At 42.8% G+C, this 134,698-nt stretch overlaps 1 protein-coding gene across 1 annotated transcript; it reads left to right on the top strand.

Annotated features, from left to right (window-relative positions):
• Nucleotides 1–81,477: 81,477 nt before the first annotated feature.
• Nucleotides 81,478–117,159, top strand: LOC110488253 (teashirt homolog 1). The gene is made up of 2 exons (XM_021560403.2): nucleotides 81,478–82,520; nucleotides 112,572–117,159. The coding sequence occupies exons 1-2, from the start codon at nucleotides 82,481–82,483 to the stop codon at nucleotides 116,015–116,017; spliced, it is 3,486 nt and encodes a 1,161-aa protein (XP_021416078.1). The 5' UTR covers nucleotides 81,478–82,480; the 3' UTR covers nucleotides 116,018–117,159.
• The last annotated feature ends 17,539 nt before the right edge of the window (nucleotides 117,160–134,698 follow it).

The following is a 134,698-nucleotide window of genomic DNA, read 5'->3' on the forward strand; positions in this document are numbered from 1 at the left end:
TAGCCAGAAGCTAACCAGAAGCTAACCAGAAGCTAACCAGAAGCTAACTAGAAGCTAGCCAGAAGCTAACTAGAAACTAGTCAGAAGCTTTAGCTTGAAAAGCTATCGCCAGTTTTGGACAACGCGACTGAGACCAGAACATACCGGACCTATTTTTCTCTCCATATCCCCACATTTCAAACGAAAGCTTTGGACATTTATACCTGGATCTCGCAGCTAGCTAGCTGCTATCCGTGTGACTATTGGCTTACGTTGATCCCTGAGCAAACATAAATTATTCCGGAACTAGCCAGCTGAAGAGTTCCATCAGCCACTCCTGGGCTACAAACACCTATCCGGGCCCGTTTTACTGCCGATGCGGAGCCTTCACGACTGGACTACCGACGTTATCTGCCCGAGGGAGTTATCCAACTGGCCCCTCCGTCGTGACGTTACCTGAACGCCCATCTGCGGCCCGCTAATCGTTAGCTGTCTTATCGGCTGCTATCTGAATAGGTCTATCGGACAATTTTTCTTGGGTGGGGTCACTATATCGATTTTGCCGATTGGATTGATACGCTCTACCACACGGAACCCCACTAATCTACCGACAGAAACACACAACGTCGCTAAAAACAGACGTCCATCCTATGTTAGCTTGCTACCGATGGCCCGGCTAGCTGTATGAATCGCCGTGACCCCAACCAATCTCACTACTACTTGGACCCTTATGATCACTCGACTAAGCATGCCTCTCCTTAATGTAAATATGCCTTGTCCATTGCTCTTCTGGTTAGTGTTTATTGGCTTATTTCAATGTAGAGCCTCCAGCCCTGCTCATTATACTTTGTCCAACCTTTCAGTTCCACCACCCACACATGCTATGACATCACCTGGTTTCAATGATGTTTCTAGAGACAATATCTCTCTCATCATCACTCAATACCTAGGTTTACCTCCATTGTATTCACATCCTACCATATCTTTGTCTGTACATTATACCTTGAAGCTATTTTATCGCCCCCAGAAACTTCTTTTTACTCAGAAACGACCTCCACTCATCGCTGTCAAACGCTCCCTGAAACACTTCAGTGAGCAGGCCTTTCTAATCGACCTGGCCAGGGTATCCTGGAAGGAAATTGACCTCATCCCGTCAGTAGAGGATGCCTGGTTATTTTTTTTAAATGCCTTCCTCACCATCTTAAATAAGCATGCCCCTTTCAAGAAATTTAGAACCAGGAACATATATAGCCTTTGGTTCTCTCCAAACCTGACTGCCCTCAACCAACACAAAAACATCCTATGGCATTCTGCATTAGCATCGAACAGCCCCCGTGATATGCAACTTTTCAGGGAAGCTAGAAACCAATATACACAGGCAGTTAGAAAAGCCAAGGCTATCTTTTTCAAGCAGAAATGTGCATCCTGCAACACAAACTCAAAAAAGAACACCTCCTCCCAGCTGCCCACTGCACTGAGGATAGGAAACACTGTCACCACTGATAAATCCACTATAATTGAGAATTTCAATACGTATTTTTCTACAGCTGGCCATGCTTTCCACCTGGCTACCTCTACCCAGGTCAACAGCACTGCACCCCCCACAGCAACTCGCCTAAGCCTTCCCCCTTTCTCCTTCTCCCAAATCCAGTCAGCTGATGTTCTGAAAGAGCTGCAAAATCTGGACCCCTACAAATCAGCTGGGCTAGACAATCTGGACCCTTTCTTTCAGAAATTATCTTCCAAAATTGTTGCAACCCCTACTAGCCTGTTCAACCTCTATTTTGTGTCGTCTGAGATTCCCAAAGATTGGAAAGCAACTGCGGTCATCCCCCTCTTCAAAAGGGGGAGACACTTGACCCAAACTGATACAGACCTATCTCTATCCTAACCTGCCTTTCTAAGGTCTTCGAAAGCCAAGTCAACAAACAAATGAACGACCATTTCGAAATCCCACCATACCTTCTCTGCTATGCAATCTGGTTTCAGAGCTGGTCATGGGTGCACCTCAGCCACGCTCAAGGTCCTAAACGATATCTTAACTGCCATCGATAAGAAACAATACTGTGCAGCCGTATTCATTGACCTGGCCAAGGCTTTTGACTCTGTCAATGTGCTTTTCTTTCAAAAACAAGGACATTTCTCAGTGACCCCAAACTTTTGAATGGTAGTATGTATATATGACTGTATACCTTTTGTGTATAATTAATCTGAAGTGTTGAAGCACTATAAAGGTTTCAAACAAACTCAAGTTATATGCCAGATCGGTGTGGTTTGCACTTTTGGGACTATCCCATTTGTTCGATTGTGCCAGAGAAGCTACATCAAGCAGTTACGGTGAACCCAAGTCAGCTGTACAGTTGCGAAGAATGATGATTAACAGAATCGATGTAATGGACCAGTCAGTTAGCGCAATCCCAGACACTAGGGTGAACTAGTGTACTGAATTCAATTTGAATTCACATGTTCTTCAACTTGGAATTGAGAATTGAATTGGAGCGGGCACTGGAGATTGAAATTGTGTTGACACCTTGAGAAAGATGACTCGTCAATGCCATTGAATTCCACTGTGCTCCTGACAACCTAGTCTTTGCTTCTCGCCACTAAAATTGGCACTAAATTATCTCCTTTTGAACCTAGCTAAATATTCATGTCCACGTTACAAATACTCAATGTTTTGATAGATATTCACATAGAGCTCCCGTGAAGATCACTCAACATCCAGAGGAACTTGCTTTGGTAATTTATTGATTCCCTGTACTTAGCATGACTATCAGTTACCATGAAACTGTCCTCTATTGAACATATCAGGTAAAGAAGTTGTCCTTCGAGTGAAGAAAAGCAATGGTGGAGCCTTTGAGTGAAGAGAGAGCAAATGTATACTATTTGTGTGTGTTTGTATGTGTCTTTGTGAAAGTATGCCTGTATTCCACTCTGTGAGTATGCCGCATCCACATTTTTGCATCTGTGAACATGGTGTGAGAGAGAGAGATTTTGTGTGTCTATGAGCATGCCTGTTTATCTGCCAATGTGTGTATCTACAAAGGTGTGTGTGTATTTTCCTAGCAGCCGGAGAGGATGGCCCGCTCACTGACCTGCAGACTCCGGAGGGTTTTATCTCTGCGGTGTTCCACACATTATTGATAGCCACGCTGCTATTGACAGCCGGCGCAGAGAGGAAAGGGAAAATAGGAGTTTGATATGACATATTGTGCTTCTCAGCAGCGCTCATAAATAACTCTGACACGTTTTTGTATGCATGGGAAGGCATCTGATTCAGCCTCCCATAAAAATAAACTTCTATTATGGAATGTATTTGTCAAGTAGGCCCATGATGGATGGAGTAGCGTTTAGCCCTTGGCAGGTGGATGGGCATTCGGCAGCAATGCCTTGTGGGGAGGATTTGCTAGCTCGAGGGAGAGTGGGGACTGGTGAGGGGAGAGAGGGCTGGGCCGGGCTGGTGCAATTATTCAGCATGAAAGGGGATCATTTCAGCACCTGCATTTTCATTTGCCTCGTACTTTATGGCGACGGGTCTCCTTTTTCCCTGCGTGGGGACAGACAGACCGTTAGCCGGAGGTTGAAAAAGCTTCCCAGTTTTCTGCTGAGCAGAAAGTTCGCTCACAGTAAATTGGTTTGTTTCCAGAGACGTTGGAGATTATTAAACAAGATTGAGGTAATTGCGTATAGGTATGCAGTTATTGTGGAACCATGTTATAATATTTTCAATGAAGATGCTTAAGTTGGCATAGAGCCAGCTATGACTGAAAGGCATCAAGTCTTTGTTTTTATCTCTGTGTGTGTTTGTGTATGCCTGCGTATGTATGTATATGTGTGTGTGTGTGTGTGTGTGTGTGTGTGTGTGTGTGTGTGTGTGTGTGTGTGTGTGTTGGACATTCTACCTACCACACTGTGGGTCTTTAACAAGGAGTTAATACGAGTCAACTTGGTCGTGTTCATTAGGCACCAAACGGAAGAAAACGGATTGAAACAGGGAGAGATAGTCTGGATTTGTCCAATAGGAAATGCTCATTTTAGTTTTCTATTACAAACCTAACATGTTTCTTTGCATGCCTAAATGAACATGGCCCAAGCTGACAGGGAGGACCTGCTTAAGTATGCACAGTGATCTGTCTACATTTGCACAGGCTGAGATCCATAATCCCCTCTGATGGTGTCTATTGCAGGCGGGGGTCGGAGGTTAGACGCACAATTTGGTCAATAGGCTTACAATACTATTAGAGACTATTGATTTTGGGGGACCCTACCCACCGCACTACACTAATTGTTTCTTTTACTATCCTCTGGCAAGGAAAACATTAAATTCACTGCTCATGAATTTTAAAATATATATATTTTGTCTGTTACACAAAGCTCAGGGAGTCAACTGTGTCTGATTTAGGTGAGAATATGTTTCTGCAGGCCTGTGTGGATGTCTGTATGTGCGTGTTGGGAGAAAGAGTTTGAGTGTGAGAGCGGTAAATATGGTGCTGTTATTATGTTTGAAAACACGCTTTTATGTGTATCCACAATCTATGCCCCTACCAATATGGCTAGCTATGGCCACATGACGGGATTTCTCCTGCCGTGTTCCCCTCTGAATGAAATGCCTGGTATTGTCATCAGAACCTGCAATAATCCCTGGTATTTACAACAAGTATTAGCTAGCTAATTAGGCTAATGTTAAATGTGAAGTTGTTGCTCAACAATAAACAATTAACCTTGTATGTAGCTACCTGATCGTTATAACATATGAATGGGTCAGTTCAATTATCCCTGTGACCGCCAAGACAATCAGATGATATGAAGATCTGTGAATTGGTGCAGGAGGCCCCTCTGAACCCATGATTCCCATGAAATCTCAGCCGCTCAGAGAGCATGTGATAGAGGACATTTAGACCCTCTCTTCTACTTCATATTTGTTCAAATCAATTATTCAAGTCGACAGCCAATTACAAATGAAAGGATTTGAGTTGCCGGGGAAGATTTGAATTCAGCTGTCCAAAGACCTGCATTAGAAAACTCTCTGCCGTGAATAATTGGCTCAGTGAATTTAACATTGTGGCGCACAAGGATGGTTTTCAGTCTCTTCTGCCATGAAACGATTGCAGACCAAACATTTGAATTAAAGAATTAAGATCAGGAAGTGGGGATGTGGAGAGTCAGCAGTTAGATTTAAACAGGTTAAAACTGGAGTTTTAATTGTGTTTTTGATCTGTACGATTCCATGTTTCTCTTCTTTAATCTGCAATTATTTCTCCTTCTGTTTGTCTAATTGGGACAGTGGAGTGTCGGCAGGGAAGGAGTTAATGACAAAATCCATTTGCGTTTGATGTATTCACGCCACTGCAGTGGAAGGAGGGAATTATATTTTTATTTTATTTCTGCCTTTATTCCATTGATCAATTCCACAATCCCTTTCACTTGATGACCAGATTGATGGCTGAGTAATTTATCTGTCTCCCTTGACTGACGGACCATAATGGGACAACATTCCATCTGGACGTTCAGACTCGGGATAATTTCCAATTTACCACTCATCAACGGTAACCATGGCAATGATGGGAGTAAGAGGGAAGGCGAGGAGAGAGAAACACGCTAGATTTATCTTCAATTATACTTGATTCACATGCAGCTTAAAGATGTGTTTTTGTACTGTTACAGGCTGTGCCGATTCGGAGACCACTTCCAATCTCTTTTTCTGTTCATTTTTTCACAATGTCTTACAAGATTGAAGCCTGTAGAAAATGAGAGGTGTCCAAGTGAAGAGGTGGGAAGAAGTCCCGCCTCAATTTAACAATGAGCTGTGACTTTAAGGCTCTAAGATTTGCTGAGTGCTCACAACACACAACATATAATCAATCGCTGGTTAATATTTGAGGATATATTAGGCAGGGTAGCTTGAGTATTGTCTTCTTGACCCTTTTTAATCGGCTGTTGTTTTAGACGTGTGGCCTGTTCAGGAGGCTGCAACACTACAGAACATTCAAATGGAGAGGCGTTGTGTAGAACAGATATGATTGTCTGTAATGTAGAATCCGGATCCTTGTCAGCCTTATTTGTAACATTTCTATCTGCAAATATTCAAATGTTTCACCTCCCCGAGAGGTCTCCGAATCGGCACAACCCCTAGGAAACTATGTGAGTGGCTCTACTAGCCAATCAAGAAGCATCAAAAACAGGCACTATGGCCCCTGAGAACTGGCTTGGTGCAACCCCTTGATTTAGCAGGTGTGTTGTCTCCTTCCCTTTACGACCAGACAAGCACAGGTGCAGAGGGTCAGGACCCCCGTGCCTCCGGGGACTGCCTTGGAGCCTTCTGTGGCTATGATGGAGTTCATAGAGGAGATAGAGCAGACGGGACGATGAGCACAGTCCTGCGGCACTCAATCACTCTCCTTCCCAGTCTGTGTATAGACGTTCCACCTTACCATTTCCCACCAGACTGCCATATGTGGGGAGGAGAGGGGTGTTCTTGTGTAAAATGGCGGCCACCCTTCAACCTTTTGGTTGAAACACCTTTTAGGTGGATGGATTGACTTTGTGTGTTGAATAGTCCATTGGTATCATCAGGATGAAATACAGATGAGCTCTGAACGAATAAAAAGGCACCAATGAATGTTTTGACTTACACATCTTGAAGATTCACTTTCCGTTTAGGTTTGCCGTTTCCTTGCTAAGAATGAATGTGCTTTTCACTAAATAGACACGGAGGTTTGTTAATGGATCAATTGATCGGTCAAAGAGAAATTACCACCATAAGTCCATAAGTCGCTATCAGTGTCCTCATTATCGACCTTGCCTTCCAGGAGAAAATACATCCATATCTGTTCATCCCACCCTAACTCTGCCCTCCAATGTCCCACAGTATAAATGCAAGGCTGCTTTTTTATTTAACTAGGCAAGTCAGTTAAAAACAAATTCTTATTTACAATGAAAGCCAATTTTGTATGAGACTCCCAATCACACCTGGGTGTGATTCAGCCTGGATTTGAACCAGGGAGTGTCACCTCTTGCGCTGAGATGCAGTGCCTTAGACCGCTGCGCCAGTCGGGAGCTTCCAGCTAAAGTGTTATTAAACAAGCCCCTGATTTACCATCACATCACTCAGGTTCACAGGTGGAAAAAACGTGATACGCCCAACATCTGTTAGGCTAAACACGCAGCCGTGCCGCCATATGTCTCCATTTGACTGAGGTTTGACCCGCAATCGGATGTGAATAAAGCTTGTTTGGAAATTGGCCGCCCGTGTGTGTAACTGTCAACAGGGTGCGAAGAATTGCAATCCAATTGTGCTTTTTGTATGCAAGTGTGCGGTTATGAATCGAAGCACCCCCTTCCTCACAATCAATCCAAACCCACTTGTTTTATTCACATCCCTGAATCCAACCTGCTGGTATTCAATCATTTTGATTAAAAGTCCAATTTCTCCTGGAACTGCAGCGGGAGTTTGGAGTTGAGCGGCCAATGACAGTTGAGGATTCATATATTTTCATAAACTTTTAACAATGTCAATGGGACATGTCTTCAATCTTAGCTTTCTCCCAAAGCAAGGCACTCCATCTTTCTTTGCCTTTCGACAGAACATTTGAATATGAGCATAGGATTATTAATGTGCCAGTTCCTATGCCTTCACGGGGAGATTCAAAAAGATGTTATCGCAAAACAATAAGTGTTGCTTTTTAATGGTAGAAATTTTAAAACGACTAGTTGTAATATGGAAGAATACTAATTTCTCCATGGTTCCTGTGAATGACTTCGGGTACATAGATTTCAATTAGCTTCAGATTCCTTCCTATGACTGAGCCAGGGGTATTCATTTCAACGGAGATGTTCTGTTGTCCGACTGGATATATAAGAATATAGGGGAAATCTAACTGTAGTTCATTGACATTTTCCCAACGGAGTGTAACTGATTGTTTCTATTTATTGTGTTTCCAGACGTAACAACCAAACATTGTTATGTCTGGGTTCTGCTTCAGTGCAGGTTAGTTTCTGAAAGACAAACAAACCAACAAAGGGAATATAAAACCTTATTCCAGGGTAGGTGTTGGTTCAGGAGTAGTAACTTACATTAAGAAAAGGGTACAGCTGCAAACTAAAGAAAACAACTCCTACTAGTACAATTGACTGAGAGAGAGTACTCAACCAGGGCGCTTTCCTTCTTCGTATAAGTTCACATTCAGCAACTTTTTTTCATCTTCCTCCCTTTCTTCTTTAGTCTGTTTGCTTCCCCCTGGGCAGTCACATCCTCCTCCTCCTCCTCCTCTTCATCCTCCTCTTCCTTCCCTCCTCTCTTTATTCCCTTGTATCAGTGCTCTCTTGTAATAAGAATTAATTGAATTTGTCCCCTTTAGTGCAAACAACAATAGACAGAGTGGGGACCTGCAAGAAAACAAATCGCCAATCCCCCCGTCCCCGTCCCCCGTCCCTGCTGGGGATAGGAACGATGTGTGTGTGTGTGTGTGTGTGTGTGTGTGTGTGTGTGTGTGTGTGTGTGTGTGTGTGTGTGTATGTGTGTGTGTGTGTGTGTGTGTGTGTGTGTGTGTGTGTGTGTGTGTGTGTGTGTGTGTGTGTGTGCAGAGGCTGACGAGGAGTATGAGGTGGCAGATGAGGAACAGGCCCAGGCCAGAGAGACACCCGCGGTCGTTTATTACCATGCCATCTTCATAGCGCCTGCTGAACCGGCGAGCGTCTCAGACAAACGATGTTAATAATAATAGCTGGCCCTGTGGCGAAAGAAAGTGGAAGCGCTAGCTACCTAGCTGCTACAGCAGCACAGCTCAAGCCTGCACCTGATACATACTCCCTCCCTCCATGAGGGGAAACATTTTGGGTTTTGTATTTGCCAATAGGGTACCATAGTTTTAAAGTTGGTATGCCTGTCTGAATATGAAATAGAATATGAAAGGCTTCTCTATTTGGTTTTGCACATGAATAAGTACCAGTAATGAGTGTACATTTTCTCCTGTTAAGATGCTCAAGGACGAGTATCTTGAATTGATCTGTTTATTCGGTGTCTGTCGATACAACGAACAAGTTCATGTCAAACCATGCATTTTTGTATTGCATTATATGGTCAATATGAGCAGTACATATTGTACTGAACAAAAATGTAAACTCAACATGCAACAATTTCAAAGATTTTACTGAGTTACAGTTCACATAAGGAAATTGAAATAAATTCATTAGGCCCTATTCTATGAATTTCACATGACTGGGAATACAGATATGAATCTGTTGGTCAGAGATACCTTAAAAAAAAGGTAAGGGGCATGGATCAGTATCTGGTGTCACCACCATTTGCCTCATCAGGCTGTTGATTGTGGCCTGTGGAATGTTGTCCCACTCCTTGTCAATGGCTCTGCGAAGTGGCTGGATATTGGCGGGAACTGTAACACACTGTTGTGCATGTTGATCTAGGGCATCTCAAACATGCTCAATGTCTGTTGGGTATGCAGGCCATGGAAGAACTGGGACATTTTCAGCTTCCAGGAATTGTGTACAGATCCTTGCGACATTGGGCTGTGCATTATCATTCAGAAACATGAGGTGATGGTGGCGTATGTCTCTGCATTCAAATTGCCATCGATAAAATGCAGGGCAAACATTTGAGAGAAATAAGCTTTTTGTACATATGAAACATTTCTGGGATCTTTCATTTCAGCTCTTGAAACGTGAGACCAAAACGTTACATTGCGTTTATATTTTTGTTCAGTGTCGCTACCTTCAAAGCGACATTTCATTTCAAGCTAATCTTTTGATTTGAGAAATCAAACTTGCTACACTGGACATTGATGGTGATTGCCATGTGTCACATGTTTGATTATTTTGGAGAGAAAAAACACACAATTGAAACAAACAAGAAAAGCTACAATATGGATTGTCCACTTTAGTTCCTCTATGTGCGGCAGCACTGAGTCGGATAGAGGTTTAGCTAGGGTCATGGAATGGACACTTCGAGTGTTGTCATGAAATCAATTTGTTTGCAGTCAAGCCCTCTCTCCTGTTTCTCTCCCAGTCAAATCTCTGCTCTTGCAATTGTAATATGGTAGGGAGGAGGGAAATGGATCATCTGCCCAACTGGTTACGGTCAGTGTTAAAAGCTTTTGCAACACTATCGCTGAGTGGCTGTTGTAATAACACTGTCAGAAAAATGACATAACACCTGTCATTTGTGGCATACCACAACATGTATCAATGTTGGTGAAGGTGAGTGTTGAATCATGGTTGTGTGTGTTATCACTTCCAATGTGGTTCGAAAGAGTTTTCACCGATTTGACTCAGGGATTCAAAAGAGCACCCTTTCAGTTACTGGCCCAATGCTCTTAACTGCTAGCCTACCTGCTGACAACTTGTTTTGATAGATAATATTCTGTCGAACCGTTCGAAACATATGTATTGATATGATAGATTTAAAGTAATACCATAGTAAGTATTCTCAGTGGCCTAGTGTACTAACATGGATCACATACTAGTCAGCTTTTCTAAACCATTCTATCTAAATCTCTCCATCCATTTCTGAGACGAGTTATTTTACCATCGGCCTATTTCTACAATGGATACAGCAGTGTTTTCCCCTTTTGACCTCAGTGGTTGTTTTTGTGTGTTATGACTGTGCCATGTCTGGAGTTGGTGACCCCAATAAGGTCAAGGACAGTTTTCTTTTTTACTCCTAATGCTGTAAGGTTGGTGTTGAGGTTGGGAAGGCTGGTCCTAGAATGGGTGGGTCGGTCGGTGGGTGCTTGTGGGTGCATGTCACTGTGTGTGGGGATATGTGCTGCATGTATTTGCAATTATTTTAATCTAGGTTCACAATGTTATCGATAGCTTTTCCCAGTTACTGTAAGGTCAAGAAAACATGTTCTCTTCCCATTTGTCATGTAATCCACAGGTTAAGTGTGTTTGCTGGCTATTATACATCATTAGGGGGAGTAGAGGAAGATAGAGGTGTTTCAATTGTAGCCACCCAGGCATTTCTTTTGTCATCACCTCTCAGCTACCTCAGAAATGAGCTGAATAATGCCTGAGACTCCAATGCTAAGTAATAAAACACAGTATGTTGGTTCTCTATGGCTGTTTTAGCTTACCTAAGACATTTAATGTAAAACAATGTACAATGTTACTTATTTTTTTAATTTCAAGAAGTTTGAGGGAAATGTAGAGTGTGTGTGCGTGCGTGCGCGTGTGAAACCATTCTGTTCTGAGATCCTACTGCAACGCAGCCAGGTTGTTAGCCTTGAGCTCGTTTTAGACTGAATTTCTACATAGGAGAACAGTGGACAGGGACAAGATGTAGTTAAAGACTATTGCTAACTTCCCCATTTTTCCCTGCCTGGTCAAAATGCCATATTATGTGTAATAACCTGCCTACCTGGAGTGTGGGCTTAAATATAGAATTGGTGCCCCACATGAGGACAATTCCAACTATTTTGCCCTTGTCAACTCCCTCGAATGGATCTGAAAGGACTGGACAAACAAAAGCAATCTACCACAGATTTTCTGATTCCTCACAACTTTCTCTGTGCAGGAGAGAGGGGGTATAAAATGGCAGATTATCGATAGTCAGGCATCAAGTCATACAGACAGGCAGCGTCCAACTATTTAAGATAATCAAGACTTCTTTCAAACTGAAAGAGAGTTTTTCCGTACGCCAAATCAGTTTCTAAATGGGTAATATACATTTCAGTCCAGTGTTGGTCTACAATAAGAGAGAAAGAATGGGATGTAGGCTAAATTGATTAATGAAAGAGAGAAATAGGCTTATTCAAGGCTCTATGACGGCAATGCTGTTTGAATGGAAAGTAAAAACAATTAGGAACCCAAAAAATTCAGAGCCCGAAACAATCCTTCCGTGATTCAGTCATTTGTGTGTTTCGGCAATCATTTTTATCACCCACAATGGAATTTTGTGAGGAGTCAAGTTCATTTGAATATATAAGTTAATATGACGACATATACAGTGACTCTTGGTCCAGTTCACTGGAGCTTAGTTATGGCCATTCAGACTGTGAATGGTGTTTTTCATTCCTTTTTTAGTCCTTTTATTTCAAGACTCAATTAAAGAACTGGACAGAAAACGAGACAAAATGGTTCTTTGTTAATCGGTTTAACTCAGCAGGTTCATTATGACGATGGTGTATTTTACTCAGCCAATCACAGGCTTAATACATCTAGAGCTGGTGTGCATTGAGGGTTTGTTATACTTTTGTGAGGTTGTTGTTGAATGGTTTGTTGCTTTCTCTCTGGCTCAAGAGCTATTGTGGTTGTAATGAATGAAGGTAGATAGAGCTTGTATATCACATCACAGAGTTCATAAGGTATATATTTGTAGATCTGACGTGGACCTCTTTGGTTAGAAATTATAAATCTTTAGTATGAAAGTATTTGTTTTGTCTATGAGAATACTGTGTTCTTTTTTTCTTCTTCTAAGAGGTAAACGACTTAGGAAGCTATCAGTCTTGTGATCTTCCGTTTCCTGGGGCATATGAAGTGAACGAACCACCCCTTTCAGTTGATTCGCCCACAGTTGCCAATCAGATTGACCTGTGGTTATGATTGAATGTGTCACACATCCATTGTGAGGCTAATCCTAAGGCCATGTGTGTTTAATGCAAATTCAAAGCCTTAGATATTTTTATGGAAATTATGATAAATCCGATTATCTACTTCATCTTGTCACAGTCTTTTTGGAGATTGAAATGTGAGAAATGTGCAGTGAAATGCATTCACAATGGAGGTTAATTATGACACTGTAACGAAACTGCCTAAATTCTCCTATCAGGCAAGAAATGGCAGAGCCTTGGTTTACGGTGCCCATATTAGGACAACTCTATACTAATATTGACACTGTTTTGGGTACTGCTACTCCTACATGGTTTACTACCACCTATTAGCACACATTCTCCAGCCTTTAGGAAGTTTCCAAATTGTCTTTAGCAAAGCCTGCTCCCGGGCAGACATCAATCTATCCATCTACAGGTTGGGGTCCTTGACCAACTTCGGTGGAGCAAAATATTTACGCTGTCCAACCCACCCTGTCTCCATGCAGGATGAAAAGGGGCATTCAGTAGATGCTCTCCTGGTTCTCTGGCACCTCGCCTACAAGATGGAGAGCCAAAGACCAAAACCTCCCACTGTGACACGAATGGCTATATTTAGTCACATCCCACCCATAAATATCAATATATGTGTATATATTGGACAAATACTGTCTTAGAAATGAGGAGGTAGTATAAATTGATCCATGATGGGTGGCATAAGAACGAGGTGAGATTGAAGAGTTGTGTCATTTCAGCCTTGTAACCAGTTTGCTTATGACAGGGATTTGACAGGCTCCCGAGTGGCACAGAGGTCTAAGGTACTGCCTCTCAGTGCTAGAGGCGTCACTACAGACACAGCTCTGGTTCGAATCCAGTCTGTATCACAACTGGCTGTGATTGGGAGTCCCATAGGGCGGCACACAATCGGACTAGTCTTGGTCGTCTGGGTTTGGTCAGTGTAAGCTGTCGTTGTAAATAAGAAATTGTTCTTAACTGACTTGCCAAGTTAAATTTCAAAATGCAAAAAATATAGAACTGAAAATGTCATGTTTTCAGACACACACCCTCATGTTCAAGACTATTGTGCTAATAGTATTTTCGAATTACTATAGCACCCCCAGGATGGACTAGTCTAACCAGTGAGCTACACCAGAAAGGTTGGAACCCCTAGTACAGTCAATGTGTAATTATTCAGTTCTGAATAATACATATGACTTGTTTTGTATTTTGTCTGACAGCATTGTATTATTACATACCCAGACAGCAACATTTGTATGGCTTAGATCTGGCCCACATCTACAAGGTCACCACTCCTAACTTGGCCCAAGTAAGCATATCAGTGTGACAGGGTTGACATATGCCACAATCAGACATGTTCTGGGCCATATGACGCTCTGCAGTGCCAGATCAGGCCCATAGTCGCTTGCTGTCTAGGTATGTACTGTAAAATATCAAGAAGCTGAAAGTTCAAGACGATCTAGCAGCCATGCTCCTATGCTCATACCTAGCAAAGTCAAATATCTGCCTCATCATCTGAGTCAAGGGTGTTTGCTGGAACCACAGAGTGGCAGGAGGCCGTAAATAACATTTAAGGAGCCAATGTGTCAACAATAAATGCCAATAGCCACCATTACCTCACTTCACTACCGAAAAGCCATAAACCGTTGATGAGGAGGAAGGCCTTTTAAATGATGCATCAATATAACAAGCTTCTAAGAGCCAATTGATTCTGGATTTGAGCACTGGGTAACAACACTGAGCACTTACGGCAACTTGCTGACAATGGAGTAAACATTGCTCCAAACGCTATTAACACCTAGTTAATGCTTTCAATGACCTTTCAAATAAACCAAGGTTGTATGTGCATATTCGGATCAAATATATGTATTTTTTTGTGTCACAGTGTCAGAATCAGATTATGAACATATCATGTGAGACAAAAACATATAACTTTGTGGCTAATTACACCACATAATTCAATTATGATGAATAATTAACGTCTCATTTCCCAACTAAATATCCATAATTAACCAACAAATCAGCGAGAGAGAATAGGCTAATTGGCTTCAAAACACAAGCCTGACCACTTAATCCAGAGAGAGAGTTGAACACAGCTAATTGTGGGAGTAATCAAAGTTCCACCCTTTGGGAGTTGATGGAGGGATTCGTAAATGGGGGGGGAGCATGGACTTCCGTCATGTTGTCGTGACGACTCCATCCGTTACCCGGGGAGTATCTCCATGGTGACAACCAGAGAGTTGGTTCATAATAGTCAAATATGTTACAGAATCATTGCGAATGATCACAAATCAGATGATTCTGGGCTCATTATACGGTATACCGAATTGTCAATAATTGTAACAATTCTTTATCATTGTTATTACATGAAGTAACAAAGTAACGGAGTTATTCAATAATGTTAACAAAGTAACATGTAGCTATTAAATGATGGAAGTTAGCTGGAGGAACACACATTAGTCTTAAAACTACCAACTGTTTGTTTCTGCCCCTATGGAAACAACATATTTTGTGATTTCTCTAGAAAGTTTATTATATCCCACATTCATTTATTCTCTTCATTACCGGCCACTTTGTCCTTGAGGTGGCATTCCACCATTTTTTTTTTACAACCTTATTTTTGTGTCAATTCCTATTTTAATTGGCCATTTTTGTCATCAAACAAGATTTATTACCGGCGTACAGGTGAGAGTGAACCTGGTTGAAACTAGAATATTTTTTTCCCGTGGCACGGGCATATCCGGGGAGGGGTGCGACCTTGTAGGCAGCTCTCTAGTGGTGGACCAGTGCCGTGTGTGTGCATGTGTGTGTCAGAGAGAAACTGTGTGAGAAAGGGAAAGGGGGATACCTAGTCAGTTGTACAACTGAATGCATCCAACCGCTGTGCCTTGCTGTTAGTAGAAGTTGCCCACAGGCACAGATCTAGGTCCAGCTTACCCTCCACAAATGCTAACCTTGAGGACATTGCGCTGACCTTAGATCAATGTATAGGGGCAATCCTCATCATACTTTCTGTTGCTTTGGAAACAGTAATTAATAGACATGGTTGGGCTGTAGGAAGTTAGGAAAACCTAGAATAGGACGAGTCTTTCTTCCTGTTGGTTATGTTGTACAACCTGCTTATTCTTCATCATTCGGAAGCAGGATTAGCCAATAGCTCACTTGTGAGCCTGCCAAATTTGCAAACACTTAGTATGTTTGGTGTTTGGAATAGTAGCTACAGATGTTGGATCTTAATTTGATCACCTTGTTGCAGGAGAACTTTCCTGCAATACAGGAAATCTAAAGTGTGTAGTGTATTTGAGGTTAAAAAATGTTTCGGAAGTTTGTCATTTCCATTTAGGAATTTCAAACTTGATTTTCTCTTATGAAAATGTAGCGACCACTACAAAAATGTCCATTAACTATGTCCATGCACATAAAAATGCATATTTCCTGTTGCTGCAGGATTATTTTTCCACTGTAGCAAACTGGTTCAAATTAAGATCCTAACTCTGTAATGGATATTGTATTGTTTCATTACATAGATTAGTGCTCTGATATTGTGCGTTGTATAAAATACATTTTGGGAACGACAAGACTGACCGAGGTCTGGAAGAGATAGTACTATGGTTACCCCCACTCCTGTGCCCTTTAGCTGCCTGATTTACAGTGCATGTACTATAGCAATAACAACAATTAATATTTAATGTTCAGAAATATAAGTATCTGCTTTCTGTTTGAAAAACACAGTATCACTCTTAGGGCCAGTAAGAGGTCAGAGAGGAGATCGGGTTTAGCCTGTTTAAACTGGCAGCATACGATAAATGTCTCAATCCACAGGAAAATTATAGCTTGAAAGTGCCCACCACCACCTTTCAAATGAAATATTTAACACAAAACTAAATGTTTTATGGCCCTAATGCAACCGGCCTAAGAGAGCCACTAAGCTCTCTTTATTTATGTCTTTCATTAAGCTGTTATTTTCTGGGTTTTGGGTTGTTTTTTTCCTTGTTGAGGACCTGCATTTTATATCAGATTTGTGTTTGTTGTTCGTACACGTATCCACCCTCTCATTGGCTAGAATGTTCCCACCTGATCTCGCCTCCTCCCGCCTGCCTTTCCGCCTTTGCGACAGTGACTCTCATTGTTAAGGCAGAGACAAGATCCTCTCGTCATTATGTAGAGTATCTCTGTTTAGGGTTAGTTGTGTTTTCTCCTATAGTGATGTCACTCTGAGTACAGCTGCTTAGGGGTCCCAAGCCTGCCCCAACCACCCCAACCCTCGCTCTGACCATCATACTCTGGGTGTGATGAATACTGTCTGGGACCCCGTCGAGGGCGTTAAGGGGCTAATTTCGGTAATTGATTGTAAGTGCTGCGCGACAGCTCCCCTGAAGTCATGACGTGGGCACTTAAAGAGCGCTCACCGGCAACTTGATTGATCAAGCCCAATCGATAACTTGGCCTGTGTGTAACAGGGGGCCTCTTAGCACAGGTTCACGTTCAGTGCTAATGGTGAACGACAAGGGTGTAGGGTGGGGGCTGTCTGCGGTGGGATTGTTCCACATGCTAATGCGGAGCAACATTAGCACTTGGCAACACTAGCACTTGGTAGCAGTAATGCGGCTCACTGTAGCTCAGTGGAGAGAAACGCGGTGCTCACTGTTTTCCAGTCATTCAAACTAAATAGGAGCATATCTCCTGTTGGGGCCTATTGTTTGCTTATTGATGTGAAGTCCAGTAGTGTTTCTGTCGAGTGGGTATGTGTATGGGTATGTTTGGGGCATGAACTTACCTCCACCATCGTTGCGTATCATCCACTTGAATGACGCAATAGTCACAACTCCTCTACTCTCCCAGCTGTAATATGCCTCCCCTCCTTCCCTCCCCCCCACTCTCTCTCTCTCTCTCTCTCTGCCTGCTGTCCACTTCTGTGACCGGCGTCCGTCGCCCCATCAATGCCACCCGCCACCGCCATCTTAATGAGCATCAGATTACAAACAGAAATCAACAGGCGTCACGATGACAGACGGCGAGCGCTGGTTGGCAGGTTTTGGCGGCGGGCAGCTGCGTCCGGACATGTCGCTTTGATATTTCCTCTCTGTCTCCTTCGCACCGATAATGTTCACCCCTCTAATGAATCTATTGTGTGCCTGTCTAAAGCCATTGTCTTCCACAGGAACCATTCTTTTCTTTTTTGCGGCTCGCGTTCCCCCCCACGACTGACGTACCTGTGACCGTGTGACGGCTAATGTCTCTTTCTTTCTTTATCTGTATTTTTCTCTCTTTCTTTCTCACGTTATTCTCTATCCATCGCCCACCATCACTCTCCTTTTCTCTCTTAATCTCTCTCCATTTTTTCTCTCCATCTCTTTCCAGCCCTCCACATTTGCATATTAGATCTATTTGCACTCTAATTCACCCCAAGCCTGTGATATTTGGATTCATACCAGGCTAAAACCCGATGACTCGCTGTATATCCAGTCCAGCTGAAATGTCATCTTGCATGGAACAGTGGTATAATTTAATAGCAATTAACAGTAAACAATGGCGTGAGGTTGGTTAATAAATCAATGGGTGTGGAGAGGAGGGGTGGCGAGCGAGTTTTTTGTTCTGTTCCTTTCATCCAGTGAAAGGTAGATTAGATGGGTTTTAGTTGGGTTTCAAAGGCCTCGACGCGCCTGAACAAATGTCACGCCGGTGAACCGGTGTCAGTGGCTATGATACTGTGAGTTGATGTTCTCTTTTTTACCGAAGGTGCCACAGATTGTGTACTGTAATAATGATTCATGCAGTACTACGACAATCAATTCATGCATGCATCCACATGCATTCTCCACCTGTCTGTGTATCAAGGATGTGTGAAACTTACTCCAAAGCCTGAAGTGTCCCCACTTGCGCCTCCGAATAGCTAGCATTTCATGTGGCGCGACTAGTAAGATGGAGGTCACGTGTGTTAGCAAGGCAAAGGTCCTGGGTGTGAGCCGAATTAGCAGGAAGTGGTAATCGCTAAGCAAGCAGTGTGGTGTCCTATACATGCATTATGTACACTATATATACAAAAGTATGTGGACACCCCTTCTAATTAGTGGCTTCGACTATTTCAGCCACAACCGTTGCTGACAGGTGTATAAAATCGAGAACACAACCATGCAATTTCCATAGTCAAACATTGGCAGTAGAATGGCCTTCTTGAAGAGCTCAGTGACTTTCAACGTGGCACTATAGTAGTGGCACCAACAAGTCAGTTCGTCAAATTTCTGCCCTGCTAGAGCTGAGTGTAATTATTGTGAAGTGGAAACATCTAGGCGCATCTTTGACTCTGGAGCTGTGGAAATACGTTCTCTGAAGTGATGAATCACGCTTCCCCATCTGGCAGTTCGACGGACGAATCTGGGATGCCAGGAGAATGCTATGCATAGTGCCAACTCTAAAGTTTGGTGGTCTGTGGCTATTTTTCATGGTTCGGGCTAGGCACCTTAGTTCCAGTGAAGATAAATCTTAATGCTACAGCATACAATGACATTCTAGATTATTCTGTGCTTCCAACTCTGTGGTAATAGTTTGGGGAAGGCCCTTTCCTGTTTCAGCATAGCAATGCCCCTGTGCACAAAGCGAGGTTCTTTTAAGAAAGAAAATGTTTGTTGAGAATGGTGAGGAAGAACTTGACTTGCCTGCACAAACCCCTGACCTCAACCCCATCAAATACCTTTGGGATGAATTGGAACACCGATTGCGAGCCAGGCCTAATCGCCCAACATCAATGCCCGACCTCACTAATGCTGTTGTGGGTAAATGGGCAAAATCCATATTAATGCCCACGATTTTGGAATGAGATGTTCAACGATCAGGTGTTCACAATACTTTTGGTCATGTAGTGTACATATGTACACTACATGAGCTGTATTGTTTAGCTGTATTGTTAGCTGTACTGTTTAATACAGCTAACAATAGCTGTTGATTAAAACAAGATGTTGCACTTTGTGTATGCTTGATGTCGTATGTCTGATACTGCTGAACATACAAGAGTTGCAATGCTCAAGAGTATACATAGTATTTAGTTTATCTTAATATTTGAACCAGCAACCCTGTGGTCCGCGGTCCATCTCCCTATGTAAACAAAACAATGCCGCTCTGACATGAACAACACCACTGTTCATGCTGCGTAACATAGGCCACCTTCACCTTTGTGGAAAGAGGTCCTGAAATGCACAGCTAAAGTGACGTGCTAGTCGCCATAGCAAACAGAAGAAGCTACGAAACGAAGTCGACACCTTTGATGAAACGAGCTAAAGAGCCTTTGCTATCAGACCCAGCTGTTGTCTACTCCTTCAAATGCACCCTGCTGTGCCTATCCCGCTCAAATGAGAGAAAAAACGGATTTTTATTCTTAAACAATCAACGTTTAGTATTTGCAATTTGTTTTTCGTGTATACCATGGACCACGTGTTCTATTATCTGTACTGTGCTTCAGGGCCTAGACGTAGGGCTAAATGCTATAGGGGTAGAGACACACTGTCATTTGTAAGCTTTTTGTTTACCAACCTAAAGTTCCTGCCTGTGTTTGTGGATAATGAAGCTTATATTTTTGCATTATAAGGTGATATTAGGTAGATGGCAAAGTTGAAATGATGTCATTATGATGTTGTTTTAACTAGGTTCGCCGCTTGGGTGAATTATGAAGTGAGGAAGTCCTTGTCATATTAAAATAATATAAATGCATTGCCTTCCGTACCTCCTTTACCAACTTTTCACATGTTGTTCGTGTCTCGTCAGGTAATGGAATTGGATGCGTAAACCGATAAGACATGCCACATTAAGTCAATGTGGGGGAACTGCACAGCAATAGAGCCTCTTTAATAGGCCATGATGCCCAGCATGTCTGAGGCCTAGAGGCAAAACCTCAGGCTAACGTGTCACAACCTCTCACTCAAGTGCGGTAGTCTCACACTAGCAACGGAGGTTGCCACATTTCAGAGGGTTTGAGGATCCTCCAGAGGGGGTAAAATGCAGCAGGAAGGCAAGGAGCTATTATTGGTATGGTAGTTGCATGTGGATGTTGCATAGTGCAATCTTAAACATCAAGATACCTGATAAAGTGCATAGGGATCCGTGTCTGTTTTCTAGGGAAAACAGTTTGATATGAACACATGTACATATCCTGTTCAGAGACCAATAAGCTAAACACAGTTGTACAGTTTCCACAGTTAAATCTTCATCCTTTGACACACAATTTTGGGTAACTGTTTTCACTCAAAAGATATAGGTAATCTGTACCATTTTCACACCTATAGCAATACCACACTATGAACTAACAGACCATTGTGTTTTCTTAAAGTGAAGACATTGTAGTCCTGGGAATGATTAACCTGCTACAACTATGCTATCTGTCCAGCCCTAATCTTTTTATGAGCGATTTGCTGTTTTTTAATGAAAACCCTCGAAGCTCTTTCCACAATCAGCTCCCCACATCTGAGCTTATATTTCATCCAGCTATTGTGATGTCATCACTAGGCACTGGCGCAAAAAATAATTCCCTCTTTATGACAAACAGTGGCTGGGGGGGGGGGGCAGTGATCTTAAAATAAATGCTTCGGGGCTTGTGTCAAGTCGTAGCCACTCGCATTGGAATAATCATGTTAAGCTTGTTTTCGCCGTCTCTCAGGCTCCCATCGAATGAGCGCTGACGTTCTTTGTATCAAACAGGTTTCGTTGCCCCTGTGGCAGGCTTTCGAGCGATGAACAGGGGAAGTCAAAGTGAAGATGGTTTTACATGCATGGCACGAGAGGTGTCACCCTTCCAGCGCGTTGCCATGTCCCTCTTCCCTTAGCCCCAACATTCACACACAAACACACAGACACAGACACACACACACGCATGCAAGGCGAAGGCTGAATATGAAGTGCATGACACAGGTAGGTGGGAAGAGTGACGACCTAGACGGAATTAACACACAGAGACTACACACACACACACAGCTACACACACACAGAGACTACACACACATCCCGACCAGAAACATGCCTTGCTGACCCCACCCCTTCCGACTCTCCCCTCAGCCCGAAAATCTTTATCTGCTACATGATGCATGAAAATATACTGTCTTCTCTCAGAAGTGTTTGCGCCCTCTGACCCCTTCGTCTCAGATGCAATGTGACCTCGCCGCCATCATCCGTTTTAGTTGGGAGAGCAAAGTCTATGAATTTTTATTGCCGTCTGTTTTGTGTGTTTCAATTTATTTATTATTTTTTTTCTTTCGGTGCCTCTTCACTGTGGTGTCTCTTTGAGCCTTTGAAACGAATGTCTTGACACTTGCAAAATGACTTTGTTTAGGTACTATGATACACGTCTCTTTCCCTCCACACGTGGTGTTTATACTTCTGGACCCCGCTCTTTGTCATCGTATGGTGGTTGAAATCCAAACGGGATCATCAAGCTGTCGTTCTGTCGAGGTGAGTTGCCTACCACTCCATTTCTATGGGTATTGTCATTTTTTTAAAACTGGTCTACCTACGGTACTTCGTCTAGAGCCTTGTAGACACCCTCTTAGTAAGACAGCAACACTGACGCAAGGCTCTGAAAGCATCAATTAGCACCGCCGGTGGTCCGCGTACATTTTTTTACCTCCTCCATTTTTTTTTTTTTTTTACGTCTCATGGGAGAAGCTGCTAAGGGATACAATTAATTTTTTTGACACAAAAATGAAAGTGTTAATTCACCTGTGATAATTAGTGCTATTCTTACCTCCACGTTGATGAGCGTATAAAGAGGTGTTTATTTATTTATTAATTTTCCCCATCATCAGATTTGACTTTCGTAATTGTGTGATCTCAAGTTGAGGAAGAGTCTCAAAGGAAAAAGATTACAGTCCTGTTTGGCAGTAATGGAGCTTGTCAAAAAAAACATACTGAAGTTACAGTTTTCTTTACTTTTCATGTTTTATGTTGGTTGTTTAAGAGTTAGTCGAGCTTGGGCCCAGATATTTTGTGTAAGACTGAATCCATTATTTTCTTACTACTGTATATCAAGTGTTTGATAATGATGATTGTCTTGATAAGAGAGTTACAGACAATCTACAAATGAAGTGTCTAAGAAACATATCTTCTCTGTTGTAGAAAAAGGAAATGGAAGGAGAAAAGCAACACCAACCGTACAGTGAACAAAAGATAACAACCGTTGACAAGGAACTGAAGTTAAGAGACTGAAACGTGAGCCGTTGTCAAGCAGAGCTCAAGCTAAACTAAAATTGCGTCCTCTTTGTAACCGCGGTGGGAGGTCGTGGAGAAAAAACGTCAACATGTTAGCGTAGCTGCGTCGAACGTCTTCACATCCTCGATGCTGGATCCTGACGCGTTCCTCCACCGATATTGCAGAGGTAAAGTACAGAAGTAAAACATCATAATCAGTGTTTGTTGGCGTACCATCACAGCATCACTGTACCGCACCTTTGGGAAATTAGGTGAAGGAACAATATGCTTGTCACGGCTGTCTAGAAAAGTAGGACTTGTTTATCTTATTGTTGATTTACACATACATGCACGTGTACATACCACATCTCAGTGGCTTAATTAAATGGAGACCGCCTTGTAGTGCTGTAGTATTCACTGTATAAATAGTTGCATTGGAACACACCTTTTTCCCTACTGTCTTGCATTGAATAGGTGTAAGCCTTAGGGGGACATTTTTACCTAGCATTTCAGAGGCCAAAGTGGAGCATCTACCAAATTGCTTATACCTATCCACTTCTTTCCTATCTACATGAAGTGCCGAGGGGGAAGGGCTCTAGGGGTTGTCTCTGGATCGGACCATGTGACATGAAACCAGGGTTACATGAGTAACCTAACATTTCTCTACCCAATAAATGCCATTGAAATCACAGGGGACAGCTCTAGCATACCAAACCCGAGACACAACAGGCTCTTCCCTCTTCCCACCCCACCCCAATAATAGGGTTAAAAAACTTTTACCACATCAGTCAGGACATCCCATCTCATCCGGGTCCATCTCCAAAGGTGGACATAAAGAACGGGAAACCATCTGAAATCACACCGCTCGTCTAATGACTACTGAGCTCCTGCATATTTCAACATTCATTCATTAGAGGCGGGGATTGGGCGAGATCAGCGGCGGGCGAATCGTGGCACTCTGATTGAGGCCGTTATGTTTTATAGGAGCCATTTTTCAACGCCGCCTCTGACAGCACTTGAGGTAATTAAAAAAAAAAGAAGAGAGGATTGGAGGGAGTGAAGGAGGGAGGGAAGGAGAGAGATGTGGTAAGGAGTGGGCTTTAGAGTTGCCTGGTGTTTTCTGGCTAGAGATTGTCTGTCTGTCTGTCTGTGTCTGTGTGTCTGTGAACATTCCCTTTAAAAGTTAGATAACAACAGCGCAATCGGGTTGAGTCCCGGCCTCATTTAGTATGTGTGTGTGTGTGTGTGTGTGTCAGTGTGGTGTTTGTGCTCATTGAGACACTGTAGAATGGGGTTATTTTTTTCTGCCAGTTCTGATGCAGGGTTTGAGAGTGGATGTAAGGGAAAGGGGAACATACATAGCCACTATGGCCTTGGCGTATACACCCCTGCAGCCAAATAGCCACTTCAACTCACATATAACTTATTCTCATACAACACCTCCTCTACCACCTCCATCTACCTTGTTCAGCCATCATATCTTACTCAATCATTTGGCACATCTTCTTTGTTCACTCCTAGATGTAAATTACATATCTGTAGTACACACACACACACACACACACACACACACACACACACACACACACACACACACACACACACACACACACACACACACGCACATGCACACGCACACGCACACGCACACACACACACAGATTAGAAACAAAAAGGCATGTCATGCCATCTATTTGCGTGCATACACACACATTCCTGCTCTACCTCTGCCTGTTCCAATTAGAACGCAGTACCATTTTCTCATCAGTAAGCATCTCCCTCCGTCTCCAAATGACCGCTCAGTGCCAAGCTTGTCAAGAAATTAAGCCGTCACATGGTGACAGCTGCTCCTATCTCTCTCTCCCTCTCTATCGCTCTCTCTCTCTCTCTCTCACTCACTCACTCACTCACTCACTCACTCACTCACTCACTCACTCACTCACTCACTCATTCTCTGTCAGTTGTCTAGCAATGAACTAACCACTTAAGAGTTCCAAATCCATCACACATAGGCACGCGCACACCTACACATTTTTGTGTATCTATCAGGTGGGCAAGTGTGTCTTGATGCTACAAATTAATTCATATATTTGAATCTACCTACTTTTCTTCTCTCTGCCTCTCTCTCTTCCACACGTCTTTGAATGCCCTCCTTCATTTAACAATGCTATTTGTTGCCAAAGAGTGCTTTCAAAAAGTAAAACGTCTCAATCTCTCTCTCTCCCTCTTTCTCTCTCTTTCCCATTCCCCCCTGTTCTTTCTACATCTTCCACCCCACCAATTCTCTCACTTTTGCTCCCTCATTCCCATTCCCCTCTCTCTTTCTCGCTCTCGCCCATTCCATTCCTCCCTCATCTCCCTCCATCCCTTCAGTTGACTGACTCTAATCCACTCCAGTAAGCGGAGCCAACACGCGGATCACAGACGGCCCCCTCATCGTCTCTCCTCCCCGGGGAGGCCTTTGTGGAGCTAGGGGCTGAGCTTCAGGCGACTCCAGTGTTACAACACTCTTTATCCCCCTGCCGTTATCTGTGACTATCTCGCTCTGAGTCTGTTTGGGGCCCCACTATAGAGGGAGGAATGGAGAGAAGGAGAGAGGGGAGAGGAAGGAGGGAGGGACTGCATGTGGGTGTGAGGGGGAGAGGGGATGAAAGAGACGGAAACGGAAAGGGAGAGACGGAGGGAAACGGGGATATCCCCGATAAATAGAGGAGAGGAAGGTGTGAATTTAGAAATAAAGAGGGGTAGAAATAAAGAGGGGGTAGAGGAACAGTGTTTGTATTAAGGAATGATGGGAGAGTTAAATAAAAGATATAGGACTCATTTGAGCGAGAGTGAGTCACACACAGTAAATGGAAAGAAAGGGGAAGAACCAGATAAAAGAGGAGAAAGGAAAGCAAAAGAAGTAAGAGTTTTAGTCAGCCAAAAAGAGGAAGAGAGAGACAGTGAGAGAGGCTCTTGAGGGCTAAATGAAGCCTGATTCCCCAGATATTTGGACCCCCCTCGGGAGCGTACAGTGGTTGCCTGGCACTGATGATTGGAGATAGGCTCCTGAGGGAACAACACAACAGAATAAGCTGGGAACAGGCAAGCGTCTCGCTCCCATTTGATTGACGCTTATTCCGTCAACATATCCAGTTCACCATCGCTCGAACACAATCCCTGTAAGCGGCACAGTCGGTGTTGTACTAAATCCCGGGTGTCTAGGGATCTAGGGAAGTCAGGTTCTTGTTTCAGTATGGATACAAGTTTTTGGAGGCTATAATAGTGTTTCACTGTAACAGCAGAAGTACAGTATGTGTGTGTACTTGAACTTGAATGTGAATGGGAACATGAATGTGAATATGAATGATGGTTGTGGTTGAGTCACTGACATGATCTTCCTGTCCAGTTTTGTGCCCCCTCGGGCTTGTGCAGTGGGGGAGATCTTTGTGGGCTATACTCAGCCTTGTCTATGGGTAGTAGTGGTCTGTTGATATTGGGAAAGGGAAAGGGGGATACCGTGTCAGTTGTACAACTGAATGCCTTCAACTGAAATGTGTCTTCCACGTTTAACCCAACCCCTTTCGGGGGGCTGCCTTAATCGACATCCACATCTTCGGAGGTGTGTGCGCTGTGCTATGGCAAGGTGTGTGGGGTTTATATCCTGCCTGGTTGGCCCTGTCCGGGGGTAACTTTGGACGGGTTCAAAGTTAGTTATGTGCCGGGGGGCTAGGGTCAGTCTGTCACATCTGGTGTAATTCTCCTGTCTTATCTGGTTACCTGTGTGTTCTTAGGTATGCTCCCTCTAATTCTCCAATCTCTCTCTCTCTCTCTCTCTCTCTCCCCACCTGCTGTACTCGACCTCTGAATGCTCGGCTATGAAAAGCCAACTGACATTTACTCCTGAGGCACTGACCTGTTGCACCCTCTATAACCACTGTGATTATTATTTGACCCTGCAGGTCATCTATGAAAGTTTGAACATCTTGAAGAACTATCTGAAAGTGTACACTTAGAATCTCCACCAGCACAGCCATGAGAGGACTGGCCACTGTGCTTCTAAATCGGCATTGCTTGCTGTTTGGGGTTTCTGTCTAAGCAATTTGTGACAACTGCGGATGTAAAAAAGGACTTTATAAATAAATGTGATTGTGTGTGTGTGGTTGGACATGCGTGTGTGTGTGTGTGTGTGTGTGTGTGTGTGTGTGGTTGGACATGCGCGCGTGTGTGTGTGTGTGTGTGTGTGTGTGTGTGTGTGGTTGGACATGCGCGTGTGTGCCCCTCTGTCTTATCCACCAGTGAATACCCCCTGCATTAGCTAGGCCATTAGCATACTTGGAGGTTGCTGTAATATGGGAGTGTTAGTGACACATGTGGGTGCCCCCCTCCACTTAGGCAGTGTGGATGACGGACAGGAGTGACATGCCAGGTGACAGTAATGCGTCACACTGTGGCATTAAGAAGTGCCATGTCTCCTCTGACTACAGGGACTGCAACGTCCTCATAAACCAGTTTCAGGAAGCTTCTGTCACTTTGAAAAGAAGAGAAGAGTTCCCTTAACTAGGTCATAGTTTATAGACTAATACTGAAGGATTCAACGTCTGATAAGCTGCCCTTATTGTTGACAATAAGTAAAGAGAATGCTGAGGCGCTAGTGAAAAGCCTTATGATTTGCGCTTGGAAAATGGAGACGTCATAGAATGTCAAACAGTCATCATTGCTGGAGGACACCTTGCTGTTTTGGAGACTCCGTCTAGCTTGCTAGCAAAGAGATTTGTGGTGGCTAGTTAAAGGTAAATAAGTGAATTATCTAATATTATTACCTCATAGTTAGCCAAGATGCTTAGCTAGACAGCTAATTGTTTACAGTTAGTTAGCAATCGCTTCTACAAACTTTTGCTAGGTACAGTAGCACTGTCTTGTCAGTAATAACATGTCTCCAAAAATGACAGTGTCTCCAGTTGCGTTGACATTTTACTATTGTGAGGTGCATCAATGCACATCCACTTTCCATGTGTATTGGCATATGTTTATTACATGATGTCAATGTCCTTTATTAATTGTACCTGGCTAGCCTACGGTATTAGCTTACAATATATACAGTGGTCCTCCTTTGCCAACATATAAGCAAAATGCGTACATTTGTTATTGTTAAAGGGAGACCTGTAGAAAGACCCTCTTACCTCCACCCCAAAAATAATAAGGCTTTGGGGATACCTGGCCCTCCATGGGTCCCCTTGGAGCCCTTGACCAACTGGCACTTCAACTCAACACCCTTCCAACGCCCCATACAAAACTACTGTATGTAAGAGCAGGTGACTCTCTTCACTGAATAATGAAGTAGGTGATTAAAATGACTGATGTCAACCTATCCATTTTCTCAGATCTCCCCTTTAATGCCACCCCCTCGGTAATCATGTAGCGACCATGTCCAAACTTAGACTATTGAGTGGCCTCATTTGTGAGGAATATCAGATCCAGCTTGCTCGACAACTGACTTCATGTCATTCACATTACACCAGTGCATAATTCTAGTGACTGATCATGTGTGAACAGAGAACAGGTGACTTTTAGAAGGAGGGAAGAAACCCTAACCTCCATCTGATCGTCCCTTTTTCTCCTAGCACTCCTTCTCTCCACCCCTCACTCCAGCGCAGAGCAGGAGTGTGAGAAATCTCGGCTCAAATAGGATTTGTTCCCTTGAAAATACTTTAGCTGCACTTGGTTGAGCTTGCCTGGCGTAATGGTACCAATGGAGTAGTCCCAAAAGTTAAAATACCCTTCAGACAGGCTCAATCAAACACCTGAAGAATTTGAAAGTTAACAAATACTATTTGAACCCAGGAGTGCGCAGGAGTGATAAGATTGATATAAGCTGTCGGCATTCGGCTCGCGGGGTCTTTTATATTGTCCATATCAGGATAGGGGAACAATGTGTCCGTTGTGGCAGGCGGCCATAGTTCATAATGTGCTGATGCTAACCAAGTGTCACTTTGATCCATGGATGGCCGAGCAAGATGGGCTGTGGCTCTTGAATCCGTAAGCAACCCACACACACACAGACACACGCGCGCACGCACGCACGGACACACACACACACACACACCTGCCTACCCCCATAGGAATGTCACAAGAAGAAGTACAGATGGGACCAGCATCTATCTGGAGATAGATACATATAGCAGAGAGGGTGAGGGAGGTGGGGAGAGGGAAAGACAGATAGAGGACTGGAATAAGACAAAGGAGAGAGGCCATAAAGGGGGGACCAGACATACTTAAGTAAAAAAACAAAAACAGATGGCGAGTAAGAACAGGGAGAGGGTGTTCAGGACAAATAAAAGAGCGGTTGGGAGACACGAGAGAATGAAAGAGTGGACGTGTCGCACATTTCAAAAAGAGCTAAATGTTAGGTGCTACTATGGGGGACCGTGCAATGAATATTGTAACACTGGCAACTGACGGAGGGAGACAAGGTTATCAAGAGAGAGTAAGAGAGAGGGAGGGAGAGAGAGAGAGAGATGGAGATGTGAGTCTTCAGAGAAAAATGGAAAAGGGGGATATCAAGAAAGGACAGAGAAGTGGAAAGCGACAAACAGAGACCGAGACGGTCGGTGGAGAGAATGAGAAGCAGACAAGAGTAGAGAGGTATGGACAGAGGAAGTGGGAGAGCGACAAACAGAGACCGAGACGGTCGGTGGAGAGAATGAGAAGCAGACAAGAGTAGAGAGGTATGGACAGAGGAAGTGGGAGAGCGACAAACAGAGACCGAGACGGTCGGTGGAGAGAATGAGAAGCAGACAAGAGTAGAGAGGTATGGACAGAGGAAGTGGGAGAGCGACAAACAGAGACCGAGAAGGGTCGGTGGAGAGAATGAGAAGCAGACAAGAGTAGAGAGGTATGGACAGAGGAAGTGGGAGAGCGACAAACAGAGACCGAGAAGGTCGGTGGAGAGAATGAGAAGCAGACAAGAGTAGAGAGGTATGGACAGAGGAAGTGGGAGAGCGACAAACAGAGACCGAGACGGTCGGTGGAGAGATTGAGAAGCAGACAAGAGTAGAGAGGTATGGACAGAGGAAGTGGGAGAGCGATGCGAAGTGAGTGTACATACATTTGTGATTTATTAAAAAAACGTGGGCAGTTGTTTGAGCAACTCAATGTTTCATAGGTAGCAGGGGTGATGAGACTACCATCCCCTCACTGCGGCAGGATAGCCTAGTGGTTAGAGCATTGGACTAATAAAGGTTGCAAGTTCAACTCCCTGAGCTGACAAGGTACAAATCTGTCATTCTGCCCCTGAACAGGCAGTTAACCCACTCATTGAAAATAAGAATTTGTTCTTAACTGACTTGCCGAGTTAAATAAAGGTAAAAAAATAAATATCCAGATCATTGACAGGTTATTCTAGGTTATGTTATTTTAGGTTTGACAGACGTCCACATTGGCTTTACAGTGCCTTGCGAAAGTATTCGGCCCCCTTGAACTTTGCGACCTTTTGCCACATTTCAGGCATCAAACATAAAGATATAAAACTGTATTTTTTTGTGAAGAATCAACAACAAGTGGGACACAATCATGAAGTGGAACGACATTTATTGGATATTTCAAACTTTTTTAACAAATCAAAAACTGAAAAATTGGGCGTGCAAAATTATTCAGCCCCTTTACTTTCAGTGCAGCAAACTCTCTCCAGAAGTTCAGTGAGGATCTCTGAATGATCCAATGTTGACCTAAATTACTAATGATGATAAATACAATCCACCTGTGTGTAATCAAGTCTCCGTATAAATGCACCTGCACTGTGATAGTCTCAGAGGTCCGTTAAAAGCGCAGAGAGCATCATGAAGAACAAGGAACACACCAGGCAGGTCCGAGATACTGTTGTGAAGAAGTTTAAAGCCGGATTTGGATACAAAAAGATTTCCCAAGCTTTAAACATCCCAAGGAGCACTGTGCAAGCGATAATATTGAAATGGAAGGAGTATCAGACCACTGCAAATCTACCAAGACCTGGCCGTCCCTCTAAACTTTCAGCTCAAACAAGGAGAAGACTGATCAGAGATGCAGCCAAGAGGCCCATGATCACTCTGGATGAACTGCAGCGATCTACAGCTGAGGTGGGAGACTCTGTCCATAGGACAACAATAAGTCGTATATTGCACAAATCTGGCCTTTATGGAAGAGTGGCAAGAAGAAAGCCATTTCTTAAAGATATCCATAAAAAGTGTCGTTTAAAGTTTGCCACAAGCCACCTGGGAGACACACCAAACATGTGGAAGCAGGTACTCTGGTCAGATGAAACCAAAATTGAACTTTTTGGCAACAATGCAAAACGTTATGTTTGGCGTAAAAGCAGCACAGCTGAACACACCATCCCCACTGTCAAACATGGTGGTGGCAGCATCATGGTTTGGGCCTGCTTTTCTTCAGCAGGGACAGGGAAGATGGTTAAAATTGATGGGAAGATGGATGGAGCCAAATACAGGACCATTCTGGAAGAAAACCTGATGGAGTCTGCAAAAGACCTGAGACTGGGATTTGTCTTCCAACAAGACAATGATCCAAAACATAAAGCAAAATCTACAATGGAATGGTTCAAAAATAAACATATCCAGGTGTTAGAATGGCCAAGTCAAAGTCCAGACCTGAATCCAATCGAGAATCTGTGGAAAGAACTGAAAACTGCTGTTCACAAATGCTCTCCATCCAACCTCACTGAGCTCGAGCTGTTTTGCAAGGAGTAATGGGAAAAAATGTCAGTCTCTCGATGTGCAAAACTGATAGAGACATACCCCAAGCGACTTACAGCTGTAATCGCAGCAAAAGGTGGCGCTACAAAGTATTGACTTAAGGGGGCTGAATAATTTTGCACGCCCAATTTTTCAGTTTTTGATTTGTTAAAAAAGTTTGAAATATCCAATAAATGTCATTCCACTTCATGATTGTGTCCCACTTGTTGTTGATTCTTCACAAAAAAATACAGTTTTATATGTTTATGTTTGAAGCCTGAAATGTGGCAAAAGGTCGCAAAGTTCAAGGGGGCCGAATACTTTCGCAAGGCACTGTAATTCTCCTTTGGCCGAATACTAACTTGAGATCGGGAGACTTTGGGGGGGAAATTCCAGTTACATGTGCAGATCTCAATTTTGGACAAAATGTTGCACCCTGCCACAGGTCATCTTCTGTGCCATTGGACTGTATATTAGAGAGAGACACTCCTGATGTGAAAAATAATAAGACAAAGCCGACTTGTTGGTGTGGTTCGGTGGAGTGGACGCCTGATGGTGCTCAGTGCAAGAGTTGCATCAGACACGAGACCCTCTGGTTGGTTGTCACTCCAGAGCTTGAAGGCCAATGCAGAACTTGGACTTCACAATGGATTTGAGTTTGCATGACTGGATCAAGGAGTGAAATGGGAATGAATTGCATGTATGTGTATGTGTTTGTGCATATATAAGCCAGTCTGACTGTGCGTGTAAGTAGTGGAAAAAAAAACAGCCAGACAAGACTCTCGGTAGCTTTTGAGATGGAAGCCTTTTAATCATTTTAGGAACTAACATCTTGGTCTATATAGCTGCACCCGTCCCTAGTCACTCAAACTGATCTGTTGATTAACCCTACTTTTATGCATACTGTACAGTAGTTGAAGCCTCGCAGCATTGAAGTTATAATCATTGTAAATGTGCATTTGGCAACAGTGACATGTTTCCATCTCCACATTGTTCGGTGCATAACATAACGCCTTCGGTTGAAGGACGTGGATTTGAATGAAAACCTCGACACACGATGAGCCTCGAGGAGCAACATTGTGCACGTATGAAGGCACACTGTATTAAGGAACATTGTATTAGGGCTACAGTTACACAATACCTGCAACCAGCACACACACGCACACACACACATTGTCTGACTTGCAACCGCATGCTCGTCCAGGCAGGTTCCACTTTGAACGACGAGCTTGATCAAAGCAACACAGTCTGTCCTGACAAGGCAGACTTGACAGAGACACTGAGGAGTTCTTGAGCAGAAGGCATGCTGCACATGCACACAGACACGGTCGCACACCTAATCATTGGCAAAATCTCCGACAACACAATTTGCATATTTATAAAAATCCACTCTTGACACATGCATATACAGCCCGAGGCATATGTGTTCGTTAGGAATTATTTAATCTGTACAAAAGTTTAATATTTATAGTGTGACAATAGATTTGTGTCCGATAAAACTCAAACCATGACATGACGGCGAGGGGACTTGTAAATGTTACAAAAAAATAATTGGTGTAGAATTTTCTAGATTCCGTGTGAATTGATCTGTGGCAGTTTTCGTATGAAGTAGTTGTTGAAATGATGGATCTGAATTTGATTTTTTTTTTATTTGAATGTGTAATAATCGTTGTAGAAATTGCAAGAGACAAATCAATTGATATACAGTCAATTTATTTGGATTATACACCCGTGTTTGGTTTCCATTGCAAATATTTTTCTACGATGTGGTCTCATGAACATGACCCTGTTTAGCTAGCTCGAGGAGAATCATCTCTAGACCAATTATCTCTGTCCTTGAGATCCATTTTAACACCTCTTCCTTTTTATACCTTTAGAACAGTTTATTTTCAAGCACCATATTATTACTCACTACTTAGTCCTGTTTTCTCTTTCTCTTTCTCTTTCTCTTTGTGTGTGTGTGTGTGTGTGTGTGTGTGTGTGAGAGAAAGAGAGAGAGAGAAGAGAGAATCCTCTTTGATGGGAGTGCACTCTGTTGGGAGTATTGTAAGTAGTCTATCATCTTTCATTTCTTCAGATTACACCCAGATATTCACAACACATCATTAGTGTGTGTGGATGTGTGTTGGATTGTTAACATGAAGGTGTGTGCCTGCCCATGTTTGTTTATGGGTATAACAAAAGGGTTCTTTGTGTTTGGAAGGAGTGAATATAGGTTTCAGGACTCTTTCTCTCTTCTCTCCCTCCCTCTATCTTTCCCTTTCTCCCTCCTTTCACCTCCTATTTTTCACTATCTCCCCTCTATCTCTCCCCCTCCCTCCCTCTCTATCTATCTCTCTTGTTCAGGGTCTCTCTCTTCCTCTTTCCTCACAATTTATTACATAAGCAACACAAACAGAAAGAAACCTCCCAGTATGGAACGATCTGTCATCTCTACATTATCAGGGAAACACACCGCCTTCCATATTGTGCTACAAGGGCTCCGGCAAATTGCTCTTTTTATGGGACATGATAAAGGAAATGCTACCTTATGTTCACATTTTTTACCGGCTGATGCTGGCCAGACATGCCATGATTCACTGGTGAAAACCAGTTTTCACAGGCCGCAGTGTGTTGCGTGGTTTGATGTAGACAAAGACACAAACAGAGATGGATACAGGTTGGGTGTATAATATTTCCATTTTATACATTCTTTACCGCCATCTCGGAAGAGGTTCAAATGTTGTGAACAAAAATAGTGTCAATGGACAACTCAACAACAACAAAAATGTAAAAAGCTGATGGACGTCGCTCACCTGATGTAGCCAGACAAGTTAGTATGACTAGGGGTCTTATCTAGGTTCAGTTGGTCTTTCCTTGATTCCTTGCATCCTCTCTTGATCCTTCTCAAGGGAAAGAGCCGTAGTCTGTCGAGGCAGAATTTCCTCAAGATGTTTCAACCACAAATACTTGTGGAAGTCATTCAAGTCAAACAAAACACAACCATAAAACATGAATATAAAGGCTTCTTTTTTTTCTGTGTGTGTGTGTGTGTGTGTGTGTGTGTGTGTGTGTGCGCATGTGCAAAAATAAAAAATAAAAAAAAATAAAAATATGTGCAGTTTGAATGTTTTATACAAAGCCTACATACAACTATAAAGATCTCACATGTTAACCACCAGAACAGTTACAATCAATATTCCATCATAGTACCAGATCCATAGCTTTCTGTGTACCTGACCTGCAGACATTAAAGAATAACTGAATACATGGCATAGTGTTTTATCAAAAAATCTGTTTTCCAATGTTCTCCTTTCTTCTAAAATGTGGACACGATAATGTGGTGGTTGTTCCAAAATGCTTATTTGGTTAACTCTTCTATCAAGCTCGCTTGGAAAGAACGAACGCTGTGAAGGTCAGAAAGACAGAGAGGGATGAAGAGAATGGGGATAGGGAGAGTCGTGAGAGACGGGGAGAGAGGGAGAGAGAATGAGAGGAGAAAGAGAGAGTGAAAGAGTAAGCAATGGTAAATAAATCAGTAGCGGTTAAAATGCATGGCCTTGTTCTGCGGGCAAAGATGTGTACACCCATCGTCTGTCTCTAACCCCCTCTCTTCCTCCACCTCCGCCTCCGCTCCCTCAATCCTTCTCTCTCCGAGCCTTTGGCGTTGCCTGACAGCCCGCGCAGTGCCAAACTGACAGGTCCTCAAGCCCAGGCCAAGAAAGCAGGCATTAATTAAGTCATTGCCGGACTGTAATTTCCTTGAGAAGTAAAAAATTCTCACACGCGAAAAGGTTACCGAGACCTTTTCTGTGTCAAAATTACCATGTGTCATGAATATTAATGCGCCTAATGAAGACAACCTTTGCTTCATCAAGAATGTTCTGGAGCAGGTGCCAAGCTGATAAACTCAACTCGGTGAAGGCTTTTTCTTCTTCTTCTTCTTCTCTTTTTTTCTCTCGTTATTTTCCTTTTTGGCTCGTCTCGTCAACCCCGCCGAAAATAGACATACGGCGAGGTTGACTTATTTAAATCAACATCTCTCTGTCTGAATGTATTACCTTTCGTTCAACCATCACCCCTCCCTCCTCTTTTCCACCTAGCTACCACGTCTATCCTTTTCTTTCATTCAATCTTTTTGAATTTTACGTCCTGTTTGTTTGTCTTGAAAAGTTGCTGTCTGGCAGAAAAAAAATGACGCTGATTTTATGTTGAGGAAACGTTTTCCTCCCATTCCCCCAGATGTGGGTAGCTGCTTTTATGAGGTTGTGTGTGAAGTAGCAGAGGGTCTAGCCAACAGCAGAATATGAAAAGTAATACTATTTGGGTCATTGTAGTAGCTCTATATGACCAGCAAGGCTATATAACTAATATAACACAAAAGGACCTTAGATGGTTAGCTGACACGGATGAGGAGAGTCCTCAAGTGTTGGTTTTAATGTAACTGGTCCCCAAAGGAGGAAGCATCCTATAAGGAACACTGGTTCAGGGCATTGTGAGAATAGTAGATAGCCTTTCCATGTTGCTGCTACGAGTTTTCAGAATATGAATTCTCGGATAGTAGGGTTGAGTAAACAACGATTATGTTTAAAAATGGCTGTGATTTGATTACAGAACCATCCCTTGGGAATGATTCCGCTTCAATCGATCTATTATCAAAGCCCAACATTTCTGAATAAAATGTTTCAGGCTGGAAGTAGGGAGTTTCTCTCTCTTTTACACAGTGATGTTGACGCCAGTTTTTAGATGAGTGAGAGGGTGAGAGCAGTCAGAGTATCAAACACAGTGGCTTTGACGCAGCGGTGGCGGCAGTGACAAAACAACCCCCCCCCCCCCCACCCCCCGACATCCTCCACCACTGCTGCCTATTGTCTCCCGGCTGTAATTGAGATGCAGAAACATTGACAGAACTCATTTACTGCGATGGAGAACTGTGTAATGTGGAGGGGAACACAGATTATTACATCAACACACAAACACATGTACACTCACACTCGAACACACCCAGGCACATATGCGCGGCACGCAAACATGCACATGCACGCGCGCGCGCGCACACAAACACAGGCAGACAATCAGACACACACACACACACACACACGCATACAACCACAAGCACGCACATGCGCACACACACACACACACACACACACACACAGAAAAAAAAGAAGCCTTTGTGTTTGAGGTGCCTCAGTTGCTCCAGTATGATTTGCACTTATTCTTATTTAGTCTCGATGGCACTGTGAGCAGAGGTGAGAGCAACTCTCTTGATTGCTTCGTGTTCACAGCTCAAGTCAGTGGGACTGTGAGAAATTGAGCTCAAGTCATTTCAGCATAGCGCTGGAATAACGGCTGAAGCAGCTAACGTCATCTTGTGTATATTACATTGATGTGAAGCATTTGAACTAAAACACAGAAGTGATACATTGAAGACTGATGATGTGATATGGACAGGGTTTGAATTGGACTGCTGGGAACTTCTGACATGGGTGAACCCAACCCATCAAGAGTAGTGTCAAATCAAATGTCAACAATTCAATTCAGAGATTTAACTGGATTTGAATGGATTTCCTAAATTGATTTCCTAAAACCTAAAAAGGTATATACAGTACCAGTCAGCAGTTTGGACACACCTACTCATTCAAGGGTTTTTCTTTACTTTTACTATATGTATCAAAACTAAGACATCAAAACTATGAAATAACACATATGGAATCATGTAGTAACCAAAGAAGTGTTAAAAAATATATTTTATTTTAGATTTTAGATTATTCAAAGTAGCCACCCTTTGCCTTGATGACAGCTTTGCACACTCTTGGCATTTTCTCAACCAGCTTCACCTGGAATGCTTTTCCAGCAATCTTCAAGTAGTTCCCACATATGCAAGCACTTATTGGCTGCTTTTCCTTCACTCTGCAGTCCAATTCATCCCAAACCAATTCAATTGGATTGAGGTCGGGTAATTGTGGAGGTCATCTGATGCAGCACTCCATCACTCTCCTTCTTGGTCAAATAGCTCTTACACAGCCTGGAGGTGTGTGTTGGGTCATTGTTCTGTTGAAAAACAAATGATAGTCCCACTAAGCACAAACCAGACGGGATGGCGTATTGCTGCAGAATGCTGTAGTTGACATGCAGGTTAAGTGTGCCTTGAATTCTAAATAAATAAACGACAGTGTCACCAGCAAAGCACCCCCACACTATCACACCTCCTCCTTCATCCTTCATGGTGGGAAATACACAGGCGGAGATCATCCGTTCACCTACTCTGCGTCTCACAAAGACACACCGGTTGGAACCAAAAATCTCAAATTTGGACTCAACAGACCAAAGGACAGATTTCTACCGGACTAATGTCCATTGCTCGTGTTTCTTGGCAAAAGCAAGTAAAAAGTTTGGACACATCTACTTCTTATTGGTGTCCTTTAGTAGTGATTTATTTTCAACAATTGGACCATGAAGGCCTGATTCACGCAGTCTCCTCTGAACAGTTGATGTTGAGACGTGTCTGTTACTCTTTGAAGAATTTATTTGGGCTGCAATCTGAGGTGCAGTTAACTCTAATGAACTTATCTTCTGCAGCAGAGGTAACTCTGGGTCTTCCTTTCCTGTGGCAGTCCTCATGAGAGCCAGTTTCATCATGGCGCTTGATGGTTTTTGCGACCGCACTTGAAGAAAGTTTCAAAGTTCTTTACATGTTCTGCATTGACTGACCTTCATGTCTTAAAATAACGATGGACTGTAGTTTCTCTTTGCTTCTTTGAGCTGTTCTTGCCATAAAGTGGACTTGGTCTTTTACCAGATAGGGCTATCTTCTGTATGCCACCCCTACCTTGTCACAACAGAACGGATTGGCTCAAACGCATTTAGAAGGAAAGAAATTCCACAAATTAACTTTTAACAAGGCACACCTGTTTATTAAAACGCATTCCAGTTGACTACCCCAGGAAGCTGGTTGAGATAATGCCAAGAGTGTGCAAAGCTGTCAACAAGGCAAAGGGCGCATTCTTTAAAGAATCTCAAATATAAAATATATTATGATTTGTTTAACACTTTTTTGGTTACTACATGATTCCAAATATGTGTTATTTCATAGTTTTGATGTCTTCACTAATATTCTACAATGTAGAAAATAGTACAAATAAAGAAAAACCCTTGAATGAGTAGGTGTGTCCAAACTTTTGACTGGCACTGTTTTTGGAAGACCTTTTCAGAAGGGAAACGTGTTCTTCCCTTTTCTAAAGAAAACGTACATTTTCTCTTCCTCCTTCCTCCTCTTCCTGCATTAGATTGATGGCTGTATCCCTGAAGGAGACCCATCCTCTTGAGACAAAGGGCCTCACTCATTCTACACACACACACACACAGTAACAGCGCCGGGGTCCACTGTCATACACCTCTCATTAATTCCTACCTGTCAGCCAGTCCCCTGCGATATTGTTCCCCCTGAAAGGTGACAGCTTTCCAATGACTGACAAAGGCTCTTTAGGTGATACCGAAGATCTCTGGCTGCCGCCGGTTCTGTAAAGTGCCCCTCAAATGTCACTTTGCCTCTCTCCCTCTGCACACAGACACAGACACAGACACACACACACACACACACACACCCTTCCACTCCCTGTACTTTTCAAACAGAGGTCTGGTCTCAAGTGCTCCACCGGCGTTGACATTGACATGTCAGGAGCACGTGGACGTAAAAATGGTACTCTACCACAATGCTTTTAACACCTGAGAGGTGTACGATCTGTTGGATGATAGGCCTATTGTTGTTCAGGTTTTCAATGCATTTGTTTTTATCCAAGAGGTAAAAATGGAGAAAGAGAGGGAACATATTTGCACTGAACCACAAGTATCTGTGGGTTTAATGTGAGCCTACTGAGCTAAGGCCTGGACATTAGCTCGGGGAGCTAACGCAAGTTTTCAGGTTTCAGAAAAGGTTACTCATCATGCAAGTGTGGTTCACCAAACAACTTCTGTTACATTTCACCCCCCTTTGACCTTCTCCGTGCAGAGACCCATTTGAGTCATGGAACCAATGTGACCAACTGTGGTTCAAACCCAGGTATCATGCAACACAAGACTGTATGAGCCCTTTGAACTAAAGCCTAGGGATTAATTAACTCAGGGAGCTAACATGTCTTCAGGTATTAGACAATGTTACTCATCACGTGAGCACAGTTCCTCGAACCACCTCTGTTACACTTGCAGGTGTAAACATGACCAAACATGTCCAGATAGGCCAGAAATGAGTCTAGTTAGAGGTTGTCAGAAGTTGCGTTTTCAATAGTTATACGACCTAGTTCACCTGAGTCCACTACTGAAAGAAAGCAAATAATTGACGAGACGTTTTGCATGATGAAAAAAAAACACTTGTGTTTCAGATGTCCAAAAACATTAACATTACTCCATAGCAGCAGGAGGGCTGATGAAACGTAACGAAGTAAACTTCAAAGACGGTGGTAATTTGTGCCAAGCTGAATTTGAGTGGCTGTTCACGTCGTAGTGGCGCTGCCTTTATCCAGGTATTGGGGCCCATAGAAAATAATAGCCAAGGTGTGTGAGTACGCTTATCTAATTTACAAGTGATACACACTGTGAGCCAAATGAAAGTCACGGCGGGGTATCGCTGGTGAGAGAGAACAAAGCCTTTAGTGCCTAGTGAAAACATACACACACAGTAGGAGGAAAGGTACAGTTAGATCGTGCAATGCAACCTTTATTTGATGGAAATTTCATATACGTTAATAGAAGTTGGATATATACGGACAAATACAATTTCATACAGTAGAATACATTTCAATATGATACAGTAGAGAACAATATTTTTGATTCAGGTACTCTTTTAAAAAATTGTTTTTGCTCACTTAGATACGTATAAGCCATCTTGTGTGAAGCAGAACACAGTGATTACCCAGGATAACTTTAGGCGTGGGATAGAATAGTAGTGTTGACTGATCAATAGTAAAGCACAACGTATTTTAATCGCTTCGAAACATTTTTTGAATCGAGAGCCCGTTACACTAATTAAAAGACCTTGGGGATAAAAATGTAATCTTGCTTGTGAAGAAAGAATGGTGAGAAAAATGTGTGGAAAAGGAGAAATGAAGATTAAAAATGCTCATCAGGAAGCAATTATCACAGGAAGCAGAGCAAAACGATATCCCTTTTTCACACAAAGGAGATGTCAGGCAGGTTTCAATAATTACTCCTTCAATTATCAAGATGCGTGTCTTCAACAAATAATTAAGCTTTCTATGTGTGCTACTTGAATGGCATATTCCATTTGAATTTGTATTTAATTAACTGAGTTTCTTACTTCAGTGTTCAGAGAAAACAATGTCCTAGTGGCTTCTTAAATCCCTTGTTTTCTAAAGCATTGGTAACACCGTATGCTTGTCATAAAGCCAGACATAACAACTGTTGTTGTAATCAGTTATAACAGCTGACATCAGGTTAAATAAATCCACTGAGTTGACCGACTTTGAAGAAAGTATGTAACTCCAAATAACATATTGCTTTGTGAACACAAGGGCCCCACAGGGGCATGTGCTTAGTCCCCTCCTGTACTCCATGTTCACCTACGACTGTGTGGCCACGCACAACTCCAACACCATTATCAAGTTCGATGACGACACGATAGTGGTAGGCCTGATCACCGGAGACGATGAGTCAGACCACAGGGAGGAGGAGGTCAGTGACTTGGCAGTGTAGTGCCCGATAAACAACCTCTCGCTCAATGTCAGCAAGACCAAGGAGCTAATAGTGGACTACAGGAAGTGGGAGGGAGGAGGTCGAGCACACCCCCATCCACATCGGCAGGGCGGCAATGGAACAGGTAGACAGCTTCAAGTTCCTCGGTGTCCAAATCACTAAAGACTTAAAAAAAATCCAAACACACACGCACAGTTGTGAGGAAGGCCTCTTCCCCTCAGGAGGTTGAAAACGTTTGGCATGGGCCCCCAAATCCTGAAAAGGTTCTACAGCTGTACCATTGAGAGCATATTGACTGGCTGCATCACTGCTTGGTATGCACCGGCCTCGATCACATGGCCCTACAGAGGGTTGTGTGGACAGTCCAGTACATCACTGGGGCCGAGCCCCCTGCCATCCAGGACCTCTATATCAGGCGGTGTGAATAGAAGGGCCGGAAAATCGTTAAAGACTCCAACCACCCAAGCCATAGATTATTTTCTCTGCTGCCGCTCGGCAAGTGGTGCCGGTGCATCAAGTCTGAAACCAACAGGCTCTTGAACAGCTTCTATCCCCAAGCAATACCAATGATAAATAGCTAACAAAATAGCTACATGGACCAAGTTTACCTTGTATCGCTATTGACCTTTTATTTCAGTAAATTGCACTGTCTCTATGCACACTCACAGGGCCCTTCACACTCACACACACTGTCACTCCAACACACACACACTCAAACACTCCCTCCATAATTTGCTCTGTCACACATAATATGCACCTACATATACTGACTCTAGGGGTCGACCGATTAATCGAAATGGCCAATTAATTAGGGCCGATATCAAGTTTTCATAATAATCGGAAATCGGTATTTTGGGTTTTGGATTTTGGATTTTGCCGATAAAAAAAAAAGTGTTTTATACCTTTATTTAGCTAGGCAAGTCAGTTTTAAGAACACATTCTTATTTTCAATGACGGCCTAGGAACGGTGTGTTAACTGCCTTGTTCAGGGGAAGAATGACAGATTTTCACCTTGTCAGCTTGGGGTATCCAAACTTGCAGCTTTGCAGTAAACTAGTCCAATGCTATAACCACCTGCCTCTCATTGGAGACTGCCTGCTACGCAAATGCAGTAGAAGCCAAGGTAAGTTGCAATCTAGCATTAAACTTATCATATCAAAAACAATCAATCAATCATAATCACTAGTTATAACTACACATGGTTGATGATATTACTCGTTTATCTAGCGTGTCCTGCATTGCATATAATAGATGCAATGCTGGGGGATGATTTAACCAAAGCGCATTTGCAAATAAAGCACAATCGTTGGACGACTATACCTAACCATAAACATCAATGCCTTTCTTAAAATCAATACACAGAAGTATATATTTTTAAACCTGCATATTTAGCTAAAAGAAATCCAGGTTAGCAGGCAATATTAACCAGGTGAAATTGTGTCACTTTTCTTGCGTTCATTGCATGCAGAGTCAGGGTATAGGCAACAGTTTGGGCAGCCTGGTTCATTGCAAACTAATTTGCCACAATTTTACGTAATTATGACATAACATTGAAGGTTGTGCAATATAACAAGAATATTTAGACTTATGGATGCCACCCGTTAGATAAAATACCGAACGGTTACATATTTCACTGAAATAATAAACGTTTTGTTTTCGAAATGATAGTTTCCGGATACGACCATATTAATGACCAAAGGCTCGTATTTCTGTGTGTTATAACTAAGAATATGATTTGATAGAGCAGTCTAACTGAGCGATGGCAGGCAGCAGCAGGCTCGTAAGCATTCATTCAACAGCACTTTTGTACATTTTGCCAGCAGCTCTTCGCAAGCACAGCGCTGTTTATGACTTCAAACCTATCAGCCTAATGGCTGGTGTAACCGATGTGAAATGGCTAGCTAGTTAGCGGGGTGCGCGCTAATAGCGTTTCAAACGTCACTCTCTCTGAGACTTGGAGTAGTCATTCCCCTTGCTCTGCAAGGGCCGCGGCTTTTGTGGAGCGATGGGTAACGCTGCTTCGAGTGTGGCTGTTGTCGTTGTGTTCCTGGTTTGAGCCCAGGTAGGGGCGAGGAAGCTATACTGTTACACTGGCAATACTATAGTGCCTATAAGAACATCCAATAGTCAAAGGTATATGAAATACAAATGGTATAGAGAGAAATAGTCCTATAAATACTATATTAACTACAACCTAAAACCTCTTACCTTGGAATATTGAAGTCTCATGTTAAAAGGAACCACCAACTTTCATATGTTCTCATGTTCTGAGCAAGGGACTCAAACATTAGCTTTATTACATGGCACATATTGCACTTTTACTTCTCCAACACTTTGTTTTTGCATTATTTAAACCAAATTGAACAGGTTTCATTATTTATTTGAGGCTAAATTGATTTTTATTGATGTATTATATAAAGTTAAAATAAGTGTTCATTCAGTATTGTTGTAATTGTTATTATTACAAATAAATAAATAAATAAACAAATACATTGGCCGATTAATCGGTACCGGCTTTTTTGGTCCTCCAATAATCGGCATCGGCGTTGAAAAATCATAATCGGTCGACCTCTACTCTACACTACATTGCCGCCCTGCCGATGTGGATGGGGTGGCTGCCTTCACACTCTACACCTACTCACATGCAAGAAGCTGCTACTCTGTTTATCTTATAACCTGTTGCTTAGTCACCTTACCCTTATATACATCTATCTCCATCACTCCAGTATCCCTCCACATTGTAAATATGGTATTGGAACTGACCCTGTATATAGTATTCTTGCTTACTTACTTATTGTGTTCATATTTCTTCTTATTTTTCTAGTAAAACATACATTGATATTGATTTTTGCATTGTTGGGTTTTGAGTTTGCAAGAAAGGCATTTCACTGTAAAACTTCAAACACTCTCATACTGGACTTCCCACTGAGAATAATCTAGTGAAAAAATAAATGACTTTGGGCCTTTTACCAGTGTCAATATTCTCATTGACTTGTAGAAAGATGAACATGATATTGAAGAATGTGACTAGTATAGTCCCTAACCCAGGGGTGAGCAATCTTAACCTGAGGGTCAGTGTGGGTGCAGGGTTTAGCTCCAGCCAATTTGATTTGGAATTGGACATAGTACTTATCCTAGGGGAAAACAAAATAGCCGTTTCCTACTTCTCTGATACGTGCAGAGCAATACCTAGCCTGAAGTGACTGGTCCCAAATCAATGTCAGGCCATTATGGCCTGGTGTTTGGACCACTAGTTTTGTATCTTTGATCCATATTTGATCTTGTCCCCATTTCCTGTCCACGGAACAAAAAAAGGTTCAAACAAATGTCAAAGTAAAAATTTGATGTTTTGGTCAACAATCCTAATCCGAGAACGTTCAGTTCCTATTACACATACAGAACAAACAAATTCAATGTAAACATACACCCTGTGATACACACGCACACACACACACACGCGCACACACACACACGCACACACTGCTACTACATCTGGTGGCAGCAGTGGGATCTAGTGGCATCGGGGCAGCACCATCTTCTAGCAAGACACACACACTTATACACACACACACTAAAACCTCCTGAAAACCCCTATCATTCCCCGAAGAGGGTAACAAAAAGCAAGAGTCAACTAAAGATGGAAAAGGAGAAAATATATCGCTTCGGTTTGGCAGCGAGTAGAAATGAATTACGTAACCTATCGCAGCTCGCCTCCAGAAGTTCATGGTGCATGAAAAAATGTGCTGCCTTCACCTTTACAGGGTCATAAAAGCTATATAGTTGTACTTAAATTTTTTCATAAAGTGACAAAGAACATTTATTAAGAATGGCATATGTTAATGATATTCTGTGCCGGGTGAACCCGATGAGGGCCGATTCTGGACATTATAATACTGTTCTAATGGTTTTTCACATCCTCAGAGAGCGCCTCTGAATTTGACTCGCACGTTCGGACCGTAATTAAACGAGGGAGAGAAAAAAGTTGAACGTGTAAAATATGACCTAGATGTTCTGCAGGTTCGCTTAATTTCAAAGCAGATCCATACAAAAAAATATATATTATGACCTTTGAAGAATATACAGTGCTTTCAGAAAGTATTCACACCCTTTGAGTTTTTCCACATTTTGTTGTGTTACAGCTTGAAGTTAAAATGGATTAAATGTAGATGTTGTGCCACTGATCTACATACAATACCCTACAATGTGAAAGTGGAATTCTGTTTTTAGAAATGTTTACAAATTAATAAAACATTTCAAACTGAAATGTCTTGAGTCAATAAGTATTCAACTCCTTTTTTATGGCAAGCCTAAATACGTGCAGTAGTTAACATTTGCTTACCAAGTCACATAAACCAAGTCACAGATGTAAGTTGCATGGATTCAGAGTGCAATAGTAGTGTTTAACACCATTTTTGAATGACTACCTACCTCATCTCTCCCACACTTACAATTATCTGTAAGGTCCCTTAGTCAAGCAGTGAATTTCAAATCTTATTTTTGCAAATAAGGCACTAAAGTAATACTGCAAAAAAATGTGGCAAAGAAATGTTATTTTTGTCCTGAATAAAAAGCACTATGTTTGGGGCAAATCCAACACAACACATCACTGAGCACCAATACTTTAAAGCTTGGTGGTGGTGCATCATTTTATGGATATTTTTTGGGGGGGTAAAAAAGAAACGGAATAGAGCTAAGCACAGGCAAAATCCTAGACGAAAACGTGGTTCAGTCTGCTTCCCAACAGACACTGGGAGACAAATTCACCTTTCAGCAGGATAATAACCTAAACCTCAAGGCCACAGCTACGCTGGAGCTTCTTACCAGGACGACATTGAATGTTCCTGAGTGGCCCAGTTACAGTTTTGACTGAAATCGGCTTGAAAATCTATGTCAAGCCTTAAAAATGTCTGTCTAGCAATGACAACCAACGTGAGACTTACCTAAAGACACTTACCTAAAAAAGACTTGCTGTATATGTATTGACTCAGCGGGTTGAATATTTATCTAATCAAGTTTTATTTTTCATTCATCTCTAAAAAATGTTAACAATTTTCTTACACTTTGACATTAGAGAGTACTTTGTGTAGATTGTTGGAAAAAAAAGATAATTACATTTTTATTCCAATTTCTAACACAACTAAATGTGGAAAAAGTCAAGGGGTGTGAAAGGTTTCTGAAGGCACTGTATATAGGGGACATAGTCGTTTAGGAAGGGTGGTAGAGGTCCAGCAAATGAAACGTTCCTTTAATGTTAGACATGTGCTTCCATACAGTTTGCATTAGGCCATAAAGGTTTCCCCTACAATGTCTGGCTCAGGTTCAGGCCAAGCATATACTCACAGGCTGATGCAGGCTAACGCCTGCCAGACCGACCTTCTGCCTGATTAGGCCACTGTCCCTCCACACTACCTCTGACAAGCCAGCAGTCTGGTAAGGTCAAGCCCTACAGAATGTCAGAGAGGTGGATGATGATGTGGTTTTTTAGCAGCCTTCATTTTTTACCCTCAGACATTTTTTGTTTTCTCCTTGCATCAGTGTCAACAGTCAACACTCTGCTAGGGTGGTACGAGTCTCGGACCGGAGCGAGCTGGTCACATTGCTTAACCCTTCGGTGTGTGTGTTTGTGTGTGTTGGTTCATGTGTGTCTGCATGTCAAAGCCCAACCACCACCTGCCTTCAATTTCTTTTTGGGTTAGTCATTTTCCATTGTGACCAGAATTAATTTCAAAGTCGATGTGATTCTTTATGTTCAACTTCAATTCGCAGTCAATGAATATCCCTGGTGCTGCTATTGGTGTAACGGTGTTGGATCAGTGAACCAGGCTTGCGTGAGGAATAATCTTGCGTGAGATCTTAGAATTTGAGTTAGCTCCTCAAGCTAATGCCTAGGCTTTAGCTCAGTGGGCTTCAGTTGAGTTGGAAGAGGATTAATGAATAGATTTGCCACCAGAAAACCCTACAGCTGTTATCTGAGTATTTCCCAGAGTTGTGGACTCGAGTCACATGACTTGAACTCGAGTCAGTCTCGAGTCACAAAAAATGACTTGCAACTCGACTTTGACTTTAACACCAATGACTTGTGACTTGACTTGGACTTGAGCCTTTTGACTCGACCTGTCTTGATACCCTCCCCAAGCCCAAATATTAAAAATGCTATTAAAAAAAGTGTGCAGCGCATCAACTTTTCATTTAAAGGATTACAGTTTGTATCGGACAGCAGCCAATCCAATTGTGCCAGCTGAGAAAAAGTTGTGCTTTGCAGTGCAGAGGAAGGCGGATGAATTCAGATGGAGCCCTTGGAAAGATGTTACCCAAAATTATTATTTTCGGTTATAAAGACAATGATGTATCAACAAAAAACAGATTGCAACTTGCAAAACATGCAGGAAGAAAATTACAGACGGAGGCGCAACAATTTCCAACTTTGTTCGACATTTGAAGCTGCAGAAAGAACGGTAAGTCGTGGCTAATATAGCCGACAGCTGTATATTTTAAAACTTTACTAGTGTAGCAAGTAGGCAACGTAACGTTAAATCAATGAGCCTCCACACAGTCAGTCAGTGCGGGAATGTGATCATTGCACCCAAGATTGAGCTACAACTGGCTAGGCAGTTGGTAGCCTAAATCCTGCCTGATGTTACTGCTGTTCCTAAAGCTATTGAAATATGTTAGCCTACTGTGTGTGTGTTAAGGTTGGGCGATTGTGTACAAGCCTACATCGCCCGATTGCGCCCCCCATAGCGTTCCTCGATAGTCGATAACTATTGGGGGGGGGGGGGGGGGGGGGGTCTTTCTCATGGCTACCCATGTATTTCCATGGAAATATAACGTTTATTTGGAAAGTAATAAAAATATAGATATTTTTAAAAGCATTCATGATTTGCGTGAATGTAATATACTAACTATTACTCTTGTTAAAAATATGAAATGGTATTACATTTCGTGAAGAGCACATTATGACTTGTTGAGGACTCGAAACTCAAAGTTTAGGACTTGAGACTTGACTCGGACTTGCCTGTCTTGACTTGGGACTTGAGTGCTAAGACTTGAGACTTACTTGTGACTTGTAAAAGAATGACATGGTCCCACCTCTGGTATTTCCCCCCATGTATTCTATCATTGTTTCTATTGAGCTATGACTCCTTCACATATATATATATATATAAAAAAGACACCGTGCCCTTATATAAACACTAACGTTATTCCTGTTGACTATGAGTGCCCTGTATTAGCCCTCAGCGAGACATGAGTCGCTGTGATTGTGATGGTCCCGTGTGGCTCAGTTGGTAGCGCATGGCACTTGCAATACCATGGTTGTGGGTTTGATTCTCATGGGGGACCATTATGAAAATGAATGCACTCACTACTGTAAGTCCCATTGGATAAGAGTGTCTGCTAAATGACGAAAATGTAATGTTGTGCCTAGAGCTAAAAGCCGAGGGGCCTCCAATGCTTGATGGAGGTGTCTCCTGTCGCCAAGGGGTGTAGTTCTCTGCCAAAATATTAAAGACAACGCAGTCGCATGCTGTTCTTATTCTAAGCTTTTGTATCTTTTTTTGTTCTCAGCATGACTTCACCACTCGTTGTCATTGTTCAAACGTACACTAAAACAAAACAAAATGGCTGACAGGAAATTGCAACAGTAGGGATATAGCACTTCGCCCATTTATTTATTTATTTCATATTATTAACATATTTTTATGGAGAATGTGATGTTCAGATCCTGTAACAACCACATCATTTGAATTATTAGGTAATTAGGTATATGGTAACAATCTCCTTATGTCTGTTCTGTTTAGATCTATGTCACGTTTTTTGTCTTTCCCTTTTTTGTCTCGTGACTTTTCTCCTATCACAGTCCAGAGTCCAACCTTTCCCCCATCCTCTATCCACCACAGAGGAAAAAAAGACATACTGTAGACACAACACAATCAGATGGCTTTGGCAAAGTGTGTGTGTGTGTGCGTGAGTTGTGCAGTACATTGGTTTACATCATGAGTTGGCCGTACAGGGATAAACTTGCACAGAGAGTTGAAGCTTCTTTGTTTCAGTTGCTGTATTATTTCCATTCAAGTCAGAGAGCCAATCAGGGTATAGGCCTTGTTCAATTAAAATGCATCTATGGACAAGAACAAGATACAGTACTTCCAGTGCAATAAGGAATATGTCTGAAACATGACTAGTGAAGACTGTTTCATTTGATCAAAGTAAACATTGTTAAATGTATTAAGTCAATCTAAATATGTGTTCATGTGGCGGATGGATTATCTTTAGGAGGTCTAGTATCCAGTGCTGATTGATTGATTGAAAAGAGCAGCCCATTCAGTATTTTCTTTTCAGATTTTTTCCCCAATTGAATTAAGTTTCTTATGCATGTGTTCTTTTTTTTCTTTTATATGACAGCTTTCTCCGCCTGTCTCTCTTTCTGTGTGTGAACGAGATGTCCACGTGTGTGTAAGTATCGCTTTTAAGAAATGGCGCGCGGCCGTGACAGTCAGTAAACGTTCTTGAAAAGCACTCGCCGTGGACACTTGAGGAAGCAACTCCGATAGATTCCCTCGCTGTGATGTCTGCGTGTCAAAGGACTTATCTCGCTAAGCATATGCTGGCACTTCACAATCATATACTTCAAAAAGCCTCCACCCTTCAAAGCATCAAAACGCACGTCGCCATTCAGCACATCAATCATGTAGCCACTCGAAAAATGTGGGAGATGTCATTTGTCATTAACAACAGCCTCCAAAAGATGTTTTGAAGACGCTCTTAATGGCTGTGTTCGTTTAAAATACACCATTAAATGACAGCCATTTGCTTTTTTTCCTCTGCGCTTATTTTTATTTTCAGTTATCTGTTATTTTACCAGGTAAGTTGACTGAGAACACGTTCTCATTTGCAGCAACGACCTGGGGAATAGTTACAGGGGAGAGGAGGGGGATGAATGAGCCAATTGTAAACTGGGGGTTATTAGGTGACCGTGATGGTTTTAGGGTCAGATTGGGAATTTAACAAGGAGACCTGGGTTCACACCCCTACTCTTACGATAAGTGCCATGGGATCTTTAATGACCTCAGAGAGTCAGGACACCCGTTTAACGTCCCATCCGAAAGACGGCACCCTACACAGGGCAATGTCCCCAATCACTGCCCTGGGGCATTGGGATATTTTTTTAGACTCAAGGAAAGAGTGCCTCCTACTGGCCCTCCAACACCACTTCCAGCAGCATCTGGTCTCCCATCCAGGGACTGACTAGGACCAACCCTGCTTAGCTTCAGAAGCAAGCCAGCAGTGGTATGCAGGGTGGAATGCTGCTGGCATAAATGAAAGATGCACAAAAACAAAAAATTGGTGTATCTCTGAGCGATGTCGGTCATTTCATGTTTTCACGTGTATCTGAGCTATTGCCCTTCAAGCATTCAGAAATTCTGCCAGGGTGACATAGCATCATGATAAAGCCCTGTCACTACACTGGAAGTCAATAGGAATACAACTTTTATATTGTGAAAATGTCTATCATTCATGTCAGATTTAAATACTGGCTGATGTCATAACGCAAGAGCTTGTCTTCTCTCGAATGAGCCATTGATCATATTTTTTCCGATATTCATACCTCGAGAAATGTGTAATTTATCAGAGGATCTAACACAATTCTCCTATTTGTCTGCTTCGTCAGTCCAGGGTGCATTGTGCCATTACGAATGTCAGACTCCACTCTTTGAGGCACATCGATCCGCAGGTTGAACATGGTGAGATTGTAGACTCCTTAATTGATAGTGCAGCTTGTTTAAGCAAATCTACAGCTCACTAGCTACTTCACATGATGATATTGACTTATGATTGTGTGTAGCTACATTTGCCAGTCAGCTCATAGGGAGAGTATTGTGTTGTGGGTTTTGTAGTCGACTTGAGAGGCAACAGATTTCAACAACGATTTTCACATATTGCTTCCAACCTCATTAAAACGACAAAAAAATGAAACATTTGTTCACCAAAAACATTATTCTCACATAGTGTTATGTAACACTGTCAATTATAGGAATGAGTGGTTTTGCGTGGATTTTTCTCTTTAATATAGAACTGTATGAAAAAAGAAAAAAACACAATTGATCTAAAACTTCAGCAACAATACATGATCCTCATTTATTTGTATTCCAGAAGATCATTAGTAGCGCATCCGAGCCAATTACTGAATGCTCTTCTTGAATTTATTTATTGGATTCCTAGATACAGCTTTAAAACGAGTGAACCTATTTTGGCAGTTTGCTATATACAGATAAAGAATCACAATGAAAAAGGTAAAAAGGACTTGTTCCTCAACGTTCAACACAATGCAAAGCATTCACAGTCAAGCTTGCATTCAGCCTGAGAGTAAGTTTTTTTTAAAAGTAGGAACATTTAAATTCAGGCAAAATGACACCTCCGTGTATAATTTTTTTTTGTTTGTAGCCATCCTTCCCATGTGTCTCATGTATTCAGAGCAAATATCCCACTTAGGTTTTCCAGTGCCGAGCGCAGCGGAGGGCTAAACAATTTCACTGCACTAATTGGCCAGTGTCACTCCTGACGTTTTGGATAAACAGAGAGAGCAGAGGAAAGCCGAGACAAATGTTGGCTAATTAAATTTCTGGTGGTTGGGGGGAGGGGGTATTAGAAAACAGCTGACAAAAAATTGGACTGGAGAAAAAACAACAGCTCTACTTAACGAATAAAAACACACTTCCTTCTTACTTTGAAATACTCAGCTTTCTCCTAATTGGGCATCATTTGCTGATGCCCAATTAGGGGAGTGGGGGAACAAAAACAACTATTGCCTAGATTTTTGCATTTTAGGTTTTAGAGATATAGCGAACAACGTTTTCAAACTGAATGTTTTTTTTTTTTTTTTATTATAAGAGCGGGGTGCTGGATACTCCTGAATAAAACCTAAAGAAAGAGAACAGAACAGAGAGCTTTGAGAGAAAACGTGTTGTTTTGTTGGGTGCTTCAATGAAAGTAGTTATTTTGATTAGGAATTCATTCATCCCCCACCCTATCCAACTCTGTCTAGGTGTCTACCTCAATATTTATTTCCCTTTCCGTCTCTGCCTGGCGACGCCCTACTCACTATCATCTCTGTCGCTCTGTCTCAAACACACACACAGCAACACACTCACGCAATCCCTTTTGCAATCCCTCGCTCTCTCTTTCACACACAAACTCACACACCAATGGAGGCTGCTGAGGGGAGGTTGTCTCCAAATAATGTCTGGAATGGAGTAAATGGAATGGTTCAACACACATGGTTTTCATGTAATAATGCCATTCCTTTGACTCCATTCCAGACATTATTATGAACTGTTGTCCCCTCAGCAGCCTCCACTCACACACACATACATTCTCTCTCTTTCTCTCTGATCTCTATCAAACAAACAGACACATATACTCTCTCCTCCCTCCCTCCCTCCCTCCCTCCCTCCCTCCCTCCACGTTGACCACTTGTCAGAGGATGTTTATGGGCCATTGTTTGCAATGCTGATGATCATTGTCACGGGGTGTTTCCATTACCCACACTCCCCTCTGATGGATGGGGCCTCCCTTGACACCTGCTGATATGGGTGTCCTTGACCACTGGGGCAGACAAGACAGGGGGATGGGATAGTGTGTGTGTGGGGGGGGGGGGGGGGGGGGGTACTAAGATGGGTGATATGTTCTTTTTATTTAGCTAGGCAAAAGGTATGATGTATAGTTTGCAGTGGGGAGATATGTACACAGTGCCTTCGGAAAGTATTCAGACCCCTTGACTTTTTCCACATTTCTACATTCCACATTCTAAAATGGATTTCAAAAATGTAAAACTCAGTAATCTACACACAATACCCCATAATGACAAAGCAAAAACAGGTTTTTAGAAATATTTGCTAATTTATTACAAATAAAATACAGAAATACCTTATTTACATACTGAGCTCAGGTGCATCCTGTTTCCATTGATCATCCTTGAGATGTTTCTACAACTTGATTGGAATCCACCTGTGGTAAATTCAATTGATTGGACATGATTTGGAAAGGTCTATATAAGGTCCCACAATTGACAGTGCATGTTAGAGCAAAAACCAAGCCATGAGGTGGAAGGAATAGTCTGTAGCGCTCCGAGAAAGGACTGTGTCGAGGCACATCTCTGGGGAAGGGTTCCAAAACATTTATGCAGCATTGAAGGTCCCCAAGAACACAGTGGTCTCCATCATTATTAAATGGAAGAAGTTTGGAACCACCAAGACTCTTCGTAGAGTTGGCCGCCCGGCCAAACTGAGCAATCGGGGCAGAAGAGCCTTGGTCAAGGAGGTGACCAACAGATGGTCACTCTGAAAGAGCTCCAGAGTTCCTCTGTAGAGATGGGAGAACCTTCCAGAAGGACAGCCATCTCAGCAACACTCCACCAATCAGGCCTTTACGGTAGAGTGGCCAGATGGAAGCCACTCCTCACTAAAAGGCACATGACAGCCCGTTTGGAGTTTCAGAACAGAATGAAACAAGATTCTCTGGTATGATTGAACTCTTTGGCCTGAATGCCATGCATCACGTCAGGGGGAAACCTGGCACCATCCCTACGGTGAAGCATGTTGGTTGCAGCATCATGCTGTGGGGACATTTTTCAGCGGCAGGGACTGGGAGACTAGTCAGGATCGAGGCAAAGATGAACGGAGCAAAGTACAGAGATATCCTTGATGAAAACCAGCTCCAGAGCGCTCAGGACCTCATACTGGGTGAAGGTTCCAACAGGACAATAACCCTAAGCACACAGCGAATACAACGCAGGAGTGACTGAATGTCTGAGTGACCCATCCAGAGCCCGGACTTGAACCTGATCGAACATCTCCGGAGAGAGCTGAAAATAGCTGTGCAGCAACGCTCACCATTCAACGTGACAAAGCTTGAGAGGATCTGCAGAGAAGAATGGGAGAAACTCCCCAAATACAGGTGTGCTAAGCTCATAGCATCATGCCTCAAGAAGACTCGATGCTGTAATCGCTGCCAAAGCTGCTTCAACAAAGTACTGAGTAAAGGGTCTGAATACTTACGTAAATGTGATATTTCAGTGTTATGTTTTAAGTACATTTGCAAAAATTACTAAACCTGTTTTTGCTTTGTCATTATGGGGTATTGTGTGTAGATAGATGAGGGGCATAAACTATTTAGTGCATTTTAGAATAAGGCTGTAACAAAATGTGGGAAAAGTCAAGGGGTCTGAATACTTTCCGAAGGCACTGTAGATATAGAGCCAGGCAAGGCTGGTGTCGGACTATTGCTGTCTAGGATGGGTTAGCCTATAAGATATTTGATTTAGCTAGGCTACGGCTATGATGTGTGTGTGTGTAAATATATACACACATACACACACACACACACATACATACACACACTGGGGAGATATGAAGAGTTTCATTCCAAAACGCTATATATCCATTTTCAGAAATGTTGGTAAATTTGCTTCTATTGTTTATTAAAGAAATTATCAAATAGGTGTGTATCTAATCATGGTATGGGGTTGTTTAATGACATTGGTTTAAAATCTATCACTTGATGATTTCATTTGAGAGACAATCATGTCATTTTTTTGTTGCACATTTGCTATGTCTCTCACTCTCAGATAAATAAGTAGTACTGCTAGGTTTTACACAGTCAACTGTAACCAATAACTACATTTTCAATAAAGAAATGTACAAATGATACATGCGTCATCAATATTACAATTTTTCATAATAATTCAGTACAGTAATGAGATCTTTATGCAAAACATTTACATTTATCACACACTTATCGAATGGCATTGTCTTAAGATAGCTAGGTGAGACAACCACATATCACAGTCAAATATACAGGATACGAACATTCCACTCCAGCTAAGCAATGGATTTGTAGCGTATTGCCCCCCAAAAATGACATTTTCATACACATCTCAAACCTATGAATTAGAATACAGTAATATTTTACACAGACATGAAGTTGCCCATAAACAATTCCTGATGGGAAAAAAACTAAAGTGCAAAATTGGTGGATATAGTGTTTTGGAAATAAACTCTTCATACAGTGCCTTACGAAAGTATTCGGCCCCCTTGAACTTTGCGACCTTTTGCCACATTTCAGGCTTCAAACATAAAGATATAAAACTGTATTTTTTTGTGAAGAATCAACAACAAGTGGGACACAATCATGAAGTGGAACGACATTTATTAGATATTTCAAACTTTTTTAACAAATCAAAAACTGAAAAATTGGGCGTGCAAAATTATTCAGCCCCTTTACTTTCAGTGCAGCAAACTCTCTCCAGAAGTTCAGTGAGGATCTCTGAATGATCCAATGTTGACCTAAATGACTAATGATGATAAATACAATCCAACTGTGTGTAATCAAGTCTCCGTATAAATGCACCTGCACTGTGATAGTCTCAGAGGTCCGTTAAAAGCGCAGAGAGCATCATGAAGAACAAGGAACACACCAGGCAGGTCCGAGATACTGTTGTGAAGAAGTTTAAAGCCGGATTTGGATACAAAAAGATTTCCCAAGCTTTAAACATCCCAAGGAGCACTGTGCAAGCGATAATATTGAAATGGAAGGAGTATCAGACCACTGCAAATCTACCAAGACCTGGCCGTCCCTCTAAACTTTCAGCTCATACAAGGAGAAGACTGATCAGAGATGCAGCCAAGAGGCCCATGATCACTCTGGATGAACTGCAGAGATCTACAGCTGAGGTGGGAGACTCTGTCCATAGGACAACAATCAGTCGTATATTGCACAAATCTGGCCTTCATGGAAGAGTGGCAAGAAGAAAGCAATTTCTTAAAGATATCCATAAAAAGTGTTGTTTAAAGTTTGCCACAAGCCACCTGGGAGACACACCAAACATGTGGAAGAAGGTGCTCTGGTCAGATGAAACCAAAATTGAACTTTTTGGCAACAATGCAAAACGTTATGTTTGGCGTAAAAGCAACACAGCTCATCACCCTGAACACACCATCACCACTGTCAAACATGGTGGTGGCAGCATCATGGTTTGGGCCTGCTTTTCTTCAGCAGGGACAGGGAAGATGGTTATAATTGATGGGAAGATGGATGGAGCCAAATACAGGACCATTCTGGAAGGAAACCTGATGGAGTCTGCAAAAGACCTGAGACTGGGACGGAGATTTGTCTTCCAACAAGACAATGATCCAAAACATAAAGCAAAATCTACAATGGATTGGATCAAAAATAAACATATCCAGGTGTTAGAATGGCCAAGTCAAAGTCCAGACCTGAATCCAATCGAGAATCCGTGGAAAGAACTGAAAAGTGCTGTTCACAAATGCTCTCCATCCAACCTCACTGAGCTCGAGCTGTTTTGCAAGGAGGAATGGGAAAATATTTCAGTCTCTCGATGTGCAAAACTGATAGAGACATACCCCAAGCGACTTACAGCTGTAATCGCAGCAAAAGGTGGCGCTACAAAGTATTAACTTAAGGGGGCTGAATAATTTTGCACGCCCAATTTTTCAGTTTTTGATTTAAAAAAAAAAGGTTTAAATATCCAATAAATGTCGTTCCACTTCATGATTGTGTCCCACTTGTTGTTGATTCTTCACAAAAAAATACAGTTTTATATCTTTATGTTTGAAGCCTGAAATGTGGCAAAAGGTCACAAAGTTCAAGGGGGCCGAATACTTTCGCAAGGCACTGTATATAGATGCAGTAAAGTGTGGAACAGAGATTAGGATCGTTTATGGCTGATGGCCTTTGGTATGGCTTTGGCTAAGCTATGCTTCGATTTGATCTAAGGCGAAAGTTCTCAACCATTCCCACCTCATGTTTCCCCATTGGAGTTATACCTCGCCACCCCTAGTCAGATAAGGCTTTGGCTACACTGGGCTATAGGCTTGGAAAAACTTAATTCTCAGGGCACTCAAAATGTATATTTTGCCACTCCTTGGCTCATAACAATCAATCAGATTGATCAGCGGTGCTAATACATCTGAACGTATTGTTCAGTAACTCATCAATGAGTGTTACGCCTGGTTCTTTGGGCCTCAAATACATGTACACAAAGTATGCATACCAAACGTGCAAAACACAACAATTCTGTATAATAATATGAACAGAATGATAAATGCATGCATACTGTCAACCTACATAGTGGCATTATTAAACACATTTCACAAATCGCAATTACATAGCAATTGATTGAAAGCATTTGTGTTTCATGATTTTGTCACCTCGAGACCTGACAGAGCATTCCAGGAGTCGATGACAGTATATTTCCCTTGCACTGCAAGATTAATAACTATTATTGACCTTAAATGGAAAGCTGAAGAAATACATTTCAAAACAAATGGCGCCCATCCTGGTGATTTGCTTTCAACGTGTCATTCGCCATCTTAGCTGACTACCGAACAATTTATGCTTTAATATAATGCAAGGGAATCCATTCAAAGTCACAAATGCATATCTTAACAGCAACTTAACAAGCCCAGATACAAAAAAAAATGGAAAGATATTGACACGTGCACTGCACCGCCAATTAGTTTAAGGACTGTGGGGGGGTGGGGAGAGGGAGATGTCTTAAAGTATTATCAGTTAAGACTTCCTTTGTATGTAGGAATTTTTCCCTCCTCCACTCTCCTTGGAAAGGCAGGGCCGCCACTGATGAATTCTTAAGCAGATCTAACTGATAATTGTATTTCATAACTGTCAAGCTGAGAAGGACGGTCCGCTGAGAAGCTATTTGTGTCACCGCAGCCTCCCTCTCCCTCTCCTCACACAGCCTTCAATAAAACTCCAAATCGCGGGGGAGATTGTTAAATCTTCCTCCAGGATTATTAAATCCAAAGAAGAAATTTATGGGTGACACTTCATAACAATTAATCAGAATGCTTGATTAATAAAGTTGGCTCCCCCTCCTCCTCCCCGATGCTCGTAAAGCCGTCCTATAGGAGGCAAATGGGTGAACGACAGGCGTGTGTGTTGTCAGGGACGACGTGGTGTCCTTCTTTTTGATTAATGGAGCAGCCTGACCCCGCCCATAACCTCTCCCCACCACCTCACACTCATGCAGGCCCACACACACACACACACACACACACACACACACACACACACACCCAATTCACAGCTTGCCCGGTATCACCTCTGTGGGGTGAGTTTACTAGCTCCCAAAAACAGGTACAGCACAGTGATACTGTATACCTATATATGTAGGATCTTATTTTGACCTATATGGTCACATCAAAATAATCGTGTAGCGCACGGATCTGAACTATTTCATTTTTTATTTAACCTTTATTTAACTAGTTAAGTCGATTAAGAAATTCTTATTTACAATGACAACCTACCCCGGCCAAACCCTAACGACATTGCGCCAATTGTGCACTGCCCTACGGGACGCCCAATCATGGCCGGTTGTGATACAGCCTGGAATCAAACCAGGGTCTGTAGTGACGCCTCGCACCTAGCACTGAGATGCAGTGTCTTAGACCGCTGCGCCACTCGGGAGCCCTAAGAGTGATTCGTCCATAATCTGTTAAGGGTGATATTAGTGAATAATGTTGATTGATCCGTGGTTAGGCTATTAGCTGGCCAAAAGTAGTCTACATGAAAAGTGCAATACTGTCAGTTTTTTTCAATTGCTAACATGCATTGGTCAAAACTGAAGTCACATGGTCAAAACTCTTCAAACAGTCAGCGAAACAGAAGTGTATGTGGACCAAACTGTGAATCATTTTTCATTGCTTTCACACAAAATGCTTTCAATGACCACATTCTCCGAAATCCATTAACTATTTTCTAATTCATACTCCACCAGTTGCAAAACTATATATATAATGCAGCACGTTTCCAAATGCTAACACGTTTCCAAAACTATTAATAACACATTCAAAACAGAATGATGGCAAATGTCATGCATTTCCGCAGTAAGCAGATTGAAAAATATATAGAAAATCTCAGCAGAATATTTAATCATTCCAAACACAATTTCAGCTGAAAGCCTACCCAAGTGTCCTGTTTTTAGTCTCGTTAACAAACAGACAAAAGAGGACGGCTTCGGAATGATTTAGTTTGGAAACATGGATCAAGGAAGACAGGTTGGTGGGGCAGAAGAGTGGCAGGGAGAGGGAGAACGCATGGAGGACAAAGGAGAGGAAGACCAAGAGCGGTGGTCTCTGATGAGATAAGTGCCACAATTATTGACCATGTTGTAAACCATGGTCTCTCTTTGAGGCCGCAACCAAATCTGCAGCGTTCCAACAGTTGCATCAATAGTATGGATTTTCCGGCAAAACAACAGGTGAGATGTGCATCCTTCAATGATATTTGAACTACGTATTACAGTATAATACACTATGTTCACATTTTTACATGTACTGACATTTTGAAATATATTGATTGCATCCTACTGAAAAACGCAAAACAAAGGTTGCCTCCCACAGGCGGGAGAGGCAGAATATATTCAGATACGAAGGAAATTGCCATTGTTGACATGGTAATTAGCAACAGTGCATTAAAACTGCGGGAAACTCAGGACATAGTGCTGGCAGACAATATTACTTTTGGGAATGTGAATACGGTCATCACAACGACAATGTCCAGAGTCCCAGAGAAACATAGAATAAGGAGGAAGCAGTTGTACCCTTCGAGAGAAACGGTGAATGTGTGAAAAGAACTCCGGTATCAATATGTCCAGGTAAGATGTCTGTTCAATAACCAAACAGGGTACATACACAGCTATGCATAATGTAAAGTACTGCAAAACTGTGGATTTACTGCATTTTACAGAGTAATGGAGATGGAAGTCAGGCAAACTGCACATACATTCATCTTTGGGGATGAAGCTGGATTCAACCTGGCAAAAACACGCCGCAGGGGAAGAAATGTGATTGGACAGCGAGCAACCATGGATGTCCCAGGCCAGAAGAGCTAACATCACAAATGTGTGCAGCACTGTCCAATGATGGTTTGCTGTTACACAAACCACTCATTGGCCCCTACAATACAGAGAGGCTCATTTATTTTCTGGATGACCAGCATAAATCAGCTTGTGCCAGCAGAGGAGAGAGAGAGGGGCAAGAAACTCCCCTACCTTCGTTGTTGCGTGGGATAATGTGGCATTCCTCCACTCTGCTGCAGTCACAGACTGGTTTGCTGCACATCCCAGGATGTCAGTACTATTCCTGCCTCCATACTCCCCCTTCCTAAACCCCATAGAGGAGTTTTTCTCTGCGTGGAGGTGGAAGGTGTATGACCACCATCCACATGACCAGATGTCCTTACTGGATGCCATGAATGCAGGGTGTGGAGACACTTCTCCTGAAGACTGCCAGGATGTGGAGACACTTCTCCTGAAGACTGCCAGGGTGTGGAGACACTTCTCCTGAAGACTGCCAGGGTGTGGAGACACTTCTCCTAAAGACTGCCAGGGTGTGGAGACACTTCTCCTGAAGACTGCCAGGGTTGGATTAGACATTCCAGATGACACTTTCCAAGATTCATCACCAGAGAAGATATAAGTTGTGATGTTGATGAGAACTTGTGGCCAATGCAGGAGAGAGGGAGAACTAGAACCCTCACAGTACTGTACAGTATGTGAGTGATTATACTATACATGTAGTTTTTTGTTTCAACTTTTTATTTTTCACAAGTCAATTACTATATGCAAAGATATAGAAAAAATAAAAGGCTATTGAAGCAAATTGAGGCATTTCTGTTTCCTTCTTGTTACATATACTTTAGTACAGTCAATAGAGTGAAAAGGTGTTATTCTTATTCTATAATGAAATCCTGATTTATGTGAAAAATCATTCAAACATCAATGAGAAAAGTTAATCTTTTATGTAATGCTCCCTGTTAGTGTTTTTTTAGGTCAGTGTGTTATGAGTGACAATGTACAGTATGCTTTCCGAGTGAGAATTGTTGCCAGTGTTATGGTCGAACAAGCTTATTTAGAGACATGTATGAAGTGGTTTGAGTGAGTTTTGGGGGGGAGGGGGGGGGATTAACTGTTTGGCAAAGATGCATATTGCTAATGCAGACTGTGAAGGGTTTAGAAAAAGGGGCTTTAGTATTGACCGTTGCTTGTTAGCAATTGATAAAACCTGTAATATAACCGTGTGACTGTTAGCGTGGGTCTTCTGTGAATTTATGTTTATGCGGTGCGGGGGGGGGGGGGGGGGGGGGAATCCTCAAATTAACCTTGTAGAGTCGATTTAAGAGCCGACATCTCTAGATATGTTTTAAATTATTTTTGTTCAAAGTGACCCTTCATCAGAAAGATAAGGAAAAGGCAAAAGTAAGAAAAGTAGAAATAAGACATAGAAAGAAAGAGAGAGATGAAAATGTAAGGGAGGGGGAGACCTTGTCACTGTGATTAGGCTACTGTGATTAATTCGTTTAGTAAGATTGAGCAATTAGGTCAGGTGTGTGTGCGCGTGTGTGTGTGTGTGTGTGTGTGCGCGCTTGCGTGTCTAACAGGGGCATGTGAGAGCACAGAAAAAAGTACTTCACCATGTGACCTGTACCCAAACGAGAGAGAGAGAAATGTAGCAAGAAGAGGGTGATTTTGTAGGTTATAAATCTAGTGTGATTCAGAAGCTTGAAGATTTAGAAAACGTAGAATACCACCAGAGGTTCAGCCAACAATAGTTTCAGGCTATTTCAGCGGCTGTCAGGTATGTATTTAGTTACATTCAATGAATCACAAGCCATCGGTGTCTCTTCAAAAATCTCTTCAAAAACCGTCGCTCTTGATCAGGCTTACAAGTTGTAATGCAGCACAAAGACTTTACAATAACACCCAAGATAGCAACAACAGCTTCAACGGAACTGAAAGTCCATTAGAACACTATTAGAACAGTCCATTAGAACAGTATGGTGCACATTTTAGGACACCCTTGGCTTCAAGCTTCACAGAAGGCTGGTATCTTCAATAAGTCTGTAGCACACCCCAGGGCCTGTTCAGAAGAGAGCAACCCTTCTATGTACAACATTCTGAATGCTCTGCGTAATAGGCCCCAACTTTCATCCTCTAAAATAATATCTGGTGTAAAAGGTCTCATCCACTCCAAACCACATTTTACCCTAAACCGTGACTGTAAATCACAATGACAAAAGATAAGAGTAAAACGGTTTGAAGTTAAAGAGGATCTCCAACAAATCCTTGAGAATCGGCCTTGAGGAACCTTTTAAAAGGTTTTTCCAATGAAGTTGTTAGTGAAGTGGCTGGTATATTTTTGCAATTAAGAATCCCTCTGTGTGATTTAAGGCTTCTTTTCAAGTATCAGGTCCTCAGAGACAGGTTCTGTAGCCATGTGATCACTCTTGCTGATTATCATTAATGAACGTTGTGAGGTCCATCCCTCAATATGACTAGGGAGGAAACAGAGGCCCTAATTAAGAGGTTCCCATTCATAAATACATTCCTCAAACTACATGGCCCGGCCAATACAGTAATTTTAGTTACGTGAAAGACAATAATCCGTTTTGGGTGATTTTAGAATTTTCTCCATTTGGAACATCAATAGTGGCGAGAAATAATTGTTCAACCCAAAGCAATTAAATTCATGTTATCAATACTATCAACTGCAGTCAGAGTCAAATATTTCATCAGGTACGAGTCACTTATTCTTATAAGACTGGCCATTCAATACTACCGGCATGTTCAATCTCCAAAGAAAACGCCATACCTTGCCATAACTAAAGCAACACAGATATATCATGGCTAGCCCTTTTAATTACTGTGTGTGGGGCCGCCTGTGCTGCAGTCGGTAGATTATGGAGTGTGTTGCCTTTTTAATTATGTCATATTTTTTGTATGTTAGCTGTCAATCAAACTGTGCAAAAGTGAAACCGAAACTAACCTCAATGGTTAGTTAAATTTAGGAATTTATTACGAGATTTTGGTTAAATTTCATCATTATGGTTAACGTTAGGCATTCATTCTGTGGTTAGCGTTCCGATTTGGGATAGGGTTAAACAGAAAAAAAGTTGTGTGACAAGGACTGGTTTTGAACCCGCGATCCTCAGAAGCGTAGCTCAAGATTTAAGCCAATTCTCAATCCCTTCCCAACACCCTAGCTCATCATGGGATCTGGGAATAGGGAGGCTTGTGTCCCTACTTGACAGTAGGAAATGGCCATGGAAATAGAATGACACTCAATGCCCTAATTTCACCATTTCAAATATGCCAAAATATGCTGCTGCATGGTTGGAAACCACTACGCAAGAAGTGCAAGCTCACTTTAGAATGTAGTTTGAGGGACGCGCAGTTCTCATTTTCTCAACACCTGTAAAATAAGTTCTATATATGCTTTTAAATTGCAGTAAATGCTGTATGGCAAGAGAGCCCGATGTCTAATTCCACTTGTCTCATTACAATATAAAATGTCCTTTGCAAACTAATTAGCAATAAACCGTTTTTGAGCACTGTTTTATCTGTTTGAGAAACTGCAGTACAGTCTAGCTGTGCTGAGAAAGACAAACATTTCACTGCTTGGCTTTTCTGCTTAATGGCAGAAAAATGCTAATTGGCGGTGCAGTGCACTTGTCAAAGACAACAAAAGGAGGGGAGGAATAGAGGGAAGTAGTGTGCATGTCAGTGGCTGGTAATTTGAAATGTGAAATATGGCACTTAATTCAGCGGCGCTAGAAAGGTTGTCCAAAGGTTGTCCCAGAGCCCTGGTCTGTCGAGAGAGAGAGAGAGGGAGACAGAAACCAGCGAAGAACAAACACCATTGTAAATACAACCCATGTTCAGGTTTATTTATTTTCCCTTTTGTACTTTCACTATGTGCACATCGTTATAGCCGTAATATGACATTTTAAATGTCTCTATACCTTTTGTGAGGGTAATGTTTACTGTTAATGTTTTATTGTTTATTTCACTTTTGTTTATTATCTATTTCACTTGCTTTGGCAATGTAAGCATTATGTTTCCCATGCCAATACAGCCCTTTGAATTTTATTTAATTGAGAGAGAGAGAGAGAGACAAATCACCTCTGTTGAGACACTGTCTGAATTGTATCTGAGTGAGCTACGGTGGCGTTCACATTACTCTCATTTTATCTTAAGTTGTTTAAAATTCTCTCCTTCATAATTAAAGTCGACTCTTGACATATGCAATGACTGGTAATCTCGTAACTCCACATATCTCCCATTAACATCAAGGAATGCTTTCCAAAAGTTTGAGTTGTGTGGCACGTTTGTTACCGACTGATCTCTCACTGCAGTATCAGACAATATCAGTGTGTGTGTGTGTATATATGTTTAGGATGGGGCACACATTAGTAGTAAAGGTGACTCATGCCCATGGCTATATTGACTCTGTTATTCTTACCTGTCGGTTACTGAAATAGTTTCACGCTTCTGTATGTACCACAGAAGAAAGGAATAACAATTTTCTTTAGCATGATAATACAGTTTTGATCAAAATGTGTTTAAATCAGAATAACCACATAGATGCTAAAGTCAGAGTGCAGATGTGGATGGACTACTTTTTCAATGCCTAAAAATCCCAGCGGAAAAGATCCCTTCAGGAAAAGTAGGAGATTTTTTGAACGATTCCCTTTTTCTAACAAAGTAGAAAAACTGGTTATGGAGAAAAAAATGTTAAACAATGACAAAAACAAGAGACATTAGGCCCACAACCAGGCTAAATGCAAAAATAGCACAACACATGGCAAACACGAACATGTTTGAAGTCGACATTGAATAATGACACAGTAAATGTTTTTCTATTGTGGTGTAATTATGCCTAATCAACCCATCAATTTAATGAGCCCAATAATATGAAGACACAGGAGCAATCACCAGAGACTTGATTTTGTTTTGTGTTCTCTGTGTGTGAATATTAACCTTCAAACAACTAGGCTTCACATTAGTCTAAGAATGACGTCTTCAAAACAAAGAATATTGTTTCTAATCATTTTAGTCCATCGTCAAATATCTTTAAAAAATGCTTATTTTTCTGATCACTAATGAACTTGCTATGCATCTATTATCCTAAAATAGTCGTCCATGGGACGCTTTATTATCTTGGGGGCATGCAAATTGGGGGCATCCAAATTGAGGCAATCGAAAGGCCCCGGGCAGATATTATGCACCTTTAATTGCGTTGTCAGAATTATGGCACAGCGTGTCATCTCTCGCGTCTCTACTTCAGCTCAGTTTTCTCATCAACATTTGTTGAAAAACTACAGAAGTAATTGAGTTGTGGGTTTTTAAATCTCTCTCGAAGCTCTCGTTCTCTAAGGTAGGGTGACATTTTAATTATGCGTTCTTATCTGATAGATGGGGAGATATACCTTGTGTCAAAGTAAGAGCCACTTCTTTATTGTTTTTTGTGTTTTTTTTTTAATCATATATTCTTATATTCACACCGTCAATGGATGTCTGGGATTTCATTTGACCCATCATTGATCGAAGATTAGTCACTATATGGAGGAGGTTTATCGTAAGCCTCAAATCTCTCTGATTCTAAATGTCCTTTTACTTCAATGACAACGAGAGCAAAAATAAACTTAATAAGTGAATGGCTCGATTTCATTTGAAGTTGAATAGAAGTATGTTAGGGTGAAATGACTTTGTGGCCGTAGAAGAATTTCAATCTTGAGCTGACCAGCTTGCAGTTCTTCCTCAGGCACAAAGCCATTTCACCATAACATCGTACTTAGTTAATAGTACTTCAATTGTACATAGTACTCATACCATTTGACTACTGACTGATTCAGTAACTATTCTATGTAAAATGTCTCAATGGTGAATCACGAGTATACTGTAGCTATGGACCCGTAGTACTGTTACCAGTGAGTCAGGCCGTAGTTAGGATAAGTTACAGTACATTGCAACATTATAAGCATCATCACATCTGAATGGCATGTCCACTTATATTATGGAGTTGAAGTGACTTGGAATTCATCCCCCACACTAGAAGCCTTGATTCTACCAGCACGCCCCCATCACCCCTTCTACCAGGTTGCCAAAGCGTCTTTGTGTAAGTACTAGCCATACGACCCAGAAATGACCCTTGCACTGGTGTTTTATGGCTGGAAGGTCTCTGTTTGCTTTAGGTGAGGCTCTAAAACCAGTTGAATGACAGGGCCACGTTTTAATTTCCCACCTAAATACACATACCCAAAAGTAATAATTGTTCATGAGATGGACATAACCAATAACTGGTAATAGTTTTAGAAAGGTTTGGATCTCAACTTTCTGGCCCCCTAAAAAGTTAATAAACTGCTGAGGTGTACTCCCCTTTGAGGACACAAGCTCAAATATAAATATTACTTAACAAAAGTTTGTCTTGAAATGACTGAAATGCTTTCTAAATATAGATCAATTAAAATTATAAATCCAATTATAAATTACTTACTATAAGATTTCACATAATTGTAAAATAAATCTGTAAAATAAATCTGATCATACTCAGAGTCAGCACAATATTGGCACTATTTCATACAACTGTAGAAAGATAATTTTTTATAAAATGGCCACTGATGTGCGCAGACACACCATTCAAATGTGTGCAGACTCGCTACTACTTCGGCTTTATGCACTAAGTGATTTTGTCTGTTTGTGAGCAAGAGAAATGCCAGCAGCATACCACCCTGCATCCCACTGCTGGCTTGTTTCAGAAGCTAAGCAGGGTTGATCCTGGTTGCTCCCTGAATGGGAGACCAGATGCTGCTGGAAGTGGTGTTGGAGGGCCTCCAGTAGGAGGCATCCTTTCTTCTGGACTAAATATCACAAGGGACAACAATTGGAGACATTGTCCTGTGTCGCTGTGGTCACTAAAGATCCTATGGCACTTAATGTAGGAGTGTTAACCTTGGTGTCCTGGCTAAATTCCCAATCTGGTCCTGGCTAAATTCCCAAAATCACCTTGTTACATTTATTTTTTTATTTTACCTTTATTTAACTAGGCAAGCCAGTTAAGAACACATTCTTATTTTCAATGACGGCCTAAGAATAGTGGAAGAACGGCCTAAGAACTGCCTTGTTCAGGGGCAGAACGACAGATGTCAGCTCAGGGGTTTGAACTTGCAACCTTTCTAACCACTAGGCTACCCTGCCGCCCCTAAATCATGGCCACCTAATCATCCCCAGCTTCCAATTGGCTCATTCATCCCTCTCCCCTGTAACTATTCCCCAGGTTGTTGCTGTAAATGAGAACGGGTTCTCAGTCAACTTACCAGGTTAAATAAAAATAAAAGTGGTATTATGATTTAGTATTGAGAATATCACAGTGAGATGAAAACAACGACGGACTGGGCACACTTGCTCAGAGGAAGAGCAGACAGCTGGGTCTTTCTGTCGTTCACATAGCGCTTTGTACACCAAAATGTCAGTTGAACTGGTTCCATATCGGGTTCTTAACATCTAAGAGGTTTTAAGCAATGCTTATGGTGATAATGCCACACATATAACTCGGCAGTTAAATGTTTTCTCTTTATTGTGCTAACAACATGTTTAAATCTTTTGTACTTGTCTGATGAAATATTTCTTACTATGGGCGGATTGGCCATCCGGCAATTTTGGCAAATGCCAGATGGGCTGGGCAAAACATTTGTTGGGTGAGCTGCTCAGATTTTGGGGGAGATTTTTGCGCACTTTCTCTGTTATACCAGTGCCCTCGCTGGGGCCTACTGCTGTAATGAGTGAGCCACTCTCCTCACCCCTTTCGCTCAAAATGCAGTTTTGAAAGCTTTGTTCCCTTGATCTTGTCAAAGTGAGGGTGTCAGCTCTCTGTAGGTATCCTTGTTATTTCTCAACTCTCAATATTCAGCTCAATAGCAACTATTTTTCAACCAAGTAATTTGATATGGCTTTGACATATATACACTGACTGTACAAAACATTAAGGACACTCCCAATATTGAGTTGCCTATAGGCCTCATGGTTAGTAGCCTACAACTGCAAAGTTTTTTAGGACATAAAATCTACGGTTGGATGAAAACAAGCTAGCCGTGGGTATTATATTTAGAGTTAGTGATCTAAGTCATTTGTTTTGAGTTTCCACTTCCTCAGGTGTTGAACCCAAAATGAATTAGCCTGTTATATTACTTGGTGCATTTAAAGATGTAATTAATCTTTATTGAACATAAAAGTCCTATTTTGACATTAAAATGTAGCAACTACTGTATAGAAGACCCCAGAAGATAAACTGAAAATTAACAACACTGACATTGCCTTCCTCTCACCGGGCATTTTGCATATGTCTGTAATTGTCCTGTATATTGTTCTGAAACCATTATTTGGTCAACAGTAATAGCTTATGCATTATGTTGATTCCTGCTATGAAAGTATCTGCCTGTCCCTGTTTCACTGTCGGCTGCTATGTGAACAAGCCACTCTCACTCCCTCTCTCCACTGTGCACACGGAGGAGGGAGAGATGCATTCTGAGAAGCACACAGTGGTGTGTATTCATTGACGCCAAGGGAAGCCAAGCTTCCCCCCCCAAAATGTTTTTACAAAATATATATTTTGTTGGGTGAGCTGCTCAAATTTTGGGGGAGATTTTTGCGTACTTTCTCTGATATACCAGTGCCCTCGCTGGGGCCTACTGCTGTAATGAGTGAGCCACTCTCCTCCTCCCCCATTCGCATATACAATTATTTTTATTTTGTCTCTCTGTGTTTCATCATTTTCCTTCAATTCGCAAGAGGCTGAATTTATCTCACCGGAGAAAGCATCCGAGCGAGCGAAACAGCCCCCCTCTGTCTTTGTATGTTTAGGCCATCTAGCTGATGCTGTCTGGTCCAGAAGAGTATGACATTGTTGCCGCCCGCAGCATTGAAGAAAGGGAAGCCAGCGAGCATTTGGCCTCCCTTGATAAAAAAAGTATAAAATAATAGCCAATCAGTGTTGAGCTAAACTGAGTGAGCTCATCTTTGAACGGTCCTGAAGCCAGTTTGAATTTGGCGTCCCTCCTATTAAATCACATTGAGAGAATACGTCATTGACAGCAACAACTTGAATTGTTGCATCTCGTTGTGTTGTTGTGCTCCGGTGGCTAGTTTAATAAAATTGTCCCTTTCCTAAATTAGCCATGGATGGAGACGGGGATTTGGACTTGTGGTTTTACTTAATTCTCCGTACTGGCCAATGATCTTTTTTTCAAAGATGGCACCGAAGAACATGGCTGACGTTTTACATTCTCCCAACCAATTGTGCGATTTTGTAATTTTTTTTGCATTTTGTGTAACTTATTATTTTTTACCTATCGTGTACATAATGTTGCTGCTACCACCGTCTCTTATGACTGAAAATAAATTCTGGACATCAGAAAAGCGATTACTCACCTCGGACTGGAAGAAGCTTTTTCCTTTAACGAGTCCGACGATAAGGATATCCTGCTTTCACTGGAATAGGCCCAGATCCACGCCTTTGCGTGAAGAAAAGACCACGGAAAAGGGGCCGCAGATCGGGCAGCCTTCTGAGAATCCGGAGGCGAGAGTAAACTTCCACTGCCTTCCGTTCTTCTTGCTAACGTGCAATCATTGGAAAATAAAATTGATGACCTACGATTTAAGATTATCCTACCAAAGGGACATTAAAATCTGTAACATCTTATGTTTTACCGAGACATGGCTGAACAAAGATACGGACAATATAGAGCTAGCGGGATATTCCATGCACCCTCAGAACAGAGACGCTACCTCTGGTAAGACGAGGGGTGGGGTTGTGTGTCTTTTTATCAATAACAGCTGGTGGGTGATGTCTCATATTAAAGAAGTCTCGAGATATTACTCGCCTGAGGTAGAGTGCCTTATGATAAGCTGTAGACCACACTATCTACCAAGAGACTTCTCATCTGTATTATTCGTAGCCGTCTATTTACCACCACAGAATTAAGCTGGCACTAAGACCGCTCTCAACCAACTCTATAAGGCCATAAGCAAAGAAGAAAATTCTCACCCAGAAGCGGCGCTCCTAGTGGCCGGGGACTTTAATGCAGGCAAACTTAAATCGGTTTTGCCAAATTTTTACCAGCATGTCACATGTGCAAACCTGACCATAATTCTATCCTCCTGATTCCTGCTTACAAGCAAAAACTAAAGCAGGAAGTACCAGTGACTCGCTCAATACGGAAGTGGTCAGATAATGTGGATGCTACACTACAGGATGGTTTTGCTAACACAGACTGGAATGTGTTCCAGGATTCATCCAATGGCATTGCGGAATACACCACCTCAGTCATCGGCTTCATTAATAAGTGCATCGATGACGTCGTCCCCACAGTCGTCCACCCAACCAGAAGCCATGGACTACAGGCAACATCCACATCGAGCTAAAAGCTAGAGCTGCCGCTTTCAAGGAGCGGAAGTATAATCCGGACGCTTATAAGAAATCCCGCTATGCCCTAAAACAAACCATCAAACAAGCAAAGCGTCAATACAGAATTAAGATTGAATCATACTACACCGGCTCTGACACTCGTCGGATGTGGCATGGCTTGAAAACTATTACGGACTACAAAGTGAAACCCAGACGCAAGCTGCCCAGTGATGCGAGCCTACCAGACGAGCTAAATGCCTTTTATGTTCGCTTCGAGGCAAGCAATAATGAAGCATGCATGATGAGAGAATCAGCTGTTCTGTATCTGTGTGATAATGCTCTCGGTAGCCGATGTGAACAAAACCTTTAAACAGGTCAACATTCACAAAGCCGCTGGGCCAGACGGATTACCAGGATGTGTACTCAAAGCATGCGCGGACCAATTGTCAAGTGTCTTCACTGACATTTACAACCTCTCCCTGACCTAGTCTGTAATACCTACATGTTTCTAGCAAACCACCATAGTTCCTGTGCTCAAGGAAGTGAAGGTAACCTGCCTAAATGATTACCGCCCCGTGGCACTCACGTCGGTAGCCATGAAGTGCTTTGAAAGGCTGTTCTTTGCTCACATCAACAGCATCCTCCCAGACACCCTAGACCCACTCCAATTCACATACCGCCCCAACAGATGACGCAATCTCAAATGCACGCCACACTGCCCTTTCTCACCTGGACAAAAGGAACACCTATGTGAGAATGCTGTTTATTGACTACAGCTCAGCGTTCAACAAAATAGCGCCCATGAAGCTCATCACTAAGCTAAAGACCATGGGACTAAAAACCTCCCTCTGCAACTGGATCCTGGACTTCCTGACGGGCCGCCCCCAGGTGGTAAGAGTAAGCAACAACACGTCTGCCACGCTGATCCTTAACACTGGGGCCCCTTATGGAGTGTGTACTTAATCCCCTCCTGTATTCCTTGATCACCCACGACTGAGTGGCCAAACACGACTCCAACACCATCATTAAGTTTGCTGATGACACAACAGTGGTAGGCCTGACCACCGACAAGACGGCCTATAGGGAGTAGGTCAGAGAACTGGCAGTGTGTCATCAACCTCTCCCTCAATGTGAGCAAGACAAAGGAGCTGATCATGGACTGCAGGAATAGAAGGGCTGAACAGGCCTCATTAACATCGACAGGGCTGTAGTGGAGCGGGTCGAGAGTTTCAAGTTCCCTAGGGTCCACATCACCAACAAACTATCATGGTCCAAAACATACCAAGACAGTCGTGAAGAGGGCACACCAAAACCTTTTCCCCCCTCAGGAGACTGAAAGATTTGGTATGGGTCCCCAGATCCTCAAAGGGTTCTACAGCTGCACCATCGAGAGCATCCTGACCAGTTGCATCTCCGCCTCCTATGGCAACTGCTCCGGATCTGACTGGAAGGCACTACAGAGGGTAGTGCGAACGGCCCAGTACATCACTGGGGCCAAGCTTCCTGCCATCCAGGACCTATATAAAGGTCCAGGATGGGGCGGGGATGGTAGGTAGCCTAGTGGTTTGGGCGTTGGGCCAGTACCCGAAAGGTTGCTAGATCAAGTCCCGGAGCTGACAAGGTACAAATCTGTCGTTCTGCCCCTGAACAGGCAGTTAACCCACTGTTCCCAGGCCGTCATTGTAAATAAGAATTTGTTCTTAACTGACTTGCCTGGTTAAATAAAGGTAAAAAAATAAATAAAAAAAAAAGGTTAAATAAATAAATAAATAAAATAGGTGGTGTCAGAGGAAAGCCCATAAAATTCTCAGAGACTCCAGTCACCCAAGTTAGACTGGTACATGGCAAGCGGTACTAGAGCGCCAGGTCTAGGACCAAAAGGCTCCTCAACAGCTTCTAACCCCAAGCAATAAGACTGCTGAACAATTAATAAAATCACCACCGGACAAGTTACATTGACCCCCCCCTCCCTTTTGTACACTGCTGTTTGTTATTTATGCATAGTAACTTCGCCCCCACCTTCAGTACATGTACAGATTACCTCAACTAGCCTGTACCCCCGCACACTGGCTCGGTACCGGTGCCCACTCTATGTAGTCTCGTTATTGTTATTCTTATTGTGTTGCTTTTTATTATTACTTTTTATTTTAGTCTGCTTGGTAAAAATGTTCTTCTTCTTGAACTGCACTGTTGGTTAAGGGTTTGTAAGTAAGCATTTCACGGTAAAGTCTACACTTGTTGTATTCTGCGCATGTGACAAATAAAGTTTGATTTGATTTTGATTTAATTTGATTATAATGCCAATTCTGCTCCAACCATTAATTAATATATTGTACCCTGGCCTGAGAGGATGAACGTTCAATATGTAGCTAGATGTAGAATGCTAATGTTAACTAGCTAACATTGCCCATGAAAGTTAGGCTAGCGAGCAAGCATTTTAGCCAGGTATTTTTTTTAAAGTGTGTACTGTAGAGTGATAGACCATTTCGTCAGCATGAAAGAGAGGAGGATGGCATTGGCATTTCTCTACAAGTAGGGTGAGTCAACATGTTTTTTCTACTTGCACAAGCATACATACACACACAGAATTCAGAACTATGTACAGCCACATCATATTTAGCTTATGTTGACTTGACTAAATTGTTTTTGGTATCTTTTAGTTCTCACTGTATTAGACTAACCAGAGGTCATTTGATGATGGTGCTGGAATAGTAGATCAGAAAGTATTCAGACCCCATTACTTTTTCTGCATTTTGATACGTTACAGCCTTATTCTGAAATGTATTAAATAAATAAAAATCCTCAGCAATACATATACAATACCCCATAATGACAAAGCAAAAACCTTTTTTTTAGTGTTTGCAAATTTATAAAATATAAAACAAGTATTCAGACCCTTTGCTATGAGACTCAAAATTGAGCTCAGGTGCATCCTGTTTCCATTGATCATCCTTGAGATGTTCCTACAACTGGATTGGAGTCCACCTGTGGTAAATTCAAATGATTGGACATGATTTAGAAAGGCACACACCTGTCTATCTAAGGTCCCATAGTTGAAAGTCAGAGCAAAAACCAAGCCATGAGGTTGAAGGAATTGTCCGTAGAGCTCCGAGACAGGATTGTGCCGAGGCATAGATCTGGGGAAGGATTGACGGTACCCAAGAACACAGTGGCCTCCATCATTCTTAATTGGAAGAAATTTGGAACCGCCAAGACTCTTCTTAGAGCTGGTAGCCCGGCCAAACTGAGCAATCGGGGGAGAAGGGCCTTGGTCAGGGAGGTGACCAATAACCCAATGGTCACTCTGACAGAGCTCCAGAGTTATTCTGTGGAGATGGGCAAACCTTCCAGAAGGACAACCATCTCTGTAGCACTCCATCAATCAGGCCTTTATGGTAGAGTGGTCAGACGGAAGTCACTCCTCAGTAAAAGGCACATGACAAACCACTTGGAGTTTGCCAAAAGGCACCTAAAGACTCTCAGAATCTTGTTTCTCATGGCCTCTGGTCTGATGAAACCAAGATGAACTCTTTGGCCTGAATGCCAAGCGTCACGTCAGGAGGAAACCTGGCACCATCCCTACGGTGAAGCACGGTGGTGGCAGCATCATGCTGTGGGGATGTTTTTCAGTAGCAGGGATTGGGAGACTAGTCAGGATCGAGGAAAAGATGAACGGAGCAAAGGACAGAGAGATCATTGAAAACAGAAGAAAGAGAAATCTGTGAAAACCTGATCCAAACAAACTGACCCGAACGAATATCTCTGGAAAGACCTGAAAATAGCTGTGCAGCAATGCTCCCCATCCAACCTGATAGAGCTTGAGATGATCTGCAGAAACAGGTGTACCAAGCTTGTAGCATCACACCACAGAAGACTCGAGTTTGTAATCGCTTCCAAAGGTACTTCAACAAAGTACTGAGTAAACGGTCTGAATACTTATGCTTTGTCATTATGGGGTGTTGTGTGAAGATTGATGATGGGAAAAAAAAACCAATTGAATACATTTTACAAATAGGCTGTGACTTAACAAAATGTGGAACAAAATCAAGGGGTGTGAATACTTTCCGAATGCACTATATATATATATATCACTGCCGCAAGGCATGTGAACTAACAGGTTATAATGCAAACAACGCAATTATCACAGCACATGGCTTTTATTCTGGCTTCCCCAGTGATTTTACCCACACACCGCTACTGGAAGCACACGCATATCACGTTGCTCAAAATGCAATAATGCTCAAAATACAGTTTTCAAAGCAACTACTGTTGTTCTAGTTACAGAGAGGAGAGTCACAGCTTTCTGTGAGTATATGATTCATTTCTCACTTCTTAATATTGAGTTCATGGCACCCCTTTACAATAGAAGTAGGCTGTAGGGTGGTTTTGATGCGCCATAGGGGGCAGTAGAGCGCACCATTTGCAGTGAATAGGCCAACATCAAGTAGCCTAGGCCTAGCGCTGGAAAGTCTTTGTAGGACATTACCCTACCTTTACTGATAGATTAATCAATTAGCCTAGATGGCACAGGAGGTTGGTGGCATCTTAATTGGGGAGGACGGGCATGTGGTTATGATTGGAGTCGGAATCAGGGGAACGGTATCAAATACTCGGAGGGGAGGACAGCTCATAATAATGGCTGGAACCGAGCATCCATTCCAGACATTATTATGAGCCTTCCTCCCCTCAGCAGCATCCTGTGCTGCATGGCTATACACTGAGTGTACAAAACATTAGGAACACCTACCTAATATCGAGTTGCACCCCCTTTTTCCCCTAGAACAGCCTCAATTCATTGAGGCATGGACTCTACAAGGTTGACTCCAATGCTTCCCGCAGTTGTGTCAAGTTGGCTTAATGTCCTCTGAATGGTGGACCATTCTTAATACAGTGTGAAAAACCCAGCTACATTGCAGTTCTTGACACAATTAAATTGGTGCACCTGGTACCTACTACCATACCCCATTCAAAGGCACTTTTATATTATGTATTGCCCATTCACCCTCTGAATGGCACACATACACAATCCATGCCTCAATTGTCTCAAGGCTTAAAAGTCCTTCTTTAACCTGTCTCATCCCCTTAATCTGCATTGATTGAAGTGTATTTAACAAGTGACATCAATAAGGGATCATAGCTTTCACCTGGATTCACCTGGTCAGTCTATGTCATGGAAATAGCACTCAGTTTTGTACCCTCAGTGTATAGCAACAAAATCATATTTAGATTTAGCAATCCAGCAAAGTGTTTTGAGTTCCCACTTCCTCGGGTGGTGAATAATGTAGCCAATAGGCCAACATGCACAAAGATGTCGGCAAATTCTCTGAAGAGTCTGAAATAAATTAGATCATTCTGGATCCTATTTTGACAGGTTACATATCAAAATATCAATAATTCATTTCCTGGATATGTTAGATGAAATAGCTGACTTTTTCAATCATAGGCTACCATAGCAGGTATCTTACTTGGCACTAGGAAAAAATGTCTAAAGACCTGCTGCTAATTTAAAGTAACTGTCCATAAAAAAAAAAATACATTGTTGTATTTTTTGCTATCGAGCAAAATAGTTTATCACAAAATAACATTTTGCCCATATCACCCAGCTCTAGCATACCCCCCCCCCAAAAAAAACTCTTAATATATCCCTGATTTATCATTATCACAAAAACATTTTCCATTTATCGCGATATGGATTTTTTTCCATATCGCCCGGCTCTAAACTACAGTCCAATTGTCGATCCAAAATTCCATGACCATCACTGGATTAGCCTGAACATCATAATATCTTGAATCATGCATTCCTGCTTGGAAGTGTTAGATAAAACATTGTTTGAATCCCTGAGTAGTCTAAGAAGTATAATAAATAATAAAGAACTGTGAATTACTTTACAAGACGGTTGGTTACTCATGATTTGGGTCCAACCAAATCCTGGGCTGGTGCCATCAACTGTAAAAGTTAGTGACACCAGGGGAAAATGTTAGTCTGGGGCCCTGTAATAGTAAGTAAAACTTGCGGTTAGTGTTGCTGCAGAACACATATGACAGGCACTAATTTACAATATAGCCTATGTTGTTCATTTGGCTTTTATAACGTATACCTATAAAACTTATGCAGGCAGACAGACAGGCAGGCAGACAGACAGAGAACAAGAAGAAGCACAGAGTGAGAAGATGCTGAGACAGATAGGGCAGCACAGCAGGGAGTTAAACAAAATGTCTAGAGAAGCGGCACACTTATAGTGGTGAGTTGTATCTCCAGTCCGCCCCTGTTTCTTAGTGTGACTGACAATGAGGTTCTCTGATAGCAGGTCGAAAGAAGCATCACACTCAAACATTTTGTCAGAAACTTTGCTAAAAAAATGTATTAATGAATAAATATAGACATAACACTTTGTATCTAAACTTTACATGTAATAAACAAGTTAATTTGTCAATCAAGTGTCAATTAGTGACAAAATAAATACTTTGGCTAAACATATATTCTGCCTTGTAGACATAAGCTTCAAGAGTTTTCTGGACAAAAACTTCCATTACTATTCTTGACATGTTTGAGAAACTTTTCTTGGATATTACATTGCCATCTTACCCATTTCCAACTTACATTTAGGGTCTATAAAATTAAGGGGTTAAAGAGTAATCTAGCTCTGGCTAAATATCTTATCCTTACCTTATCAATAAAAGCTTAAAAATAAAATCCATATACATTTAGTTTGTATATCACAAATGTTTGGGATGAAGCTGTTTGTTTGAGTAAACAGTAGGCTACTTTAGGATTGTTCCCTCACCTTCTTGCACTGGGCCTTCAGCCGATATAGTATGTAAAATCAGGGATGAAATGGTAGCTTCATCCTCACTGGTATCACTGTACACCATCCATACCCTCCGAGCGTGTTCACATTAACCAATCTAAAAAAAGAACAAAGAAAAAAGAACAGAATGTATGCAAATATACAGTACATTACAACTACATGAACATGTTCACAGGTACTGAAGGGAGTTTTTTTCAACATAGAGGAAACTGAGACCACGGTGACACAAAACGATGGTGACTCGTCATCGCGTTGTCATTGTGTCAGTATGAAAAGGTACTTGATATGTGATGGGGGAAATGGGACTATGCCATGTTATTGTTTGCAAATGTGTAAGATCTTGACATACACGTGTGTGGACATGTGTGAAGGCGTACTAGGAATGTGTAGCTTGGAAGCAATTTGGACCATAATGTACTGATTCACTATGACTGGCTGTAAGGAAGGGGAGGAAAAAAAATAGTCAAATGAAACAAATAATGTCTTCAAAGGTGCTAGCACCTAGCACTACAAAAATAAATATCACATTTAAAAAAAATCCCTTCAATCTTGTCACTGGATATGCCGTACTTGTCCTCAGACACCCACTTCCAAGGAACTGCAACACAATTCCAAGAATATTCCAGGGAGTTACGGTCTGGCCTCCAATTTTCATTCTGTGTTGTTACTGACAATGGTAGCAATGATCTCACCAGGGTGCTGTCTGACTCTGCATTTAGCCATGTCTCTTGTAGAATCACCATGTTCTTTCTCAAAGATTCAGTTATTTTGATCTTTCCAAGGTTGATGATAGAATGAATAGTGTGGTGTAAAGTACTATCAGCATGGCTGCTTTTAGTTCTATTCAAAGTTAATAAAAAAGCTGAATTCAAAGTCTGTTTTTTTGTGTCCTGTAGATTTCATGGCTATGTTATTACTATGGTATTGTGGAAACTTCTTTGTAATAATATTGTAAGGTAAAAATACATCAAATAAGTTATACCCGATATTTAATGACATTGTAAGTATACAGTAACATGCAATGATTTAGGAGTAATGCACCAGCATTGCTCACCATGGCAACTTGTGAATAGTGGGGGACACTACAGAAAATACATACAGACAGACTCACATATTACCAGAGGTTAGGCTTGTGCACTGGTCGTGAGATTTTGCTACATTATTTAAATATATTGCCCTAAACAAATCTCCCATTGAAAAATCCCTAGGGACTTACAGAGCAGCCACCATCTTGTTTTCCAGTTGAACCCTATGTGATAGGGCGTTTGTGTTGAGTCATCAGGGTCATTCAGCAACAATTATAGTTATGATGTAAGTTTATGGGGCCATAACACACGGACAACACCACTTGTGTGTATGTGAGTGTGTGTATTTGTGTGTGTTTGCGTGTGTGATTGTGTGTGTGTTTGCATGCATAGGTATGTGTTTATATACCAGTGCATGTATTTGCAAGCATGCATCTGCAATGTGCATGTATGTATGTATGTATGTATGTATGTATGTATGTATGTGTGAGCTGCATGTGACTGCCTTCCTTTGGGCTGACAAGAAAGCAAACAGCACAATGTGTACTTTGGTGTGTACAAATATAGATAATATCACATAACATATAATATGTGTATCTAGATACATTTTCCATAATAAACTAATCTGAAATAGCACCTTAATTAAAATATAGGCCTACAATATTGCAGAGCTTCACTCTCAGTCCATATGATTGTGGCATAAATATTATAACACATTTTCAATGCCATGCATATTATGAAAGTTAAAAACAGAGAACAAGGAGGACCTAATTATTTGACATCTTACTTTGAATACAGCACAATGCATTGGGAAAATCTCATACACTCAGGGCTTTTTAGCTAACAAAAAAGTATGAACTCTAAATTAAACAAATTATTTATCAGGCATATTTTGTGCAAGTTCCTCGGGAATGTCAAATGACAATCACTTTGAGTTAAAGTTTAACTGCATTGTTATTGAGCATGAGGAGGAAAGCATTGTCTCGAAGTGTTTTCATTCACTATGAACCATTATGAACCCGTGGTAAAAGTTCTTCTGGACAGGTTTTTGCCTTGAAAAATACATTTTGCGTGGCGTTCTGTTATCGTCAGAGCATTCACTAGTGAATAACGGGAAACAAATTAAGCTCTACACAATAAATGTAATACACTATGCTACACAGTTTTGGTTGAATAGTTTGTCATATTTCTAATAGTCTAACTTCTAAATTATGTCAACTGGTCTATACCTAAATTACACACACACAAAAAATGCAAGCAATAGCTTATAGAAAGAAAGAATCCAAACAAGAAAGACAACATAATACGCTGCTGTTATGCTAAACTGCACACTGTACAACTAAGGCAGGGTGAAAGGTTGCAGGGTTCAACATCGGATCAAATGTATAGAATTCCATAAGGTAAACATCTATATTAAGTAACACAAAACATATATGAATTGTTTTTGACTGTTGACGAAAAAGTGTTAACTTAACACATCTCATGGGTATCCTATGTCAAATTACACTGTCAAAATAATATTAACAACAAACATAATAATAAAAATAACAATTGTGTAAAATAATGTAGCTTAAGAATATGAAATTACAATTAAAATGTTCCAATAGTAAATCTGAACACTTACAACTGTAAACGCGGCTTGAGAAGTCGTATAATCTTTAAAAACTCAGGAGGCCTATTCACTATGAAAAAGCTCCTATAACACCGTGCTCTGTCCATAATGTGCATAAAACCCTCGCCTGTCCTTGTCAGCTCTACATCCCGATGCACTCACTATCTGATTGAAGATTAGTGACGTAAGAAACATCAATCGCGACAGGCATGCCGAGGTGGATGGAGGGATGGGTAGATAGACAGATGTTGGGGCGGTACTTAGAAATATTGCCACATTATTAGCCTCCTCCGACAACCACGTATGATCAGTTTGATAACACGTTGACAATGTCTCAAGAATGTCGCACACTGAGAAGTAAGGATTTTATTTTAGTGGGTAAAACGATGACAGTAGACTCTTGGTTAATAATTTGTTACTTTTTGACTTGAGAATAATATCTAACATAAAAAAGGAGTGAACTCGTGCGGCGTGAAACTTGAACAGATAGAGTCTAACATATGGTGCAAATTCCGAGAACTCACCCAGGGTCAGTTTTAAGCAAGGTTCGTCTGCCGGCCGCCCGCCCGGGCGTTGGAAAGTTAATCCGTCTCTCAAAGACACATCCATGCGCCCGAGAATTTGTATAGAGTTGGTGCATTTGCAAGAACCAGAGGCCGTGGTGGTGATGGAAGCTGGGCTGCGCTGGGAAATTCTCCCAAATATCCGCTGCATGGGGTGATGGGTAGAGAGGTGCGTATATACTGCTGTGCAACGTAACACAGCTTCAATGTCACCCAAGTTATAGGCTAGCCTATTTAGCGCCATCAAAAGTGCATTAGGCAACAGATGCACTCACACAGTAGCCAAAGAGCATCTCATAAAAAAATAAAAGGAAAACTAACTGCACGGTCAATTGGGGTTCTCTTGATGTCGTAGGTATAGAATACTTTCAACAGCTTGGCTATCAGTTATTGTACAAATAGCCACTCTTCCTCGATGCGGTCGGGCAGAATCAGTTGTATCAGCATGTTAATAACATAGTGAATGTTAGAAATTGATGAATAAGTAATGAATAGGGATGGGGTGCAGTGCACAGTTGCAGTCACAGTGGACTTGTGCACTCGGCGCCCCTCCCCTTCCCATGCGAAGTAGTCACTTCTTAGCAAGGTGTAGCGAATCAATCTGCAACTTTCAATGCCCATTTTTAAGGGTGTCACCGAAGAGGTAAAAATGCTAAATACCTTTACAGAAGCTCTGCAATCTAATATATGGCCTAAAAAGTTCAAGAAAGAATGCATTTCTGAATAGAAAATAATAGCAGAACAGAATAGCCTACAGAATATCCTGTCACTGTTATTTTCTGTTTGTTTTTTATTTTCAGTTCTAACCTAAGACATTGGCCTACGCCTTGGTTTATTGTCTCGTATGCTAAAAACGAATTTGAAAACCAACCATCATAATGCATGGACGTGGAGACACTTTATTCAGCAGAGCACTGCATTGGACAGGGGCTGTTTTATAATCCTGTTATAGAAAATAATGGAGAGAAAAAAACAGAACAATTAAAAAGATTGACACGGTGGGCTCTGACTGTCAGAGTGACGCTTCCAGAGGGGTGGAGTAACGGAAAGGCAGGAAAGGCAACTCGATGTGTCTGTCTATCAGTTGAGCCTGTCTGATCAGTCGCGCATCCCCCCAATGTGCGATACATATTTCTCACTGCGGAGACGAGACCCCCGCTTCGCCATCTGGAGTAAAACATAAGCAATAGGTCCACACTCGTATCCTTTCGTGGAGTAGCTGTTGGCGTTTCGCTTGTTTATGAAAAGTCTTTGGAGCAGTAATACATCAACTGTCCACATGAAAGCCGAAAGGACATCATTTTTGTGAGTATCGTCGGAATAGGCTATCCGAATCGAGCTCTGGGTGTTTCGGTCGCTTGAAGAGAGACAGAAAGTAGCTTATTGGCGGCATAGCCACGGCAGAAAGCTCAAACGGCTATCATGACTGACTGACTGACTGACACGGACTGATTGACATAACCCTCTAATGTCCATATCCCAGCTCTCTCTCCCATTTTGTGTCGACTTGCAGAGATTGAACAACCGAACAGCACCTGTGCAGAAACAGTTTGGAACGTTATCCATCGCCGTGGAAGTTTGTGATACATTGAAAGACTTCTTTGTTACTTTCTACGCGAAAATCGGTTATAAAGTGTCGTTCTAGGGGTGGAATCCTTTTTTTTGTCATGGAAGCACGGCGGGATTGAAGAGGCTTTGGCTGCTGTCCACGTTCTCCACGGTTATACTGAAACCTAAACGGAGGTCTTGCTATTTTTGATCATCATGCAATGAGTTATTACTGTTTCTACTCAAAACATCCATAGAGAAACATATTTTTGTTTAGAGATATGCTATTGGGTTCTTGACATTTGCCAAACAATTGCGGAAAGATTAATTAGGTTTTTATGAAAAAAATAATACTTTCACCGACGCTCAGACTTCCTTTGCCAGTCAAAGAACGGGAATCGACATTTCTATTCCGATTCTATTGAAGAGAAGGACAAAACGACGAGATATTTGCTTTGATTTCGTTGCACTGGTTTCCTCTTGGGTCGTCTTTTATTTTGGTCTCTGCATGAAAAGTCAAGCGGAAAGTCTACCAGCAGCATGCCGAGGAGAAAGCAGCAAGCGCCAAGGCGGTCCGTAGGTAAGCACAACCCTGAAGTCTTATTTCCTCAAGTTCCCCGTAAAAATCCTCTCAAGTTCGCCGTTTCCCATCCTTATTTAAAATAACCCTAAATAGACACATTCATAACGGACCTTCTGTGTTATACACATTTAGCTTACAACCAAAAGGAGATAAATGTTACACCTTTTTTCAAATTGGCCAGAAACAAAGTATTTACCAGCCTGTAGATCATGGAAATACTTTCCAGTTTTCTGTCACAGGTTCATATTCACATATATGTTGTCAAACCCCAATGGCCTATTGAACGATCACACACAGAGATAATAGACCTAATGCAATTGGACGTGTGTTAGCTCATTTTATCTAGTATTTGAGTCTCTGTATTCCACTCGTGGATTGCCATCCTTGATTTGATGCCTGATTGATCGCCTGTCATGCGACTGCCTTTGATCTATTAATTCCTTATAATAATCAGTAAATCATTCACCATGGAAACACGCATGCGCTTGACAGCTTGAGCCACTCAAAGGACAACTTTGGCCCCTGTCGAGAAGCAGGAGAAAAGACTAATTGAAAGCAAAGTTCCCAAGCAGGGGTAAATACTTTGCGATTAATGACCAAGGGGGAGGGACAAGGGAAGGAGGCGGAGGGAGGCTGCTGGGGCGTGTCAAGATCAGAAAGTAACACCCCAATACTCTTAAGAGTATGTTGACAATATTCCTGACTCTCTAGGCTACTCCACACTCTCTAGGCTACTCCAAACTCACTAGGCTGCTCTGTCCCGATTCACTAGGCTACTCTAAAAATGTTTCTCACCTAGATTATATTTGAGGTTATAGTAACCAATGCAGAGTGCACTTTTTGTTTTCCGCTTTGATAGTGTGTTGAACATCTCATTCCAAAATCATGGGCATTAATATGGAGTTGGTCCCCCCTTTGCTGCTGTAACAGCATCCTCTCTTCTGGGAAGGCTTTCCACTAGATGTTGGAACATTACTGGGACTTGCTTCCATTCAGCCACAAGAGCATTAGTGATGTCAGGCATTGCTGTTGGGTGATTAGGCCTGGCTCGCAGTCGGCGTTCCAATGAATTTCAAAAGTGTTCAATGTGGTTGAGGTCTGGGCAGGCCAGTCAAGTTCTTCCACCCCGATCTTGACAAACCATTTCTGTACGGCCTCTCTTTGTGCTCGGGGACATTGTCATGCTGAATCAGGAAAGGGCCTTCCCTTAATTAAACTGTTGACACAATGTTGGGAGCAGAGAATTGTCTAGAATGTAATTGTATGCTGTAGTGTTAAGATTTCCCTTTACTGGAACTAATGGGAGGGAAGGGGGGGGCTAGCTCGAACTATGAAAAACAGACCCAGACCATTATTCCTGCTCCACCAGACTTTACAGTTGGCACTATGCATTGGGGCAGGTAGCGTTCTCCTGGCATCCTCCAAATCCTGATTCGTCCGCCAGATGGTGAAGTGTGATTCTTCACTGCAGAGAATGTGTTTCCACTGCTCTAGAGTCCAATGGTGGCGAGCTTTACGTCACTCCAGCCGACGCTTGGCATTGCGCATGGTGATCTTAGGCTTGTGCGCGGCTGCTCGGCCATGGAAACCCACTTCATGAAGCTCCCAAAGAACCGTACTTGTGCTGACGTTGTGTCCAGAGGCAGTTTGGAACTCGGTTGTGAGTGTTGCAACCGAGTACAGATGATTTTTAAGCGCTTCAGCACTCGGCGGTCCCGTTTTGTGAGCTTGTGTGGCCTACCACTTCACAGCTGAGCCGTTGTTGCTCTTAGATGTTTCCACTTCACAATAACAGCACTTACAGTTGACCGGGGAAGCTCTAGCAGGCTAGATATTTGACTGACTTGTTGGAAAGATGGCATCCTATGACGGTGCCACGTTGAACTGAGCTGTTCAGTAAGGCCATTCTACTGCCAATGTTTGTGTATAGAGAATGTATGGCTGTGTGCTCGATTTTATACACCTGTCAGCAACGGGTGTGGCTGAAATAGCCAAATCAACTAATTTGAAGGGCTGTCCACATACTTTTGTTTATATAGTGTATATTTTTGGCGAGATGCACAATGATTTCTTTGACACGTAGGTATTTTTATGAAGTATCATGAAAGAAGACCAGAGTTGAGCTTGTCATTTTGGAGGTGTTTTTTTTTCTTAGAACAGTGAATGATTGACAGGGATTTCCACCAGTCACCTAATGAGAAAACTGCCTTTGAAGTTCAGGCATTACCGACTGCTGCTGAACAAAACAGTTCTAGAATATTAAACAGTATTTGGAAATGTGAAGTTAAGCAGGTTGGGAAGGAGAGACTTTGAACTCTGTGGAGTTGTGATTTCATCTTGACTGCAGAGATATAAATGTGAGGATATTCTGATATAAGTACGTAATATGGATAAACTAGTAAAAAAAATGGTCACACAAGGGTTTTTGTCACTACGCATGTCAGCTAAAGTCAACTCCTAATATATACAATGGCTGGAGACTGTCGTGAATCGATGTACTAAATTGGCCCATGCAACTACCCAGAGCAAAAACATTATTTGGGACTGGTAAACTGCAATGCACTTCATTATAGTATGCACGTATCCAATGTGTACACGTAACAGGAGGGGAATATATTGCATGCTTTAGCCTAGTTTTACCATGCACTGAAATGTACAAAAGGCTGCTGAATTATCTGACCCAGCAGCTTGTGCACTTACCCGACCATCGTCTCCCTGCTCGACTCCCATCCAGCTTTTGAATATTGATTTAATTGTCTGTTTAGTGAAAGGCACATGCATCACTGGCAGTGATGCTCAATCAAAAGTTGGCAGGCGTCGTCTTTCCGTTATTTCCCGTGCGTGACATATGGTGGTCTCCATCAATACACGGTGACAAGAACTAGTTTGTGTGTTTGTGTGACAGAGACTCCTTCCTTACTGAAAAATGCACCCCCACGCACACACTCTTACACTCACACACACACAACTCAAAACACATATTTTAAGTGAAATTAAAATCTTGACACAAACACACAATACAGTCAGGGAAAGACGAATGTGAAAACAACTAGCCTAATTTTACTGAAAGGCGATTGAATATCACTGTGTTAAAATGGAGGTCTCTGCTTTAGTGGTGATTTCTAGCCCCTCGGAGGGCGCTGTACCTTGTTGCTATAATGGCCAGTTACTATACATCAAGCTCTCCTCCATTTGGAACAACATAGCTGCATCTGTTAGTTTTGGCAGTTCCGTTCGATGCGGTGCAATTCGAGCAGCAGCAATTTTTGCTGCAGTCATTTGATCTCCGGGAGGGTGCTTCATTCTCATTTTGGGTGTGTTTTTATTTTTGTAAGACGCTCTAATTTGGAGTGACTTTCAAGTCCAAGGTAGGCTTTCTGTACCACATGTATTTTCAAGCCAGAGATAATCAATCGGTAGCCTATGTAACGCAAGTGCCGTTTATATAAGAGAGTCCTACTTTTCTTTACATATGTGTCCAGAGAAGCTTTGTTACACTACATGACCAAAAGTACAGTATATCACAAAAGTGAGTACACCCCTCACATTTTTGTAAATATTTGAGTATATCTTTGCATGTGACAACACTGAAGAAATGACACTTTGCTACAATGTAAAGTAGTGAGTGTACAGCTTGTATAACAGTGTAAATTTGCTGTCCCCTCAAAATAACTCAACACACAGCCATTCATGTCTAAACCGCTGGCAACAAAAGTGAGTACACCCCTAGGTGAAAATGTCCAAATTGGGCCCAATTAGCCATTTTCCCTCCCCGGTGTCATGTGACTCGTTAGTGTTACAAGGTCTCAGGTGTGAATGGGGAGCAGGTGTGTTAAATTTGGTGTCATCGCTCTCACACTCCCTCATACTGACTGGTCCCTGGAAGTTCAACATGGCACCTCATGGCAAAGAACTCTCTGAGGATCTGGAAAAAAATAATTTTTGCTCTACATAAAGATGGCCTGGGCTATAAGAAGATTGCCAAGACCCGGGGGCCTCCCGGGCGGCGCAGTGGTTGAGGGCGCTGTACTGCAGCTGTGCCACCAGAGACTCTGGGTTCGCGCCCAGGCTCTGTCGTAACCGGCCGCGACCGGGAGGTCCGTGGGGCGACGCACAATTGGCCTAGCGTCGCCCGGGTTAGGGAGGGTTTGGCCGGTAGGGAAATCCTTGTCTCATCGCACACCAGCAACTCATGTGGCGGGCCGGGCGCAGTGCGCGCTAACCAAGGTTGCCAGGTGCACGGTGTTTCCTCCGACACATTGGTGCGGCTGGCTTCCGGGTTGGATGGCGCTGTGTTAAGAAGCAGTGCGGCTTGGTTGGGTTGTGTATCGGAGGACGCATGACTTTCAACCTTCGTCTCTCCCGAACCCGTACGGGAGTTGTAGCGATGAGACAAGATAGTAGCTACTAAAAACAATTGGATACCAGGAAATTGGGGGTAAAATTAGGCCAAGATCCTGAAACTGAGCTGCAGCACGGTGGCCAAGACCATACAGCGGTTTAACTGGACAGGTTCCACTCAGAACAGGCCTCGCCATGGTCGACCAAAGAAGTTGAGTGCACGTGCTCAGCGTCATATCCAGAGGTTGTCTTTGGGAAATAGACGTATGCGTGCTGCCAGCATTGCTGCAGAGGTTGAAGGGGTGGGGGTCAGCCTGTTCAGACCATACGCCGTACACTGCATCAAATCGTTCTGCATGGCTGTCGTCCCAGAAGGAAGCCTCTTCTAAAGATGATGCACAAGAAAGCCCGCAAACAGTTTGCTGAAGACAAGCAGACTAAGGACATCGATTACTGGAACCATGTCCTGTGGTCTGAGACCAAGATAAACTTATTTGGTTCAGATGGTGTCAACCAGGTGAGGAGTACAAAGACAAGTGTGTCTTGCCTACAGTCAAGCATGGTGGTGGGGGTGTCATGTTCTGGGGCTGCATGAGTACTGCCGGCACTGGGGAGCTACAGTTCATTGAGGGAACCATGAATGCCAACATGAATGCCAGTATTCCAACATGATAACGACCCCAAACACACCTCCAAGACGACCACTGCATGGCTAAAGAAGCTGGGGGTAAAGGTGATGGACTGGCCAAGCATGTCTCCAGACCTAAACCCTATTTAGCATCTGTGGGGTATCTCAAACGGAAGGTGGAGGAGTGCAAGGTCTCTAACATCCACCAGCTCCGTGATGTCGTCATGGAGGAGTGGAAGAGGACTCCAGTGGCAACCTGTGAAGCTCTGGTGAACTCCATGCCCAAGAGGGTTAAGGCAGTACTGGAAAATGATGGTGGCCACACAAAATATTGACACTTTGGGCCCAATTTGGACATTTTCACTTAGGGGTGTACTCACTTTTGTTGCCAGCAGTTTAGACATTAATGGCTGTGTGTTGAGTTATTTTGAGGGGACAGCAAATTTACACTGTTATACAAGCTTACTCACTACTTTACTTTACATTGTAGCAAAGTGTCAAGGACTTACTTCCATTCAGCCAGAAGAGCATTAGTGAGGTCAGGCACTGATGTTGGGCGATTAGGCCTGGCTCGCACTCGTCGTTCCAATTAATCCCGAAGGTGTTCGATGAGGTTGAGGTCAGGGCTCTGTGCAGGCCAATCAAGTTTTTCCACACCGATCTCGACAAACCATTTCTGTATGTACCTCGCTTTGTGCATGTGGGCATTGTCATGCTGACACAGGAAAGTGCCTTCTCCAAAGTGTTGTCACAAAGTTGGAAGCACAGAATCGTCTAGAATGTCATTGTATGCTGTAGCGTTAAGAATTTCCCTTTACTGGAACTAAGGAGGGGGGCCTAGCCCAAACCATGAAAAACGTCCCCATACCATTTTTCCTACTCCACCTTAGGCTTGTGTGCGTGCGGCTGCTCGGCCATGGAAACCCATTTCATGAAGTTCCCGGACGAGCAGTTCTTGTGCTGACGTTGCTTCCAAAGGCAGTTTGGAACTCGATAGTGAGTGTTGCAACCGAGGACAAACTATTTTTACATGAGACGCACTTCAGCGCTCTGCGGTATGTGAGCTTGTGTGGCTTACCACTTTGTGGCTGAACCGTTGTTGCTCCACTTCACAATAACAGCACTTACAGTTGACCGGGGCAGCTCTAGCCAGGCAGAATATTGACAAACTAACTTGTTGGAAAGGTGGCATCCTATGAAGTTGCCATGTTGAATGTCACGGAGCTCTTCAGGAAGCCCGTTCTACTGTCAATGTTTGGTTATGGAGATTGCATGGCTGTGTGCCTGATTTTATACACCTGTCAGTAACGGGTGTGGCTGAAATAGCCAAATTCACTCATTTGGAGGGGTGTCCACATGCTTTTGTGTGTATATATAGTAGATTTTCACACGAGCTTATGGGTGACACAAACTGACCGTTTGCCACTGTCTGCAAATGCTACTTAAATATGTAATCAAAATATTGATATTTGTACTTTGATGCAACCTGTACTACAAGAGCGCAGAATGTCACATTTCACGTCATCACCAATGCCGAGATTCTCTCCAAGGGTGGTAAGATATTGAGGCCTTGTCTTGTTGTAATAGTACCATTTGCCACTTGCAATACAGTACGTGTTGATTTGCAATACAATTATCTTCTATACCTCTACACGCAAAAATGTTATTGTACGACCTACCCAGGATAAACTCCATAATATTCAGATACTTATTCATCACCTCAACAACAAACAAGAAACTGCGACCAACAAACACGCCTTTTCCATAAAATCACGCCTTTTCCATAAAATCACGCCTTTTCCATAAAATCACACCTTTTCCATAAAATCACGCCTTTTCCATAAAATCACGCCTTTTCCATAAAATCACGCCTTTTCCATAAAATCACGCCTTTTCCATAAAATCACGCCTTTTCCATAAAATCACGCCTTTTCCATAAAATCACACCTTTTCCATAAAATCACGCCTTTTCCATAAAATCACACCTTTTCCATAAAATCACGCCTTTTCCATAAAATCACACCTTTTCCAGTGATGATCTCCCCAGTCAAAAGGAGATGAGTCTCTTAATTATCAACCGAACGAGAGAGGGAGCGCGGGGGGGAAAAAGTTAAGCTTCCTCCCTTCGCTCGACGTCAAGCCAGCTAGCGGCATCATTAGCCCGACTCCATAATTATCTGGGATGCTGACGGATCTAGTGACAGGGCCCCGCCGATTAATGCTGACAAATTCAGCAAGTGTCAAGTTCCGCAGCTGCCTTGATGTAATCAAGTTGATATTAGCCCGGGTCCCCACACACAGACGCATTCGGTCGCGCACACACACACACCTCCAGTCGCAGTATTAACTCAATTATTTAGAAGGGGTGTGGGGGGGCAGCAGACAAATGGACTACCTGGCTAATCAATTCGAAGTTGCAGAGGCAAAATAACACTGCTAGATAATGGCTGCGGGTGTAGCCTCAGACCTAAGCTGAGTTTTCATGAGTCTTGTAGAAGTGTCCTATAACAGGGATGGTTTAGGCGTCAGTGCATTGCATAGGTTGCATTGCATATTGTCTTGCATCACCTTGATACCTGTCTTCCGCCTGTACAGTTTGTTCATATAGTGGGGGGTTCCATTACATTATGTGTTGCTTACTTTTGGTGTTTCTCTTCCTGTGTTTTCAGACCAAACGTTTGGCAGCCCTGCAGGTTGTCAGACATTGCAGGTTATCAGACGTGGCTTCTCTTTATGATAAGCTGTGTGAGTGTGTTTGCATCTCTTAACCTAAGCTGTAGTATGTGCGTGAGTCTGTGTGCAGCTGTCACTGTCTCATTACCCAAGCTATAGTGTAGGATATGCAAAGTTTCATTACCAGTTGATATTGACTCTTGTAGTCGATAGTCATGTTTGCCCCCTTATTCCTCAACGCAAATAGTTTCAATTTGCATCTGGGGTTGCAGCCAGGGGGCCTATAGGAAATCAAAGAGTTGTTTGTGTGTGTGTGCGCGCGCACACACACACACACACACACAAATACACATACTCCCCTTCCTCATCTACATGGAGGTTAAGTGACACATGAAGATCGATGACTGCTCTTATGGAAAAGAAAGAGTGGTGAAAAAAATATGCCTGGATTAAAAGAGTGCCAAGAGAGTGACGATGTGAAGGCGTCTGCCTCAGAAGCGCCGCCGAAGTAAAACTATCCCTAGGTTTAACAAGCATTTACGCAACCGGGGAGAGCTGAGTTTCCACACAATCTGAGGGAGTTTTATTCTGCCTTTCTCGCATATACATTACCAGTCAAAATGTTTGGGCATACCTACTCATTCCAGGGTTTTTCTTTGTTTTGACTATTTTCTACATTGGAAAATAATAGTGAAGACGTCAAAACTATGAAGTAGCACTAATGGAATCATGTAGTAACCAAAAAAGTGTTAAACAAATAAAAAATGTTATTTGAGATTCTTCAAAGTAGCCACCCTTTGCCTCGATCACAGCTTTGCACACACTTTGCATTCTCTCAACCAGCTTCATGGGGTGGCAGGTAGCTTAGTGGTTAGAGCGTAACTGAAAGATTGCTAGATCGAATCCCCGAGCTGACAAGGTACAAATCTGTTGCTCTAGCACTTAACCCACTGCTCCTAGGCTGTCATTGTAAATAAGAATTTGTTCTTAACTGACCTGCCTAGTTAAATAAATAAAAACTATTCATGAGGTAGTCACCTGGAATGCATTTCAATTAACAGGTGTGCCTTGTTAATTTGTGGAATTTCTTTCTTAATACGTTTGAGCCAATCAGTTGTTGTGACAAGGTAGGGGTGGCATAGAGAAGTCCTATTTGGTAAAAGACCAAGTCCATATTATGGAAAGAACAGCTCAAATAAGTAAAGAGAAATTACAGTCCATCATTACTTTAAGACATGAAGGTCAGCCAATCCGGAAAATTAAGAACTTTGAAAGTTTCTTCAAGTGCAGTCGCAAAAACCATTAAGCGCTATGAAGAAACTGGCTCTCATGAGGACCGCCACAGGAAAGGAAGACCAAGAGATACCTCTGCAGCAGAGGATACGTTCATTAGAGTTACCAACCTCAGAAATTGCAGCCCAAATAAATGCTTGACAGAGTTCATGTAACAGACACATCTCAACATCATCTGTTCAGAGGAGACTGCTTGAATCAGGCCTTCATGGTCGAATTTCTGCGGAGCAACACTACTAAATGACACCTATAAGAAAAAGAGACTTGCGTGGGCCAAGAAACAGGAGCAATGGATAATCTGTCCTTTGGTCGGATGAGTCCAAAATTGATATTTTTGGTTCCAACCGCCGTGTCTTTGTGAGACGCAGAGTAGGTGAATGGATAATCTCTGCATGTGTAGTTCCCACCGTGAAGCATGGAGGAGGTGTGATGGTGTGGGGATGCTTTGCTGGTGACACTGTCAGTGATTTATTTAGAATTCAAGGCGCACTTAACCAGCATGGCTACCACAGCATTCTGCAGCGATACGCCATCCCATCTGGTTTGTGCTTAGTCCCACTATCATTTGTTTTTCAACAGGACAATGACCCAATGCACCACCAGGCTATGTAAGGGCTATTTGAAGAAGGAGAGTGATGGAGTGCTGCATCAGATGACCTGGCCTCCACAATCACCAAACCTCAAGCCAATTGAAATGGTTTGGGTTGAGTTGGATTGCAGAGTGAAGAAAAAGCAGCCATCAAGTGCTCAGCATATGTGGGAACTCCTTCAAGACTGTTGGAAAAGCATTCTAGGTGAAGCTGTTTGAGAGAATGCCAAGAGTGTGCAAAGCTGTCATCAAGGCAACGAGTGGCTACTTTGAAGAAATATATTTAGATTTGTTTACATATTTTTTGCTTACTACATTATTCCATATGTGTTATTTAATAATTGTGATGTCTTCACTATTACTCTAAAATGTAGAAAATAGTAAAAAAAATTGAATGAGTAGCTTTGTCCAAACTTTTGACTGGTACTGTGTGATATACATCTGTCCACTCATTACTAACAGCATGAGACCGAGACGGAGAGAGAGTGAGACAGAGACGATAAAATGAAATGGAAGAAAGGAAGAGTCATGACCTGGAGAGGAGGGAGAGTGGAAGTCCGGAGTACACTCTGAGGTCAATTTGTACTCTGGAGAGTCCCTGTCTGAATGGCCTCCATCACACTGTGTGTGTGTGTGTGTGTGTGTGTTATTGTTTTTCCTCCTTTCCTATGTTTCCTTCGACTTGAGAGGATAAGGGTAGTTTATAGGCTCTCACTCTAGTCTTCTCTGAGCTTACATCAAGGTTTGTGTGCGTTGCTTGAGGGAGAGTGCGCACCTGTGTCGGAGTCATCTGGGTGTTAACTGATAAGTGCCAGTCCACATGGTGTTTTTGGAAATGGTGTATGATGTTAGGCAGTCCTCTGTTTGTGTCGATTTGCTAAAGCATACAGACTCTGAGGATTTCTCTGTGTACTGAATTACAGTGGCCGTGTCCAAATACTAGCCTCCTAAATAGTAGGCCGTTTGAGAATGAGGAAAAATAGTATGTGATTTTTCGAAAATGCTTTAAATGTCTGGATGTCATACTCATTTCGGCTTCTCATGTAGTATGAATGAATTGTCAACTTTTTTTGTGAAATTCACACCCACAATGAATTCAACCCGGATAAAAGGAGGGCTTAGAGATTCTATAGTTTTCTAAAAGTAGCCTGACGTGTCTTTACTGTGGCTAAATACTGTAGCTAATGTTAGCTGTGTGATTTAGCAGTTGTTGAAGTTAGCTCTATACCTAATAAGCTTGCGGTTGTTGATAGACGACTTCATGTTGAAACTAGCTAGCTAGTTTTATACATGTGAAGCCGTAGCCAGTTTTATACATGTGAAGCCGTAGCCAGTTTTATACATGTGAAGCCGTAGCCAGTTTTATACATGTGAAGCCGTGGTAAAGTAGTACTCTGCAGCCGTGGCTTTTTTACAAAACGTAAATAGTATGCGACGATGAGTACATACTATGCCTTTTTAGTATGTAGTACGCTAGTTTGGGTATTCTGACACGGCCAGTACGCGACAGAGTTTGATTCATTTTTCTTTTGTTTTTTACAAACCATTACAATTTTATGAGTAAAAGATTGATAAAGCTGTGAAGAGCTCGTTTAGTGCATTTGGCACAAGCGCAATGTTTTATTTTATATATTGGACAGTGAGTTTCAGCCAATGGTTTTTTATGGACCATATTTAGCATGTGTTATATTTAATCTGAATGACCAGTTAGCAAGAAACAAAAAGCAGCTGTCTGATATCCAACTGCCTTTCAGAAGAAATCAACATCCGGGAACTTTGTGTAGCTCCTCCCCTAACTTATCAACTGCCTGTTTCCCACTTCCTATCTCAACCTCTCTGTACAAAACGAAAACAAAATCACACAAATAAAAATCCTCTTTATTACCTTAGCAGAAGCTTTGGACACTTATGTAGTAGAGTGAATTAAAGGGTGAGTGGAGGGAAGAGAGTGGAAAAAAGTAGTGAAAGAGTGTGGGGCTGGGGACTGCGAGGAAAAGGTATTAAAAGTGACAGATGAACAGGAGTGGGGAGAAATTCTCCCGCGGCAGCTGTGACTGCCGCCATTACCCTGACAGGTGTCAATTAAGAATTACTGGCGAGGCCCCCAGTCATTTCTACTACCCCCCACCACAAAACACCCAGCCCAGCTGTGTTGCGTGCAAGAGAAATAACACTTTACCCTTGTCACTGTGTTAGCACTGTTAGCACGTAGCCACAGACCCCCATTGAAATTGAGCCGTCGGGCGGCGGGGTAGCCTCGCTAATCGATAACCAGTGTATTAGCAATTATTCTCCCCATTGATTTACGAGGGCCAGCGACTCCCGCCACGCTGTTATTAGCCCTCGACTAGATGTGTCTGCACTACACACGTGCACACAGACACACACACACACACACTCCTGCACACTCTGTCCTGCCTCTGTTGCCAGGTGGATATGTGTTGGACATCAACACACACGCATGGATACACACACACTGTCCTACAGCTGTTGCTAGGTGGATATATGATTCCTTAGAGGCAGTGGGGTCTAGAACAATCTCTCTCTTTCTCTCATACACTCTCTCTCTTATCACAGGCCTCCCATTTTACGCTGAGGAGTCCTAACACCCTTGGGCAAGCTGAGGGTAGGAGAGAGAGGGAGGGGGAGAATGAAATACAGGCCCATTTCAGGTAGTCATTTCTGTGTGTGTGTGCTCTGGATGGATGCTTTTGATAGGGTAGCATGTATTCACGACTACTTGAAGGTGGCAACATTGTTCCATGTTAGCTAGTGTAATGAACAGCCAATTGACACTTGAGAAGTTTCATGACATCAGCAGCAGTTTCCTCGTGCTTAGATAGCGCAAACACTAAGGATTGACGGGTGTTGGCGTTTTAGTGCTCCAAATAAATTGTGGAAGAACATTCCTTGGATTCATTTGGCTTCAGCATTGATCAAATATCAGATTCTCTTCCTATCACTCAGAGCACATTGCTGTGTCAGCAAAGGTCATTTTTTTCCCCCAAACCCAGATTTAAGCCTATTCCTCAAATAAAAAGAATGCTCAATTGAGAATCTCCATTAAAATGGCCTTTAGTCCAGAAGATTAGTCCCAAAATACTTTGTCTAAGTGCATTTCAGTTAGCCAGGACCAGTGAAAAATAGTATGTTGAACCCCTAATCAGTGACTTGGTTACACAGACTTACATCTATAAGGCTTTCCAGACGCACCAGGGGTATCAACAAGCCTTAAGCATGTGTGACAAGACTGCCATACTTGGAGAAACATCCCGTGACAACAACACATTTGACAGAAAAGTCAAACGTACCGCTTTACAAGACGTTGCTGTATCGTTCGTCTCGTAAGAGTTTCACTTGGAAATGTGTGAACCCCTTGTGTTTTTGTTTTCCCGACCTTACTTGTCGGGGTCCAGATGTTTACATTGCGACGCTACTCATCTTTCTCTCCCTTTGCTTGTGATTTGGGGCATTTCGATATAAATCCGCGGCTCTATATCTGCGTTCGCAGTATATAACGACTTAAGACAAATAAAAATTGGTGCTGTTTTTGCTGCGAGCTGATGGATAAAAGCTGGTCTCAGCACATTGAGATGGGGGGGGGGGATTTCTATCCCCGCGGAGTGTTTATTTAACCGATAAGGGTCTTTAGAAAAGCAATGAATATAATTTTTTCCCGGACAACAGTTTACTGGGCCCTGTAGATAAGATATCTGGGAATGGATACTGCCCACAGATGACAGTTTGTCCTTGAGACTGGACCAGACGCCGGGGCAGGTTGCACGGCGTTCTGCTGAAGCCTCACCTCCCTCTCTCTTTTTCCATTTCTCTCTCCTTCCTCAATCTCTCTGTCACAGTCTCGGTCTCATCTTTATTGCTCTCTCTCTCTCGCTCTCTCCCTATTTGTCTCTCTCGTTTCTACCTCTGTCCCCTCTCTCACATACTCTCTCATTTTGTCTACCTCTCTGGCTTAATCTACTCTCTCACTTATTCTTTCTCTCTTTATTCATCCCCTTCTCTCTCTCCCTCAGGTGTAACCGTGCAGAGCCAGCGAGCCTGTTGTAAGAATATGAACTAGAAGACAAAAGGAGAGAGTGTAATGCACTTCTCTCTTCGGCTCAGTGAGCTTGTGTCCTTTGCAGCACTCTGGCAAACCCGTTTTTATATGTGCCTTTCCTCGGTCTAGCACTGTCGATGGTCATGAAGCGCCATACGTCCTCATTGTACAATCTCAATAGGTTTTGGAGAGGGAAAGGAGGAGAGCAATTTACTGCTTTTTGTCTGGTTTTTTTCGATGGCACATGTGGCCACAAAATGGTCCGAAAGCTTTCTTTGATCCAATGCAGACTCAGACAGTGTCAGTCACTGGGGGGGGGACTCTAAGCTCGACTCTAAGTCTTCTGTCTTAGGGAACAGCGGGGTGCCCCCAGACCCTCCAGACCCCGTCTTGGTCTGTCTCTCTGTCTGTGTCATGTCTGCCCCGTCACGTAGTTTGTCATACAGTCTTTAAGACTTGTCTCTGTCTGTTCGTACGGCTTACTGTGCGTTGTTCGGACTCGGTCTTTCAAATTGTCTGTATGCCCTTTCAGTGGTTCTTTATATGTCTGTCTCTCTTTCCCATGTCTGTCTTGTCACTCAATCTCTCATACAGCCTGTCTGAAGACTTGTGTTTGTCTGACTGTCTTTCAAGTGGTCTGTCTGTACGTCCCTCTGTCTTCTACTCCTGCGGTCTGTTCATCTCTCCCACAGCGGGGAAAACGAATCAAGCCATCTGCAATGATTTGAATTCTGTCTGTCTGACACTGAGAGAGCGAGACAGCTAGAGTCAGACAGTGATTTAGCTAAGTTGAACATTGGCTAACTATTGTGGCTGACTCAAACATCCATGTTTTTAATATCTCTGGTCATCCGGCAATCATTGCCCCGGTTCGTTGTTGGCGCCTCCAGTATGTGTCTGCCTGTGAGGACACCGGCTCAGACGTTAAAAGGTTAATTGACTATAGATGCTTTTGGTTGGATTGAAACAAATGATAATTTACCCAATTATCAGTGCGAGTTTGACGGGATCCGTTTGATCAGACAATGTGATGCAAGGTGATTTGTAGTGTTGGAGTGTTGACGCTGCGCACTCCCAACTAAAATGTAGTAGAGCTCAAACACACCACGCAAGTGTGACGTTTCACTGCTCTGCAGATGATGTTTACTCGCACTTGGTCGTGGCAGTGATAATCCGGTGATAGAGAATTCGAAATATCCACTGTCTGTTTGTTGCCAATAATGGAAGGGCTATTAGCCCTGCGTGAGTGCGAGCGTGCGTTACAGCATAGAGGGATAGAGTGTCTAAGTCTTGGGGAGGACGGCGTGATGTGAGAGGGGGAGTGGTGAAGAGGAAGAAAGGGGCTGAGCAGAGTGAGTGTAAAGAGAGGAGGAGCGAGAAACAGTGAGGGGGAGGTTGGGTGGGAGAGTGCCATAGAGGAGAGAGCGAGAAAGAGCATGAGCAGGATAGAGAGAATGGAAAAAAGGCAAGCAACTGATAAGTAGGGAGAGAGGAGCAAGTGAGAGAGGAGGAGGAGTGAAAGAGAAGCAGTAAGAGAGAGAGGGAGAGAGGGCAAATGGGAGGGAGGGAGGGTGTGAGAGAGAGAAAAGGCCTGGAGGAGGTCAGCCATGCCTGCCACTCATCACTCACTCCTTAATGACTCTCTTTTCTCTCTCTCTCTCTCTCTCTCTCTCTCTCCCTTTTCCCCCGGAGTCTCAGCCCAGCCCAGCGCCCAATCAAATAGGGTCATCCAAAGTTCACGACCCCCACTACCACCGCAGTCCCCACAACACCCGTGCATTGTTGTGTGTGTTTTAGTCTGGCAACTAGATTTTTCAGACATCTGAGAAAATGGCAGGTGTGGATGGTTGATGAGACTTCTGTCAGTGAAGTATTTTGTTTTTCATTGGTCCTTCATTTGGATATCTTTTAAATCTGTCAGGTACACCAGATTGTATGTTATGGTGCGATACGGAACTTTTTTCACCGATTGTGAATTACGTAATAAGATATTCTATCGAATGTCCCAGTTGTAGTTTTTTTGTACTTCTGTTCAGTCTTCTGTTGAATGTCTGTGTGCGTGTGTCTGTGTGCGTGTGTCTGTGTGCGTGTGTCTGTGTGCGTGTGTCTGTGTGCGTGTGCCTGTGTGTGCACTATGCATTGGTGTGATGCTAGCATCAGCTTGGTTCCTATTCCAGCTTGCGCAGGGTGTTGACAGACCAGGTGTGTGTGTGTGGTGCCACAGTGTCCCATTCCGCTTGGTTTGTCAGCTATCTGGCTCTGGGAAGCATCAAGCAACAAAACTCAAAGTAAAGCCTTTTCACTCTCCCCTGCACACCACATTTGGGAAACAGCTGGAAAGACCATGACTATGATTTGTCTCCCTCTACTAGTATGTCTGACAGCTTCTATTGCACCACACACACACACGAGAGAGAGCGCGCGCACACACACACATGCAGGTAGACACCCACATGTACTTATACTCCCCTTGAGGAGATATAAAATGAACAGTCCAATTTGGAGGTATTCAGTATATTAAATGAAGTCAGTGTCTCTGGGGTGGATGGAGGGAGATTGGATAGGGTTTCATGGAACGAGTGGAACAATTCATTATGTGAGAGATGTACTTTTCTACACTGTGTGTGTGTGTGTGTGTGCGGGCGCGCGCATTCCTACAAGGTGTGTGTATCAGATAGTGTGTGTTCTCAAATATCTCCTTGCAAAGTTTGAACACACACACACACACAGGGTCTCATATAAAGGAACACACACAGGGTCTCGTATAAAGGGCTGTGGTCTTTTGGTACTCGCTGCCAAAATGGCCCTGATTTCCTTTAGCCCAGCTTGGCCGGGTCATACATCACTAAGGGGCCTCTCAGCTCCAGTGGCAGGGGCTGACAGAATGACACGTGTCATTTATCATGGAGGGGCCAGGCCTTGGGAAACTACACAGACTGGACCGCATATGACACTGCCTGAGAGAGGAAGAGAGGGGGAGAGAGACCGAGGAAGATGGAGAGCACAGAAAGTAAAGTCTGTACGATACACAGATGGAATACATACGGACACACAGTCTCTCCTAGCTGTCCGTGTCTTTTCCTTCTGTCCTCTACATATCCCTCCCTCTCTTCTCCTTCTTTCTCTATTTTTCTCTATCTCACATGCACCCATCCCTAACCCCGCCCATCCTCCGCCTTCTCCTACTCTCCCCCTCCTCTTCTCCATCTCGCCCCCTCCTCTTCTCCTACTCCCCCCCTCCTCTTCTCCTACTCTCCCCCTCCTCTTCTCCTACTCTCCCCCTCTTCTCCTACTCTCCCCCTCCTCTTCTCCTACTCTCCCCCTCCTCTTCTCCTACTCTCCCCCTCCTCTTCTCCATCTCGCCCCCTCCTCTTCTCCTACTCCCCCCCTCCTCTTCTCCTACTCCCCCCCTCCTCTTCTCCTACTCCCCCCCTCCTCTTCTCCTACTCTCCCCCTCCTCTTCTCCATCTCGCCCCCTCCTCTTCTCCTACTCCCCCCCTCCTCTTCTCCTACTCTCCCCCTCCTCTTCTCCTACTCTCCCCCTCCTCTTCTCCTACTCTCCCCCTCCTCTTCTCCTACTCTCCCCCTCCTCTTTTCCATCTCTCCCACCAAGTCACTCGCCTGGCCCCCTTTTTCATTTGTCTTCATAAGCCTAATTTATTTTGGCTGCCACATGCAAGCTGACAGGGATCACTCACTAACTGCCCTCCCTGTGCGCTCTCTCACACCACACACACACACACACACACACACACATTTCTCTTCACGACTGTTCTGAGATCAACCCAACAGTCACCATTCCCTTGGTTAGAGGGCACTTTCAGAGACTGTGCAAAAGTTTAATTGCTAGGGAGGTAAGCTTCTCTTTCGTCTCCATTTCTAGAATGTTCTAGCACTCCATAGTCTGCCCTCAGTACGATATTATGTTGTGTTGAGCGATGGTTTCCTGTCTCTCTCTCGTGTGCGCTCTCGCTCTCTCTCACTCTTTCTCGCTCTGTCCATTTCTCACCATGCTCACTCCTTCACTTACTGCTTCTCTCTCTCTCTCGCTCTCTCTCTCTCTCTCGCTCTCTCTCTCTCTCACTCTTTCACTCTGTCACTCTGTCCATTTCTCACCATGCTCACTCCTTCACTTACTGCTTCTCTCTCTCTCTCTCTCTCACTCTTTCACTCTGTCACTCTGTCCATTTCTCACCATGCACATTCCTTCACTTACTGCGTCTGTCTGTCCTCTTTCTCCTCCCCTCTCTCTCTCCCCTAAGCTGTTATGGATGGTTTACTAAGAGTCATGTCCCTACCCTGGGAAATCTCAACACACACCACTGTGAACAGGCGCACGCACACACAACACATACACACACTCACACACACACACACACACACACAATCAGAGATGTGGGTATTGATCCCCAGTGACGTGGTTTCTTCTGTGAGAGGCCAGTTTGTGATTTAGTGTCTCTCCTCCTTCAGGGCCTCTCTCGTTCCCCCTCTGCCTCCCTCTTTTGTCAGTTCACTGTCACGGCCATCAGGAAAAGGCCTCACGCCCCCCCACCTCCTTTGCGCGCACACACACATACATAAACACAAGCACACATACATAAACACACGCGCACTCCAGTGTGAACTGACAGAATTGTTACTCTTTCTTGTCCCCTTTTTTGTTCATTGCGGAACTTTCCAGTTACTCTTTACTTAAAAGGTATAAATGAGGCTGTTTGACCACACAGATCAGTGCAATACTGTAACAAGATACATTTTCTGTCACGTTGTTTGCATTTATGGGAATGGAGTTGGCATTGTTTTGTGGAATGAAGACGATGTTCTCATGTGATCAGTGACTTCGATTTGGCAATCACTGTGTTTGCCTGTGTACATGTGTTTGCCTGTGCATCCAGCTTTGCTGTCTCTGATCTGACTCATTTACAGGCTGTGTGGGTTTTTCCCCGTAGAGACACAGGGTCCGTTTCAGGGAAGAGTGTGTGTGTGTGTCCTGTGTGTGTGCATGTTGTTCCTCAGCGGTGTACAAAGCAGACAGTCCATGTGAATATAGGGGAGGACTGAGGGTACAGGGAAGGGTTGATTGATGGGTTATTGTGCAACCAGACCCAGACAGAACTGGTGAGGTCATGGCCTCTCCTTGCCCCCCCTCCCTCTCTCATCATTCTCACCACTATTCACTCCTCCATGCTGCCTTTCTCCCTTCACAGTCCACTTTGTTTTCTTTTGTCCCTCCTCCTCTAGTGCAGTTTTTTGTTACACGATTCATCTTATCAGGTTTCATTTTACAGCCTCTATTCACTGGATGTGGCCCTAAAAAAACACTGCCTCTGACTTTCGAGAAACTCGCAAAGATCTGTCCAACACAAGTTTGAATGTCCCTTTTTGATTTGCTGCCATTTTTGTTATGGCCAAGCCGATTGGGCAGCAACCGGTGATTATCCAATCAGGGAGATAGTAACCGTCTAACTTCTCTTCCTCATGGGGAAATGTTCAACCAAATAAAGTGTGACTGATGCAACAGGGTTCATGGAAAGGTGTATCCGAGAAAGCCTTTTGTTTTCTCTCCCTCGCCATTTTCTCTCCTACGCAGAAAGAGTGATTTATGGTAATTATCCACCTTTGGGGTCATCCATCAACTGGTTGTTGCTAGGAGATGGGAGCAGCTGTTGTTTGGGCCAGGGAAGGTCCACTGTCAGGGGGCTGTACACAGGTGACTTCAGAGGGAGATTTAAAGGGAAAGGCCCTATTTTTTTGTTTTCTTTTTTTCCCCAGGGAAAACTCTTGTACATGTGGATTTCAGTTTGTCTTAATGTGTTTTTAGGTTTAGATCATGCAGAGAAAAGACTAGGACTGGATAGAAACACTAAGGACTAGATTTCGTCAAGCTCCCTGGAATTCCTTGAAGTCAAAGAATACCTGTGGAATGAATAGGTAGATAGTGATACAAATAATGTCCCCACATGATTCAATTTGGCCCTACCAATGCCACAGATAATTGGGAAGGATGTCACTGCAGCTGCTCTTAGGAAATGCTTATCCTAGAACATGTTTGGCGGAGTCCTACCCTTATCGAAACCTGAGCGCTTCTAGTGGCTCTAGAAGCAGTCCAATATTGACTTTGTTAACCTTTCCAAATCCATAGGTTTTTAAATGTAGCTCTTCAGAAATTTCTAGACGACGCAGAGGCTTCACTAACTACAATAGCCAAACCTTGCTGTCAGTTTCTCCCAAACCTTTACCAGGTGGGAGTCATAGGCTACACTAACGCTCAACTAACATTAGCAAAACGGTAGGACCTTTTTGGTTGCATTATTTCAGAGAAGCAGTGATATTGGGGGCAGATGCTATACTAGTCCATTATGTTCAGTAACATTCCGCTAACATTAGCGAAACCTTGGGACTTTGTAGTTGCATAGGTTTTAACAGCAGCCAGCTAGACGGGGATTGGCTCTGCAGTGCTTATGATATAATGGCCATTGTCTCATCTCTGAGCAGCCTGGAGTTGACAGTGGAGGGAAAAGGTGATTTATAGACTGCACCCGTCGCTATGGCTGCTCAAAGATGGCTCCCAGAGAACATGGACAAACAGAGGAGGGGAGACAGGAGAAAATGAGAACAAGGAAGGAGAGAGACATGTACTGCAATGCAGGAGCGAAGAGCAGGGGATTAAAATGAGTGATTACCAGAAGTTTTTTTTGTGGCATTTTTTAGTGTTTTTTTTTTGTTTGTTGCTGAATCAGTTAACTTTAAGTTTTCATGCTGCTTGTTCGTAATAGTTTAAAGGTGTGCTACTAAAGTAGCCACCCTTTGCCTTGATGACAGCTTTCCACACTCTTGGCATTCTCTCAACCAGCTTCATGAAGTAGTCACCTGGAATGCATATCAATTAACAATTTCCTTGTGAAAAGTGAATGGGTTTGAACCAATCAGTTGTGTTGTGACAAGATATGGGTGGTATATAGAAGATAGCCCTATTTGGTAAAAGACCAAGTCCAATGGACATTAGACTGGTGGAAATCTGTCCTTTGGTTTGATGAGTCCAAATTTGAGATTTTTGGTTCCAACCGGCATGTCTTTGTGAGACGCAGAGTAGGTGAACGGATGGTCTCCGCATGTGTGGTTCCCACAGTGAAGCATGGAGGAGGAGGTGTGATGTCGTGGGGGTGCTTTGCTAGTGACACTGTCGGTGATTTATTTAAAATTCAGGTCACACTTAACCAGCATGGCTACCACAGCATTCTGCATCGATACGCCATCCCATCTGGTTTGTGCTTAGTGGGACTAGTATTCGTTTTTCAACAGGACAATGACCCAAAACACACCTCCTATAAAGGCTATTTGATCAAGAAGGAGAGTGATGGCATGCTGCATCAAATGACCTGGCCTCCTCAATCACCTGACCTCAACCCAATTGAAGTGGTTTGGTATGAGTTGGACCGCAGAGTGATTTGTTGAACACTTTTTTGGTTACTACATTATTCCATGTGTTATTTCATAGTTTTTATGACTTCACTATTATTCTACAGTGTAGAAAATAGTACAAATAAAGATAAACCCTTGAATGTGTAGGTGTGTCCAAACTTTTGACTGGTACTGTATGTATGTGCATATATATTTTGGGTGATTGGAAGTGATGTAGACAATTGCATTGTTAGAAGCTACAATATTAAAGCTGATCTACCCCCTAAAATGTGTTATTTATTAGAATAAATAATAATAATAATAAATTAGGAAACGGCTGGTCACGGTTGGTAACTTTTCCCATGACTAAGAATGTGAGGTGGAAGACATGCAGTGAGTAAACCGTTAGTAATGTCTTCATGTCGGACTTATCTCCCTCTTCTGGATGGGGATGTCACAGTGGTCAGAGATGATAGAACTCCCCCCTCCACAACCCAATAGTCCTGTCACCTCCCCTCCCCTTACCCTATTGTTTGAAGCTAATGTAAAATGCACGGTCTACAGTATATGACCCATTTTAGCAGGCCATTAGCATAATTTGGCTGTGGCCAGCGAGTTAATGTACTCGCAGATGACAGGGAAATTGTGCTGCACAACCTTAGGGTTTAAACAAAGACCTACGACGAAGTAGGCCACCCTTTGCATAAGGGTGGACATTACATTGTGTGTGTGTGTGTGTGTGTGTGTGTGTGCGAGCGTGAAATGCGCCGAATACAACAGGTGTAGGTAGATCTTACCGTAAAATGTGCGGGGGGTACAGGTTAGTCAAGGTAATTTGTAAAATGACTATGCATAGATAATAAACAGCAAGTAGCAGCAGTGTAAAATCGAAGGGGGGGGGGGGGGGGGGGGGGGTCAATGTCCGGTGGCCATTGACTGAATTGTTCAGCAGTCTTATCACTTGGGGGTAGAAGTAGAAGCTGTTAAGGAGCCTTTTGGTCCTAGACTTGGCGCTCTGGTACAGCTTGCCATGCGATAAGCAGAGAGAACAGTCTATGACTTGGGTGACTGGGGTCTGACAATTGGGCCTTCCTCTGACACAGACAGTATATAAGTCCTGGATGGCAGGAAGCTTGGCCTCAGTGATGCACTGGGCTGTTTGCACTACCCTCTGTAGCGCCTTACGGTCGGATGCAGTTGCCATACCGCTCGGTTACGATGTTCTCTACGGTGTCACCTTAGAACTTTTTGAGGATCTGGGGACCCATGCCAAATCTTTTCAGTGACCTGGGGAGGAAAAGGTGTTGTTGTGCCCTCTTCACGACTGTCTTGGTGTGTTTGGACCCTGATAGTTTGTGGTGATGTGGACACCAAGGAACTTGAAACTCTCGACCCGCTCCACTACAGCCGCGTCGATGTGAATGGGGGCCTGTTCGAAAGGTGGATGAGAAGGCACAAATATAATACCTTTTGATAAAAGGTGTATCATATCAAATGGTCTTAATACAACTTTTTTTCTTTCACATATCTTTATTATCTTTATCCGACATTTCACATGTCTTGTCAAAAATGAACACGGGCACTCAGTTGCGTAGCGAACATTGTTGTCTTCCACCTCATGAAGATTTGGAAAGCCGAGTAAATTTGCACGTCCTGCTGGAAGAGTACACCAGCTATTGGAGGCCCCGCAGGTATTGTGCCATATGGTTAATTATTCCACATGGGCGGCGGGGATTGGGGGGCGTGGAACTGTGAACAGACTTTTCTAAGGGGAAGTTGAGGGAAAAGCATATATTAATTTATAGCAACGACTCCACAGAATCCACGGCAACACAAATCAATGTCACCTTATAGAGGTGGGAGGGGGCGTTATACTGGAGAGAGGTGGGTGGAGTCTGTGTAAAACAAGCCTCAGAATTTCAAAGCCCCACCCCTGCTTAGGGTAACTCTCTAAGCAAGGACGGTATGGTGGAAAAAGATAATTTATTTGTTTAACCTTTATTTAACTAGGCAAGTCAGTTAAGAACAAATTCTTATTTACAATGACGGCCTAGCAAAAGGCTTCATGCAGGGACGGGTTCTGGGATTGCTCTTCCCTGCTAATGGTTGTGCCTGGGCATATTGAGTGGCAAATAGGTTTGGACACCCGAAATAGCATTCAAACTTTGCTTGCTGAATAATACCTTCATTATTTCTTAAAGGAGATTGTATACCATCAGCAGTCATGAGAGAGTAAAGAACAAAACAAAGATGTCCTCACCATTACAGTAAATAAAATGCCCAACAAATAGGATGCCCTGTGGGTATTTTATTTTATTTTTTTACAAAGAGAACTGAGAATCATCTCGAAATGAAGCCTACGCTGTCGACCCTTTTACACACAGAAGTACATGAAAAGGTCTGTTTTTCCTCAGTCTTAGGGAACGTAGGCACTAGGCCTAAACGCCAGCTTGCTTTAGCATCGGGCCCACTAGCGCTTGGAACAGACAGGATCACACCACCCCGGCATGTGCAGCAGTGGCTGTCCCAGAGAAGAAGACGACAAAAGAGAAGGGGAGAGGGAGAATGAGATTGTGCTGTATTCTCCCTGACATGCTCTGCATTACCATAATTGGCTTTTCTACATGATAGGACAGAGGAAATAATAATGTCATTTTATTTACAGCCTGTGCCACTGTCCCCGTCTCCCTCACACACACACACACACACAGATGCACACACACATGCAGGTCAAATGACACACACTGATCAGGCCTGTCCAAAGCCATCACAGCGGAGGGGCCGGTGACAAAGCGAAGCAGGGAGAAAGGAATACGACTCGCAACGTTTCAGCCCCCATTTTGAAGGGCGTCTAAACGGCGACTCGGTTGCCCGTCTGGAATAGCAGAGAGCCCGACACAGGCTAAATCAGAGGAGTGAGAGCAGGCGGAATTGGACATTAGCACCACAAATGACTGCCGGGATTGGTCCTCTTCTCAGAGACAGAGTAAATAAATAAGGAGAGTTGAGAGGGGTGTGTGTGTGTGTGTGTGTGTGTGTGTGTGTGTGTGTGTGTGTGTGTGTGTGTGGCATGTGTGTGAGTTGCAATTCGGCGGTGCTGCTTCTCGCTCAACTGCACTCGCTCCCTGTCTCACGTTGTTTCTCTCCCGAAGGCTTTGGTTAAGTTTGACACCAGCCAAATGGTGTAGCCTCAGCGTCCCATGACAGATAGCATTATGGGTTTAAGTGGCAGATTTGCACAAGAGAAACGAGCAAGGAGAAATATACAGTATGTGAAATGACTCCATTTTTCAGACGTTCTAATCTAACATTGTATGGAGAGAGAAACTGCCGGTTCTCTCGGAAAGCAAAAGTTCATTTCAACCTGATTTGTTTTGAAGCAGTTGATTCTCAAGTTGTTCCGATGTCCTTTTTGAGAATGTCAACGCAGTGGTGCGTGTGAGAGAAAGCACAGCTAGTTGGGAATTCATTGTGCATAGTATCACAAACTCTGTGCCACAGACACAATGCGGAAACAGTACTGCGAGAGTACAAAGGTTATTTTTATGCTTAGCTATAATGGATGACAATTTATTTCGATAAATGTAGTATTGTATCGCAGATTGGAGCTTGGCATAGAGAAGGCTTGTACATGTTTCCGTGTGAGTGACTGTGAGAATGTCCGTCTGTTTTTATCTATGTACTATACACTTAGGGGTGGTGTGTGCGTGTGTGTTCGCGTGTGTGTTCGCGTGTGTGTGTGACAGCAAAGGCCCGGTAGTGTCCTGCCGAGGTGTCACCTGTCTGGAGGAAGCCCGGGCCAAAGTGACAGGCTCGTCTCTGGACGCAGATGGCCTGCTCTCCCTCTTCTTTCCACATCCGTCACGCGTCCCCTCTGTGTTTGACACACACACACCGACACACACATACTAACACATGTCATTGACACTGACACAAGCACTTAAGTGACAAACACACACATGGGTTGTCAGATACAAGAAACACATGAATGTAGTGAGACAAACACACACACACACACACACAGGGACACACCTGATGGATAGATGCACACAGAATATCTCCCTAGCACACCAGGTGGATAGATAGGAATAAATGCTTACAAACTAACCCTCACGCGCACAAGCACACATACAAATGCACACCTTCTACTTTGTGTCTTGCTGCCTCAGGTTACAGTCAATTTCACATACTTTCCCCTCTACCATTTCAGACCCACCCATAGACAGACTCCTGCTCACACCTCTGTCAGCTAACTCCTAAATGCACCTTTTTTTCCCTCTTTTTTTTTTTGTTACAAACCTTTTCCTCTTCCATTCTCCATGACAGCACAAAGTGGGCTTATTTTTTATTTTCTCTCAATTTTTTTTGACTGACAACCACAACAGCATCCCCCTTCCTTCCCTGCCCCATTTTTAATCCTCCCCCTCTCCCCTCTCTCCCCTCGCTCCATTGTTCTGAGTGAGGCTTGAAAGCGGGCGGCTCAACGAGTAGTGTCAGCATCTCCCCATCTCTGATTGCCTTATTAGCCGCCGGTGGCACCAGGAGCTCTTTCCCTTTCTCCCCACAGATGGCAAAAAAGAGGAGGGAGAGAAGAAGGAAAAAATGTCTGACTTCTATGTTGTTGTTTTTTCTTCTTTCGCTTAGAAAGAAAGGCTCGTTTTGTGGACACTTGACACCCACCACCCTGACCCGAACACCTGACACTGATACATGATTCGACACTTGAACTGCGCCGTTGGTTAAGGGCTTGCAAGTAAGCATTTCGCGGTATTCGGCTCATGTGACAAAACCGATTTTGATTTGATTTGATGGCTGTCGAGGTAGAGGCAGCAGACTGGGGATGTCGGGGGAAGTGTGTGTGTCGGTGGGGGGGGGGTCTGGGCTGAGGTGTGTGCAGGAAAATACTTTACTTTATTTTTAAGAGATGTCAGGTTGTCTTGTCTGTCTTTTCTGTCGAAGCTGTCTCTCTTTACCCATTCCACTCATTAAGAGCTACGGGTAACTATAGTGGAGACGGCAATTTTTTTGGGGGGGGGGGGGTGCGCGTTCTTTAGTGTGATGAGCTATTTAGAGACAGCGAGAGAGTAAGCGTGATGGGGGAGTTTTCAGTGCTTTGAGGTACTCAACCAAACGCTCTAATGAAATGAAATACGGGATGCTCTTGACAATGCACCGACTGTTGATTTTTATATATTTTTGACATTGGCTTGAATTTGATTCTTTTTGAAAGGGTGTAATGTCGGGCTCTGGGGTAGGCATAGTTGTAATATTGGACAGATAGATTGCAGGTATTATGTGAGCAATAGTGTAGTATTATCTTTTGTGTGTACGTCTACACATATTCAGTACACGCTAGCACAGCGATGGATGTTCATACACATTTACAGTGCCTTGCGAAAGTATTCGGCCCCGTTGAACTTTGCGACCTTTTGCCACATTTCAGGCTTCAAACATGAAGATATAAAACTGTATTTTTTTTGTGAAGAATCAACAACAAGTGGGACACAATCATGAAGTGGAACGACATTTATTGGATATTTCAAACTTTTTTAACAAATCAAAAACTGAAAAATTGGGCGTGCAAAATTATTCAGCCCCCTTAAGTTAATACTTTGTAGCGCCACCTTTTGCTGCGATTACAGCTGTAAGTCGCTTGGGGTATGTCTCTATCAGTTTTGCACATCAAGAGACTGACATTTTTTCCCATTCCTCCTTGCAAAACAGCTCGAGCTCAGTGAGGTTGGATGGAGAGCATTTGTGAACAGCAGTTTTCAGTTCTTTCCACAGATTCTCGATTGGATTCAGGTCTGGACTTTGACTTGGCCATTCTAACACCTGGATATGTTTATTTTTGAACCATTCCATTGTAGATTTTGCTTTATGTTTTGGATCATTGTCTTGTTGGAAGACAAATCTCCGTCCCAATCTCAGGTCTTTTGCAGACTCCATCAGGTTTTCTTCCAGAATGGTCCTGTTTTTGGCTCCATCCATCTTCCCATCAATTTTAACCATCTTCCCTGTCCCTGCTGAAGAAAAGCAGGCCCAAACCATGATGCTGCCACCACCATGTTTGACAGTGGGGATGGTGTGTTCAGGGTGATGAGCTGTGTTGCTTTTACGCCAAACATAACGTTTTGCATTGTTGCCAAAAAGTTCAATTTTGGTTTCATCTGACCAGAGCACCTTCTTCCACATGTTTGGTGTGTCTCCCAGGTGGCTTGTGGCAAACTTTAAACGACACTTTTTATGGATATATTTAAGAAATAGCTTTCTTCTTGCCACTCTTCCATAAAGGCCAGATTTGTGCAATATACGACTGATTGTTGTCCTATGGACAGAGTCTCCCACCTCAGCTGTAGATCTCTGCAGTTCATCCAGAGTGATCATGGACCTCTTGGCTGCATCTCTGATCAGTCTTCTCCTTGTATGAACTGAAAGTTTAGAGGGACGGCCAGGTCTTGGTAGATTTGCAGTGGTCTGATACTCCTTCCATTTCAATATTATCGCTTGCACAGTGCTCCTTGGGATGTTTAAAGCTTGGGAAATCTTTTTGTATCCAAATCCGGCTTTAAACTTCTTCACAACAGTATCTCGGACCTGCCTGGTGTGTTCCTTGTTCTTCATGATGCTCTCTGCGCTTTTAACGGACCTCTGAGACTATCACAGTGCAGGTGCATTTATACAGAGACTTGATTACACACAGGTGGATTGTATTTATCATCATTAGTCATTTAGGTCAACATTGGATCATTCAGAGATCCTCACTGAACTTCTGGAGAGAGTTTGCTGCACTGAAAGTAAAGGGGCTGAATAATTTTGCACGCCCAATTTTTCAGTTTTTGATTTGTTAAAAAAGTTTGAAATATCCAATAAATGTCGTTCCACTTCATGATTGTGTCCCACTTGTTGTTGATTCTTCACAAAAAAATACAGTTTTATATCTTTATGTTTGAAGCCTGAAATGTGGCAAAAGGTCGCAAAGTTCAAGGGGGCCGAATACTTTCGCAAGGCACTGTATACCAGCACACACACACACACACCGTAGTCGCAGTTGCTTATGGCCCTCCAGCTTTTCCCAGGCAGCAGTAAATGGCAGCTCACAAACATCAGGTATTATGTCTTCTCTGATTATGGGCCTGAGCGGCAACACGCTGTTCTGGAGCTGACAGCACATCTGCCTCCTCGCTAGAGACTGATACTGGCACCTTGGACAAGCATCTTATGGGAGAGGATAAGGTGAACTGCCTGAGCTCTGTCTCCATCTGTCTGTCTCTGTCTCTCTTTCACTCTCTCGCTCCCTCTGTCTGTCCTTTTCTCAATGTATTTCTCCTTCACGATTACCATGCAGCACATTGTCATATTGAATGAAACATTACATAATATTGCAAAATTCTAACAGGTTTGACAGTTGGAAATACTTTCCTCTACAACGCTTAATTTGTTACTTATTGCAGTTTAGAGAAAGTTGATGTCTGACATTGTCTCGGAGTTCAGAGGGCCTGGAATTACACTTGAGAGACAGTTGACACTGTCTATAGGCTTATTCTCAAAGTAACATTTCTGCCATAATTCCTGCATAGCTACAGGGGTTGGAATCCCGTGTCGTTTGTCTGCCATTAAAGATAACCACTCAGGCAGCTGATCAACACAGGCAGTGCCTTGTTAAGTGCTCGGTCCTGTTCCATAATGGTCATTAAGTAAATGGTATGGATGGAGTATTTTTCTCTCATCTTGTGCCCCGACAAAGAGTTCCATTATTTTCTTTTCGAGGCTGGCAACACTTAAAAAGTGTCAAATCCAGAGGAAAATGCTATTTCATTAGCCACATACCATAGCCATGCTGTTGTTACTCATTTAAAACATTTAATCGTCCTTTATCTGATGAACTACCTCAGGACTGAATCATCTTTTTGGTATTGAAGAAAACATGTATTTTTATAAACATATAGGTCAAATAAATACTAAAAAGTACTATGATTAAATGTAGAGGAACCTTGATATAACCTTGACAGTCATTCTGTGTGGAGAAAGTATACACAGAACTCACGCTCCCCATCCTCTGTGGGTAACACTGTTTCCCTTCTCCCCGCAAGCCGGCACACTTGACTCCCTGAGAACTAGTACAGCATGGACGGTGACAACATGGCATGTCATGTCCACCGGCAATTTCCACGCGTCATACTGTGAGGACTTCCACTGCCAATGCCAACTCTGAGCCATCCCAGCCGAGGGCCTGGCACGCTCACCCGCTATCGCTATGTCACACGTCATGGGCAGGGTGTGAGTGGCACAGTGGCAGCAGAGACTGGTTCAAAGTCAGAGAGAGTCTGTGCCCTCCATCTAGGAGAGAGGAAGCCATTTTAGTACATGAACTGGCTTGTGACTGTTGGGGTCACTTTTTTTTCCTGGGCAGTCTAATCATTTGGATATTTGAAATGGATAGGATTTAAGACGGTCAACTTTCTTTTGTATCTTTGCATTCAACAGTATACATCCATATAGAGTGTATGACAGCGTGCAGTTGAAACATAAAAGCACGACAAAGCAACAAACACGAGAGTTCTAACATACTGAATGTAGGCTACTGACCTTTTTTGTCAAACGCAGTGGACTCTCGCTGTTGATTAATATGCATCTGCTGCTTTGGGAACTGGTTTTCCATCATGTAGAATTGTGCTTGTGTCCCTAGTTTTTGAACTCAAGGGGAAATATTCCTCTTGCTCATCTGTGTTCTCCTTTACCCTTGCTGAGCCATACTGTTTGATGCCTTCGTTAGGCTGCACAGTGTAGGGGACTATCTATCATCGTCAAGATATGGACGTTTGCCACTTTTATAATTGCAAAGCAGCATCCTCCGCCAGGACTATTGACTAAAATATCTTAAGAATCATTGCACCCACCCCCTCTTACACACTCAGAGACACAGACATGCAGGGTATACACACGTTAAACACAGACACGCATTACGGGATAAACACATCAAGAATCTCTATACACATCTGATGGGATGTTCTGCCCCGATGAGTTGGCTGATGTCCCTTTTTCCTCTCATCTTGTGTTTTTCAGCTTACGGGGACGAGGAGGAATTTAAGGCTGATGACAAGATCGATGAGGAGCACCTGCAGGACGACGGCCTCTCCTTAGACGGCCATGACGGCGAGTACCTCTGCAATGAGGATGACGACGCCGGGGACCGATTCAGCTTCCAGAACTCCCCGCTCAGCAATGGGACCAACCCGGACGCCGGCTATGCCTCTCCGCTAAGTGATACGAGCGACCAGCTTATTGACTTCCAGAGTACTCCCTCCAAGGACGGACTTGATAAGGAGGAGGAGGAGGAGGCAGTCAGAGGAGAAGTAGAACACCTGAAGGTCCCCAACGGCCTGTCTCTGCAGGACAGCCTGGCGCAGATGAAAGCCGTCTATGCTAACCTGATCTCTGAAGCCTCTTGGTCCAGCATCACCATGGACATGCTGAGAAGTAACAGCAACAAGGTCAGCAGTGTGATCAGCAACAGCAATGGAAGCAGCCACAAGGGGAGCAACGTTATCCTTAACAGTCATGCTAACAGCCTTGTGAACAATAATAACCACACCAACAGCAACAGCAGCAGTGGCACCTCTGCCCCTGCCAACACTACCAGCAACACTAGTGCTACAAGCACCGCTAATACTACCAACACTGGCAGCACCGGTGGAGTGGCCTACGACTGGCACCAAGCTGCTTTGGCCAAAACTCTTCAGCATACACCATACAATCTCCTCCCCGAGCCAAGCCTCTTCAGCACTGTGCAGCTGTACCGGCAGAACAACAAGCTCTACGGCCCGGTGTTCACCGGTGCCAGCAAGTTCCGATGCAAGGATTGCAGTGGAGCCTATGACACACTGGTGGGGCTCACGGTGCACATGAGTGAGTCGGGCCACTACCGTGATGACAACAAAGACAAGGAGGAGGAGCGGGGAAAGAGGTGGTCTAAGCCCCGTAAGCGCTCCCTCATGGAGATGGAAGGCAAGGAGGACGCTCAAAAGGTGCTCAAGTGCATGTACTGCGGACACTCCTTTGAATCCCTGCAGGACCTGAGCGTCCACATGATCAAAACAAAACACTACCAGAAAGTGCCTCTAAAAGAACCCATGTCAGCCCTCGTCTCAAAGCTGGTGCCCCCTACCAGAAAAAGAGCATTTCAGGACTTGGTGTCCCCATGCTCACCAGAGTCTGTCCACAACACACCTGGTGTACACCTGGGAGAGACCTCAAAAGACCAGAAAGTGGTTAACCCCTATGTCACAGCAAATAACCGCTACGGCTACCAAAATGGCGCCAGTTACACCTGGCAGTTTGAGGCACGTAAGGCCCAGATCCTCAAATGCATGGAGTGCGGGAGTTCCCACGACACCCTGCAACAACTGACAGCCCACATGATGGTCACAGGACACTTTCTGAAAGTGACCAACTCGGCATCCAAAAAGGGGAAGCAGTTGGTGTTTGACCCCGTGGTTGAGGAAAATATACAGTCCATTCCTCTCCCTCCGACCTCTACACGACTCCCGGTGTCCAATGTGAAGTCACAGCCTGATTCTCCTCCCTTGCACTCCTCCTCCACTGAAGAGAAAGGGGAGGAGCATGAGGAGAACATGGAGATGAGTGAACCAGAGAAGAAGATCAAAGAGGAGAAAGAGGATCCAACTGAGAAATGCGAGAAACCTGGCAAGGGTGGACATTACAAGTATCTCACAGAGGAAGACCTGGAGGAGACTCCCAAAGGAGGTCTGGATATCCTGAAGTCCTTAGAGTTCACTGTGTCAAGTGCAATCAGCAAGGCCCAGACTGGCACACCCACTTGGGGTGGTGCTGGCTACCCTAGCATCCACGCTGCCTACCAGCTCCATGGGTCTTTGAAGTCCTCCATGCAGAGTGTCCAGGTGGTTCAACCCTTGTTCAGCACTAGCAGCTTGAAGATGATGTCCTCTGACTCCAGCAATCTGATCCACTCTCCGAGCAGCCCTTCCCCACCTCCAAGCCACAAGAACAATGTGTTGGCCATGGAAGAGCTGGTGGAAAAAGTCACAGGGAAGGTCACTGTGAAGAAGGAGAAGGAGGATAAGACTTCCGAAAATAAATTCAAAGCGAGATCTGCCAAGTCACCCTCTCCACTGTCCAAGGAGAGGAGGGGCTCACCCAAGGTGGATAGCCTCAACAAGCCAGTGAAAAACATTGCCGTAGAGGATCAGAGTGAGCCTAGAAGCAGAGAGGGAGAGGCAAAAGACAACAAAGCTAATTTGTCAACGAAGAACGGAACAGACGTGCCAAAAACGGCAGTTGGAAACAGCTGTAACAGCTTGGGAATCATCACTGATCACTCACCGGAGCAGCCTTTTGTCAACCCCCTCAGTGCGTTGCAGTCCATCATGAACAATCACTTGGGAAAGGCCTCAAAGACGGCCACCCCCTATCTAGACCCTCTGTCGAAGCTGTACAAGATCACTAACAACATGCTGGAGAAGCCCATGAACATCTCCACTCAGGTCAAACCGGTTCAGTCAATCAATCCATTCTATGACAACAATGACCAGCCCATGGACTTGACGAAATCCAAAGTCACTAACGGACTAACTGCGAACAGCACCTTCACTACACTAAACAGCACTCCCAACTGTAATACCAATAACAGCAACAGCACCTTCACTACACTAAACAGCACTCCCAACTGTAATACCAATAACAGCAACAGACCTATCCTCTCAAGCTTGTCTGAATCTCTGTCGTCCCAAAATGCTTTGATGGACATCTCCGACATGGTCAAGAACCTGACTGGCCGTCTGACGCCCAAATCCTCCACTCCGTCCTCCATCTCTGAGAAATCTGATGCGGACAACAGCGCCTTCGAGGATGGCTTGGAGGAGCTCTCTGCAGTCCAGAAAAGGAAAGGCCGGCAGTCCAACTGGAATCCTCAGCACCTCCTCATCCTTCAGGCCCAGTTTACCTCCTGTCTCCGGGAGACGTCTGACGGCAAGTTCGTCATGACTGACCTAGGCCCCCAGGAGCGGGTCCACATCTGCAAGTTCACCGGTCTCTCCTTGACCACTATCTCCCATTGGCTGGCCAACGTCAAGTACCAGCTGAGGCGGACAGGCGGGACAAAATTCCTGAAGAACATTGACTCGGGCCAGCCCCTGTTTCTATGCAGTGACTGTGCCTCTCAGTTTAGGACTCCTTCCTCTTACATAAATCATTTGGAGTCCCACTTAGGCTTTAGCATGAAGGACCTCTCCAAGCTTTCAATAGATCACATTAGGGAGCAGCAGGCAGTTACCAGAATGATAACAGAGAAGACTTTCAGTTCCCTGGGACTTACCGAGGAAGACTCGGGCTCTGTATTTCAGTGCACGCTTTGCAATCGGACCTTTGTCAGCAAGCACGCGGTCAAGCTTCACCTTAGCAAAACGCACGGCAAGTCGCCGGAGGACCACCTCGTCTTTGTCACTGAACTAGAAAAGTTTGATAAAGCCTAGATGGGGTGGACGAAGCTGATGGCATGACTGATTACTGAACCGTTGCACTATATCTCAATACTGCACTGCATCTCAACTGAGACTTTGTGGAATCAGTCCGAAGTAACTGCTGTCATAGAACTGGGCCATGTTCTGTTTTTGTTTTAGTTGTCTTTTTATTTTTCAACACACATTTAGCGGATCGTTTCTATGATCTTTAGGATCTTTTGTCTGTGCATGTTTTTCAGTGAATTAAGATTAAACCAATGTTTAAAAAAATAATAATTGACGCAAACACACAAATTCTGAAAATATATGATTGATAGGAAGGTTTTTTTGTTGTTTTCAACTAATCATATTGGAAATACATTTTAAGAGAAAAAGTAAGAAGGATTTCTGCACTTGGGCTACTATGAAGAGGTACACATTAGGATTGTTAAAATAAACTCAAATGGCACTGATATTTCAACGTTTAGATTCTCACTCCTCCTGATCACCTCAAAATTGCATATGGGGTAGAACATGTTAAAGGATGATATGTAGGCCTAATGACAAACTGCAGAAAGAACAGAATACTCATGAATATGTTCAGCTTTTCTCTGCATATCTGTTTCACTAATCAAGTATTATTTAATGGTGGTATTGCCATATTTGCTTTGATACCCGTTGTAGTTTTATTATTGTGTGCCGCTTCAGTTTCAACTTGTAAATGAGGTTTTAAAACTGATAAATATATAAATGATCAGCAAGTATGTGTAAATGTATGTAATCATATCTTGCTATTTGCAGGCGCTCAACATTCTTTGTACTGTGTGCATTTTTCTATTGTCACTTTATAGAAAATATGGAAAAAATAAATAACTATGTACTGTATATAGGTATAAATATATACAGTATATATATATATATATATACTGTAGAGCCAGAACATTTCCTTTTTCAATGAAAAGTAAGTCCTTCGTTGTGGTTTACATGGTTAAATATAACTACACGGGCCCATCTCTTCTGATGCATGGTACTGTATGTTAAAATAAACATGCAATGCACAATAAATTATACATTTCAATGTTTTATCATTAATACTGTTGAGAATTCTATCCTCTAAATCATGAAAGTATTGTTTTTTTTTTTTTTGCAATTGTAAAATAAACTCTAAACCTGAATTCTGCTTTGTTAAATTTGAGTTTTTTTCCCAATAAGGCTATGTAGCATCATGGAGGAAAACATACATTTTTATTTATTCGTAGTGGATATGTAAATTCTCGACTTCAAGATAACCTGACCCTCAGAAAAAAATGTTTGTGTTTTAAGTGGTCAAGACATGACCTTTCATATGTAGTTTGTCTATCACTGATTTAGAGACACTCCTGTTGACTGTCAAATTGTGTGTTTTTGTCTGTCAGCCTCTTGATGACACACACCAATGAGCATTAACGAAGTCACAGAAACAAGGTAATGTGTCACAGGGACCCACAAACAACAAGCTGCACTTTGAAGAGATTCACGTGACAACGGAGTGGAGAAACTTGTGGGTTTGGCACAATAGCGCCTGTTAAGCTTCTCTGTCTTCTCATAGCAGTTTGTTTCTGGTGACGGCCTTCCCCTTTTGTTAATGATCTTAGAGCGGCCCTAGCGCTTAGACTATGTAAATCGCTGTAATCATAAGTAAGGCCACAATGCAGCTACCTGCAGAGCAGACGGCAACATCGGGAGGCACAGTTAAGCAGATTTGCATAGCTTTGCCTCGAACACAGCACACTGGATTCCAGGGGGATTCGTGGACCTCAGGAATCAAACGTTTACTCCTTTCAACTCAATTACGGGACGGTTATGTGTTGTGGACACAGGGGGCCACAGAGAAGAAAAAAAAAATCTATACGGGGTATGAGAGAGAATATATAATCTCAAACTCTCTTTTACTTGAACGGCCAAATAGTTTCCCAAAACCGTACACATCAGTCAATCAAATAATATTATGAATCTCTTGAATGTCATGGATTGGTAATGACAGGTGTCATAGTATAGTCATAAGTGTTGCGTATGTCATGTGCCATAAATCATTGGTTAAATAGTATCATAGGTACACCGGTGTGACCGGTAGAGAACTCAATGTATTGTTTTGATGATAGCAAAATCTAATATCCTCTGCCCAATCCAATGATTTCATTAGATAATGTAACATACACATTATATATTACAGTGAGTTTATATGCCATCGCAGATAGGCCAGAGCAATTGTCCTCCACAAGTTCAGAGATCAGTAGCCAATGGCATCTGACTATTTGGAGAAAAAAAAAAAAAACTCAGAGAATTGACGCTCAGCACATTTAATCCCAGTAGGAATAGCTTCAAATTTAAGTTACCATTGGACATGGGTATATACAGTAGGCTTAGTCACTTCTCTTGCCAAAATATAGAGAATAAAGGACATTGTCATTAAAAATCGGGATTTGTGAGGGACTTAACAGTTTCGGATGTATTATAGAATTAAGCCTCCAATTTCTCTGAGGCACCTGGGAACTCGATAAAGGGGGCATGGCAGGTTTCTTCCGGAAGGTATTTAAGATGACACAGTACTGCCACCCAACACATCTCTTTTACACTCGCCTGAGGCACTTTAGAGAGAAACAATAAGGAGCCGGGGAAGTCAGTACCTGGAAGTCATAAAAGGAAAAAAACACATTTAAGGGATTTAAGTCACAGAGAAAAGTTGAGTCGACATGGGACATAAACATTGGGGGTAAACACTGCTTTGAAAAACGAATATATGGGGTTTGTTCAGTTGGTACAAACAGGTGGAAATATTCTAAAATGGAAAACATTTATTGGGAGAAGTTCAGGTACAGTATCTTATGAAATGATGTATCGGCTTATGTTTAGTCACTGATTGGGTAGACGTGGGGTCCACTTACCAAGTTCCCTTTGTGTAAAGAAGTTGCTGGTTGAGTGGTATAGTCTACTATCCACTGGAATTTAATTAAAAATGCTTTACCTGGGCTTGATTGAGCTTGCTTGGCACAATGGAACAGTCCCAAATGTGCAAACCATCTGGTACTAAAGGCTGGCTCCAGCAAACACTCAAGGCCATTTGAACTCATGGTCTGGTATCACATGCTGCACGTATACCGTTCCTTCAGATAGTATTCATACCCCTTGATTTATTCCACATTTTGTTTTGTTGTGTTACAGCCTGAATTCAAAATGGATTAACTGATTCACCCATCTACACACAATATCCCATAATGAGAAAGTGATTTTTGTCTTTTGAAATATTAGCAAATGTATTGAAAATGAAATACAGAAATATCTAATTTACACAAATATTCACACCCCTGAGTCAATACATTTTATAACTAATACCATTGTCAGTGATTACAGCCGTGAGTCCTTCTGGGTAAGTCTCTAAGAGCTTTGCACACCTGGGTTGTACAATATTCGCACATTATTTTTAAAACTATTCAATCTCTGTCAAGTTGCTAAACAGCCATTTTAAGGTCTTGCCCTATATTTTCAAGGTGATTTAAGTCAAAACGAACTAGACCACTCAGGAACAACTACAGTGTATATTTGGCCTTGTGTTTAAGGTTATTGTTCTGCTGAAAGTTGAACTTGTCTTCCAGTAACTGTTAGAAAGCCGACTGAATGAGGATTTCCTCTAGGATTTTGCCTGTGCTTAGCTCTATTCCGTTTATTTTTATCCCAAAAAACTTCCTAGTCCTTGCCGATGACAAGCATACCCATAACATGATGCTGCCACCACCATGCTTGAAAATATGAATAGTAGTACTCAGTGATGTGTTGTGTTGAATTTGCCACAAACATAACACTTTGTATTCAGAACATGAAGTTAATTTCTTTGCCACATTTTTTGCAGTTACTTTAGTGCCTTTTTACAAACAGGTTGCATGTTTAGGAATATTTTTATTCTGTACAGGCGTCCTTCTTTTCACGCTGTCATTTAGGTTAGTATTGTGGAGTAACTACAATGTTGTTGATCTATTCTCAGTTTTCTCTTATAACAGCCATTCAACTCTGTAACTGTTTTAAAGCCACCATTGACCTCATCAAATCCCTAAGCAGTTTCCTTCCTCTCCAGCAAAAGAGTTAGGTAGGATGACTATCTTTGTAGAGTCTGGGTGTATTGATACACCATCCAAAGTGTAATTAATAACTTCACCATGCTCAAAATGATATTCAATATGTGCTTTTTTTTAGCCATCTACCAATAGGTGCCCTTATTTGCAAGACATTGGAAAACCTCCCTGGTCTTTGTGGTTAAATCTGTGTTTGAAATTCACTGTTCGACTGAGGGACCTTACAGATATGTAATGAACACAAGGGGAGACAGAGAGCTGGTTTCATGCGCATGGCGCAGCAGGTGTTTATTGCAAAGGAAAACAGGAGGAGGCAGGTAGCTGGGTCTAGGAGCAGGCAGTTGGTCATACACAGAGGGTCCAAAAGGACAACAGTACAGGCAGGGAAAAGGCTAGTGACGTAGTCCAGGAAATGGGTAGATAACAGGAAATCCAATAGGCTAAAGGCATCATTAGCGAGGCAGGCAAAAACTATCATACACGGGAGGAGTAAAATCAAGGGGGTGGGGGGGTGAACTCAGAAAGACGTGTGTCACAAAACAAACAATACCTCACAGTGATGCCGGTGCAAAGAATTGAACTAAATAGTGTGATAATGACATACAGGTGTGTGAACAGGTGATTAGAATTCAGGTGATTGGGATCTGGAGAGTGAGCTGCGTTCAGGGGACCAACATGTTTGAGGGTGTGAGCTGGAAGCCGACGTTACAAGATAATTGCATGTGTGGCGTATAGAGATGAGGTAGTCATAAAAAAAAATGTGTTGAATGCTTTTATTGCACAGGTTGAGTCCATGCAACTTATGTGACTTGTTAAGCACATTTGTAAACATTTCTGAAAACCTAATTCCACATTGACCTTATAGGGGTATTGTGTGTGGGCCATTGACACACAATCTACATTTAATCCATTTTAAATTAATGTGGTAGCACAACAAAATGTGGTAAAAGTCAAGGGGTGTGAATACCTTCTGAAGGCATTACACGTGATAGAAAAGCCCAATCACAGAATTAAGTTTTAACATGGACCAGCATTGCTTTCAAACACGGGAAATATGAATATATGTTTTTCTGGATTTCATTTGCCCGTTTTGTAAAGGAGCTGTCATCACAAAAACACAGCCCCTCAATCAGTCGGCCAATGTTTTGTTTGTTCTCTTGCGATTCCTCTTTCTTTGCTTTAAAGATAACCAGAAAAATTAATTGGCTAGATGTCACCAATAGTACCCGACAAAACACACACACACACAGGGAGTGGCATACATATGATGTTAAGCAAAAGGGTGTTTACAGCAAAAGGCCTCATGATGAATTCTATTTGTTTACGATTTATAATAATTGAAAGGAAAAGCCCTGAGTCAGAGTGCTGCAGTGTACTGCAAATGAATTAGACTATTTTTGAAAATATCATTCCATGATGTATTTGGTGGCCAGACGATTGGAGAAAGTAGCTATGTTTCCATCCAATTGGTGACAGATTTTCATGCGAATAAAAAATAAAAACATGCATCAAAAAAATATGCGCAATTTCCCACCAGTAGGGTGTGATGATGAAGTAGTGCACACAAAACAGAATTCTTTTCCTTCAGTTTTCATGTATCGAATACAAAATAATACCCAACAGCTCGCAGATAGCCTACAGTGCAGGCAGGCTGTGCGGGTAGGCTAGTCTACATGATGAGATTATTATGGATAAGAATATTTGTATTTGTCAAACTGCAGTCAAGCATCGATCAGGATACTTATTGTGAAGGAGCGTCAAACTCATCACCCTGCGAAGTTCATCACAATTTCTTTAATCTGTAGCCTAACAAACTGTATGGTTTTCCAGGTCCTGGTCGGAGGACCACACACCTTGTCATCGATATGATGGTTATTATATCAATATTTGCGCGTAAATGCATTTCCACCGTAATATCTCGCATTATGAATTTTACAGACACATAAAAGGTCCCACCAATGTGTCGAACAAACAAATGATCTGTAGGGATTTATAACCTCACCACCTTTTTTTTTGTCTTTTTTTTTGTTGTCAGGACCTGTGGTCCATATGAGCCTCTTCTGGGTTCGAATTCACACCACAGTTCGCCTGTTGAGTATGGCTGATCTATCCTTTTCCATTTCCTGGCCTTCAGGCCTGAAGATAGGAAATGAAGACTCAAAACAAAAACAAAAACGTTAATGTCGGACAGTGTTCATTCCATTGCTAGAAATAGAGCCATCTTGTAAAGTGTCGTGTCCCTGTCAGAAGTAAACTGTGTTCAGAGATAGAGCTCAGCCGCTATTCATCAGGCTAACGCTCCTGAAGAATGGAGATGTGACAAAAGCTTCTCTTTGGAGAATAATGATGGCTGCCAAACTGTGTTTTTGAATCTATCAAACACTTTTTCTTGATGATGCCCGCAGGTGTGTGGTGATGACAGGCTATAGCATCTTCGCTTTGGCATCAGTCACTGTTGGAAGCAACTGAAAGCATACCTCTTCATTGTTGAATAGCTTAACTTTTTATTTTACCTTTATTTTGTCTAAATGCTGTTGTACACTGAACAAAAATATAAACGCAACATATGTTGGTCCCATGTGTCATGAGCTGAAATAAAATATCCCAGAAATGTTACATATGTGCAAAAAATCGTATTTCTCTCAAATTATGTGCATTTGTTTATATCCCTGTAAGTGAGCATTTATCCTTTGACAAGATAATCCATCCACTTGACAGGTGTGGCATATCAAGAAGCCGATTAAACAGCATAATCATTACACAGGTGCACCTTGTGCTGGGGACAATAAACGACCACTCTAAAATGTGCAGTTTTGTCACACAGCACACTGCCACAGATGTGTCAAGTTTTGCCTGCAGGTATGTTCACTAGAGCTTTTGCCAGAGAATTGAATGTTAATTTCTCTACCATAAGCCACCTTCAATGTCATTTTAGAGAATTTGGCAGTACGTCCAACCAGTCTCATGACCACAGACCACGTGGAGGGCGTCATGTGGGCGAGCAGTTTGCTGATGTCAACGCTGTGAACAGTGTACGCCATGGTAGGGATGGGGTTATGGTATGGGCAGGCATAAGCTGTGGACAACAAACACAATTGCATTTTATCAATGGCAATTTGAATGCACAGAGACACTGTGGCAAGATCCTGAGGCTCATTGTCGTGCCTATCATCCCCCGCCATCACCTCATGTTTCAGCATGACAATGCACTCCCCCCATGTCGCAAGGATCTGTACACATTTCCTGGAAGCTGAAAATGTCCCAGCTCTTCCATGGCCTGGATACTTACCAGACATGTCACCCATTGAGCATGTTTGGGATGCCCTGGATCAACGTGTCCGTCAGCATGTTCCAGTTCCAGCCAATATCCAGCCGCTTCGCAGAGCCATTGAAGAGGAGTGAGACAACATTCCACAGGCCACAATCAACAGCCTGATCAACTCTATGCAAAGGAGATGTGTCGCACTGCATGAGGTAAATGGTGGTCACACCTGATACTGACTGGTTTTCTGATCCACACCCCTAAGTTTTTTAAGGTATCTTTGACCAACAGATGCATATCTGTATTCCCAGTCATGTGAAATCCATAGTTTAGGGCCCAATTAATTTATTTCAATTGACTGATTTCCTTATATAAACGGTAACTCAGTAAAATCTTTGAAATTGTTTCATGTTGCGTTTATATTTTTGTTCAGTATATCATTTATCTTGAAGTGACTCAATAAGCCATTATATCCTTTCTGACTGATGGGATATATACCATCTCACGGATAGGGATATACCATCTCATGTACAAACAATGAGAAGAAATACATGTTATGTCTAATTTATGTATTTTTCCCTCAGTCCACATGCATTGTGGGAAGATTAGTATACATTTCCATGCATTCGAGACTAAATGATTGAATTGCACCAAGGCTGAATGATATTTCTTCAGTCTGTAATTGCATAGGGCCTCCATGGGCAACAAAAGCTACTACTGCTGCAGTGGGATTCCTCTAGCAATCAAATGTTACATTGATAAGAGAAGGAAAAAAATAACCTGTGTACATTAGTAATAACAGAGATAGCTCTTTCCCCTTTTGTGTATAGGAACATGTAGATTTGTCCTTTAGGGCTTGAGGAAGAGAGATGGCTCGCTCTTTCTCGAAGCCCGAGGTTCTGTCGACATTCCCTTGTCACCTGAGACTATTCCTGGCACAGGTTGCCGATTCTAATATCAATGTGTTTCCCAACCCCCCGAGGTACAAGAGAAACCACTGTCACATGGTTGGTATATAAGCCTTGGACATTGTGGTTGGGTCCCGTAACGTGTGGAGTCTCATTCACATTCTGTCCAATCCTGATTCCTGACATTTGCATGAGAATAAGCGCAAACTCCAAAAAGTGACACGTCCCAGACAGGCGATCACAACTTGGCTGTCATAATTATGCCTGTGAATTCAGGTGACACAGATCTTGTGTCCTCATCAAGTCCGACTTGACAGTGGTTCATGTTCTCTCCTGCTTTTTTTGGGGGGGGGGGGGGGGGGTTTGTTTTTAATCAGCGAGACGGCTGTTTCCTGGTTGCGGGAGCCTACGGAGGGGCAGCGGTCTAGCCAGTGCGGCATCATTAGCCAAAAACCTGCGAGCTGCTGACACATGTCGGAGGAGGCTCACTCGACCCACGGACGATGCAGCCGCATAATGTTGAGAGGTGAAGGCGTTTCTATGTACAGCAGCACTGTCAGGTGGATTCTCGCAGGGAAGGGACTCCAGAGGGATGATGGGAGGAGATGGGGGATAGAGATTTCTACTTCAAAGGACTAGATAGGTAGTCATACACACTTTCCATAACTGCAGTGTCCTTATTGGTAGTCAACAACAACTCAAAGTCAACAACAACACTGACTGATCAAATTTACAGTATGTTTCCCTATCGGAACAGCAATGGTCATGACTTCTACCTCTGCAGTCCCAGTCGGTCTCATGTTCATCGCATTCACTTGTCATGAGAGCGACAATCGCAACATTCAAATATTCATACAATATCCATCACACACACAAAAAAAAGTCAACGATAATAGTGATTCATTGTCATGCATCCATCTGCTTCCATGAGAAGCAGACTAAACCTCACTTGCGTCCTGCCGGATGCACTCACAGCATGTACAGACATGTCCTATCGATTTGAAATTGATTCAGAAACGTTTATATCTATCACTGCTGCTGGTGCTGCCGACATCATTGACATTGTCGGCCGTCATGTCACTTTGAAGGTACACTGTTTCTTCTCCATCCTCATCCATCAGTCTATCTATGCATAATGTATATCTGGGGTCATGTACATGGTTTTTGGGGTCATGTACACGGTTGGCTCTCCTCTCTCTGATGTAGTAACAAGACTCTAGAGGGGGAAGGGTCATTTTGTGGGGACTGGAGAGGCTTCCTTATGACCTCATCAAGGGTAACATGTCGAGTGTATGATGAGAACTGAGATCATCATTACAATTCAGAGGGTGACCTTTGAACCGAAATGAAGGTAAGTGCAAATTCCTCGATATTGTGCTTTCCCATATTAAGGAAAATGTTAGTGATTTAGTTAAGCAAACTGTATCTTACAGCTCGCAACTTCTCCACACAGACCCAATGCTCATTTCTTTTTGCAGGAGTCACGGGGTGAGTTCAAATGGGAGGCCATAAATTAACCGGCACAACTGCGGAACTCGGCCGACAGTTTGACGGCAACTATCAGACATATACAGTTCCTTCAGAAAATATTCACACCCCATCACTTTTTACACATTTTGTTGTGTTACATAGTGGGATTAAAATTGATTTAATTGTCATTTTTGGTCAACAATCTACAGAAAATACTCTGTAATGTCAAAGTGGAAGACATATTCTAACATTTATTTTAAAAAGTTATGAAAAATACAACCACTATATCTTGATTAGATGGGTATTCACCCTTTGAGACAATACATGTTAGAATCCCCTTTGGCATCGATTACAGCTGAGTCTTTCTGGGTAAGTCTCTAAGAGCTTTGCACACCTGGATTGTACAATATTTTCCCATTATTGTTTTTAAAATTCTTCAAGCTCTGTCAAGTTGGTTGTTGATCATTGCTAGAAAGCCATTTTCAAGTCTTGCCAAAGATTTTAATAGTTGTAACTAGGCCACTCAGGAGCATTTAATGTAATCTTGGTAAGCAACTCCAGTGTAGATTTGTCCTTGTGTTTTGAGTTATTGTCCTGCTGAAAGTTACATTTGTCTCCCAGTGTCTATTGGAAAGAAGACTGAACCAGATTTTCTTCTAGGATGTTGCCTGTGCTTAGCTGTATTCTGTTCCTTTTCATCCTAAAAAACTCGCTAGTCCATGCCGATGACAAGCATTCCCATAACATGATGCAGGCACCACCATGCTTGAAAATATGAAGAGTGGTAGTGATGTGATGTGACACAGTGATGTGTTGTGCTGGATTTGCCCCGAACATAACACTTTTATTTTTTTTGCAACAACTTTGGCAGAATTGCTTAAGTGCCTTGTTGCGAACAGGATTAATCTTTTGTACAATTATGTATTATGTACAAGCTTCCTTCTTTTCACTCTGTCATTTAGGTTAGTATCTACAATGTTGTTGATCCATCCTCAGTTTTCTCTTATCACAACCATTAAACTCTTAACTGTTTTAAAATCTCTATTGGCCTCACAGTGAAGTCCTTGAGCAGTTTCATTCCTCTCCATCAACTGAGTTAGGAAGGATGCCTGTATCTTTGTAGTGACTAGGTATATTGATACACCATCCAAAGCCTAATCAATAACTTCACCATGCTCAAAGGGATATTCAACATCTCCTTTACAAAATATACATTATATGCCCTTCTTTGCGAGGCATTGGAAAACCTCCATGGTCTTTGTGGTTGAATCTGTGCTTGAAATTCACTACTAGATTGAAGGACCTTACATATAATTGTGTGGGGTACAGAGATGGGGTAGTCATTCAAAAATCATGTTAACCACTATTATTGAACACAGAATGAGTCCATGCAACTTATGTGATTTGTTAAGCATATTTTTACTCCTGCACTTATTTAGGCTTGCCATAGCAAAGGGGTTGAATACTTATTGACTCAAGACATGACATTTTTTATTAATTTAGAAAATGTTCCGCACACATAATTACCTTTTTACATTATGGGGGTATTGTGTGTAGATCAGTGACACAAAACCTCAATTAAATATTTGTTTTATTCAGGCTGTAACACAACAAAATGTGGAAAAAGTAAAGGGGTGTGAATACATTCTGAAGGCTCTGTATGTCTTTAAGATATCTATTAATAGGGGAACAAACAATCCACTTAATGCCCAAAGTGAAGGGGAGAGTCCCCCAGATGAAATTCCTTCCCTTCTGCCGCACCTACATCAGGGTTGATGATTTAGCACACGGAACTGCTGGTCCTTTGTCACTCAGCTAGAGTCGTCGTTCTCTGTCAGGTGGCAGGAGAGAGGCTGAAGTTCACCACTAGCAATAACACTGAAATGCATGGCTACACGATGGTCCGATAGCTCATGAATATGAATATAAATATAAATAGACATGTTGAAGAGGGGATGGATGCTGGCTTGTCACTTTTGTCTTACCTAACATTTCCACCGAGAGTTTGCCGTGTCCCAGATCTTGCGACGGCAGCAGCAGAGCTGACTTCAACAAAGTTTGCAGGGGACAGAGGCCTATAGTTTGTCACACTTTGAGAATACGTTGTCACACCTACTTTTCATGTCAATTAGATTCCCAGGTGATCAGGTTGTTGTCAGCTTGAACACAATTACAGCAGAATGGATTAATCAAATGCAGGGATGCTCCCCTGCAAATAGCCGGCTGATTTTAAGTCCTCGTTTGGAAGTGCTTTATAAAAACATATGTCTTTCAATGACATTCGTTGTGCTTTTTCATTTGTACTGACATTAAAGAGCAGACAACAAATCTTAGTTTTCAGATCAGTGAAGATGAAGGGGAGGAGATGAGGAGAGGAGATGAGTAGAGTAAACCACTTCTGACTATAGAGATGCATCCATAGAGTCCCAGCTGAGCAGAGGACCAATCAGAAGGGTGGTGGGCGTGACTTACTCCCGTAGATGCTGAGATTCTCAATTGGGCAAAAATAGGTTCTCTCCTCGACTACTCCGTCCTTCTTTCCTCCGTGACCCGGAAACCGATAAGCGGTTGAGTGGTCGAGGAAAGTGTCAATAAGTTAATTGGCAAACAGTGGAGTGTCCTCCTTGACTCGATAGCCTCCTCCTACTAAGGAACCTCGTGTGTTCTATTGGCTCCCTTTCGTGGAACCGTTTTGAAATCCACAACACCCCCTTTGAATCGGTTGTTGGTTTCCCGCTGGAGAAAAGCATGCACACATTTAAAAACAACCTGCTACTTATCTTCTCTCTATAAAATGTCTGGCACAACCAGCTATATTTCTTTTTACCACTTATATTTTGGGATTCCTCTGTAAAAAAAAAAACATTCTTCCATCGTCCGTGTTAGGGTTAGGGGAGGGGCTTAAGTCCTTCTGAAGGATACACTCTAATTTATGCATCCTCCTCCTTGTAGCTGGTTGGATAGTGAAGCTACTGTGCCCAGGTTATAACTAGAAGCAATGCAAAGGCCAGTTCTATATAAAGCAAAGACTAGCACATTTGACTAAGTTAAGCACCCTGTATTAGCATAGCAGATTTTAACCACACATTGTTGTTGACATTGACATACTGCACACAGGGTTGTTTGACTGTAGGGCGGTACACTAAATAATGAAACGAGTGATGGCGGTGATTATTCACAAGCATTGTCACTTATTATAATATTTGTTATGGTGGACATCTCTGGAGGTGCACAATCCAGGAACACACTCTGTACTGACTATTAGAAAGTGCTGCCCGTATCCTAGCTGTCCAGTCATTGAGTTTGATGGGTATAGGCCTTATTTTGAGTTGAGCAAGACACTCGCCAAACCCGTCTTTCTGTCTCCAGCCCAGGGTGCGACTTCCACAGTGTCACTATCTTTGCTGGCTTCCATTTCACCTAACAGTGGGAACTTTGACGTGCGACATTGAATGCGACTCCCCCCAGCACAACAACACACAGCGATTGAGTTCAACTGGTGGTGCACTCACTGCCTGTGTGTCTGTTGTTGTTGTGTTTTATAACTTTCACTCCGAGTTAAGCCAAACCCCGACTGCCAGGAGATGTGTCAAAAAACAGGCGGAAGAGGGGAAAGAGGGAGAGCATTAGCGTATGCCAAAGCCAACCTGTCACTCAGCGACAGGCTGTTTGACAATCATAGGCTGTCATCACTTTCTGATCAGACATGTCAGCGGGAACGCGGGGAACGAGACAGCAATGCAGAGGAAAAATCCACAACCCCCAAACACACACACACACACATCACTGATAGGCGAGTCACTTCTGTTATTTATATACACACACGCCACATTTCGGAGAGCCAACAAATCAAATATGTCACGAAGTGCCACACAACACCATTGCGAAAAAGCCTACATTTTGAAATCAGTTCTATGGGCCAATGTATCGAAGAAAAAAAAAATGGTATGTGTATGTAAGTAATGGGATGTTATATTTTACTTAATTGTCATGAGTTACAACATTTCCTGAAAACTTGATTGGAAGCTATCGAATTACCCCGTGGTCTACTAGCAACTTAAACTAAGAAATCCAGTGAAAAGTTCAGAAAACTAGCTGAATGTCCCTTTTACATGTGCGAGAGTATGTGTTGGGAATGTGGACAGTGCACTGGCCTTGCACTCTGCCAATAGCTGACACTCTAGTGATGAGTCGTTTGCAAATGAGACGGATCTTTGAACCAGCTCTTTTTGGCCTTGCTTCCTCACTTAGGATTTCTGGTGTGTTTAAGACTACACGACGTGTTTCAGATCGAGGATGTCTCATGTAGCCCGTTCCTGCATTCAAATGACCTACTGGCCTCATCGGTGGAATGTTATTAACATTTTTCCATTATTTTATAATTAATAAACATTATAAAAATATATATATATATTTCTTCTATGTCAAATGATTTTGTTATATTTCAGTCTGCTGTCATGTATTACTGAAAAAATATATAAACGCAACATGCAACAATTTCAACGATTTTACTGAGTTACATGTCATATAAGGAAATCAGTCAATTGAAATAAATAAATTAGGCTTTATGGTTTTCACATGACTGGGCAAGGGTGCAGCAATGGGTGGGCCTGGGAGGGCATAGGTCCACCTACTTAGGGGCCAGGCCCACAAACTGGGAAGCCAGGCCCAGTCAATCAGAATGAGTTTTATCCGACAAAAGGGCTTTATTACAGAAATAAATACTCCTCAGCTTCATCAGCTGTCCGGGTGGCTGGTCTTAGAAGATCCCGCAAGTGAAGAAGCCGGATGTGGAAGTCCTGTGATTCCACGTGGTCTGCGGTTGTGTGGCCTGTTCGGCGTACTGCCAAATTCTCTAAAACGACGTTGAAGGCAGCTTATGGTAGAGAAATTAACATTAAATTCTCTGGCAACAGCTCTGGTGGACATTCCTGCAGTCAGCATGCCAATTGCACATTCCCTCAAAACTTGAGACATCTGTGGCATTGTGTTGTGTGACAAAACTGCACATTTTAGAGTGGCCTTTTATTATCTCCAGCACAAGGTGCACCTGTGTAATGATCATGCTGTTTAATCAGCTTCTTGATATGCCACACCTGTCAGGTAGATGGATTATCTTGGCAAACAAGTAATGCTCACAAACAGGGACTTAAACAAATTTGTGCACATTTGAGAGAAATAATATTTTTGTGCTTATGGAACACTTCTGGGAACTTTAATTCCAGGTCATGAAACATGGGACCAACACTTTACATGTTGCGTTTATATGTTTGTACAGTATAGATGAAACAGTAGTTAGCCTCCGTCCAGAATGATTGGGTTAATCAAGACTTTTGGGAACCACTATGGCGCCGCTGGCAGAGGGCGGTTTAAGAACGTTCATAACAATGGCATGACGTGACCGCTTGACGGAGTTGTAACCTATGAATTTAGTTAATTACTCTATGATGTCATAGAGGAAGTACTGGCCCCATGAATTTACTGATCCGTGCTACTGCAAGTTTACCAGCTGACGCCAGCTGAACACCTTTTCGTTTACAGGCTAAAAACATTACCTTTGATTCATGCAACTATCGATTTAACATGAACCTTATTGTCTGCTGCTATGGAGTTGCGATTATTGTGTTATTTCAATGTAGTCCTTTGTGATTGTGTGTGTGTGTGAGTGTGCGTGTCGGCCTGCTTGTGTATGTGCTTGTGTATGTGTGCGTGGTTGTTGGGATGTAGGGTCTGTCATCAGAGAGCGAAACCCCTATAGTGCGTCCATTTGACTCTGTAGTGGTAAAACAAACAAAATCAGTGTTCGTATCAGCCTACAGTACAACTAGTACTCATAACCCTCCCCTTTAAAACAACAGTGGTATGCCATGTAAGGGTACTGCAATCTAATGCCAGGTGTACAGTATGATGATGGCTCACTGAGTGTGTAGAGATGGCTGCCACTCTCCTTCTCCTTTAATGGGTCATTACCAAGGCCCATTCCAATCCTCTGCTTGGGGCCTTGTAATATTACCATTATCATCCGGAGCACACATAGCCTCGTCTGCTGGAGACAGAGTGGTGTGTGTGTGAGTGAGTGAGCGTGTGTGTGTGTGTGTGTGTGTGTGTGTGTGTGTGTGTGTGTGTGTGTGTGTGTGTGTGTGTGTGTGTGTGTGTGTGTGTGTGTGTGTGTGTGTGTGTGTGTGTGTGTGTGTGTGTGTGTGTGTGAGAGAGAGAGAGAGAGATAAGAGATAAGCACGGGTTGAACGCACCTTGGGGCCTGTTCGCTGTACTAATTGCTTTCAATATGACACACTCAGATCCAAACAACAATAACGCTGGTGTATATGCACGCACGCACGCACGCACACACACACACACACACACACACACACAGACACACACACATACACACACACACACACACACACACACACACACACACACACACACACACACACCAGAACAAGAATCTCACTCTCTGATAATACATGGACACTCAAAGGACTGTGTTACACCACCCTAGTGGTCTGGGAGATGGTTAATATGAAGCCCTAACAGCAAGCAGTGCCTGGAGCCATCAGAGGAGCTTTTTGATCAGTTTGATGGAAATGTGCTCGGCGGGCAGTGTCGGGAGAACAGATCAGTAGCCAAGGCGATGTGGAGTGACGCACAGGCCAAAACCGCCTGCCATCATATCCATCTTCTGATGTCTAGCCGGCCTCGCTCTGGTTTTTTTTTTCACCTCCCCCCTCTTTTCGTTCTCTTTTCTCCAGGCCCCTCTTCATCGTTCTTTTTCAGGGGAAGCCTTGGGGGTGCTGGGTGGGTGTGGGGGGTTACATTTTCACCAAGGTCTGTATTTTAAACCTGAGCAAATGCGGTCATGTTCGATAACACAGCTTTTTCCTAAACGAGCCCAGAGAGGTCATTACATTGACGAACCATGGTGGGGGAAAGTCGACATGGTGAGTGGAGCCCAAATGGAGAACGGGTGAGGGGAGCACTAATGGAGAACGGGTTAGCCACCAGAGACTGAGATCAATGACCGTCATATCCTCTGATAGCAGCTCCACAGAGCGCTAGCAAGTTAGACCAGCAGCGATGTGTAACGAAGGGGTCGAAGGATGCAAATGGATCTGAGCAATGGAATCTACAGTTTCCAAGAGGATGAATCTACCCTGAGCCCTGGGTACCTTTAAAGCTCATCAGTAGGCATACAATTTGTGTGGATTTGTACAGTAAGTGCAGCTGAATAGGGAGATGGCGAATCTGAAAACAACTTGACTAATGTTTTTGAGTTAGTTGCATTGGTGGGGCTTGAATATGTAAGACAAGCCTGACCAACTTGCGTTCATTCTGGCCATTTTGCGTGCTGTGGCATGTATAGGCATCTACTTCTTGTCTACTTTCGCTGTGTTTTGAAACTCCCTTTGCTACAATTGAATTCCGACCTGTGTGTCCTCAGCCTCTATTTACTGTAGGTGTGTAGTGGTGTAAACCATGTTTATCCCCAGAGAATGATGATAACCCAAGTCTGTAATTAACAGCCTGTCACATTATCCTCTTGTATTCAGCCATATGCCTTTTTTGGTAACGTTGTATCGAGGACTGTCAGAAGTTGTACACGATAATTAAAATCAAATGACAATTCCACTTGGCTTTTTAATTATCCACTTAAGATGCGCATTAACACATGAGCACAAACACACACACACACACACACACACACACTCAAAGATAATGCCTCTTTTAACCACGTTGTGTTAAGTGTCCACACTTCAACTTTGATGTTATTCATGAAGAAATCACCTCCCACTCACACATTACTCAAGTTCTGATCATTGGCGTGCAAATTCATAAACGTTTGATGATAAATTGTATTTAGAAGTGACACCCCAGAAGCAGCAGATTTTCGTACGTGTTTATTACAGCCTGTTTGGCTGAAATAGGTGGCAATAGCTAGTTCGCTATGCTAGGTCTAATTAAAGAGGTGAATTCCGAAAACAATAAATGAATATGCAAATGATCTCTGTCTGCCGCTAATTTTCCAAGGCAGTGATAACAGAGTGGAGTTAAGCTTTTTTCTCTTAACCCCGATTTCCTTTATCCACCATAACAAACAAACATAAACTATAATCCTATTATATTGTTAATGGTACCATTTTGCTTTGCTGAGGCGTTTTTGTGAGGCCATTTTTTTTAGGTTTTCTGTATTGGAACTAACACCACTTCAAATCAATTTTCATGCATTTTTATTTACCCTTTTTTTTATTTGATACCCTTCTCACTTATCTTTGTGCCTCAATTCCCGTTAATTTAACGTCTCCTTTCCTTTGTCTGCGTCACTGTGCTTAACGCCTGTCCCTGGGAAGACACTGATAGCAAACAATTGATGTTTTTTGTGGAATTAATATGAAGTATCTTACCGTCATGTTGTCATTGGTGTTTTAGGGTTGCCATTCCACATTAAGGTATGTCAGATACTACTGTATGTACCGAAACCATGTGTATGGCGTCGTGTGGCAGAGCAGTTTCCTGACGTCAACATTGTGAACAGAGTGCCCCATGCTGGCGATGGGGTTATGATATGGGCAGGCATAAACTACGGACAACAAACACAATTGCATTTTGTGGATTGGTAAATTGAATGCACAAAAATACCCATTGTGAGGCATATTTATTTGTTTAATAAGGTATCTGTAACCCACAGATGCAGATCTGTATTCCCAGTCGAGTGAAATCCATAGATTAGGGCGTTATACATTTATTTCAAATGACTGATTTCCTCATATAAACTGTAAAAGTAAAATATTTGAAATTGTTACGTTCAGTACACCGTAAAAACAAGGTGGCGCTTGTATGTGTAGGCAATACAACTGTAGAAAGCTGTCCCTGGACAATGAAACAAAGCAAAAACACCAGTCACTTCCACCAATGGTTTAGCTCTTTATACAAGACTTTAGTCATTGTGATAGCACATAGAAACAAC

The sequence above is a fragment of the Oncorhynchus mykiss genome, chromosome 32, assembly GCF_013265735.2.
Source record: "Oncorhynchus mykiss isolate Arlee chromosome 32, USDA_OmykA_1.1, whole genome shotgun sequence".
Lineage (NCBI taxonomy): Eukaryota > Metazoa > Chordata > Actinopteri > Salmoniformes > Salmonidae > Oncorhynchus > Oncorhynchus mykiss.

Bases quoted from the DNA above. Each gene is read 5' to 3' on its own strand.
- LOC110488253 (XM_021560403.2), top strand. From the start codon at position 82,481: ATGCCGAGGAGAAAGCAGCAAGCGCCAAGGCGGTCCGTAG. The intron at 82,521-112,571 runs GTAAGCACAACC...TGTGTTTTTCAG, and splicing joins AGCGCCAAGGCGGTCCGTAG to CTTACGGGGACGAGGAGGAA.